This window comes from Ictalurus furcatus, chromosome 2, assembly GCF_023375685.1.
Source record: "Ictalurus furcatus strain D&B chromosome 2, Billie_1.0, whole genome shotgun sequence".
Classification (NCBI taxonomy): domain Eukaryota; kingdom Metazoa; phylum Chordata; class Actinopteri; order Siluriformes; family Ictaluridae; genus Ictalurus; species Ictalurus furcatus.
This window is the reverse complement of record NC_071256.1, coordinates 14,895,290-15,038,102: the sequence shown is the minus strand read 5'-3', so window position 1 is coordinate 15,038,102 and position 142,813 is coordinate 14,895,290. Positions and strand designations below refer to the sequence as shown.

Genomic DNA, 142,813 nt, shown 5'->3' with positions numbered 1-142,813 from the left:
AAAACATTTGGCGAAAAATATAAATAGTCTGTAGTCAGAGTAATACCCAGATCCCAGAGTAATACCCAATTAGTTCTCGTTAGATATTCATGTATTTTTTTTGTAACTAATGCATTCTCTCATATAGAATATGTTGCATAAGTATGCACCTCCCTTTTCCACATTTTCTACTGATGCAACCTAGAAATTAAATGGACTTAATGTCATGAATCTATACAAAATAGCCCAAAAATTTGCAGTGGATTATTAAGGAAATTGAACAGATATTGTATGACTGTACTTGTGTAACTGTGACTATAGGAGGCTGTCCACCAAAAGTCAGTCACTGGGTAAGGAGAAAATTATTCAGAGAAGCAACCGAATATTATAGTCCGCACAGGATTTTGCGACTTTTTTTGTGATTGTTGCGGCTGAAATGCTTGATTTTGCTGGTGCTTTTTTTTCCTTCAAAATTTGAGATTCAACTTGCGGAGCTTTTTGTGGGTTTTTTTGTGGAAAACTACTCGGATTGGCGAAATTGCAATTGCACAAAATTGTTTTGCACGGTCTTTCGGAGTGATGTTTGTTGGTAAATAAGACCTTTTAGCTGTACTCACGTTCAATGGTTGTGAATCAAAGAGGGCGTTGACTGAATGTACGTTGTGATGACGTCACATGACGCGTCTTGGCCCAAATCAGTGGGAAATCTGCTCTGAATATTGCGAAGTCTGCTTGATTTTGCGTTCATTTCTGCCTTCGCAAAATCGTAAAATCCTGGAGGGACTGATTTGAGGTGTGAATACTTACACAACATACTGTATATATGACTTTTCATGCTATTTTCACCCCTCCATAATACTGTTAATGAAATGATTAAAGCCATCGACATATAAAGTTTGAAAATAAGTAAAAAGAATTCCTCCTCCTCCTCCTCCTCCTCCTACTACTACTACTACTACTAATAATAATAATAATAATAATAACAATAATATTAATACATATTTAAATTAAAAAAAATGAATGACTTTCCAAAAAAAACTTTTCTTCAATTTGAAATATACACTGAGATAATCATTTTTGGTTTAATGCATATTTAATGTATGTATATTTAATTACAACAAGCCTTATTTGCATAAATAAATGAACACTTTTTTGGGGAAAAAATTCCAATCCAAAAATAATTGTAAGAATATCAGCTGTCAACTGGCAAAAAACTGATTGCTATATTTATTGTTTGAAATCACTCAATTCACCTGTAGTCTAAAAAAGATAAATCATCCCTGAATGACTTACATATTAATATCAATCTTTATTTATCTTCTGTGGTGTCCAAGGTTTCTTTTATAATGAAATTCTGAGTTGATGTTTTTAACCCACAATGCTGTTCAACTACCTGCTGATAGTGACACCAGTGGGATTTCGTCCTCACTTCATGTGTATTTAAAGAAAATGAAAGTGACGCAGCAGTGCTGTAATCGTTTAGTCTGTCCAGCTCTCTCACCTCGTCTTGCCATCTTGTAGATCGCTAAATAGCTGAGCCTAGTCTCTGCTGGAACTTGGTGCAATTACAGTCTGGAGCTTTGACTCCAATGTTTTGCTGTCTGGATTTCACATTAATATAATGCTGAACGTCGCTGAAGAGCAGTGAGTGAGTCCTATTATAAAGCATTGTAACTGCATTAACTATAATGAACGCATATAGGCAGCACAGCACCAACCAACCAACAAATTAGCACCAGAATCACAAAACACATCAATATAAACATTGTAACTATATTACTACTTAAAATACACTGCTCTGTACAATGTATTTGGTGTTCTCCATCCATCCATCCATCCATCTTCTATACCGCTTAATCCTTTTTCAGGGTCACGGGGAACCTGGAGCCTATCCCAGGGAGCATCGGGCACAAGGCGGGGTACACCCTGGACAGGGTGCCAATATTTGGTGTTCTCGCAGTTCCATTTTTTTTTCAAGGCTTTCACCAATCCCATAACACTCTAAATACACCTCCTATTCATCATTAATGGGTTTTGTTCGATAACCTACGATGTAATCATAATTATATTTGAACAAGGACAAAAATTTAACTGCTCTGTCATTTGCTCATGTTTGCTCATGTTGGTCTCTCTCTCTCTCTCTCTCTCTCTCTCTCTCTGTGTCTTTTTTTAAACCAGCGCTGTAAAACACCCACATGACAATTTAGACATCAAACTAAATGTCTACCATGATTTGCACGTACCAATTCAATTTCTGCTGCACAACGGGCATTTTAAGCTCCCCGTCCTTAAACCAAACTGGAAACCCACTTGGCTGTTTCCCAGGCTATCTGACCCAATCAAGGGAATTTGGATAATGATTGTAATTTTCTCTTGTCTTTGTGGCCAGAGGAGAAGAGTTGCCAAATTTGAACACTAAAGTAGATCTCAAAGGGGTGAAAGTTTCAATCCTACTGTGCTAATCAGCCGCCTCGGAGAAAATGGAAAACCTCCTGTGGGGTCTACTTGGCACCTACACGCCAACGTGTCTCATTATAACTAACAGACCTGTGATTTCTCTTCCATTTCAGTCAGTGAGGGGGAGATCCTGAGTGCTGTGATTATGTAAAATATCAGCTTTCCATATCTGGGGCTCAGTCTGTGTGCTAAGCTCTTCACATCCCAGCGCTGAAGATTTCTGCTTAGTCATGGTTAAACTCTGAGGATGCAGCAATATTACAGATGATTTGGTGAAATCAAATATCAATCAGCCAAGACACATTTGGTGTCTAAGATTTTCTTTAGAGATGCACCAATACTAAATTTCTCAGCCGATACGATAACCGATTATTCAGAGTGATATCGACCGATACCGATAACCAATAGCGATAGTTCTGCCTTTTATGCCTTCTTATAAATTAATAATAATTAATTCCACAATTCTGAAGGAAATGCAAACAAAAACTTTATTCTCTCCATTTCAACAAGTTGTTCCACAGTAACTGGTCTCATAAACAGAAAACACATTACTCTAATTAACATTAACACATGAACTAAATTCTGAAGATTAAAGTAAGATTTCTTATCTTATTGAATGTTATTAATTCATAGAATTAATTGACTGAATTCTAAAAAAAACTCCTGTTAGTCTCTCACTCACCACAAATAAAAGCATTTCTACTTCATCACTGACATCAAACTGGTAATATAAAATATAAGCTTTTTTATATATTAACATTAACTGGATATGAAATATACTACTCTACAAATATATTTTTCTGTGCAATATATACTATTTTGTCAACTCATCTTCATTTAAATCGTTCAACAGTGTACTGGCCCTTTAATTCAGCTTGAGCAGCTCGGCAAAAGAAAATTAGGCTCGACGCAGAAACTCCCTCTTCACTGCTGCAGCTTCCGGTGTAAAATTTTAGCAGTGCAGAGATTACAGAGCTTACAAACTGCAGTTTTGTCATCATAACACACAAGATACATCTTCTTTACACACAGCATGAAATTCATGTGTTTTCCCGCCCTCTTTTGATTGACAGGATATAATCGGCCCTGATCATTGGATGTTTTTAAACTATCGGTCCATAGCGTGAAAAATTGCCTTTATCAGCCGATACCGATTATTGGCCGATACATCGGTACATCTCTAGTTTTCTTCTTTATTTTTGACCTGAAACTATGACAATAATGTAGACAGCAGTTCCGGTTGCAAGCCATATCACAGGTTTATATTAATGTGCTTATTCTAACACATTATTATTCCTATCAGAGGTGAAACAATCAGATGATTCAGACTGATGTATCAATTTAAATGACGAATGATTAAGTACTCTTAGTCTCTGACTTGCTGAACCAGTACGAGAATGTATTTACTGACAGATACTTCAAAGCACATCTGTAAGTTGCTCTGGATAAGGGCGTCTGCCAAAAATGCCGTAAATGTACATGATTGAAATGAATCCAGGCAATAATCATAAATGAACTATTATTGATCATACTTAATTAGAAACAAATTATTATTGAAAAAGGGCAGACTACACTAGCTAATTCTGGGTAACTGTATGTGGAAGTGGGTGGATAGAGCTTTCCTCAGAGTGTGTTACGCTGCCCCGAGACGCACCATGAGCAGCAGCATGATAGACATTTATTTAATCATTCATGGAAGGAGTCCCCAGTGTCAGCGCTTTGTACAATTGGTAAGTTTTTTGCCAAAAGTAAGAAACAAAAATGACTGTTTGTCGCTAACATTAGTGATGACACTAACTTGTTTCATCAGTCAAATGTAACTATAAACAGATAAAAAGTATGATGGGTCATTCTTTATTATATACTCAGCGAACACTTTATTAGGAACCCTATACTAATACTGGGTAGAGCCAACCTTTGCTCTCAAAACAGCCTCAATTTGTAGCATGTGGCACGGATTCCATAAGATGATGGAAACATTCCTTTGAGATTCTGGCCCAGAATGACATGATTGCATCACGCAGTTCCTGCTAATTTTTCAGGTGCACTTTCATACTGCGAATCTTCTGTTCTACCACATCCCAAAGGTGTTCTTTTGGATTCAGATCCAGTGACTGGGAAGGCCACTGAAGATCATTGAACTAATTGTCAAGTTCATGAAACCAGGTTGACCATTAGAAGATGGGTAAATTGTGGCCATGAAGGGATGCACATGGTCAGCAATACTCAAATAGACTGTGCCATTCAAATGATGATTGATTGGTATTAACAGGCCACAAGTGTGGCAACAAAATATTCCTCACACCATCACACCACCTCCACCAGCCTGAACTGCTGACACAAGTCAGGTTGGGTCCATGGATTCATGTTGTTGTTGCCAAATTCTGACCCTACCAGAAGTCAAGATTCATCAGACCAGGCTATGTTTTTCTAGTCTTCAACTGTCCAGTTTTGGTGAGCCTGTGCCCATTGCAGCCTCGGCATTCTGTTTTTGGTTCACAAAAGTGGAACCCGACATGGTGTTCTGCTGTTGCAGCTCATTCGCTTCAAGGTTTGACATGTTGTGTGTTCTGAGATGCTTTTCTGCTGACCACAATTGTACAGAGCGATTATCTAAGTTACTGCAGCCTTTCTACCAGCTCGAACCAGTCTGGCCATTCTCTGTTGACCATCTCATCAACAAGGTTTTTCTGTCAACAGAACTGCCACTCACTGGATGTTTTCTCTTTATTGCACCATTCTGAGTAAACTCTAGAGACACCTACAATCATGCCATGGTCAAAATCACTGAACATTGAGTAGTTGTACAGTGTATTAATAATAAATAAAGTGCCTAGTGAGTGTATACTGTATATATAGGATGGGAATGTAAATTGTAGTTTTGAAATGGAGCATCAGTTGTTGCTGTTCTGTTTGGTTCCATAATAACTGCTTTTATACTCAATAGGCATTCCTGCTTTACCTCCATAAAAGTTTATTCTTTATAGTTGATCCATATTGTAATACATTTATTATCCAGATGACAGCTAGCATGAAAGTAGGTCTGTGTGTTATATTAGCAAACAGATGGTGACCCAGTTTAGGCTGGGGATATGTATTATTAGAAGATAGATGCTTGCTGCTGTCTTTTTGTCCAACTTTCCCTGCTGGGATTGGGTGGGAAAACACCAGGTTCTAGTGATCTTCAGAATAACAACATAATCAAAACGCTGAACATTTTCATGAGGATGGTACTAATGTCCATAGCCATTTACCTGACTGCACCTTATTAAGAAAATGAGAATCAAAGTCAAATTTATATATATATATATATATATATATATATATATATATATATATATATAATCCTTAAGATGTCTATTAATCTATTAATCACTGCTAAAATTTGCATGCCCAGAAGTTTACGCTGCATAAACAAAAATATGAGCAATGTTACCTTTTCTGTTAACTAGTCCTTTATTTCCAACTAACAGATCAGACCTTGCTACAAATATCAATGGATAAAAATTAAATATACAGAATATGGTAAAACACAAAATGTAACACTACTCGGCCCAACTAACAAGTTACTTGTTTTAAAAAAATATAGATGATGCTACTTTGCTACCGAAAAGTATAGTTAGTGAAACTAGCTTTGCTAGTTACATTAATTGCTTGAGTATGTTAGCCAGGTGAAATTTTTTTGTAATGAAATTCTGAGTCAACTTCTTTCAACACATTTTGAATAGTTGAAAAGTTGTATCTGCTTGGACTTTATTGAGGGTCAAAACTTTATGGCTTAATATCCAAAAATCACGAATTTTCAAGAATTAAAAAAAAAAAACTTTAAAGGTTTCAATCAGGTTGTGCATGAATGTTGTTAAAAATCATGATTAGTGCGCTAACTAGCCAATTGCTGTTAAAAGAATTATTAGCAGTGGTAACCAGCCAATATTCTCTGCAAACATTACCTAGCTAGATTGGACAAATATTAGTTCATCTCAACTGTGATATCCTTTATCGTTATTTTGTGACTGTTGCAGCCAAAAATGCTTGATTTTGCTTGGGATTTTTCCAAAATTTGCAATGCAATTTGAGATTTTTTTGGTGCTTTTTTTTTTTTTTTTTTTAGAAAACTACTTGAATTGGCGAAAGTGCCATTTTAGCTGACCTTTTAGCTGTACTCATGTTCAACGCATGTGAATCGAAGAGGGCTTTGGCTGAATGCATGTTGTGATGATGTCACATAGCGCATTCTGATGACGTCAAATGACACGTCTTGGCCCAAATTTGCTGAAAATCCGCGGTCATTTTGAAAAATTGCAAGCTCCTCGGAATATTGTGAAGTTTCCTTGATTTTATATAAATTTTTGCGATCGCAAAATCGCAATATCCTGATTTAACTGAATAAATAACATTAATCTTGTCAAAATACGAAAACATATTTCTAGTTAATGGTGACTAGCCTGCTAGTTTTTGTAGCTGGTTAAACGAGAGATGTGGGTCAGTGTTTGATAGAATACTATTTTGAAAGTTATTTTCTGCAGATATTATACATTCTGAGTGACAATTGTGAAAATAAATCATGAAATCCTTCATTGCTGAGGTGTCCTTGAAAATGGCAGAATGGCATTGCAAAGGCAAAATGCCACCAATGGTAATGATGAATAGTGCCTTCACTCAGACATCAAACTAAATGGCCTTTCAGTGGGAATAGGAATATGAAAGCGTTTTCACAGTGATGTTATCACAATTATGGCACTTCTTTCTGGATGTTATGTGGGTGTATGAGTATTTATCACGACACTAAGGACAGGAGAATAAAAATGCAAAATAAAAAGTCATGGCAGTGTTCAGACTGTCTCTGTCTGCAGAGAGCAGTAGAATAAGAGAATGGAAAATGTGGCACTTCAGCCACCCAGATGAAAGAAAGGGTGGCGGGGGAAGGGCACACACACACATACACACACACTAACAGTCTGTGTGGGTGTGTCTAAATGTGGCCTTAATGCTGCAGTGTAAACACACACACACACACACACACACACACATGCTTTCAATTCACATAACTAACCCTGAGGTCCGCATTGCACTAGGATGAAGCATGTAAGGACAAATCTAAAAAAAGAAAAAAAAGAAAAATGTTTGTTTTTTCCCAGTTTTGTGTGTATCTGGTTGCATTTGGACAGTCCTATGACATTTCTACATTTTTGGACAAACTTGATTCTAATTTAATATGCACAATTATAGTTCTGTAATTTTTGTTTTTATTTTTTTTTTTCATTTTAACCTTACATCAATAAACTGTACCAAAACTGTGACCAATAAACTGTAGATGAGGGTGAATCTGTTTAATTTATCATGATGACATTATCATTATAATGTGCGCTAACTGTCCACTTCGGTAGTTACCTCACTAGCAAGCAGTATGGCTAATGTTTGCAAGTGACATAGCCGCTAAGCTTAACATGATTTAAATGATTTGTAATAATGCTTCATTATTATTTCAAGTAAACGAAAGCAAATGCTGAATAATGCTTGTTACATGTATAACTGTGGTCCTGTGAAACCCACATAACTGCCACGGGTGGAGAGAATCCTCTAGATGCCGTTTAGCGCATGTGTGCATGCATGCCAAACCTTAAGTGAAAAATGACACTGTATGTGCAATAAATACTGCGATCATGCAACCATATTTCCCTGGAACTTTTTTCTATGAGAAGAAACCTTAGTGGTTGTCATGGGTTCACCTGTGACTAGCAGCCTATTTCACCCTTCTCTCTCAGGGCAGTGAGAATCACCTGCATGAAATATGCCACAATATTATGAGGAACCAACAAACTTTAGGACTGGAAAGGTGTTCAGAGATGGCTGCTGCACTCATGCCACTGGGAGGGGTTATCTTTGTGGTGACACTCAGGTAGTAGCATCTTAGATTTCTTGGAGCTGCACACCAAGAAGGAGGAGATCCTCATCGAGATCCTCATAGAGGATCAGGAGGACATCCTTGTAGAGTGGAATTTCACAATAGGGGCTGGACCACCTATAGACCATGGTGATAGTCCACTACCTCTGTTTATACAAGGGAACTCCCCTCCCCGGTCTTTCCTCTGAGGCAGAAGAACAGATGCTTTGAGGATTCGATGACTGCTGTTCAGTTTAAATAGTGCAGTAGGGCACATACCAGACACAACAAGTAACAGTCTGCAGGTTGTCCCTCAATTGATAGATTTAGGTCATTGCGGAGTCAATTGGCCATGCACAATGAGCCGATAGCCAGAGTATGCAACTCTCCCACTCTTTTTGCTGAGGTGATCACTAGTTTTTAGTGGAACCCATATCAGTTCGGCAACTTCCCTGTAGTCATAAGTAGGGGCCTTAAGGGACCCTATCACAAGAAAGAGACATCTCACACCAGGATTCTGGAGAATTGGGGTGAATGGAGGCACCCCTACCCTTTCAGAAAGGTTGTAATAGGTTTATGAGCACCTGAGAGATACCATCTATGGTGCTGTGATGCGCTGCAGTGGCCACCACATAACACTGTATGGCAGTCCCTGAAGAAACATTAATATTTGGGAAATGAGCAGTGCAACAAATTCAGTCAAAGGCATGCACACCATTTGCAGAACAGCTTCCTCCAGAGAGGATGGGTACTAGAAACTCTAGTGCCTGGGTACTAGGCACTCTTGCATTCAAGATCTTGGACTGCTAGGTTGCAATCCTCAGTTTACGAATGGTTACCAGGGGCCAAACCAGCAGGCAAAGGTGACCTGGCTGGGTGTAGTAAATCTCTGTCTCTCTGGAATAGCAAATCTTCTGGGGTTTCCGAGCCCAAGTGAAAACAGGAGTGGAAACCAAATCTTTGTCCCCTATCTTGGGGCCATGAATAGTAGTAGAGGAGGAAGGTGTACAGTGGATGGTGAGGTATCAGTGGGTTGTCCATCTCTACCAGGGAGAACCACAATCAGCATTGAGTTGATTATCACCGCCGAAGATGTCTACCTGCACCTTTTATAGATTGGGTTACCAGTGGTGGGTGCAGGCGGCACTCTCCTGAGCATACAAGGCACCAGTGTACAGTCCCAGTACCTGAGTTCCCCCGAGTGAGGCTAACCGTGGCTGGGCCCACGTAACAAACTTCCGTGCAAGGCAGGAAAAACCATTCAACCTTGTGTCAATATGATAACTGATATATATGGCTGTCACAACATTGTCTGCCAGCACATGGTAACGTCAGCCCCGGTAAGAAAAACCTAAGGGCCAGATAGCAGATTGCTTGATAAGACATACATATGGTCTGGCGTGTGTATGAGGCAAGAAAAGAATGGGAAGAAGGCTGTATTCCAGCGGTATTTATTGCAGATACTGGGCCATGCATCACTTCAAGACTTTGTTAGAAGGTCTGTATGTGCACATGCCTTGTTTTTCCCTGTCTCCTCCAATTCCTGTATTACATTCAATGTCTTCTTCTTTCTCTCATTACCTTTCTCTCTTTCTTTTAGTCTATTTCTCAGTTTCTCTTTGTCTTCTCCACTTTCTCCCTCATCTTTGTCTCTTTCTCATCTCTCTCTCTGTCTCTCTTTATCTTCCACCCTCTGTCTTTGTTTCAATATGCCAATCTTTGTGTCATTTTCCATCTATGTTGATTCTGTCACTATTCTCTGCTGCTCAGGCAAGTTCCCATAGCAACAGGAATTCTGGAAGACCTGTTTTTCACACGTTCACCTGCCAAGTCCAGGTGTAGAGACATTCTAACCCCCCCCAGACAGAGAGAGAGACAGAGAGAGAGATTTAACTGACATGCATAGGGGCAAGACATGGATCTGCAGTGACAGGCAAATATTCATACCAGACTGTGTGTGTGTGTGTGAGAGAGAGAGAGAGAGTCTCTTTGGTCAGTAAAGAATAGAAGAGCAGTTGATTACTAGTGGTAACACTTGTCCTTTGCCTCACCTTTATCATACGGTTGTTTGGCATACATTTGAAAAAAATATTGCTCTCTTAGCCAGCGACATAAGCTATGCTTTTCGTAGTAAAATTCCATTTTTTTCCCCTTGATGTTGTATGCATTGGGGCTAATTTATTTAAGCCAGCATCGGTGACACATCCGTAAAACGTAATCAGCAGTGACTGAGGGAAATAAATACAAATAAGGTTGATTACTTTCTCAATCACTGATTTTCCTTTTAGATTCTTATTGAGGAGAAACTAACATTACTTCACTTCAACTTTCATGGAACTCAAGTCTATTAAAGAGACTTATGGGAAGGCCTATCTCAAAAGCAAACATCCTGGCTATGAAACACATCCTGAAATGCAGTGCAGTGATGGTAAACTTGAAGCATCCACAGTGGCAATTTCTAATATTGTGTGGGTTGAAAAATGCCGTGCTTAGTTTGCAAAGTCAAAACTTCCTTACGAAGTTCGACACCCACTCAGACAATTTCTCATTTTCCCTCTCATACCCATACACACAGACACACACCCTTGTTACATAAAGAGAAGGTCATAACTCTGGTGTGGTTTCTTTTGTCTCAGTAAGAAATGAAAGAGAAAGGAGAGTGAGAGAGTTCAGATTTTCAAGTCTGGAGTAAAATTACACACCACTTCCAAAGTGTGTGTGTGTGTGTGTGTGGTAAGCCTTCATGGCTTTTCGTAGGTGGGTTTGTAGGCTGCTTCTACACTTTGTAAAGATCAGAGTGAGGGAGGGGGCTTACGTGTGTGTGTGTGTGTGTGTGTGTGTGTGTGTGTGGTGGGTTACAGTATGTGTGTTATCTATATATCTTTTTCTCTCTACAGAAATAAAATGAAATATTCAGTATTTAGACCTCCACATAATTATCTGAAATTGTAAACAATCCAAAACCTGCTTAAATAATAAGTATTCACCCACTCAGTATGAATTGTCCTTTTTGCAGCAATTACAGCTTTGAGACGTCTCAGATGTGACTCTTAAGAGCTCTGCACATTTCGATTTTGGCATTTTCTCCCATTCCTCAATGCAAATCTTCTCCAACTCTTCCAAATTAGATGGAGAACATTGGTGGACAGTAATTTTTAGGTCATGCCACAGATTTCCAATTAGATTTAAGTCTGGGCTTTGAGCTTCTTTCCCCTTCTTTTATTGAAGTCATTCCTTTATAGAATTTGCACTGACTGGAACAGGTTCTCCTCAATACTTTGCTTGTATTTGGCTCCATCCATGCTGCCTGTGATGGCAACAAGATTTCCAGTTCCTCCTGCTGGAAAGCAACCCAAGAGCATGATGGTGGTGCTACCACCACTGTGCTTGATGGTAGGAAATGGTGTTACCTTGGTGTTAGGTGTTAAGCGACGTTAGTCTCATCAGACTACAAAACCTTTTACAAAAGCTTTTGTCGCATAGCTTCTAGAAATCTCCATGCATGCATTTATGCTAGCTTCCTTCTGGTCACTTTCCCACAGCAGCCATATCTGTGAAGAGCTGATGATATTGTAGATGCCTGCACAGGTTCTCCTGTTTCAGTCAGTGAGCTCTGTAACCCCTTCAAAGGTGCAGTGGTAGCTCAACAGTTAAGGCTGTGAGTTACTGCTCAGGAAGTTGGGGGTTGAGGCCATCTGAGGCAACTCAAAGGGTGCCATCTCATGGCTGACTCTGCCCTCTGACCCCCTAACAAGCTGGGATATGCGAAAAAAGAATTTCACTGTGCTGTAATGTATATGTGACAAATAAAGTCTTCTTCTTCAGTGTTGTAGCTGGACTCTTGGATACTTCTCAGACAATTGCCCTTCTTGCCCGTGCACACAATTTGGAAGGACAGCCTGATCTTGGTAGTGTCTGAGTTGGGTCATATTTTTCCACTTTGTTATAATGGATTTCCTAGTGCTCATTGGAAAGTTCAAAGCTTTGCTGAGCCTTTTATAACCTTTACAGTCTTTTTTCCTACTAACAACTTCATCTCAAAACTTCATGGCCAGTTCCTTGGGCTTCATGAAAGCAGGACTGATCTGAGCTGCCATTTTAGCTGTGAGACTTCCAAAAGTCAGTGATATTTATTGTGCAAGCATACAATTGTATTATTTATTATTATTATTATTATTATTATTATTATTACAGCTACTACTTACACATAGAGTGTTATACAATGTAGAATGTGTAAAAACTCAATTGAATAATTTTGTTAATATTCATAGTGTATCTTCATGGTATAGTATTGGTAAGTTAAGTACATGGTGGTAAATGAATAGTATATAGATAATACTTTTATTTGCTATTTATATTCTCTATGGGGGCACGGTGGTTTAGTGGTTAGCATGCTTGCCTCGCAACTCTGAGGTTTGGAATATCCCACCTCTGCCCTGTGTGCACAGAGTTTTTATGTTCCCCCATGCTTCAGGGGTTTCCTCTGGGTACTCTAGTTTCTTCCACCAATCCAAAGACATGTGTTGTAGGCTGATTGGCATGTCCAAAGTGTCTGTAGTGTGTGAATGTGTATGTGATTGTGGATTGGCAGTGGATTGGCACCCCGTCCAGGGTGCACCCCGCCTTGTGCCCCATGCTCCCTGGGATAGGCTCCAGGTTCCCCATGACCCTGTAGGATAAGCGGTATAGGAAATGGATGGATGGTAGTAATACAACAATTGGCCACTAGCTTCATGCAATTATGCAATGAGCCCATTGTGTGGTAGCAGCACAATGCATAAAATCATGTAGAGACAGGTCATGAGCTTCAGGTAATGTTCAAACTTCAGAATGGGGAATAATGGGATCTTGGTGAATGTGTGTGTGTGTGTGTGTGTAAATGAATAAATAATGATAATAATGATAATTAGTTTTTATTAGTCACATATACATTACAGCACAGTGAAATTCTTTTTTCTTGTTATATGTCAGCAAGTTAGGTCAGAGTGTAGGGTCAGCCATGATTGGACCCCGACCTTCCGATCAGTAACCCAGAGCCACCACTGCCCCTAAGTGAGTGAATTATTTTTTTAATATTATTTGAATCATGTAGTAATACTACAGTATATGAACATATCATATTACTAGATATTGCATATACTGTATATCACTATATTAGTATTATAATACACTAGTATCATACGTTAGGCAGTATTGGTAGTATATTAGTTGTACATACACCGATCAGCCATAACATTGATCATCTCATTACAATGGCACCTGTCAAGGGGTGAACAGTCAATTTTTTAAATTGATGTGTTGGAAGCAGGAAAAATGGGCAAGCATAAGGATCTCAGCGACTTTGACAAGGGCCAAATTGTGATGGCTAGACGACTGGGTCAGAGCATTTCCAAAACAGCAGGTCTTGTGGGGTGTTCTCGGTATGTGCAGTGGTCATGGGTTCCCAAGGCTCATTGATGCATGTGGGGAGCGAAGGCTAGCCTGTCATGGTCCGATCCCACAGAAGAGCTACTATAACACAAATTGCTGAAAAAAGTTAATGCTGGCTATGATAGAAAGGTGTAAAAACACATAGTGAATCACAGCTTGCCGTATATGGGGCTGCGTAGCTAACCCCTGTCCACCACTGAAAGCCAGAAGGTAGCCTGGCCTGATGAATCACGTTTTCTTTTACATCATCTGGACAGCCTGGTGCGTGTGTGTCACTTACCTGGGGGAGAGATGGTACCAGGATGCGCTGTGGGAAGAAGGCAAGCCGGTGGAGGAAGTGTGATGCTCTGGGCAATGTTCTGCTGGGAAACCTTGGGTCCTGGCATTCATGTGGATGTTACTTTGACACGTATCACCTTCCTAAACATTGCTGCAAACCAAGTACTGTACACCCCTTCATGGCAACGGTATTCCCAAATAGCAGAGGTCTTTTTCAGCAGGATAATGCTCCCTGCCACACTGCAGAAATTGTTCAGGAATGCTTTGAGGAACCTGACAAAAAGTTCAAGGTGTTGACTTGGTCTCCAAATTCTCCAGATCTCAAACAATCGAGCATCTGTGGGATGTGCTAGACAAACAAGTCCGATCCATGGAGGCCCGACCTCACAACTTATAAGACTTCAAGGATCTGCTGCTAACGTCTTGGTGACAGATACCACAGCACACCTTTAGAGGTCTTGTGGAGTCCATGTCTCGACGGGTCAGAGCTGTTTCAGTGGTACAAGGGGGACCTACACAATATTAAGCAGGTGGTTTTTATTTTATGGCTGATCAGTGTGTTAATGTTTATCCATCCATCCATCCATCTTTTACCGCTTACCCCTTCTTCAGGGTCACGGGGAACCTGGAGCCTATCCCAGGGAACATCGGGCACAGGGCGGGGTACACCCTGGACAGGGTGTATTAATGTTTATAAATAGTGTAATTCTTTTTTGTTTTTTAATATATATACAGTACTGTGCAAAAGTCTTAGGCACATGCAAAGAAATGCTGTAGAGCAAAGATGCCTTCAAAAATAATGAAATTAAATGTTTCTACATAAAGAAAAATACTATAAAGAGCAGTAAACAGTAATAAATGAAACAAAGTCAATATTTGGTGTGACCATTTGCATTAAAACAAATAATAATAGTAGTCTCAGGTACAATTTCTACAGTTTTATAAGGAAATTACCTGCAAGTTTTATTGAGCATTCTGCAGAACCAGACATGGTTCTTCTGGAGACTTTGACTGTCGCACTTGCTTCTATTTTTATATTTTTGCAGCAAAACCCAGCAGCCTTCATTATGTTTTTTGTCGGAAAAGTGTCTCTTACGTAATATGCTGCTTTCTTTACTGACATACAAACATTTTTCTGTAACAGATAATGTTGTGCTGGAAAACTAATGTATGGGAATCAAAATGTTTTTGTACTGACTCTATAATGTAGAAGACATGAAATAAAAAATCTATAACAAAGTTTGTGCAAAAAAAAAAAAGGGTGTCTAAGACTTTTGCACAGTCAGTGTGTATTAGTAATACATCACGTAACAATGGCACAATATTATTAGATTAGTAGTATATTATTGGTGTACTTTGGCAGTATTAGTGTGTGTGTGTATTAATACGCTAGCAACACTATTACATTATATTACATAAGTATATTAATAATATTTCTATATTTGAACTAAAAATGTTCCTACTGGAATATTGTTGTTATTGAGAAAGCATATTGTAGTGCACTTTATTATACAGAAGTGATAGTAGTATTTTATAAATCTATATTAGTAGTAGATTATACTTTATTATAATATTGCAGTAAGTAGTTAATAGTAACAGTTACATTAGTGTATAATATTGCTCTTATTCAATAATAGTGGTGTTATTAACATATTTGTAATATATTATCTGTAATTTTATTACAAGATGTCAAATCATTGAAATTAGACAGTATGATTGATATAATCTACACATTTTTGAGCTAGCATTTCACACACACACACACACACACACACACACACACTCATACACACACTCATACACACACACACACACATGCACACAGTGGTGAGAGGTGAGCATTTTTTCATTGTTTATGATTGTGAGTTGGAAAGTGAGCTCGACGTCCAGACACTGTTATGACTACAGAGATTGTGATTGTATCAGACAGCTCTCTCTCTCTCTCTCTCTCTCTCTCTCACACACACACACACACACACACACACACACACACACACACGCACGCACACACACACACACACACACACACACACACACACGCACGCACACACACACACACACACACACATACACACACACACTGCAATGCCCTATATATATTGCATTGTGTCCATGTTTCAAGAGAAAAATTTTATTTGAGGTGTGTGTGTGTGTGTGTGTGTGTGTGTGTGTGACAGTTCAGGCGAGGACAGCAGCCTTTGGAATAATTGCATTTTCGGCTGCATTATAGCTTAAGTCATTATGCAGCTCTTCCTTTCCAAATCCCCACAGAGACAGAAATATGACTGTAGAGCAAGACTTAAGTGCCTGCATTTGTGTTTGTGTCTGAGAGCAAGAGAGAGAGAGAGAGAGAGAGAGAGAGAGAGAGAGAGAATTCTTATAACTAAATTAGCATGTCTATTGTGGACCAATTTTATATACATTGGCTGTTATGGCAAAAACTAGCGAACTGTTAAGAGCTATGAGTTTCCACATCACTGAAAATACAGATGAATCAAAGAGTTTAATTAGACTCAGGGTCATACATAACAGTGCAGTGCTAATCTAATTAAAAGCATTTATTCATCAGACTATTCATGTCACTGTGCCCACACTTCCAGGAGCGAAGAACAAAAGAATAACTTTCGTAAGTGCAGACACAGCATCAGCGAGTTTTGTACCACAGCGCTGTTGAATTCTCAAAGCTGATTGGTCATAATACATTTATTGTTTCTATACTCACAACTCAATCACAGTCACATACTGTATATGATGGACTAATAATAAATGGATCAAAAACTGTGTAATTTAAAATGACTAATCATTGATATTGTAAAGCTTTGTGAGGAGATGTTATTTATGGAAGCAGTCTCCAGTGTCAGCACTTTGTAACAGTCAAGTCAGGAAGTTTTCTTCACAGTGAGGACTTGTTCTCTCATTTACAGTTGTGGTCATAAGTTTACATATGCCTTGCTATTTCACGTTACAGATATATACATATGGTCCACAAGACACACAGCTATAACTGAATTTACCAAATGAACCAGTTCAAAAGTGGGGTGCATGGTGGCTTAGTGGTGAGCACGTTCGCCTCACATCGCCAGGGTCGGGGTTTGATTCCCGCGGCTCTGTGTGTGCGGAGTTTGCATATTCTCCCTGTGCTGTGGGGGTTTCCTCCAGGTACTCTGGTTTCCTCCCCCAGTCCAAAAACATGCATGGTAGGCTGATTGGTGTGTGTGATTGTGTGCCCTGTGATGGCCTGGTACCCTGTCCAGGGTGTACCCCGCCTTGTGCCCTTGTGGAATAGGCTCCAGGTTTCCCTGCGACCCTGAAAAGGACTAAGTGGTTGAAGATGAATGGATGGATGGACCAGTTCAAAAGTTTACATGTGCTTTATTCTTAATACAGTGTCTTGTTACCTGGATGATCAACATCCAATGTTTTTATGTTTTGTGATCATTGTTCATGAGTCCCTTGTTTGTCCTGAGCAGTTAAACTGCCCACTGTTCTTCAGAAAAATCCTCCAGGTCCTGCACATTCTTTGCTTTTCAGGCATCTTCTGCATATTTGACCCCTTTCCAATAGCTACATGAAGTTTTTCACACTGACAACTGAGGGACTCGTACACAACTATTACAAAAGGTGCAAACATTCACTGATGCTCAAGAAGGCAACACGATACATTAAGAGCCAGGGGGGTGTAAACTTTTTTTTTCACCATTTAGTACTGCCCTTCAGAAGCTGCGTAAGATATGTATATGTTTCTCAGAAGGCATAATAATAACAGGTTACATTGGTCATCTTGTTTAAAAGTTTACACCCCCTGGCTCATATTGTGCTGCCTTCTCATATCCTAGATAGATGGATAGATAGATAGATGGATGGATGGATGGATAGATGTATGTATGGATGGATGGATACTTAGATGGTTGGATAGATAAATAGATAGATAGATAGATAGATAGATATGAAGCTCCAACGTCTGGTCTGTCAGCATTCTGGTGTATGGCAGCAGAGTTTAACACAGAGACCTTACCTCAGCATTACTGTCCGAGCAGCACACACTCATCTTCATCTCTGTCAGGGAGTAAACACACACTCCCCTCTCAGCAACTGATGGCAGCACAGTTATATAGAAGTCCTTAAACACACACACACAAAGCTGATACCTTCATCAATCTTCAACATTGGCTTTTGGATTTTGATTAATTATTATAAATCAGCACTCTAGACAGATAGATAGAGTTATATCTTTTGAGCAATTGATATTGACTACTTTTTTAAGTACACACCATGAATGCAGCTAAATGGTAAATGGTCTGCACTTATATAGTGCTTTTATCCAAAGCACTTTACACTGTGTCTCATTCACCCATTCACACACACACTCACACACACACCAATGCTGGCGCTAACTTGCCATCATGAGCAACTTAGGGTTCAGTATCTTGCCCAAGGACACTTTGGCATGTGGAGTCATGTGGGCCAGGAATCGGACCGCCAACCCTACGATTAGTGGACAACCTGCTCTACCACCTGAGCCACAGCCGCCCCAGCTAATATAAAAATCATACATACAGAAATGGTGTATATTGTGTGCTTTTAATAGTTTAACACTAATTACTGAGTGGGTAATAACTGAGGATGTAGACACATTGTAGACATTGTGTACAGATTGTTTTTCTGTCTCCATGTTGATGGGTTTATTAATAGTGTGGGTGAATGTGGAGCATATGTGCAATATCACTTTGATAAATACAATCCACCCACTTATACTTCTCAAAACAAGATTATTAATATTTTGTTAGTGCTGTGGTATATACAATACTTAATGTATGTATAGTATACTTTTAATAAGTTTGGTGGGTTGGGTGTGTGTGTGTGTGTGTGTGGGTGGGTCGGTGTGTGTGCACTCACATTTCAGAAAGCAGCACAGCAGAGTTTCGTTTCCATCCCGGAGGCCATTTTATTCCATAAAGTGCGTGTGTGTGTGTGTGTGTGTGTGTGTAGGGTGTATCCGAACAGTACAGGAAGACTTCCATTTTCTCATGTAATTCTATTCAATGATCTCATTAGTCAGAACACGTGTATGGTCATTTTAGACCGGAGTTAACCAAAGTTGCCTCAGTCCATATTCAGGTGGATCAGAGGAACACCGATCTGCTGCAATTAAATATTAAATATCCATTTTATGTAGGAAATGAGACAGAAAAGTTAATCCCAGTTTTCACCCCCATTTTACATTGCTCTTACTTGACAGACTCTTAAACCCTTAACAGCTCTAAGCTTGGATTGCATAAAGAGCATGTCATACCCAAAACATGATCATACTGTATAAACTGGTACAACAGAGTAAATGTGCAGAGACTTTCTCAGTAGTTCTAGTAAAAATGGATTGGTAAATTTGGACAGCGGCAGAAATAATGTAGATAGCGAAGGTGTAGCATATAGTGACATAAAGGTGAAGTGATCTTTCTAGACCATGAGTGGGATCGAAATCGCGTACTGTGACGGTATCTACTGCATGGCCGTTGAAACAGTACGTACTAATCAGTGTGTATGTGTGTGTAGTATGAATACAATCCCGGACATACTACATCCGCCATGTTGGCAATGTCATGTGACCTTTGACGTCATCATAAACACACAAATCTTAAAAGGGACCACTAGGTTAAAGCAACCGCACTAATGCCAAAATTCACATCAGCAAAGTTAACTGAATTAGTAATTTAATGTGGGCGGGGTTAACAGGCTGAGGTAAATTCATTGCCGTTAGCTCAGCCGGTTAAGACATGATGGAGATCACAAACTCTGTGACAACTGTTTTCTTGTTTAAACCTTCAACAAGTTAACAGTTTATTCGGGTATTGTTAAACAAGCCCTGTTTAACCAATGTTTAATACTTAAAAAGGGCCGACATGCTGTCTTCCCTGATTTTTATTTATTTATTTTTATGAGCTTGTCCACATCAGTCCCGTTGCATTATGGGATTTTTGACTTGCGTAGTGTCCATCGGTTGCACACTGCAAAATCTCACTGGAAGCTGTACTCCATCCAGGTATTTCTCGCTTACTCTTTCTCACCTAATGAGAATTTGGACATACTACCACTCTGGTGTACTGCTTTAAGCCCACTGTGTAGTAGGGTAGTACACAACTTCAGATGCAGCCCATGTATTATGTGGAGCATCTCAAATACAAGCACCACACTGTTAAAAAACAATGATGAAATAAGTTGAAATTACATTTGATATTTGTCTCATCTTCACTCTAATGCACTCATTTATGTGTAATTGTTATTGCCTCTACTGCTTTTAGCCAGTAAGTCTATACAGGACTTATATCAGTAAAGAATGATGGAGGTGATGGTTCTGAAGAAAGTTCTTGGTAGTCGACTGAAGACTCCGGGATCACACACAGCTACTCGTTTTCCAGCATCGTGCGTCATTCCCTCAGTCTCCCTCGAATCCTGTCAGCAAAAAAGCCACCAAATATCCAAAAGCAATGCTATCACATTACAGCATTAAGCATTTCTAAATATACCCTGTGTTTAAAGGCCAATGGCTTTCTGCACGTTCGCTGGCATATTTTATCAGCATCATGTAATAAGCATGCAGAACAGCTGCCCTGTGTGTCTTGAGGTCTGTAAAAAAGCAGAAAGCCAAAGGTCTGCTTTTACAATTGTGGCTTTATCCACTTTAACCCTTGTGGTCTAAAAAATAGATATAAAGTCCAACATGTCAGAGAAAAAAAAAAAACCTCAGTTAGCATCACAGAGCTAGCATCTGGGTTAGAAATGGCAGAACATCCATCACACCAACTCCTACACCGTAATAGGTGTGTCTGCCAGAGCTAACTTCCTGGAGCTAATGGATTTTATGTTTTCTTTTTTGCTAAGCTGGAGAAAATAGCTTGTTGTTTCAGGCCTGATTTGTTCCCTACTTAGCAATATTGTGTCCCACTGGCCCAGACTGGTTTAGTGATTTCTGTCTACTCTTCATTGCAAACAATGCCCTATAAGCAGGGTGTACTCCTGATGGCAGGTATACTGTATGCGCAAGCACTCACCTGTCCATGGGGCCGTATAAAGGTCTTAGTTAATGTTAGCGTTTTTAGCTAATGTTACAAACATAATTGAAAATGAACTGTGGGGAACTTTAGCATTCTCTACAGCAAACATAGTGCAACATTGGTATTTTTGAACCAATTATGTGCCAAAGTTTTACTTATGCTACCACGTAGTTATCAAGTTACCCTGTTATGCAAAACCAAAAATGGTATATACCTGACATCAAGCAAACAAAAACAAAACAAGGAAGGTCCTGCCCTTTTTTTGCGTGGGTGTACCTGTTACTGCCAGTATTTTATATTACCAATATTTCCCGCACCACATAGGTCGATATATTAGTGGACTATATATATTAGTGCTCCTGATTCACCAGCATAGGGAATACAAAGCAGGGAAACATTTAAAACACGGCTCATTAGTAAAAAAAAAAAAAAAAAGACAGGAAACTAAAATACTGGACACTTGCAAATCAAATTTGCAAGAAAAGTTCTTTGAAAAAAAAAAAAAAACACCTTAAAAATGATCGCTTGTGTTAACTAGACACCGCAACCTTGACCAGGTTAACACAATTTCTGAAAATGAATGAATGAATGTTCATTAGAGAAATGGGTTATTTCATCCTGTGCAGAGCAGAAATATTAAGAAAGAATCCATACATGTCTCTTTTCTTCTCTGTGGTTTTTTGGAAAATGCCAAAAATGTGAAACACTGCGCCCCAAGGCCGTAGTCTAGGATCTCTCACTTTTTCTCTTGAACAGGTAATGTGATAGACACATGTCATTAGGGACAACGTTTGAGACAAAGATCCAGAGGAACAAAGTATCTGTCTTTTACTCCCCCCCTCTCTCTGTCTCTCTCTCCGTCTCTCTCTCTCTCTCTCTCTCTCTCTCTCTCTCTCTCTCTCTCCTAGGCTTATTTACTGTCCTTAACTACACTTTCCTTAACTGATGTTTGGAGAATATTATAAGCTCTGGAATTCTGCTACATAGAATTCCTTAAAAGCATTTGGAAGGCCTGGGGGTTTTCAGTCATTTTATTGAACTTACTATTTCATTTAAATCCCCAAATATTCTCTACTGGTGTTTTTGGTTCAGTACCGCTGACTTGTCTAACTTTACACTGTGTATTTATGGTGTTTGATGTTTATAGGCCCAGTTACTTACGATAATAATAATAATTTAAAAACATATTCCTCTTAACTGTTCAATAGTGTTCATATTAAAATAATGTTAAAATAAAATAAAATACATTCATGATTACATCTTAAATGCTTTTCTGTGCTTTGAATGTTGTTTTCTAAGAAGACGCCTATATTGCTCTGTGTGTGTGTGTGTGTGTGTGTGTGTGTGTGTGTGTGTGTGTGTGTGTGGCTAAGTAATTAGTCTTATTAGGAACCAGTCAACTGTTAAGAGCCATGTGTTCACTGATTACTGAACGAATGAATGAACAGATGAATTAATGAGTCTAATTAAACCGATTGTCTCTTGGTGCCTTTATGTGCTACAGAAATGAGAGTAAATGCAGGTTTTCAAACTGCAGTTGAATATTTTTAAGTTGTAATTACAAGTCGGAGCCACATTTGATGCCCGAATTTCTTGGCAGAGGAAAGGATGATGTCAGTAATTTCTTTTTCTAAATGCAGCTTTAATAGTTACTGATTAGGTAATAGGCATTGGCTTATGTCTGTAACCATTGGTTAACTTATTTGCATTTTTACAAGGGGTTGGGGGTAGTAAGATATTAAAATACATAGATGAGGCTAGATATTTAACTGCTGTTAGTGATGAACCTGAATTCAAGGATGGTAAGTGGGACGAAGGGGCATGCAAGGAGCATCCATCCATTTTCTATACCGCTTTTTCCTACACAGGGTTGCGGGGAGCCTGGAGCACTATCCCAGGAAACTCGGGGCACAAGGCGGGAGACACCCTGGACAGGGTGCCAACATATCTGCAAGGATTATGTGCAGCTAAATCACATAACAGACCTAAAAAAGACAAGGAATAAAGGGGACCCCTCATAACTGTCCTCCTGGCTCTGTCCCTAGTCTGCATTAGTTTAGGCCTATTTGAGCACTAATAATAATCATCTCAAAAAAAGTTATACCACTCCAATATAAAGAACAGTTCTCTCAATCTCTTTTTTAAAACTCTCTTTCTAAACCAAACATCGGGTACTTGTGCTGAGGCCCACAAGCTTCTGCTCCCATACAGATTCTGCTTCGGCAATCCTGTGGCCAACAGCAACATTAGCTCATTTTCCTGTACAGAAGACTACAATCTCCAGCTGTACAGTGTACTACAAGCTCCTGTACAAGAGACTATAATCTGCAGCATCTGGCCAGGGGACTACAAGTTCCTGCTTATATCCTGAAGACCACAAGCCCCCGCTCCTGTAAAGGAGACTATAAGCTTCTGCAGAGGTGACCTCAATCTCCAGAAGCCTACAAGCTCCTACTCCTCTACAGAATACTAGAAGCTTCTGTTCCTTTCCTCAAGGCTACACACTCCTGCTCCTGTATAGGAGACTACAATCTCCAGCTTTAGTCTATGGGACTATAAGCTCCTGCTCCTGTCCAGACGACTGCAAGGTCATGCTCTTCACAAGAAGATGACAAAGGCCTGCTTCTATCCAGTGGACTACAAGCTTCTGCTCCTGTCCAGGGGACTACAAGCTCTTTTTACAGAAGATCTCAAGCTACTGTCCAGGAGACAACCCTTTGCTACTGTCCAAAACAGTACATGCTCCTGCCCAGGACACCACAAGCTTCTGCACCTCTTCAGAATACTACAAACACATGCTGCTGTCCATGGGACTACAAGCTAGATACATACAAGATAGATAGATAGATAGATAGATAGATAGATAGATAGTAACTTCTTCACTTTTATTCTTTTCTTTATACTGCATGGTTTTCTCCTCTGTTGGTTCGTGGCCCCATCTAATGGTGTATTCATGTTACTGCATTTATCCCATCATCTCTCTCTCTCTCTCTCTCTCTCTCTCTCTCTCTCTCTCTCTCTCTCTCTCTCTCTCTCTCTCTCTCACACACACACACCCACACTCTATCATTAATCAGTCATACACAGTGTTAACCTAATAGAAGCAATTTAGTTAATTTTTTTTTTTAATTATTATTAATCTATAGCCATCTTTACAGTTTGTCAGTCATAGAGTGTTTCACAGTCTAACACAGAAGTTTTGCTATGATTTGTTACACCTCATTGATACTGGTAGATTGAGAACAGTCCATCAACCAATCATGTGGGTAGAAATTGACAAAAGGAGAGAGGACAAGCTATAAAAAAAAACTGAATTTAAAAAGAAGAGCTATACTATCTAACTGCATTTCCTTTTATTACATTTATTCATGCATCTTCAGTAACCGCTTTATCCTATTCAGGGTTGAGACCAATTCGGAGCATATCCCAAGAGCACTGGGTGTGAGACACGAATGCACCCTGAATGGGATGCCAGTCCATTGCAGGTGACTACGCACACACTCATTCACATCTAAGAACAATGCAGAGTCCCCAGTGCACTTACCTGGGGTGGAGGAAACCATAAGACATGGGAAGTACATACAGACAGTACCTCAGGTTTAGGATACCACCATGGAGCTGTGAGGCGACAACGCTAACTGTTAATGGCTTCAAAATGCAACCTTCTCCAAATATCTGTATTTCTATTAGGGAAGACTACTTTTTGATCAACAGAAAATTACCAAAATGAATGAGTTTTTGAACATTTTGAGAGTGAAAGAGACGAAAAAGCATCTGTCAGGAAACAGAAGTCAGTACTGCATATGTAAATGTGTGTGTGTTGGAGGATTCCAGGGGAAATTTAAAGTTACGTATTCAACCCTAAATGTGTGCTATCCAAACACGACTAATCAGATCGAGCTAATGTTTTAAGTACTAGGCTGATATTTTTGAAAGGGGCTCTTTAATACCAATAAAGAAGCTGTGTCCTATTCAGACATACAATAACAGTCCTGTTTTATGTTTCAGACAGTCTGTTGATATAACAAACTTCGAGTGAACTCGCTGTACTGCTTGTGCTCATGCTGAAATCGATGTCTGTGCTGTAAATCAATGCGCCATTCGTTTCCTGCATGCTGGAAATGATATTTTTCCTCTTCTCTATGACTCCCTAGAGTTTATATTAACCTTTTTTTTGTTAGGTTAAAAATAACCATTCCACTTGTTCTGAAGTGTTAGTGATGGAAAAAATCTAGGGGAAAAAAAATCCAGTGTAATAAAAAATACACCAATTTCTAACGCATAAGTAAAGTATGTAATAATTTGGTGAATTTTTATTTGATTAGTTACTCAATACATTTTAGAAGCCTTGATGCTACCAACTGTGTGTTTGTTTTGGGCGAGTTAGTTCAGTGGGTTATGGCTGTTGATGGTCTTGTTGTGGCGGTTCCTGGTTCTAGCCCAGGAGTTAAGTTTGGCATCATCTCTAATCATTGTTTAGATGCCTAGATTGTTCCTGTAGAGGATAAACCTCCTGTAACACCATCAATGGTCTGGCTGTTAAGTTAGCTCAGTTGGTTAAAGCCTTTGTTGTTGTGACGGTTTCTTGTTTGAGTGAAGGTGAACCCACCTTGAGTTGTTGAAACCATTGGTTACAATGAATGCGCCTATAAAGTACAGACCCAAATGAGCCTGGAAATGCAAGCACATTTCAGAAGTACTTCAGTAATATCCAAAAAATAGCCTGTGCAAGCTTTAAATCTTTAAAGCTTTAAATCAAGAATGAAAGAAAAACTATTAAACTGATGGTAGTACAGCGGTAATGTGCTGGTTCTGGGTGGTGAGAGTTTAGGCTCGAGTCTGATATAAGCAACAAATAAATATGCAGAGAGTTAAAGTATATGATATTAAAGCAGTATTTTATATATATATAAATATATATATAAATTATATATACAAGTTTCAGTTAAATTTTTGTTATATTTAAGTGTATTTGGCTTAAAGAAATTGATTTATCAACTTAAAAATTTTGAGGTAATTAGTTTCCTCAATTTTTTTGAGTTAAATGAACTTATCCGGATTTACAGTGTAGTGAGTGGCAGCAGTAGTAATAGTAGAAGTAGTAATTGTAGAATAGTGACAGCAGTAGTAGTGGTAGAAGTAGTAGTTTTAATATGATTAGCAGTAGTAGTAATAATAGTAATATAATAGTAGTAGCAGTAGTAATAGTAGTAGCAATATCTGTAGCAGCAGCAGTAGTAGTAATAGTACAAGTAGTAGTAATATGAGTAGCAGCAGTATTAATAATAGTAGTAGTAGTAGTAGTAGTAGTAATATGAGTAGCAGCACCAGCAGTTGTAATAGTAGTACTAGTAGTAGGAGTAATATGAGTAGCAGCAGTAGTAGTAGTAATAGTTGTTGTAATAATAATAAGGATGATAATAATAATATTCTACTATTACTAATTCTGCTGCTACTCATGTCACGACTGCTATTACTACTACTATTACTTCTACCACTACTACTGCTACTACTTTTCTACTATTAGTACTACTACTGCTAGAGCATGAGTAGCACCAGTAGCAGTAATAGTAATAGCACTTACGGAAATAGAAGAACTGTTTTAACATTCCTCATCCACATTTTTATGCAACCAATCAGAAAATTACGCTGTGAAACTAACCTGGTTAATCTGGTCACCCCAACTGATGAGATAATAACTGTTTTAGTGTTGTAGATATATTTGTCACAGCACTTGAGTAAATGGAACTATAGAGCAACAATGGAGCTAGTGTCATCAAAAAGATACTTGTCAAGTGCTGAGAAATGCTATCAGTGTCAGTAGTGCCTGACTTTTGTGTTAAGTTTACCAGGACAAACACAGCCTCGGAATATTTCTGCATGAAGTTTGACATATAAGTGAAGGCTCTGTCGAATGTCATCCCCCTATAGATGGCACCATATGCATCTGCATACAGTATGTTCTCTACGCTGATATCCAGCCATGTCTATCACTAAACAAGCACTAAGTAAGAAAACAGCAAGCATGGAAAACCTTTCATGAATTCTTGAAAGAGTCCTTAACTAAAGTGGATTTGCAACCAAGTATTAAAAATGGTTTGAAAAATGTTTGGACACCCCTGCCTTAAGGGGTCTAGATTTACCTTTATTTATTTATTTATTTATTTTGTAAATAATGTAGCTACAATGGTGCATAAGGAAACGATAGTGCCACATATAGCAGCAAGGCACAGCAGGATGAATATTCTTTATTTTTCTTTATTTATTTATTTGTTTGTTTATTTATTTATTTTAATGACCACTAGATGGCAGTACTCACCTATGCTTTACCCATAACAGCACAAAGACAACCACACCGAAATTTCAGCATCAAGCCATTTTTTAAAAATAGTAATAATAATAAAAAATAACTTGAACAGGTTATATTTGTATCATAGATGAAAACTGATACAACATTCGAATAAATAGTGGATCCTTAATCATACAGTACAAATGGTTTAGACTGGGTTTCGCTTAAATATTCACAAAGTTTAGGTTGACAAAGTTAATAGCGTGGTGAAAAAAATGCATAGGAGGTAAACTAACAAACAAATGAAATGATAGTAACTAATTAATGCTGATATTTTAATATTTATATAAGTTTGGTATATAACACCCTTCTATATATTGATACTTTATATACAATTAATATCTGCATTTAAATAAAGAAACTTTTTAATATCCGTCTAAGTTCAAGTTTATTATACCTTTATTGTACCTTCGAGAAAAAAAACGACTAAGTAGCCTATATAAACAAACAAACAAACAAACAAACAAACAAACAAAAAAACATTGTTCATATTTTATGAGCAACATTTTGAAGTTTGTTTTATACACACAGTTGCTTTATATATTATGCACACTGCATGTCCTAATAATTTATTATCACAGGGAATAACGGTACTCTTTACCTGCTAATTTGTTTGAATGGAGTTTGCATTGACCAATCAGAGAGCCTAAATGAGGCGGGATCAGTCCCCCCTATCAAATGGGATGCGAGGTGGGCGGGGCTTCGCTGCGCTGGGGCTTTGTTCTCTGAAACAGGAGTGAAGTTTGAGCTCCGTTATTCTGCCGCACATTACACTGGACTTACGAGCTCAACACCCGCTGGCCATAATACTACAAAACTTTCATTTCTCACAGTGGAGTTAAAGAGCAAGAGTGTTTTTGAAGGGACTTTTATACAGTTTGAGAATTTTTTTGTTGTTCTGTCAGAGTGCTGGAACTTTTTTATTCCCCTTTCTTTACAATGGAAACTTTTCCATCACTGGCATTATGAGCCGAGGAGAGAGACGGAGAAATCCAAGGGCTTTCCAGCACGGGCTCCCTCTGCAACTAAAGACATTTTAAATGTATAAGGAATTTTGCATTTATGTATGTAGCATTTAAGGATTTTTTTGGGGTTTTTTTTTTGCATTTATACCTGTTGCATTGCAGACCTTTTTGCACTGATGCCTGTTGCATATACATGCATTTTACGAAGAAGAACATCAGTTTTTCTCTCTGCAGGATCTGTTAGAAAGGATATTTGCATTGCTGCATGAGAAATACATCCAAAGCCAAACTTTGGATTTGAACTTTTCTGTTTTTCTCTGCGTTCTTTGTACTTGGAGTGGATGCATCTCTGTTTGAAAGAGTTGGACTGGCACTTTCAGCATGGAGCCTTCAGGTAGGAGTCTGTCGTTTCACCTGCTTTTGTTGATCTTATGGACTTTATGGCAACGGTCGTCATCCAGCCAAGTTCGCCATGAGTTCCACGTTTTGGAGGAGCAACCGATTGGCACTTATGTGGGCACTGTGGACCCAAAACCAGGATTTACCTACCGTTTTGGCGAGAGCCACAAGCTGTTCACCATCAATGGCACAAATGGCATCATACGTACATCCTCAGTGATCGACCGAGAGACCCTGCCGAGTGACATAATCAATGTCGTGGTGTTGTCCAGCCAGCCCACATACCCTACGGAGGTCCGAATTGTTGTTCTGGATGTGAACGACAATGCTCCAGCATTCCCAGATACGACCATTGCAGTTTCGTTCAGAGAGGATGCAGTTGGGGGCAGGCAGGTCATCCTGGACACTGCTACAGATGCAGACATTGGTGTCAATGGAGTGGATCACAACACATATCGGATCATTAGCGGCAATGAGAAGGGGACATTTCGCCTGGATGTTACTGTGAATCCCAGTGGAGAGGGTGCCTTTTTGCATTTAGTGACCACAGGTGGCTTGGATAGGGAGCTCACGTCCTTCTACCAGCTTCTTGTTGAGGTCCAAGACAAAGGGGAACCTAAAAAATATGGCTATCTCCAAGTAAACGTCACTGTTCAGGATGTCAATGACAACCCACCCATGTTTGACTTGGATCAGTATCAAACAAGTGTGTTTGAAGATGCACCTGTAGGGTCTAGTGTTTTGCAGGTTGCAGCCACAGATCAGGATGAAGGTGCTAATGCAGACATCAGGTACTTTTTAGATGAAGGAACTCCTTTCCAAATAGACCCGAAAGCAGGCATTATTATTATTAAAGAGGCTTTAGATTATGAGAGTAAAAAAGAATATTCCTTCACCATACATGCTACAGATAATGGAGTACCTTCACTTTCAGGAAGGACAGAAGCAACAATTAAACTCCTTGACGTGAATGATAATGATCCTGTGGTTAAGTTTAGGTACTTCCCTACCACATCAAAATTCGCTTCTGTTGATGAAAACGCGCAAATCGGAACAGTAGTAGCATTACTGACTGTTTCCGATTCAGATTCCTCTACGGCTAATGGTAATATATCCGTTTCTATTCTTGGAGGGAATGAGCAGGGCCATTTTGAAGTGCACACTTCTCCCGTCCCCAACCTGAGCTTAATTAAAGTGGCCAGTGTGCTAGACAGAGAGCGGATATCCTCCTATAACCTTACAGTATCCGTGTCTGATAATGGAAAACCTGTGGCTCGATCCTCTTTTGCTAGCCTGGTCATATTTGTGAATGATATTAATGATCACCCACCCATATTCCAGAAAGCAGTCTATAGGGTTGATATTAGTGAGGATCTTCCCAAAGGCAGCTACATTAAAGGGGTCTCAGCCACCGATGGTGATTCTGGGCAGAACGCTAACCTGCGCTACTCGCTAGTGTCAGGAAACAGTTTGGGTTGGTTCATCATTAGTGAGAACAGCGGCTTGGTCACTAGTGCAGCCATACTTGATAGGGAAACTGCATCTGAAATCATACTGAACATAAGTGCCAAAGACCAAGGCCTGCAGCCTAAGATATCATACACCACACTGATTGTGAACATCACGGATGTGAACGATCAAGTCCCAAAGTTCACACAAAACATGTATCATATATCACTGGTTGAGCATTCACCAGCTGGTAGTGAACTTCTACTACTCTCTGCCATAGATACTGATCTAGGTGCCAATGGCACAGTACAGTTCTCATTTGACCCAGAAACACCAGTTATTGTGCAGGAGCTATTCCGGCTAGATGCAGTAACGGGGAGGTTAAGCACTACTTCTGAGCTGGATAGAGAAGAACAGGGCTCCTATCTACTATATGTTAAAGCTACAGACGGAGGTTCTCCCCCTTTACACTCTACTGCGAAAGTCAACATCACATTAAAAGATATTAACGATAATAAGCCAGTGTTTTACCCCATGCAGTATTTTGCTAACATTAAAGAAAACGAGCCTCCTGGATCTTATGTCACGACCGTGTCAGCCTCTGATCCCGACCTGGGTCGAAATGGCACCGTCAGATATGCCATCACTGCCGGAGACACTTTCAAGTTTCACATCAACGGCAACACAGGCAAAATCACAACGTTAGTGCTTCTAGACAGGGAAGAGAAAACAACTTACCAGCTACAGGTTTCTGCCACAGACGGAGGGGATCTGCGCTCACATACACAAGGCATTGTAACCATCAACGTGATTGACACTCAGGATAACCCGCCTTCATTCAGCCAGAAGGAATACAGCTTTGTAATTTTTGAAAACATGGTCCATGGTACAGTGATAGGAACAGTGTTGGCCACTACAGTCGACTTGAACACTAATATTAGTTATTTGATAGCATCAGGAGACCAGAAAGGCCTTTTTTCAATTAATAGTGTAACAGGTCAGATAACAGCCACTGGATTGATTGACAGGGAGGAGCAGGCGTTTTATCAGCTGAAGGTGATCGCCAGAGGTGGAGATGTTACAGGAGATGCTTTAGTCAATATCACAGTAAAGGATCTGAATGACAATGCTCCTCATTTTCTCCATCCTGTGGAGCATGTAAGTGCGGTGGAGAACTGGAAGACTGGTCATCACATATTTCAGGCAAAAGCGTTTGATCCTGATGAAGGTCCTAATGGTATGATAGAGTACAGCCTCCAGCAAAACCCCAAAGGACTGTTTCATATACATGAGAAACATGGACTTATCACACTTATTAGCTCTCTAGAGGTCTCCACAAGCTCATATCAGGTTGAGGTTTTGGCCTCTGACCGTGGTGTTCCCCAGCGCACCTCCAGCCTCGTCTTGACTGTCAGTGTGTATGACGTCAATGATAATGCACCTGTATTTGACCAGCTCTCTTATGAAGTTATCATTTTGGAGGCGGAGCCAGTGAACAGTCGTTTCTTTAAGGTGGAAGCTACAGATAAAGACTCTGGAGTTAATGGGGAAATAGTGTATGACATTACTGGTGGGAACACTAATGATGTTTTTGGGATTTTCCCTGATGGACAATTGTACATTAAGGCAGAGCTTGACCGAGAAGTGCAGGACAGGTACAATCTGCTACTTGTGGCACGGGACAGAGCGGTAGAGCCACTTAGTGCTAGTGTTAATGTGACCATTATTCTGGATGATGTCAATGATAACCGGCCACTTTTCAACAGCACAAATTATGTGTTCCGCTTCAAGGAAGAGCAGCCGCGGGGTTCACTGGTTGGACAAGTTTTTGCAGAGGATAAAGACTTTGGTCCGAACAGTGAGGTGAGGTACTCTTTTGAAACACCACAGTCAAACTTTGAGCTGAATGCCATCACTGGCGAATTGACTAGCACACTACAATTGGACAGGGAATCTCTGATGAGGCAGAGAGGTACGGCTGTTTTTACCTTCACGGTCATTTCATCTGATCAGGGCCTTCCCAAGCCACTCAAAGACCAGGCCAAAGTGCAAGTCTACATTCAGGACATCAATGACAATCCACCAAAGTTCATTAAGGACATCTACCAGGCCTCCATCTCAGAGTCGGCACAAAACATGACACAGCTACTGCGGGTGTCTGCTTCAGATGTGGATGAAAATAAAAATGGACTGGTGCGCTATCGCCTTTTGGAAGGCAATGAGGAAAACCAGTTCAGCATCGACAGCAGCTCTGGTCAAGTCACACTTGTGGGGAATTTGGACTATGAAACCACATCCTCTTACTCTCTTAAGATCATAGCTGAAGACTCTGGAGCAGTCCCACTGTCCTCTTCCTGCCTCCTGAGCATTAGCATTTTGGACGAGAATGATAATTCTCCATCTTTTCCAAAGTCCACCATTACAGTAGACGTTCTTGAGAACATGCGGATTGGAGAGCTAGTGGCATCCATCACAGCGACTGACTCAGATTCGGGCTCCAATGCTGACATAACATACAGCATCACAGCTAACAACAATCATGGCACTTTTAGTATTAGTCCCAGTACTGGTAGCATCTTCCTTGTCCGAAAGCTGGACTATGAAACTCAGTCCCTCTACAAACTGAACATCACTGCAAAGGACAATGGCAGGCCTCAAAGATCCTCCTCCATCCCTCTTATTATTCATGTGCGAGATTTCAATGACAACCCTCCTGTTTTTACTCCTGGTGATATTTTTAAGTCCATCCCTGAAAACCTTCCTCTGTCCACCTCCGTCATGGCAATCACAGCCCATGACACAGATGCAGATATTAATGGGCAGTTGGAGTACTCAATAGTCCAGCAAACACCGAGAGGAAATCACTTCCGCATCAATCCAACCTCTGGCGTCATCCTGACAAGCAGCGAGATTGATCGAGAGTTCTCAAATATGTTTGAGTTGACCATTAAAGCAACAGATCAGGCAGTCCCTGTTGAGTTCCGTCGTTTTGCACTGAAGAATGTCACAATCTGGGTCACAGACCAAAATGACAATGTCCCAAACTTCATCTCCCAGAACGCCCTAGTGGCTGAACCCAACATTGTAATTGGCTCGATCCTGACAACAGTTGTAGCTTACGATCCTGATGAGGGGGCAAATGGTGAGGTGGAGTACGAGCTGGTCAAAGGCGACTCAGATACTTTCATCATGGACAGGTACAGTGGTGACATCCGGCTGGCATCCCAGCTCGTCCCTTCAAAACTCATGTACAGTCTTATCGTTTCTGCCACCGACCATGGTACAGAGCGAAAAACATCCCGTACCGAATTAACTATCATTCTAATAGGCGCTGATGGGCCTGTTTTCTCTCAGCCCAAATACATAACAATTTTAAAGGAAGGTCAACCTCCTGGCACCAATGTCATCTCACTAGACGCGTCCAGCCCTCGTGGCTCTGGCACCAAAGTGGAGTATTTCATCGTGGCTGTCCGAAGTGGCGGGAAAGCCGTAGGAAGGCTTTTCACCGTTGGCCGTCACACGGGCATGATCCAGACAGCAATGGAGCTGGATAGGGAGCAAGGAGCTGATTTGTACCTTCTGGATGTCTACGCCATTGAGACAGAGACCAGCCAACCCCGAACTCAGAGAGCTGAGGTGAGTAATGGCTATTAGCTGTATTTGCATTATTTGCCTTATTTTCCTGGGAAAACTTAATTAGGTTAAACGTTTTTGGAAGTGTGTGCCTGTGATTCTGATGGTTCTTGCATATTATGCTAGAAAGGGTCCAAGAAAATGAGAATTCATGGCTGTGTTGTAACATATGCTGAAGTCATTGGCCTGGTTTAGGGGGATCAAGTTTTCTGATGGAAAAACTGGCAGCCACACTCTTCAAGTTAAAACACACACACACTTTTGTATATTCGTTAATTAAATCCCTGCTTTATGTATTTTTGAGAGCGATCTGGGTTGTGTTAGATGTAAATAACCTTGCACTTGAGCAAGTCATAGTTGTTGTAATTGGGATTTTGTGTTTTGGCAGGCTATCCTTATTGTTCCAGGCAAAAAAAAAAATAAAAAAAATGCTCAGGCTATAACTGGCTCACAGAGGCGATTGCTGGGTTTTGTCTTAGAGAGGGAAGTGTGTGTGTATCCTGTGTTTTGTCGAGTTCCTGCCCAAACCATCTTATCAGCTGCCATGAATTCCACAAATCAAGACGTCAGACAACTTTACTGATTATTCTCATAACTGATTGCTCATATTAATCGTGTGCAAACTGGGGGAGTTGGATGGTAGGGAATCACATTTTTCTCAGTTTTGTTTGTAGTCCAGAAAAAAAAATGGGGTGAGGGGGGTGAGTGGTGGGGGGTTCATATGAAAGATGGAGAAAGCAGCAAGCAGCGAGGAGTGTTTCAGCTCCTTTCTGATACCTGTCTCCAACCGAGCAAGGGGTAATTAAGCTGGATTTTAGTTTTTTGGGGAAGATTTAAAGCCGGGTGGTCCTGCTTTTGTGCCACCGGCTTTGACTCAGAGGGCAATAAATGACCGTTAAATTCAGATGACCCTTTAAGTCTTGCTGAATAGAATTTTTTCTCTCCAGAGAAAAGGAGCGAGACTGAAAAGGAAAACATTTGAAGCTGAAACCATGTAGTACTACTATGCTGTGATGCTTTCTCTCGTGCTCCTGCTAAATTGTCCCCTCAGGATGGAGTTAAAATCCTGTGCAGCAGAAGAGAGTGTGAGAGCGAGAGAGTGGTTGGGGAGGGGGGATCGGCTGAAAATTCAGTCAGACTTTTTGGGTGGCTGAGGCTGAGCCACTCCTCAAATCAAAACCAAATGTGATTCTATATGTGCATTGAAGGAAATTTCAGCTGGAACCAAAAATTTGGTGTTATTACAGGCTTGATGATATGCATGTATAAATTAGATTTTTTTCCCCACCTCTTGCTCTCTATTGGTTCTACCCTGCAACAAATCCTATGAGAGAAACAATGTTTTGTTATTAACTTTTGAAACAACCATTTTAAAGCAGTATTTGTGAGTATATCATTTTAAATATGTCATAGCACTTTATCTCATAACAAAGATTTATAGCCTCAAAACCTGAGGTTTTATTAACCAAGGGTGAAAACTGTGAGGATTTCAGAACTGTTCTTGGCAAATAATCGACGACGGGGTGGCTTAATGTGGCCCATCTATTATTTCCTATACCAGCATATCCCAAAAGGATTTATTACCCTTATACTTCAGCAATCTGCCAATTGTCACCATTTCACATCTATCCATTTTCCATAATGCTGATCCTACACAGGGTCACGGGGAGCCTGGAGAATATCTGAGTGAACCCGGGGCACAAGGCATGGGACACCCTGGCTGGGATGCCAGATCACACACACGTTCACACCCTACAGACAATTTTGGAAATGCCAAGCAGCCTTCAACGCAAGTCTTTGGACTGGGGGAGGAAACAGGAGTACCCGGAGGAAACCCCCAAAGCACGGGGAGAACATCCAAACTCCGTGCACACAGGGTGGAGGCCACCGTACCCCTGGCAATGGTCACATTTAATTTTATAAATAAAAGACTAGGGCGCACGGTGGCTTAGTGGTTAGCACGTTCACACCTCCAGGGTCCGGGGTTCGAGTCCCGCCAGGGCCATGTGTGTGTGGAGTTTGCATGTTCTCCCTGTGCTGCGGGGGTTTCCTCCGGGTACTCCGGTTTCCTCCCCCAGTCCAAATACATGCATGGTAGGCTGATTGGCGTGTCTAAAGTGTCCGTAGTGTATGAATGGGTGTGTGAGTGTGTATGTGATTGTGCCCTGCGATGGATTGACACCCTGTCCAGGGTGTACCCCGCCTTGTGCCCAATGCTCCCTGGGATAGGCTTCAGGTTCCCCGTGACCCTGAAAAGGAGTAAGCGGTAGAAGATGGATGGATGGATAATAAAAGACTGGATCGTCATATTTTTTATGTTTATAGTTAATGTTTTAACATCCACGTTATAGCTCCTCTTTCTCTCTCTCGCTCACCCTCTGTCCTGAACACTTTCCCATGACAGAAGACAAACCCCTCTGAAAGCTTGACATTGTCATCGATTAAATGTTTTTCGTTAAACGTGTTTTATTTGTTTATGTGGCGCATTCACCATACAAGTCCCTGATTAAGCTGTGAAGAAGTTAAATTGGTGAAGAACTTCAGGATGTAGAGAATGTAGAGATAAAGGGAACAGAAACAGGGTGTTTAGATTAAATAATAACTACTGAGTGTGTTCCATCCAGTCTGTGTAGCTGGCACATGTTTGATGATGTCATCTTGAATGTACAACAAAACAGGATCTAACACACACACACACACACTTACTTTTTTTCTGCTGAAACATCTTCATTCAGCCATCTTTAGTCCATGCATGAGTGATCTGTGTGTGTGTGTGTGTGTGTGTGTGTGTGTGTGTGTGCATGTCTTTCAACTTTTCTCTCTTTCCCTCTTTCACTTTTTGAACTAAAGCCTCTCTATATTGACAATGACACACAAAGAGTGGAGTAACTGATTGTACCTGATTGTACCCTGTACACAGGGGCAAAGTATAATTTTGTGTGTGTGTGTGTGAGAGAGAGAGAGAGAGAGAGAGAGAGAGAGAGCTCTCACACACACACACAAAATTATACTTTGCCCCTGTGTACAGTATATAGATACATGAGTCTCTGTACCATCTGTCTGATCTAATACTACAATCTCTCTCTCTCTCTCTCTCTCTCTCTCTCTCTCTCTCTCTCTCTCTCTCTCTCTCTTTGATTTAACTTTGATTTAAGGTTGTTATCCTTCTTCTTGTCCCTCATTTGGTGACAGATTTAGGGATTGGACCTGAAAATGAACCTGATTCCCTTTCTCCCTGTCTCTCTATATCTTTTTCTGAGCGGTCGGAGGTTGAGAGTTTAGGACTTTTAGGGAGCTCCCACATTCCAACAAAAGATACAGAGAGAGTGAGAGAGAGCGAGAGAGAGAGAGAGAGAGACTGAGGTTGAGAGAGAGAAAGAGCAGATGGCTGGAGAAGATAGAGGTGTCTTATGAGTATGTTTAACTCCAAGTGCTCGGTGTACGTGTGTGTGTGTGTGTGTGTGTGTGTGTGTGTGTATTGCACTCCTTTCTCACTATCGTTCCACTATTTTGCCTTTGTAGAGCTTTTGTTTTAACACACACACACACACACACACACATACACTGTGTTAAACTGTGATAACTTCACAAGTTTTGCATCATGTCTTAGTAAAAGTGTTAGAACGAATGCATCCAACATTGTTTTTGAGTAAAACTTTAACAAATAACCACTTTTAGCACCATGCCGTAGTAAAAGTGCAACACTTAGCACGTTTGGCATTGTTTTTGAGTAAAACTTTATCAAATGAACACTTTTAGCATCATGTTTTAGTAAAAACGTTACAATTAATCATTCTAACATACGAATTTTAGCATGGTGTCTTAGTAGAAATGCAACAATTAACACTTCCTATATTGTTTTTCTGTAGAACTGTATTAAATGATCAATTACAGCACCATGCCTTAGTAAAAGTGTCTTAATTATTTGTACATTTGTAAAACTGGGTAATATTGTTAATTGTGTGAATTGTTTCATTTCTACTAAGATGCTAAAATTGTGAATTTCACCTAGTTTTACTAAAAAACAATGTAGGAAGTGTTCATTATAAATGTTTTACCGAGACATAGTAGTATAGTTGTTAATTTAATACAGATACTGAAAAACAATATAGGAACACTTCCCTACGTTGTTTTTTCAGAAGAACTGTATTTAATGAACAATTTTAGTACCATGTCTTAGTAAAAAAAAGTTATTTTAAATTAATTATTGCGCCTAACTTTGGTTTGCAATAAAACTGGGTGAAATTCACAATTTTATCATTGTGCATTAGTAGAAATGAAACAATTAACAGAATTAATATTACCCAGTTTTGCGCAAAACCAATGTACAAATAATTATAACACTTTTACTAAGGTATGGTGCTATAATTGTTCATTTAACACAAGTCTACAGAAAAACAATGTAAGAACTGTTAATTGTTGCATTTTTACGATTTCACGATGCTAAATCTGTGAATTTCAATGTTAGAAGCATTAATTATAACACTTTTAGTAAAACATGTGTTAATTTTGCATCCTGCCTTAGTAAAAAAGCGACAACTAACACTTCCTACACTGTGTTTCAGTAGAACTGTATTCATAGCACAATCTCTTAAAAACAGATGATTCCAACACTGTCTTTCAAAAAAAACTATGTTAAATTAACACTTTTAACACCATGCCTTGGTAAGAAATGCTACAGTTAACACTTGTTGCATTGTTTTTGAGTAAAACCGTATCAAATTAACACCGTGGGACCATGTCTTACTAAAAGTGTTACTTTACTAATGGTTTTAACATTGTTTTTGAATACAACTTTTTAAATGAACAATTTTATGCATTACGCCGCAATGTTTTACTAAGGCATTATGCTTAATAATGTTAACTTTCGAAAGTTTTCTAGTTCCACATAGTTTTCATGGTTTACAAAAAACCACTTATAAACACACAAAATCACACTAGCAAAAAACAGATTCGTTTAGAACCAGACACAGTTTGTTTCTGGAACCTAACATTGTTAGTATCATCGAGTCTTAGTAAAACCAAATGTTTTGATACAAATACTGTGTAATTGGTTATATAATAATTGCGTAACAACATGATGCTTGTGTTTAAAGGAAATCAGGCTTTCGTTTTTTTTTTTTTGGCAGTTCAGACGACACAGACCTTTGCTATGTGTTTGTAGAAGTCTGGAGCCATTGTTTTTTTTTTTTTTTTTTTTAACCTTGCGTTTGTTTTCCTCCTGGAAGCGTTTCAGTTCAGCACTGGGTTCTGGGCAGCTAAAGAATGGCACGCTATTCACAGCATGAAGTGCATTTACTGAATTTATAGAAACGGATCCTTCTGGTCCATGACTCAGGGATAGATTGATTCTGTCTTGGAGTTTAGCCCTGAGGAAATGACATTAAGATATTATGAGAATTGAGAGAGAGAGAGAGAGAGAGAGAGAGAGAGAGAGAGAGAATGTGATGTGTATGTTATGTGTGTGTGCGTGTGTGTGTGTGTGTGTGTGTGTGTGTGTGCTTGCACGTAAGTAGCAACTGAGTTAATAAATCAGTTTGTGTACACACACAATGTTCAATGTACATGCTGGTCCTATCAGGTTATACAACCTCAACAGAACACACACATGTGCACACACATGCACACACACACATGGGTGCATCTGGTTACTTACCTAACCCAGTAGGTGGTCTATGAAGGTTAAAGTTGAAGAATGTTGTGTGTGTGTGTGTGTGTGTGTGTGTCCTGTTGTACGACAGTAAAACTGAATGTAAGTGTATACCCAAGGGTGCTTTCACACCTTCTAGTCCATTTGCAAAATCTGAAGCAGACAAAAATGTATACTTTTAGTTCATTTCTCTGTTTGGTTCAGTTTGATTTCACACTGCACAGGAAAAAAAAATTGGCTGAGGGCCATGCAGGGCTGAAAACATGGCACTCGAAAAGCAAACCTTGCTTACCAAGCATGCGCGTTAAATTGTAAAAAAATCACCCAAGCATTGAGAACATGGAGTCAGCGCTGAAGAAATGATTAGATAATCATATAAATAATTCGTTTGAAATATTTTATATATCACACCTAGTGTTTATTTTCTCTTTTTGTTTGATGGTCCGATTCAGAGTCAAATCACTTTCTCAGTACAAGTGAATCACTCTATTGTACACCATCTCATTCAGATACTTTCAGTTGTTTTGATCATGGGTCACAGTAAGTGTGCTGTGTCCTCACCTACAGAATAGGGGAAAATATACCCGGGTTTGACTCAAATGCATATGTGAATGCTTTGTGAGAGTGTGTACAAGTTGTTTTATTTTGGGGGTGCTAAAATATATGACAGTGAAAAAAAAATGATTATTTTTTAGTACAGAAAGACGTGACATAGCTAGCTGGTTATTACTATAGCTACTAACCAGAATTAGCACCATATTAGGCATCACTCATACCCAGGCTTGGGATGTAACAGAATACATGTAACGGCGTTACGTAATCAGGACACAAAAGACTGGTAACTGTAATCCGTTACAGTTACGTCAAAAAAAGTAATCAGATTACAGGTACATTTTGTAGAAAAATGGGAATACTATCAAGATTACACTTTTTTTTTCATTTAAAACACACTATAGAACACAATATAGACAGCTGCTTGATTATAGTTCTGGTTCTCTCTCACCAGTCGTGGCTCACATGAACAACATCCTGGTGCATGCACAAATAAATGTCCTTTTTCCCCCCAGACATGTCCTCTTATTCGGACCTTAAAAAACCATTTGGCCGGGATTTCTAAATTTGAGAAAATGTCTGGGATTCGGCTTTAGTTTCATTATGATGTGCTTATGGTCTAATACTGCAGCATGTGTGCACATGTTTGCATAACCCCGCACTGTAATTCCTGCCTTCTCGCACACCAATTGGTCGATTATAAAAGGCTTGTAGCAACTATTGGCCAAATTCCTGCCTCTCAACAATTAGCCTACTCTCAGCGAAGGCGCGAAGGTGAAGCATTGTTGTGTACGGCGTCAATTAGTTGCTTATATGCCCATGGCCATATAAGGTCATTTTTAATTTCATGCTATCGCGTTGCCTTCAAATGGGTAAATGATCGTAGAAGGTACACTCGTGGCATCTGATATTTTATTTTATTCCATGGACATTCAAAAGAATGTAGGAAAAAATGTAAAACGTGCACAGAGTGAAACCAGTTTTATATATATATATATATATATATATATATATATATATACATATGTGTGTGTGTGTGTTGCTAATAGTGTGTCTTTTTCAGTGTTTTTAAGTTTGCTCTTATAGTAACACTGTTGTGAATGCTATTAAGACCACCCCCCACACCTTATTTCTTTTATTTATATATTTATTTATTCATTTATTTTATTAAAACAAATCCACACATTGAACAGGTTTTTAAGCTCAGATATAAGCTGTAAATAAAAGTAATTGAAATAAATATTCGCTACATTACCAATTTCTCAAATCTGATTTCCCTCCAGGATTTAGGCTAGCGGTTTAGCGATTGCAAAACCAAGCAAACGTTGTAATATTCGCAAGAGCTTGCAATTTTTCAAAATTACCGCAGATTTTCCACAGATTTGGGCCGAGACGCTTCATGTGATCTCATCGCAATGTGCATTCGGCCAAAGCCCCCTTCGATTCACGTGCGTCGAACGTGAGTACAGCTAAAATGTCTCATTTACCAGCAAACATCACTGCAAAAGACCGTGCAAAACAATTTTGTGCAATTGCAATTTCCACAAATTTTGAAAACAGCCACAACAAAATCAAGCATTTTTGGCCACAACAGTCACAAACAAACTCTGTGAAATACTGTACGGACTGATTTTATACCACAGCACTGCTGAATTCTTGATTATGATTGGTCAGAATTTTCTATAACAGCATCCCTGACAGTAGTTCCATCTGCAAAGCAAATTCAAATCCGTTATAGTTTCTATAGGAACAATTTTAACATGGCGGACGCTCCGCCACGAAATAAATCAATTACAGAAACGTGTGTAATTTGTTAAATTAGGAGAGGATTATTAATTTTTCTTGGAAGGAGTCTCCAGTGTCAGAGGAGACAAAGCTTTAACTAAGTTTTTCCTCTCACAGGAAAGTCTTCATGACTTCTTCAGGCTTTGTGCTTTACAGCTTCTCTGGAACCTACTGTAAGTGATAACAGGAGCTAACATCTCGTGGATGTTCCACAATGATAAAAGTAACTACAAATGGATAAAAATGATGATCTGTCTTTCTTTAATTAATCTAAAACTTTAATGGTAGGCTGTGGAGGACAACACTTTTGAACATGCTATTATTGGAAAATGAACAACTTCAGGTCGTAGCTCGCTGCATCTACTGTTGCTATGTTACCTCAATGAATTATGGGTTGTTTTTATTGTGGAGTCACCGACTGAGGTGTCTTTAATACTTCAGCTGGATCAAACACACTTCCTGGGAAATTAACCGTTCTTGTTAGACAAGAATGCAAGAACACACACTGACGCACACACACACACACACACACACACACACATGCGCGCGCACGCACATACACATACACACACGGTAGTATTTAGCTTTCTCTGGTTCGTAAACATGTTGCGGCTCCAGCTGTTGTTGTTTACCGTGTGCTGACATTCCATTTGGATCGTTTGATTTTAGGAGATTTTGGAAAAGTATCAGTATATGTTTTAAAAATGAATGATTTTTTTTTTTCTAGAATGATCACTCAACACAGAAACATTCCAACATTCTTCCGTCTTTCTTCATCTGTCTCTCTGTCTTTTCTTCTCTAATCTTTCTGCATGTGATATCAGGTCGTGCTGTATGTGTGTGTGTGTGTGAGAGAGAGAGAGAGAGAGAGAGAGACACAGACAGAGAGAGAGAGATCGAGAGAGAGAGACAGACAGAGCGAGAGAGAGAGAGGGATAGAGAGAGACATAGAGAGAGAGAGAGAGAGAGAGAGAGAGAGAGAGAGACAGTTTGAACTTTAGGTGCTGCATCTAACTAACCACTTACACATCCACACACACACACAGAGACAGTTATGCAGGCTAATGCAGGGGTCAGACAGGGCGGTTGACAGTCAGAAGATCAAACTGTGAGGCTGAGATCAACTCCATATGACCAACACACGACACACACACACACACACACACACACACACAGATCTTTTGTAAAACAAACTTAAAAGACATGGTTCAGTTTCACTGCAAAAATCAGATCACTGTGTGTTTTAAAATATAACTCAGAACACACACACACACACAAACACACACAATATACAGAAATATGAGAACTAACACTCACTGGGAGATGTATTTAACCTTATGGAGATGAAGAGCTGATGTTACTGAAACTGATGTTAGTAAAACTATGGATAATAGGTAAGGAATACACACTTGGGAACATGCTGTTATAGGAAAATAATCAACGACAGGGTGGTGTAATGCAGCCTGACTTTTCTGTTACCACCGAGAAGTTGATTGTTTTATTAATAACAGCATTTTATTCCTTTTATACTACAGCAGTTTGCCCACGTACTTTTTATCCATTTATTGTTGCTTGTGTTGTGGAATGGTTTCATTGTCTCTTACGTTCTAGTTATAGTTGAGTTACAGCCTTCAACAGCGCTGTGGTAGAACAAGAAGGATTAGGAAATGTACACCCTTTCACGTATTACACAGTGAACCTGAAGCTAAAACGTGCTTTTTAATGTTAAAATTAAGAATTCAAATGGCTGAAAAAAAATAAAACAATTACAGGTTTAATATGAAAAGATAAAAAACGAAAAGACATCACGGCACATAACACACATAACACACACATGTACAGTATACACACAACACATAACACACACATATACACACAACACGTAACATACACACACACAACACATAACACACACATATACACACACATATAAACACACACACACAACATGTAACACACACATATACACACACACACAATACATAACACACATTTATATACACACATATAACACATACACAAATACACAGCACATGCATACAACACACATAACACACACGCACAGTATACACACAACACGTAACACACACATATATATATACACGCACACACACAACACGTAACACACACATATATATATACACACACATATAACACATACACAAATACACAGCACATGCACACAACACACATAACCCACAACACATAACACACACATATATACACACACAAACACACAACACATAACACACACACACATAGCACATACACAAATACACAGCACATACACACATATACACACACACAACATGTAACACACACATACACACACACAACACATAACACACATATATATATATACACACATATAACACATACACAAATACACAGAACATGCACATAACACACACACACAACACATAACACACACATATATACACACACACACAAATACACAGCGCATGCACACAACACGCATAACACACTTATATACACTCATATATATACACACACATAGCACATACACAAATACACAGCACATGCACACAACACACATAACACATACATATATACACACACATAACACACACAAATACATAGCGCACACAGACAACACACATAACACACACACTCACACTCACACACACACACACACACACACTTTATATAAACTGTACAGAAAGATGACATGGAGAGATCAAACACACATTCCAGCACTGTTACAAATGAGTTTGTAATGTGTGTGTCTTTGAGATGTGTGCGTTCATGAACAAGTCGACTCTTATAGGTTACTAAAAGCGGAAAGCGGCCCTTTTCTTTTTTTATTCTCTTTTTCTTTTGTACATAGATGGAGGCATTGCCTTTACTAATTTAATCAATATGCTTCCATAGCAACCTGTTTGTCTGTTTTAGAAAAAAAAATGCCAGTGAGCCATTTGGGAGTCAAAAGAGTCGACTCTGAGTCAAATGATCCGTCTCAGTGAAAAAACTCGGCATTCCCATCATTAGCGTGTGAATATGTGTGTGTTCAAAAAAGGTTCACATGTGAGTGAGCAGTAAGATAATGTGTGTATACTTGTTCAAGTGTGTGCATGTGTGTGTGTGTGTGTGTGTGTGTGTGTGTGTGTGTGTATGATTTGGCCCGATCAAATTTGCTGCTCTCCCAAAGCCTCTAAAGGGTCACTTCCTCTCCATAATTTCACACACATACACACACACACACACACACACACACACACACACACACACACAATGTGTTTAAAAAAGTGTTTCGGTCTCATAAATCAACGTCACACTTAAACACAATACACACACAATAGAGTGACCGAACCATTGAGAAGTCCTTAACCCTGAAGCAGAGAGAGAGATTCAGAAACCGGATACACACTAACACACCCATTTCAATCGGGTTAACTAGGGGAAAAAGGTTAATAGGAAAAAAAATTGAGCAACTAGAATTGTTGTAGCTAACACAAATGAAATATTGTAGTATGAAGTCCATACAAAAATACATAATATTCTCACATTGAAAACACTCAAATTAATAAAACGAATTAACAGAAAATATATATTTTTTGTTGTTGCTGTTGTTTTTCCACATGAACTGCTAGACATCAACTTTCGTTATTCGTAATTTAGTCAGAGTTAAACCCGTTAGCCACTTGGGATTACAGTATCTCACAAAAGTGAGTACACCCCTCACATTTTTGTAAATATTTGATTATATCTTTTCCTGTGACAACACTGAAGAAAAGACACTTTGCTACAATGTAAAGTAGTGAGTGTACAGCTTGTATAACAGTGTAAATTTGCTGTCCCCTCAAAATAACTCAACACACAGTCATTAATGTCTTAACTGCTGGCAACAAAAGTGAGTACACCCCTAAGTGAAAATGTCCAAATTGGGCCCAAAGTGTCAATATTTTGTGTGGCCACCATTATTTTCCAGCACTGCCTTAACCCTATTGGGCATGAAGTTCACCAGAGCTTCACAGGTTGCCACTGGAGTCCTCTTCCACTCCTCCATGACGACATCACGGAGCTGGTGGATGTTAGAGACCTTGTGCTCCTCCACCTTCCATTTGAGGATGCCCCACAGATGCTCAATAGGGTTTAGGTCTGGAGACATGCTTGGCCAGTCCATCACCTTCCAATGCCCAATTTGGACATTTTCACTTAGGGGTGTACTCACTTTTGTTGCCAGCGGTTTAGACATTAATGGCTGTGTGTTGAGTTATTTTGAGGGGACAGCAAATTTACACTGTTACACAAGCTGTACGCTCACTACTTTACATTGCAGAAAAGTGTCTTTTCTTCAGTGTTGTCACATGAAAAGATATAATCAAATATTTACAAAAATGTGAGGGGTGTACTCACTTTTGTGAGATACTGTATATCTACATATTAGAATCTGTATTAATGTAAGTTCTAGTCGTCACCGATTGGTCAGGCTATTTTGAGGCCTCTCGTCTCGTCCTCTCTTGATAGAACAATAACGCCTTGTTGCGTCATCGTTACACGCACTGACACCAGCATCACATTTAATTTCCAGCTCATGTTCTTTGCACGTTGCAGGACTACACTTGAGGAGACGTTCAGGCAGATGGGAAATGTTGTTCATTATTGCACATGACAAGTCAAGAGTTGACCAATTATCAACTACAACGAACATGTGCACTACGACATGAAAATGGCACGTGCACACACATACACACACACACAGAGTATATCTTGAAAGTTCATTGGCTCTGTGCCATCGTGAAAATTTAGAAATGAAACACAATGGGCTGTGCTGTTATAGGGAAATAATCAATTGCGGGGTTGTGTGATGTGCCATGACGCAAATAGCTACTCTAAGAGTTAAGGCTCTGGTATAGTCGCATGCATAGCCTTTCAAAGTATACTCCATTTGAGATGTACGCATACACAGACGGTCGATGCATGCGCATTACGACAACTTGCACAACCCCTCCTGGCCTAGAGTCAGTACAGAGCAGTAAAGCAGGTCTTTTGGTGTGAAGGACGACAACGAAGAAGAATCACAACGACACGAAGAATAATGCTCGGGCAATCTCTCGCCATGATTAGCACCCATATACAAATCCTTATACTCTTTAAGGCTAGAATTATACAAATGCGGGTCCTTTCTAACCTGCACTCGTTTCCGTTTCTTCCGGTTATTCCATTTTTTCTTCATCTACCTTGAGAATCAACAGTCCTGGGTCACTGTTGTCACCTTGTGGAACAACTAAATAACGCAAAAGAATTAAATGTGTTTGTGCGACCTGAGTGTACAAAGTACAGGTGGTTAGAAAAATCGGTACAGTACACGTGCACTCTGCTGATTACCAAATTTGCATCATGCGTACTGTACGGTGCTCCTAGAGTATGCGTAAAACGTGAAGCATACTTTCTACTGAACTCTTACCACCTCGAAGTTGATTATTTTCCTATAATAGCACATCCTGTAATGTTATATTCCTCTTATGCCACAGCAGTGATCTTATGGCAACAGTTTTCTGTCTTCTATTTATTAAAATATACTTTTTATTTACAACACATTATATTTATTTATTTATTTATTTATTTATTTTTCAGCTTTTTAATAGTTTCTAATGTGAACCCTTGATTCACACTACAGCTTGAACTACTGTCTGAGCTGCTGTTATAGAAAATGAATCTGCACCTTCTTACCAATCAGATTCAATAATTCAGCAGCACTGTGGTAGAACGTTTACTAGCAATACAAACTTACTGCTAATGGAGGAAGTGTAAAAGACCTATATAGTATAGTATAGTATAGTGTGTTTGTGTGTTGATATTCTATCATTTATAGCCTAAAGATAGTTTATTATAGCAATAAAACTGCTAGTGGAGGAAGGTTCAAGGTTAAAAGAACTATATCTTCAAAAAACAGCTAAAGATCTCCTCCATCACCCACCCCCAAACACACACACACACAGATATATGTTTAAAAGAAAAAAACCTTCTGCACTAACACCTCTACTCTGCGCACTTTGCTTCTCTAGAACTCAATTATAAATCTTGTATAGTAGCACTACTTGTATTGTTCTCCGCTTGATATATCGCTTTGCTTGTATTTCCTCATTTGTACGCCGCTTTGGATAAAAACGTCTGCTAAATGAATAAATGTAATTTAAATAACTGTAAGATATTGGAGTTTCGTCCTTTCTGGGAAAAAGAAAAGTGCTTTTTCAAAACGATATTTCAGATTGTGTCATTATGTGTTATTACATAGTAATAACACACCTACATAGAGCCTTTATAACACATTCATAAGCATTCCATAAATATTTTATATAAGGAATTGCTGGATAATTTATGAAAGGCTTGTGTCAAAATGTATAAGCTGACATTGGAGATTAGATTATATGCAGCTTTGTCTTTACATGTCGTAGAGAACAACAATCATAAATGATCATTTTGAGTGTGACTGAGATACTGGGTTAATATAATTTAAAATAGAAAAATACATATCTTGCAAGTTATTAACGTAAAATATATATATATATATCAACGTATAAATAACATCAGATTCATGACACTTTGAGAAAGTTAAAGAAGGTACAGATAGTGCTTCAATAAGAGTGTTATTAAGATCAATATAGTAAAGATGAACACTTAGAAGTAGATATTCTAAGTGCACCTCGCAAAAGGGTTGATTTATTACATTATCTACTTCTTATAGTAGCATGGAATTGACTGATCACTCCATTTATATTAAAATGATTATGAAGCCCCATTCCAGTACAGCTTCTTATTCATAAAGCCCTTATGCCATCCAGATGAATGATTTTAATGGCCCAAATTTACATTAGTAACACTATGCAAGCACTATGTGTACCTTCTACAACTTTCTCAAAGTGCCACAAATGTGCTGTTAGTAAAAACAAGCTTATGACTTTTATAAGCTTATTAATTTTTAATAAAAAAATTAGTTAGACAGTATCTTGGTTGTTGTTCTCTCTTATATGTAAAGACAAAGTTAAAAACGCATAAAAACCTTAAGCATTTTGAAATAAGCCTTGCATAAACTCTCTAGCATGGCTTTATAAAATATTTATGCAGTGCTTATGAATGTGTTATGAAGGCAAGACTCTGCAGTCAGAAAATAATAATGTTTCTGGTTCACCTTAGCACACAAAATCACAAGGTTTGCAAGATAATGTTTTTGTTTGTTTGTTTGTTTGTTATTTCTTAGTCTATTTTCACTATAGTTCTCTCTCTCTTACACACACATACACACATACACAAAATGACATAAGATCCACATGGATAATTAAATCCAGAGAAAGTGTGTTTCCTCCTGTGTTGAGAATGGAGACAGTAAAGAAAGATACAGAGAGAGAGAGAGCGAGAGCGAGCAGGTATGCCAGTCACGCGTGAGTCACATTGAAACTGTAGAATCACTACCCAAAAGCCTCCAACTGTTTTCAATTAAGGAAACACACACACACACACACACACACACACACACACACACAGTGTTTTCCCCCCCAAATATCCAACCAGCACTTTTTCTTGTCTCGGACAAAACTTTAAAATCTGAAATTTATACAAGTGTAAAAATTTCTAATAATATAATGTTGATGATGATGATGATGATGGGTAGTGTGTGTAGTATAGTAATACAGTATAAGTATAACAGTGTGTGTAGTGAGGTAGTAAGTGTAATAGTTTGTGTGGTAGTATGAGTGTAGATTAGGGTATAAGTACAGAAGTATTTAGTATGGTAATATGAGCATAGTAGTGTATGGTGTGAGGTAGTATATGTGTGATAGTGTGCATGGAAGTATGAGTATAGTAATATGTGTGTAGTAGTTAGTACGCGTATGACAGTGTGCATGATAGTATGAGTATGGTAGTTCATAGTATGGTAGTATGAGTATAATGTATGTAGAAAGTGGTAGTATAAGCAAGAAAACATGCTTGTTAGTATGAGTTTAGTAGTGTGTGTAGTGAGTGAACATAAGTATGGAAGTGTGTATATTGTGGTAGTATGAGTGTAGTAGTGTGTGTAGAGTAAGGTAGTATGAGAATGGAAGTGTGTGTATTGTGTGCTGTGTGCATTATGGAGCGTAAGTCATTATCAGGTGTTACTCATCAAGCATCATAGTGTTTTAATGAGGGAATGTAAGAGCCAATAAGGAGTTACTATGTGTGTGTGTGTGTGTGTGTGTGTGTGTGTGTGTGTGTCCAGTGGGAAACTCATAAAGCAGTTTGAGGAAGATAAGAATAACATGAACTTTTCTTCCTGGTGCCAGGATATCTGTGTCTGCAGCACTGACATGGCGAGCAAACACAGTCGTGCGCGCACACACACACACACACACACACACACACACACACACACACACACACACAGCATAACCAAATTCCAGCCTCAATCCTCTATACTCCCTCTGCTATTAAATGGGTTTTTAAGTGTGGATGCAGTGTGTTTGTGTGTGTGTGTGTGTGGTGTGTTCTTGCTCACACAGACTTGGCATCAGTTCAAAATCTCAAATAACTTCTAGGATTAATAGAGCTGTCACACACACACACACACACACACACACACATATATATATATATATATATATATATATATATATATATATATATATATATATATATATATATAGTATGGAAGTAGGGATGCTCCGATCAATTGGCCGCCAATCATTATCGGCCGATAATCACATTCTATGACTTGATCGGTAGTCTGTAAATGTGGCCGATTGCAATTTGATGATGTAAAACATGTGAGGACATAAAACACATGATGATGTTAAACTTTAGCGCTACAGTTATGTCATCACCAGTGTGGAATTATTACGAGGTCTCAAGAAATGATGAAAAATTCACCATTTGCCGTGTATTTTTAAAGGCCTATTTAATGTTCATTGTGAAATGAATATTAGTTGTGCTTATTTATTTGATTCTCAATTAAAACAACAATCTGCAACATTACTGTAGATAATATAACCAAGGCAACATCTGTGGTATTACTTTATCTGAAAAAAAAAAAGGTTAACAGTTACTGTCAACAGAAAGCTTTCATATCACTTATATAAAGCTTGAACGATCGGGATCGGCCGATCATGATGACAAGAAATGATGATGTATGAATTGTGGTAGTATGAATATAGTAGGGTGTGTAGTGAGGTAGTATAAATATAGATGTATATGTGTTGTGGTGGTATGAGAATAGTAGGGTGTGTAATGAGGTAGTATATACTACCCCTGGCAAAAGTGATGGAATGGCCAGACTTAGAGGATGCTCACCCATCTTTTTTAATTTGTAGCAAATAAACAAATCACATATATGGCACAAAACAATTTTTGTTTAATAGCTGTTTGGAAATGTTTGGAAATGTTTGGAAATCTTAAATGTTTTTTGTACTGACTCGATAATGTAGAAGTCATGAAATAAAAATCTATAACAAAGTTTGTACTAAAAAAAATAGGGTGCACAGTACTGTATATACAGCTCTGGAAAAAATTAAGCGACCACTGCAATTTTTTTCTTAAATCAGCATCTCTACATGTATGGCAGCCATTCCGTTCCAGTGTCTATTGAATTCCAACACAGGCACACATCATTCTACTGAATGAGGCTCTGATTAGGTGATCACCTGAACCAAATCTTATTTAATGAGGACAAGTATAAAAACCACCCCTGTGGTCATTACTATCCTCTTGCAATAGGATCAGCTGGATGGCAAAAACAGTGCGAGTAGTACCTCAAAAGTAATTGGAATCAAAAAATAACTATTGACCATATCAAAAGAGTTGAAAAGTTTTGAGGGTTTTTGTTTCGAGTGAGGAAAAGAAGGGTTCAGTTCTGGCTTTACTGGCAGAGGGATACGGTGAGCGTCGGGTTGCGTCCATCCTTAGAATTTCAAAGACACCGGTTCATAAGAACAAGGTCAAGCAGCAGACATTGGGAACAACAAAGCTACTGACCGGCAGAAAAAGACTCTCCACTGACTGGGATGAGCGGCAAATCATTCGAATGCCATTCAGCAACCGTAGGATGACATCAAGTGACCTACAAAAAGAATGGCAAACGGCAACTGGGGTGATGTGCACAGTTAGGACTGTTTGAAACAGGCTCCTAGGGGCAGGGCAGAAGTCGTGCAAAGCGAGAAAAAGCTCTTCATCAATGAGAAGCAAAGAAGAGCAAGTCTGAGGTTTGCAAAAGACCATAAGGATTGGATCGTAGAGGACTGGAGTAAGGTCATCTCTGATGAGTCCAATTTTCAGCTTTGCCCAACATCTGATCTTCTAATGGTTAGATGGAGACCTAGGAGACCTAGTGTCTTGCACCCACTGTGACATTTGGTGGAGGATTGGTGATGATCTGGGTGTGCCTCAGCAAGGCTGGAATCAGGCAGATTTTTCTTTGTGAAGGTCGTATGAATCAAGCCACGTACAAAGTTGTCCTGGAGGAGAACTTGCTTCCTTCTGTTCTGACAATGTTCCAGCAGGACAATGCTCCATGCCACACAGCCAGGGCAATCAAGGTGTGGATGGAGGATCAGCAGATCAGGACCCTGTCATTACCAGCCCAATCTCCAGCCCTGAACCCCACTGAAAACCTCTGGAATGTGATCAAAGCGAAGATGAATGGTCATAAGCCATCAAACAAAGCCGAGCTGCTTGAATTTTTGTGCCAGGAGTGGCATAAAGTCACCCAACATTAATGTGAAAGACTGGTGGAGAGCATGCCAAGACACATGGAAGCTGTGATTGAAAATCAGGGTTATTCCACCAAATCATTTCTAAACAAATGAGTTAAAACGTTAGTATTGTGTTGTTTAAAAATGAATATGAACTTATTTTCTTTGTATTATTCAAGGTCTGACAACACTGCATCTGTTTTTGTTATTTTGACCAGTTGTCATTTTCTTCATATAAATGCTCTAAATGACAATATTTTTATTTGGAATTTGGGAGAAATGCTGTCAGTAGTTTATAGAATGTTTCCAAATTATGTTTCCAAAGATTAGTTTTCCAGCACAAAATTAATGTTACAGAAAAATGATTGTATGTAAAGAAAGCAGTATATTACGTAAGAGACACTTTTCAGACAAAACACACAATGAAGGCTGATGGGTTTTGCTGCAAAAATAAGAAGTGCGACAGTTAAAGTCTCCAGAAGAATCGTGTCTGGTTCTGCAAGATGTTCAATAAAACTTACAGCTCATTTCCTTATAAAACTGCACTAATTCTACCTGAGACTATTTTTCATTTTTTTCAAAGCAAAGGGTCACACCAAATATTGACTTTGTTTCATAACTGTTTACTGCTCTTTATAGTATTTTTTTTTAATGGAGAAACATTTAATTTCATTATTTTTGAAGGCATCTTTGCTCTACAGTACTGTATATGCTGGCACATGATTGGATGATGGAAATGTTGTGATCATAAATATGATGTACAGATTTTCATTTTACAGATGTTCCTATCATATGTTTCTGATATCATTGTCATAAAATAATAAAATAATGAAAAACAAGTGGATGTTTACAGTATTCAGAACATAGGAAAAGCAGTGAATGACCTATTTGGGAACTTTAAGAAAAGCCTCCTGGGTCAGGCTCAGTTATGAAGCTGGTTGAGAAGATGCCCAGTGTTCAAAGTGTCAACAGGAAAAATGCTCAGAATTTTAAATTGAAAATAGTTTTGATTTGTTTAACACTTTTCTTGGTCACTGCATAATTCCATGTGTGTTAATTCATAATGTTAATGAAACACACATACAGTCTATGCACAGTTTGTGTGTGTGTATGTGTGTGTGTGTGTATGTGTGTGTGTGTGTAAGCTCTATTAGTCATTAGAGTTTGTGAGTTGGGTCCATACACTCAAAATCAGCACTAAACACTGTGTGTGTGTGTGTGTGTGTGTGTGTGTGTGTGTGTGTGTGTGTGTGTGTGAGAGAGAGAGAGAGAGAGAGAGAGAGAGAGAGAGAGAGATATGAATCTGTTCCAGATGTGTGTCTGGGACATGACGCTTAGAAATAAATCAGAGACAAACTCATGCAAAAACAGAGACTCCGTATCACCCAATGCTGGACAAATACTAGTTATGGACATTAACCATTTAAGAGGAGTGTGTGTGTGTGCGTGCGTGTGCGTGCGCGTGCGTGCGCGTGCGTGTGTGTGTCTTCTGACCCACTTGACTGGAAGTTATTATTCATTTTTAAATTATTACTTTCTTTAGCTAAGTGCATCTTTAATGTAATGATCATTAGTTGTTGTTGTTGTTGTTGTTTGTGCTGTTATTTATGCTGTTTATGGGGTTATTTGTTTGGCCCACATCATTTGATCTTCTTATTAAATTGGCTCGAGGAAATCTATTGGGAAAATCTTAATGAGAATATGATTAACCTCACACACACACACTTAAAGCTTTGCCCTAATTTCCCTTCTTTCACTATTTTACTATGTCTCTACACTCTTCCTTCCTTCTCTCTCTCTCTCTCTCTCTCTCTCTATATATATATATATCCCATACCCCCACAATAAATTAATTCTCTCCATTTTTCTCATTTCCATTTCTTTTCTCGCTTTCTTTTTCCTCGCTTACTTATTCCTTCTGTCTTTTTCACTCTATCCATCTCTTTCTCTCTGCTTTTCTCTCTTTTTGACTCTGTTTCTCCTTATATTTGTCCTCTGTCTCTTTCTCTCGTTCTTCTTATCGTCAACCTCTGTCTCTTTTTCTCTCTTTCCCATACTCATCAGTGTTGGGTTGTTATCCCATTTAACACAATTCTTTGCTTAATATCCAGGTTTGTGCTCTACATGCGTGTGCACACACACACACACACACACACACACACACACACACACACACTTGGAATACACACAAGTAGTAATTCTATAGAGTTACACAATAATTCAATGTATTTACTACTGACATTTGTGGGGGAGTTTGAGGCATTTACTGGGTAATTACTGAGGTATTTGGGTGGTTGCAGGTATTGCTACCCCAGTTGTGTTTCATGGGGGTGTTTACTAAGGTTTAGTGGTGGTTAGGATGTTTGGACCTCAGTAGTTGGAAAGATGGGGGCAGTCATTGGGGTAGTTCGGGCTGTTTACCTGCATGTTTGCTGAATTTCTGAGAGTTTCTGTGGGTATATTGGTGTGGGTATACTGGCAAATTGGGATTGGTGGGGGACCTTGATTGTAATTTAGATTTCTAAATTACTTGGTTTACTTGGTTATTTGGGTACTTGTGGGGGGGGGGGGTGTAGTTGGGAATATTTACTTGAGTTCTGGGAGGTTTATGGGTGTTCACTGGTTTATTGCGGTACTTTGGGTTATTTATTGGAGTTTTAGTTGTAGTTAGGAATATTTACTGGATTTTTTAATTGGTATGTATGACTTATTTGGGCAGATAAGGCTATTTACTGGAGTTCTGGGGTTAGGTGGGGGTATTTCCTGGAGTTCTAAGCAGGGCTATTGCTATATAATGGGTTATTTGGGTAGTTTGGGCAACTTACTGTCATTTTTGGGTAGGTGGGGGCCCTTATTGGAGGTTTTATTTTTACTTGTTCATAAGTGTATTTACTGAGTTATTTGGGTACTTAGGGCTATTTACTGGTATACTGGGGTAGTTAGGGTTTTAGGTGAGTTTTAAGGGGTTTATTAGTTTATTAGTAGTTTGCGCGGTTTACCTGCATGTCTGGTATAGTTGGGACTACTGACGTTTTGAGAGTTTCTATGGGTCATTACTGGGGTATTGGGCTAGTTAGGACTATTTAGTGGCATTTTGGGTAGCTGGTGGTATTTACTGAGGTTTTAAGATGGTGACCCACGTTGAGGTGACAATAAACTGCAGTGGAAAAGCAAGCTCAGAAAAGTAAAGTGAGCCGAGTCAAGTTGAGCCATACCGTGCAGTGGAAAAGTGTTTTTTTGGGGACCAACTTAGTTAATTGGGTACTTATGGCTATTTAGTAGCATTTTGGGGTAGGTGGGGCTTTTATTGGAGGTTTAAGGGGTTCTATGAGTATTTACTGAGTTATTGGGGTAAATAGGTCTATATACTGGCATTTTGGAGTGGCTGGGGTATTTACTGGGGTTTTGAGTGTTTTCTCTATATTCACTAGGTTGAGGTAGTTAGGGCTAGTTATTGGAATTTTAGTTGGGGTATTTATTGTAATTTCAAGGGGTTTGTTTTGAGGGGTTATGTATTTACTGGGTTAGTTGGGGGGCATTTACTGAAGCATTTTTAGGTATTTAGAGGTGCTAATGCATATTTATTGGGGTAGTTGCATGCATTTACTGGGGTATCAGGATAAATATGGGGCATTGTTGATGTTTTCAAAGCAGGCTGATTGGCTGATTTGTTTTTCCTTCATTTAAATTTCAGCAATTAAAATCTTTTTAAAAATGTATTTGAGTCCCCCTGTGCTTTGATTGAGACTGTGTGTGTGAGTGAGAGAGACACAGAAAGAGAGAGTGAGAGAGAGAGAGAGAGAGTTTCACAGCATGTTCAAAAGCTGCATCTTTAAAAACAAAACCAAACCAAACCAAAAAAAGGCTCTTCGGATTCCTGCGATTTTCAGGGTATTAATCTTTCTTTTATACGCTCACATCCAGTCTGCCTCCTGCTTTTAAAAAAAGCCAGTCCTTTTAACGCTCTTATTTCTCTCCTTTCACGTCGCCTGTCTCCTCTTGCTGATTACTGACTGCTTTATAAAGTCGTCCGAAGTGAATTTTGCACCTTTTCTGCCATCGCCATGGCCACGGGGGAATTCACATCTTTTAAATGCAAATGTGTGTGTGTGAGCGAGCGCGGGCAGTGTGTGGGACGGGGGAGGCTGTGAAGGGAGAGAGGACGTCCTTTCTCCCTGCGACTGACAGCAATAGGAACCCTTAAAGCGTGACAAAAGCTTGGCAACATCATTACATCCTCCTCTCTCTCTCACACGCATACACAAACGCACATACACACACACACACACACACACACACACTCACTTGGGGCACAGAGTGTGACTCAGTGCAGGTCGGAAAGTTGCATTTGATATTTGGACTCTTTGGCTTGTCTCGAAAAGAGGATGGACGAGAAGAGAGTGTGTGTCCAATCGGCCACAATCGGCCCGTTTTAGCAAGTGAAAACGCGCCATAAGCATTAATGTGTTCCTTATTGGCAATGAGAGTGATGGAAAACTGAAAGAGAGACAGACAGACAGACAAACAGAGTAGAGAGAGAAAAATACAGACTGGAGAGACAGGTAGAAAATGGGGGGGGGGGGGGGGGGGGGTTGAGAGAGATTGTACAAGGGGTTACTTTTGTATATTAAGTTGGTTAGGGGTATTTACTGGGATATGTAGGGTTTTGGAAATATCAATAGTGCTGGAGCTGGGACATTGTGGGTATTTACTGGTGTACTGTATGTGTCGGGGTATTGGTTAAGTAGGTATATTTATTGGGGTATTGAAAATAATTTAGGGTTTTAATTGGGGTATTTGTGTAGGTAGTAGGGATGTCATGATACCAAAAATCTAGTAGTTGGTACCGATAGCACCAAAAGTACACTCGATACTCGATACCAAAGTCAATACCATGGTGTGGTTTAAATTTTTTTAACTACAATTTTTTAAAAATAAATAAAATTAAAAACTCCTGGTGAACATCCTCCTACTGGCAAAAAGAGAGAGCGGTGGGGGGGGGGGATATTTTAGTTATCAAACACTGTCTGACAATGACTAATAAAACACAATTGCTAAGGTGCACTCCTAAGTGCTCGCACACACACACACACACACACACACACACACACGCACACCCCTTATACTCTGAATGCAAGCATTAGTTTAAATTCACCGATATGGTGGCAGGCCAAAAAGATTTATTAAAAGCACGAACATGTGAATAATTATTAATCACATTAGGCTACATTTAGCTGACAGGACACGGGCTGAAATGCGATGCATGATGGCCCATTCAGAGGTAGTTTATAACATTGCAATGCGTTAGTGTCGTTAACAAATAACTGGCTATCGCTAACATTACATGCTGCATAACGTTAGCTGGTTTCACGGCTACAATGCCAGCTGCCTCAAACAAACATAATATAGGACCGTCTTTCAGGTGCTTCGCCAAATTCCAGGTGTTTCCTGAACGATCGGTTGCACACCGGCTTCAGAGCATCAGTTATATGTTTGTTGTCAACCACCTCGAATGTGAAGTATTTCCGTATTTGACTCTTACCACCTTTCCTCTCAACGATTCGGGGCGGAGCTAAACTTCTGTAGTTTTTCCCGTGTGCTTGTAGGCATTCTTCTTCTTTACCACTTGTAGACCGACTAAAACACTTACGTGTATTTGCTGCCCCCATCAGTTCCGGATGAATTGCAACCCTGTTACTTTCATAACAAACGCTACCTACGCTACTGCATAAAAACAAGTACCGTCATGTTTTAAGAATGCTGGTACCGAAGTATTGGTTCTTGTGACATCCATAGTAGGTAGGGATACTTACTGTGGTATTAGGGTAGTTGGGAGAATTAACTAAGGTATTAAAGTAGTTAGATATATTTAGTGGATAAGTTAAAAGTATTTACTGGTGTAGTAGAATAGCTAGGGATATTTACTAGGGTATTGGGGTAGTTAGGGGTATTTACTGGCGTATTAGGGTGGTGAGGGGTATTTACTTGGGTGTTAAATCAGTGAGGGGTATTAACTAGGCTACTGGATATTGGTATTTACTGATGTTACAGGGTACTGGGGTATGAGGTTATTAGGGGTATTTATTTGGGTTATTAACTGTGGCACTGGAGTAGTTAAGGGTGTTTACTGGAATATTGGGGTGTGTAGGAGTATTTTCTTGGGCATTGGGGGATGGGGTAATTAGAGGTATTTGTTGGTTAATTATTAGGGGATTGAGAGTAGTTATAGGTATTCGGTTAGTTATATGTATTGACTAGGGAATTGAGGTGGGTAGGGGTATTTATTGGTGTAATTAGGGGCATTTATTGGGGCGGTTAAATGTATTTACAATGTATAAATTACATTACCCATCCTCACCTTTATCTCTATCAGACACACAGACAGACAGCAGATACACACACACGCACACACACACAAACACATGCGCACACACACTGGCAGCTTCCTGTCCTGACCTCGACTGCTTGGAGGTCAAACTGCGTCCCTTGACGTCCATAAATGTTGAGTGCTGACTTTTTTCAGTTCAGCAGAAAATCAAAACAAACAGCTGGTAATCTCAGCAAGACTGCCTGCTGTGATAACATACAGACACACACACACACACTCACAGTGTAACTCAACGCACACTCCATATTCTCAAACACACTCACACAGCACACACTGCACAGAGGTTGTTTTGGAGGTTCTAAAGTCCCTCACACTGTAGCACCCAGCAACACACACTCGACAGGGGCAGACTACTTCAACTTTACACTCCCACATGCATACACACACACACACACACTTGGACACACAGGGGCCAGTGTTCTCTGTGAGAGGTTTGTTTGCTCTTGTGTTTTCGGCTCTCACTTAAAACACAATGCGGTCGCACGCTGCCTCTCCACTCTCCTCAGACACAAAATAAACAACACAAACTACCCCAGTAAATACCACATCCTCCTCCAAACTACCCCAGTAAATAGCCCAGGTGGTTGCAAAACCCCAGTAAGTCCCCTTTCATACTCCTTTCTACCCCAGTTAATACCTCTAACTACCCTGACACACCTACTCAAATACCACAGTAAATGCCCCTAACTACCTAATTTCTCTAGTAAATATCAGTTGCAGTGCTGATACCCTAATACCTACCCTTAACTACATTAAATAGCCTGGTAAATACCCCCAAAATTTCCTAAATACTCCAGTAAATAATTTTTCCAATTCCACCTTTAATACCCATTCTCAAACCCAAGTAATTACCCTTTACTATTCCAAATACCCCTATAAATACCCATAACCACTCAAATCTTGGTCAATACTTCTAACTAGCTCAACATCTCAGTTAATACACCCAAACACCTCAAAATTCTAAACACCCCAGAGTACCCCATTTCCCCGGTAAATATCAGAAATGACCTCAAAAGCTAAACACGCAAAAGTACCACAATATCTCCAAACAGATTCTCCTATAATTACCTCGACTATTCAAACACCCTAGTGAATACTCTAACTTCCTATAACCATAGGAATACCCCCCAAACTAACTACCTAATTATTCCAATGCCATCTTTAATACCCATCCTTAACACCACCCACAGTAAATGCCAAAAAAAACTGCCCCAATCTTTGGTCAATCTTCCTAACCACCTAAATTCTCTGGTAAGTACCATAAACAACCTTGATACCCTATAACTACCTCAACAACACTAAATATCCCAGAAATTGCCCCAAACCTAATTATTACAGTACCACCTTTAATACCGATCCTGAACACCATCCACAAACTATTAATATACCTCAGACATCAGCTCCAAACTAGTCCAATATCCCAGTAAACTACCTCAAATACTCCAATAAATACCCCTAACTATCCCAACACCCTGATAAATACTCCCATTTCCTAGTAAATATTTCTAGATACCCCTAAGCACCTCAATACCACAGTAAATAACACAGTTATTAGTTTCTTATATGTATATCACGTTAATGTCATGTCTGCACATATACCTTACCCTTTTCTTTTTCCTTCTTTCTTTGTATGAATCGGGGAAAATAGAGGGAGATTCTTTACATTTTTGTAGGCGGCACTTGGGGACGTCACGGCCTGGCAAAGTGAAATCCGACTTGATACACACACACACGAAAGATTAAGCATACAACAAGGTACATGCACATGTAATGAATTCACACAGTGTGGGAAAGTCAACGTGATCCTTCAGAGAGAGAGAGAGAGAGAAAGATTAAGTTCTCCCTCTTTCAGGACCCCAAGAATTTTGTCTCCCTCAGTCATTTACATCGACCTTCTGAACACCTCATATAGACAGTGTGTGTGTGTGTGTGTGTGTGTGTGAGAGAGAGAGAGAGAGAGAGAGAGAGAGAGGAACAGAAATGAAGATTGTATAAGACTGTGAATGAGAGATTATAAATAGTGAGAGGCAAATGCATGGATTGAGAGAGGTATAGAAAGAGTATGATGGAAAAGGAGAAGGAAGTTAAAAAAGAGAGAAAGAAAAGAAAAGATGGGTAAAAAGGAGGGAACAGGAGGAGGATAAAAACAAAGAGAGAGAAGAGAACAGAAATGGAGAGAGAGAGAGAGAGACAGAGATATAATTCCTGACCTTCATTACTTCATAGTGAAGCAATGTGCTTTAGTGCACACACACACACGCGCGCGCACACACACGTGCACACGCACACTCTTGCGCGCACACACACACACACACGAGCAGTCAGTGAGGAGCATGCTCACTAATGGCCCAGGACGTTTTTGAGTTCCTGAGAAATTAACATGTTAAATATATGACGTCAGTGTGTGTGTGTGTGTGTGTGTGTGTGTGTGTGTGTGTGTGTGTGGCTTGAGATCTGCTGTATGTCTGAATTTGAGCGAGTGTGCATGTGTGTAATGGAAACCACGCCAGGTTGAAGTGGAGTGGGTCAGCGTCTTTGTGCCTGTGCCTGTACTAAAACACACACACACACACTTCAGAGACTAAACGTGGGTGGTGGCGATCAGTAGCGGTCCCATCTGGAAGGAGATAGCTAGGGGACACACACACACACACACACACACTAGTACAGTTAGAGCAATGTCGTGTGTGTAAAGACTTTTATGGTAATTACACAAGCACTAACCTCACCCCTCTGCAGCTATTCTTATGAAGACTCTGAACTCCGCCTCCTCGTGATGTGAATGGCTGGAAGAAAAATGATTGACATATATCAGAAGCATTTCCATGTCTTTTATTCTTATCTTGATGTAGTAAGAACAGGTCAAAGTAACCTGGATTGGAATGCTGTGTGTGTGTGTGTGTGTGTGTGTGTGTCTGTGTGTGTTTTAGATTGTGCAGTCGTATCTTGTCTGGAGTGTCTGGGCTATGTCTGATCACAGGTCTTTAACCTGGTGAACCCAGTCACCCCTCAGAGAAAGAGACAGACAGACAGAGAGACAGACAGACAGAGAGACAGACAGATTGAGAGACATACATAAAGACAGACAGATTGAGAGACAGACATACAGAGAGAGACAGATCAGTATACACTCGTAATAGAAATCTGCTACTGTAGTACTTCATATGAATGAAGCTGGAATGTCAAGCCCTAACCCCGCCCCCTTGACATAAGCCTTCCCCTTATAATTGTCCCATCCACAACTCCGCCACTCTTCTTTATAATCCCCCCATTCTTTATATTATGAAGAATATATCTTCTTCTCATTTCTATCCCTCTTTTTCTTTATCTCTTTTCTTCTCATTCATCCCTGCTTCTTTCTTGCTCTCCCTTCTGTCTCTTTCCCTCTCATTTAATTTCTTTCTCAGTCTTTCTTAATCTTTTATATTCAATGTACCCCTCTAACCCCTCTTTAGTTCCTTTCTTTTCTTTCTTTTATTCCTTAATTTGTTTTACCCTTTTTTATCCTCGATTCACTGCCTTGCTCCCATTACTTTTTTCATCCTCTCTGTCACTTTTTCTCATTCTTTCCATCTTTCACCCCTCTTTTTTTGTCTTTCTCTCTCCATACCCGATTTCTATGCCTTTCTTTCCCTCGCTATCTTTTTTTAATTTCTTCTCACCCCCTGTTCCTCACCCTCTCTTCCCATCACTTCCTCTTTCTTTCTTTCTTTCTTTCTTTCTTTCTTTCTTTCTCTTGCTCTCTCTCTTTCTTCCTGTCAATGTCTACATGTCAGTGATGAAGAGATGACCGATTAGAATGAGGGAGAAGACGGAGACTATGTGTGTTTCAGTGGCAGACCCTGGAGCCCATTTCAGATCTACCGCACACACACACACACACACACACACACACACACACACACACAATAGTTAGTGGTTAAATAGTGTGAATTAATGAAGTCTGTGTGGGAACGTCCCAGAGCGAATTAATGGAGGGAACGAAAGAAGAAAAGCAGCACTGCTTCCTTAGCATTTCTATAGGCTCTCTCTCTCTCTCTCTCTCTCTCTCTCTCTCTCTTTTATCAAACCCCTTTAATCCTGAGGGTGTATGCACAGTCTGGACCAAAGACTGATAAGCAGGCCAGTAAGCACCACAGTGTGTGTGTGTGTGTGTGTGTGTGTGTGTGTGTGTGTGTGTGTATGTGTGTGTGCTGGTCATGGAAGAAAAGAGATGAAAGGAGCATTTGCAGATATGCAGTGTGTGTGTGTGTGTGTGTGTGTGTGTGTGTGTGTGTGTGTCTGTGAGTTGATTTTCTTGCACTTCCTTTTAACACACAGTTCACTAAGTACATGAACACACAGATCACTAATCCCCCGTCCCCCTCAGCTGATCCTCATTACTGACGAATCCATCATTGATGAATCCTCAAATGAAAGTGGATTCGATCAGAATTAGTTTTTCTAGACACTGTGTATGTAAAAATGTAAAAAAAACAACAACAAAGACTAAACGGTACTTTCTAACTGTACACCTATAACATGGGTAATATGTAAAGAAAGAAAAACACCTGGAGACATGGTGTTATAGAACAAAAATCAACAATCAGTCCGTACAGGATTCCGCTGAGTTTTTTTGTGATTGTTGCTTGATTTTGCTGCGGCTTTTTTCCAGAAGTTTTTGTGGGGGTTTTTGTGGAAAACTACTCGAACTGGCGAAATCACTGTTGCAGGAAATTGTTTTGCACGACCTTTCGCAGTGATGTTTGTTAATAAACGAGACGTTTTGGATGTACTCACGTTCGGCGCATGTGAATCGAAGAGGGCTTTGGTTGAATGAGCGTCGTGATGATGTCACATGACGCTTCTCGGCCCAAATCTGCGGAAAATCTGTGGTACTTTTGAAAAATTGCAAGCACCTGCGAATATTACAGAGTTTCCTTGATTTTGTGGTCATTTCTGTGATCGCAAAAACTTGGAAGGACTAAACAATGGGGTGGTGTAATGACCAGTAGTCACCATTGACTGTTCACTAATACTGCGTTGAAATACTGTCTTCCTGTTATACCACATATATAATTGGCCAATAGTTACAATATTTTATTCTTTAAAGTGCAACTATTATGGTTTTGAAACGTGCCTAATTTTGTTTTAAAGTTCTCATACAATAGATTTACATGCATACAAGGTCAAAAAACACTTTAATGTGTTCATAATTTAAATTGCAGAATTACCTCATCATTACGAGTCACAAACGACTTGTTCAATGATCCGTTCTAAAGGATTCATTCTAAACTTCTTCTTTCAGAGAGCATACTCTGCTCTGATTGGTCAGATGTCCCAGTCTGTTGTGATTGGTCTACCGCTGTCAGCGTGTGTCGAAAAGGAAACGCCCACTACCATAACGAGTTTCAGCTCTGTCTGTAAGCGAGCAGACGATAAAGACCAGAGGCAGGGCTTTTTGTTACAAACCTACGTAGGTTAGTACAGGAAGTAAGTCTGGAATTACTAATGACTCGTTTCAGCTGTTCAGAATCAATTCCTTATTTTGGGAGTCAACAACCCTGTTTGTCGTGCGCTTTGATTTTTGAAACTTTGCAGACGAATCCCCCCCCTCCCAAGTTTGTGTGCTACGAAGTGTGCAGGAGTAGTGAACAGGACCTCATTTTGAACACAGTGTGTGTTTTGAGAGTGGGTGTGGAGGAGTTGTAGGCTGTGCTTCTTAAAAACCTGGCGCTTTATTCAGGCAGATAAGACTAAGCGGATTGCTCGGTGGACACACACGAACACACACACACACACACACACACACACACACCTCTCTGGTGCATCGCCAGTCTCTAATGGTTTTGTGTTTATCCTTATGTTATCTGCTCTTTCCACTGTGAGCTTCCTTGACTGGAATCTGCACCCTTGATGTGTGTGTGAGAGAGTGTGTGTGTGTATAGCGTGAGAGAGAGCGTTGTTGTGTGCTCATAGCGTCCGAAATTTGTCAAACACCACAGCATAAAGACGCCACGCTGCCGCATACTGAGCGATGGCAAGGTGTGATTAAGTGTGTGTGTGTGTGTGTGTGTGTATGTGTGTTTGTTTGCATGCAATTATTATATAACTGATGCAGACGTAATAATGGCAGTCTGGCAGCGGTGATTATAAGTCATTTACAGATCATTGGCGGTTATGCATTATTTACTCCCTAATGCAGTAAATTACTGTTTATTTTTCTTTGTTTGTATTATTTTTTAAATTGTTTTTTTTTTTTATCTTTTCCTCCTCTTCACTTTTACACTGCAAAAATGTAAAACAACAAATTATATTTTATCCTGAAAACTAAATGGATTCTTAGAATGAAAAATAAAAGACCAGATTATGATACAGTCATACTCTCCATCTCTCCTGTTATAACCAAACCTCTCTCTCTGTCTCTCATATTCTCTCTCTCGTGTGTGTGTGTGTGTGTGCATGATATGCTGCTAACTTTAGCATTGTCTAGTGTAAGGGTCTTCCCCCAAACCGATCGTATTCTTTGACCTGCGCTGGAAATAAAAGCAGCGCCAGTGGACAAAACTGTCCAAACATGGATGTCCTCAGATCTCTAATTAGCAGGAACGGCGGTTTAATTGAGTCATTTGTTTTCGTCTTGCGGGAAAAATAAAAATAACAATGTGAGCGAGTGTGTGTGTGTAGAGTTTGTGTGTGTGTGTGTGTGTGTGTATTGGGGGGGAAAAAACAGAAGCGTATCGTTTAGCAGCCTGTAATTTAGGGATCGGCTTCTCCTGATTAACGGTGAGGTTTCCTCCTGTCTCCCAGTGTGTGTTTATGCAGCTCTGTGTATGTATATACTGTGTGTGTGTGTGTGTGTGTGTGTGTGTGATCGCCATTGTTTTTCCCAGTGCGGCTCACACAGCCTCGTTGACCGTGTTTGTGTGTGTGTGTGTGTGTGTGTGTGTGTGTGTGTGTGGGCGAGATTGGGGGGGGTGGGGGTTAGTTGTGCCACAAGGTCCTAAAATTCTCAAATCATGATTACAGGTTTAGCCCACACTTGTATGGAGAACTGAGAGAGAGAGAGAGGGATGGAGCGAGAAAGAGAAAGACAGCCAGCCAAAGAGAAATCAACAGAGTGAGAGACAGAGAAAGAGAGACAGAGATAGAGCGAGAGGCTGACAGAGACACAGAGAGACGGAGAAAGACAGACAGAAAGAGAGCATCAGAGAGACCGACAAACTGAGAGTGACAGACAGAGAGACTGAGAGAGAGCGAGAGAGACAGAAAGGGTGACAATCAGAGAGACACATGGACAGGGAAAGACAGTGAGACAGAGAGAGCAAGAGAGACAGACAGACAGTGAAATAGAGAGAGAGAGAGAGTGACAATGAGAGAGACCCATGGACAGGGAAAGGCAGCGAGACAGAGAGAGCAAGAGAGACAGGCAGGCAGCAAGAGACAGCGAGAGAGCAAGAAAGACAGACAAAGACTGATAGAGAGGCAAAGAGACAGAGATACAGAGAGAGACAGACAGATGTAGAGAGCATCAGAGAGAGACACGTAGAGAAAGACAGTGAGACAGAGAGCAAGAGAACAAGAGCAAAAGAGACAGACAGGCAAAGACAGACAGAGAGAGATCAAGAGAGACAGACAGACTGACAAAGACTTACAGAGAGAGACAGAGAGACAGACAGATAGGGAAAAAACCCTTTATAGAAAACAGAATCATTCTTGTCGATTGCCAGTCATCAGGCCAAAAGCAACAACAGCTGGCTTCTTCTCTTTCTCCTTCTCTCTCTTTTTCCCCGTTTACTTTCTATTGTTTTTGTGGCCTCCACTGAACTCAATTCCTAGAACTATATCTGCGTACAACTCTGCCTATCTGTCTGTCTGTCACACTCTGGAATGTACTGTGTGTGTGTGTGTGAATGGACAGAATGAGGAAATCTATCTGAAAAAAATCATATGGTGTGTGTGTGTGTGTGTGTGTGTGTGTGTGTGTGTAGAGGGTAGGCATGCAAGTGAGATGGAATTTCTTTTAAATGAGAGAGAAAGAGGGAGAGAGTGAAAATGACTTTAACAGCTGTTAATAAATTAATTCCTGAGGTGTCAGTGCTACTTCTATCTCATCAATCTATCTCGTGTGCGTGTGTGTAGACCAAATCCATACATTATTCCGTGTATTTAATTAAGGTTTTTTTAACATAGCTGTCTCATCCTTAGTAATCATGATCCAGTGTGAGAAATTCTTGAGTGAAACTGAAATCAATCGAAATATTGTGAGATAATTCAGTATAAAATGTGAAACATACACAATTTCCCTCTTACTTCGAATGGAGCCAATCAGCAAAAACATGTTTACTGTCGGAATTTTCGCCTCTTTAGTTTCGCACTGCATCTATGAGGCTCATATAGATAACAAGTAAGGCAAATCTATCTCTCCTACATCTGTTTATATAAACGTATAGTGTCCTAAATCTCCTTGTTCTGTCGACCGATAAGTCGAAAATGGACCATGTTGGAAGACGTGAGTCCGTTACACCTGGACTAAACCTGGAGTAACGCTGCATTCCACAATAAGAACATCACACGTGGTGGTGGTAGTGTGATGGCATGGGGATGCTTTGCTGCTTCGGGGCCTGGGAGACTTCCCAGTCTCCAGTCAATCCTGTCTGGCCATCAGTCTGTGTTCTCCACACTGATGTGAATGACTGATCTCCAGTTATCGGAATCGTTTGGTTGCGATTGTTGGTGGAATATGCAAATCTAGAGGGAATCAGCGTAGGAAGTCGGGGTGTAAGGGGAGCAAATACTTTTTCACGACCCTGTACACCTGTTTTAAATGTGTTCATAACTAGTTTTCTGCCTTCAAATTTGCAATGCCTAGGGGACAGAATACTGTAAAAAAAAAATTATTCTACAAAAAGGTCCACAGACGGACAGTAAACCTAGTGTGTGTGTGTGTGTGTGTGTGTGCGTGTGTGTATGTGCATACTCAGTAAATCAAATAACCTGAGTGTGAGACAGCAGCAGCAGCAGCAACCATACTGACCGCGCCGAGAAGGCGTGTAATCGGACAAACACTCCGTGAACGAGGGATGAGTGAGACAGAAAGACAGAACGAGAGAGAAAAAGAGAGACAGATTAAACATGCATGTAATTCATCTGATTGATCTCATCTAGGCTTGTGGCTCAGTGTGTTTGTGTGTGTTTATGTTGTATGTATCTCTTCTAGGCAAGTCTTTGTGTGTGAGTGTGTGTGTTTGTGTGTGACACACAGATAAAGCATGCGTTAGTGTGAGGTGTGTGTGACATGCCATTACACATGATGTGTTTGTTTGTGGTTATATGTTTAACTTTTTCACGTGTGTTTGTACGTTCAAGCGTCCCCTCTAGACGAGTGTGTGCGTCGTTCGTATTTGTGCCAGTGTGAGAGTAGTGTAGCGATTATGCGTGTGTATTCATTTTCGATAAGCCAAACACACGATACACTCACGACATACAGAAAGCGCTTAAAGTTATCAGAGGATTGTTTATACTGTAAGCTAGCTAAGAACGGAGGCTAATAATGTATTTAGCTAATAATACAGAGTCATTAAATCTTAAAGAGACAAAATAAAGGCGCAGTGACCGTTAAAACAAGACAAACCTTTTAGGATGTGTGTGAGGGGGAGCATATGAAAGCTTGTGTGTGTATGAGAGAGAGAGAGGGGCGAGACAAGGAGGGGTATAGTGGTGGCTTAGGTGATGATTCGTTCTGTCTCGCAGTGGATCGAGTGTGTGATACTGTGAGTCCTCTTTATGCGAGTGTGTGTGTGTGTGTGTGTGTGTGTGTATGTGTGTGTGCGCGTGCGTGTGTGTATCTGTGTGTGCTCAGTATGAAACGTTCAACCTATGTTGAGTGATAACACACAGACTAAGAAAAAGCCACACTGCTCCATCTCTGTTTTTCTCACACTCATTCCCTCAGCTTTTTGTTCTTTCGATCTTTCTCTCTGTCCTTATGTGTCTCTCCCTTTCTCTCTTTATTTATCTGATACATTTTCTCTGCAATAAAAGAAAAACATCAGACGCCGCCATTTTCTATAGATGTGCGTATCTCGGGTAATATGGATGCTCAGAATGTTCGTGTGTCTCTATCTCCTTGTCTTTCGTTCTCTCTTGATGTAAGTTGTTTATCTTGTTCCTTTCTCAGCGCTTTGTGTTCACCAATCTGCGAGCGCCGTAACGTCAACATGTTTTTGCGTCTCCTGTAAACGAATGCTTCCCTCTGACCACTTCAGCCCAAACAGCACTTCCACACTCCAGCGCTGTTTACATTACCGCGTAAATGTTGTATCGGGGCGGGTGTGTGTTTTTACATTGTGTTTGTGTTGATGTGAATGGTGAGATTTGATCTGTGTACATTACAGGCACTTTCTCCGTCTGATGTATTGATTTAGCGGTGTGCTCGAGCGCGTCTGGCTATAGATGGTATTTTGGACGAGAATCGCGCAGAATTTGGACCAAAAACAAATGTAGTTAGGTGAAAAGAATGACATGATTGTGATCGCTAAAAAGCTTGTTCATGTTTCTCCAAATGAAGGATCTTTGAAAGACAGTTGTCCATGTGATACCGTCTACATGGGACTACTTTTTTTTTTCTTCCCCCCCGAAAGCCTCTTTCTGAGTCGGACAGGGTAACAGAAACATCTAACCCAGCCCCCACATCACGTAGTGCTTTCCCTTAGTACTATTTCCTATCTACTGCCCCATCTCCTTTACACAATGAACAGCTTGCAAATAGTGAATAAACAGGAACATTTAAGAAGTTTCATACGTTACGAGTGGCTCTCAGAAGCACTTAAGCATCTTAGCTATCAAATGATGTTGCCTGTCAGACTGTAATACACTGTCTAGCTTGCTTGAACCAGATATGTTATGGCTAGCAATAAATAACATTTTGGATTTATGGAAGCATATCATTCAAGCACTTTATCTAGGTAAGGGTAGTGGTGTATCCAGAGCCTATACAGGGAGCACTGGGTGGACGCCTAGGTGGGACCCCTATCCATTGCAGGACACCATGTATACACATTCACGCTCTGTTACGTATAATCTACGGGCAATTTAGGGTCACCAGTCGACCTACTTACTTATGTTTTGGGAGATTTGAGAAAACCCGAGAACCCAGAGGGAACCCATGGAGAACACAGGGAGAACATGCAAAACTCCACACAGACAGTAACCCGATCTCAGGAAAGAACCTGGCACCCTGGAGCTGTGACGCGGCAATGCAACAGTAGTTTTCAAAAATCATAAACAAAATGGCCTTTACCATCTGTGAATACCATCCACAGACCCAAAAACATCTTTACCCAGACATTCTTTTGTTCATTTCAGCCTGGTTGCTTCCCTCGCATCACTAGCAGTTGAAGACTTGATCCGATTTAGATGCCCAAAAGGAAACAATAAGAACAGAAGACACTCAGCTTTCTCTCCATACAACAATAGTACTGAACAACGGAGTCATTCATCGTACACTTATCCCTCTCTTTACGCTCGTCTCTAAGGAGGAGGAGGAGAGTGAGAAAGACACAAAAAACAAGATGTCAGAGCCGCATTACAGCTTCGCTAACTAATGACTTGGCAAGGTCACAACCTCAGGGACTCTGGTAACTTCCAGTCCGTCACCTCTCAGCAGGATAAATCATCACCTTTTCACCTTAAAGCTGACCCCAAAGCAAGAGAGAGAAAGTGAGGAAGTGAGAAATATTGGTGTAAAAGAAAGGCAGCTAGTGTTTGTGACGTACAGCTCGGATATACTGTATATTGCTAAGTGAATCTAATAGTGTTATGCTCCACTGATATACTGTAGATAACCCATTATTCCTTGGATGGGTGCATCATTTGACCTAAAGAGGTGAAAATTTTGGGTTTGTACATGGTTCTAGCAAACTACTGAAGGCTAACACTCTTTAAAGTATATTCTACCAGTTTCCCATAACAGTGTTAACAAGGTCAACCCCCCACCCCACTACCCCCACAAATTTAAATCATGAATCAAAATTGGATTATAGAAAAAAAAAAAGCAAGGATGATGGCTTTCCAAAGGGGTGATTTATATTTTTTGACGGAATCCCCTTGGATGCCTCCTCAAATTGAGGACTACAAAAATACAGAGACTGCAATACCCAACTTATCTAGTAACCTAAATATCCGTGTGAGTGTTTCTTGGTGCTGTTTCTGGCCTCTTTAGGATGGGTTTTTATGAGCAGCAATCATTCACATTCAGTAGTGCTCTCACCATTCAGACCAAATGCTCCTCTGCTATTGAGTTCTACTGAAGCGTGCATTTAAGAATACACCCAGCCTAAGAGAGAGGGAGAGGGAGGGTGGGAGAGGAAACAAGAGAACATTACACCCAGTCTGAGAGAGAACACTATACCCGGCCTGGGAGAGACATAGACGGAGCATCTAAAGTGAACGTGACTCAAATTGCATCACGATATAGAGCTTTTTGAAGCAGTTGGTTTTAGCTGTTGGAGACAATTAAAGTTAAACAAACCAGAGATCATGAAGTGGCAAGCTTAAGGAAATCTAAGCATTGATTTTGCTAATCATTGTCTTAAGATCTAACGCAGTAATCCATCAATAGAGCAACACGAAGACTAGAGATCTCCGGAGATCACAGCCAGCGGTTACCACAAACAATAGCTCAGTCTGTACTCGTATATCAACTGCCAGTTGCTTCATATTATGGAAAAAGAACTCTTGAAGACAGAGTGTCACACATGCATGGCAGATTTTGCAGTCTGGCAAGTTTTAGACCTTTACAAATAAGTTCCACCAGCATCAAAGCGTTATATTGAATTGAATCGTCAAGTGTTAGTCCCCCCAGTTTTGGACCTTCTCCATTGTGTTTTGGAGCAGATATAGACCTTTGCTAACATTCTTTAAATTTGGATTCTTCACGTGTTGGACTTTGACTTGTTAGACCTTCCAGCATCCTTCTCTTGTTGGACCGTCAACTGTGGTAGCTTCAAGTGTTGATTCTTTCTGTGTTAGTCCTTTCAGTGTTCAACCTTCAAGTGTTGCCCCTTGAAGTGTTAGACTTTCCAGTTCCAGGTTAAGTCAGATCTTCCAAGGCTGCATCTTCCAGTGTTATTCATCTTTCAAGTGTTCGATCTTCAAGTGTCGGTGACGGACCTTGAATCCTGGTAGCCCTTTCATTATTAGAACTTCAAGTATTGACTCTTGAAGTGTTAGACTTTCCAGTTCTAGGCTATAAGTGTCAAACCTTCAAGGGCTAAATACTCCAGTACTGTGTTTTCTAATATTAGTCTTCTTTGAAGGGTTTGAGCCTCAATCTTAGATCTTCCAATGTTGAAAGATCAAGTGTTAGACACTTGTACACTTGTAATTGTTGAACTTTGAAATGCCATAGTACTTCCAATGTTCCTGTTCTACCAAACCTTCAAGTACTGGTTTTCCTCATTTCAGTTTTAGACCTTCAAGTGTTAGTTCTTTAGGTGTTAGTCCTTACATTGTTCCACTGTTGAAACGTCCCATGTTAGTTTTGGACTTTGTAGTGATAGATATTCAAATATTGGCACTTCAGATGTTGACTCTTCTTGCGATAGTCCAACTGTTACTCTTAAATTAATACTCTCTAATTGTGTTCCAGTCCTTACAGTGTTAGATCTTCAAAAGGTTAGTTCTTCCAGTCTTAGTCTAGTATCAATCACATCACTGCTATGCCAGAGTTGGTTGTTCCAGTGTTGGGAATTGTGGTTTCTGTTTCAGTGGCGGCAGCTTAACCAGTGTTAATCGTATTATTCCTGCAAGCAGTAATCCTTTTAATCTTGCCAGTGTTAGTTGTGCCAGAAGTTGTCGAATGTGAAGGTAGTGTTTTCTCTGCCAAATGGACAAGCATGAAATCTCTCTGTAATGAAGGAAGTCTTCTGATGAGACACACTTTATAAAGACACACATCATCAGATAAACACACTTTTTCTTACACTGTTTCCTATGCTATCACACTCTTGCATACGGTCTCACACTCACATTGATTCCCTGGAGCATTTTTAATGCATTCTGTAAAGATCATAGAATAATATATTTTTTTCCTCCATTTGGGTTTGCATTTGACATAAGTTTGGATCAGGTTTGGACCACATCATAAATTTGGATAAGGTTGGAGCAGAACAGAATCCCAAACGCTCAAGGAAACAAGGTATTCGTGAAAGCATCCTAAATGGAAATGTGTTTTTGCCATCTCTTGTGCTTTTATCAGTCACTTCACATACGTTTTAGTCTTGTAAAGACTTTGCAAGATATGTTTTTGTTTCAGCATACATCAACTTATCTCTTTCGGGTTTGTCTTGAATTTCACATACGCTTTTTACATCGGATCAGGGGGTCCCAGAACACTTCAGGAAACAAACGGACGTGAAAGCATCCTAAATTGCAGTGTTGTGTTTTCACTATTTCTTTTCCTATTATTCATATATGCTTCCAGTCACTTCCTCTGTCTGTCTCTTACAATTTCTTTCCCCATCTCTCTTTCTTGCTTTCTCTCGTCCATGAATGGCCTCAGTAAGGGGAACAGGTCTGTTATAGCTGTGCTCTTTGGCAGAAATATGCTTTATGCCACCTCATGTTAAACGCATTAGCGTTTCTGCTCCATTCTACTCGGCCCGCAGCCCGCCAGACGCTTCCTGCTCCTCTCCAAACGACACGCACAGATGGAGAGAGAGCAAAAGAAAGAAAAAGAGCAAGGGAGGGTGATTCTATGGATCAGGGATTACCAAGTGGAGTTTTATGATTTGAAGCAATGTTTTAACCGAAATTCATTTCTTTGTGCTCCATGAAGATTTGATAGAAACAACCTCATGGCATGTGTTGAGTTTTTCTTTCTTTTGGCTCTGATTTCAGTGCCTTGTTGAAATGATCCAATTGTTAACGCTGATGCTACTGCTACATATCCACCGAAGTTCCTCGAGTTTTGTGTGAGCATTGGGAGAAGGTCTAAAGAGCAGTGGCGTTTTTAGTAAACTCTAAAACTGGCTTTACTTATGTTTTGTGGTTGGAATGTCGGCTGGAGAGATCACGGCAAACAGGAATTGTAAAAAAAAAAAAAAAAAAAAAATGTGTGTATGTGTGCGTGTTAAAGACACAGGGTTGTGAGGTAGCGTTTAGATGTTTATGGTGTGTAACAAGAAGTTTGTAATTTCGCTCTGCTGGGGTTTGGCTTGGTTTGTTTCTGTGTGTATGTGTGCGAATGAACCATTGTGTTCTGTTTAATCTCCATCCTAGACACTTTAACTGTCAGGGAGTTCTGGGAGCCGCTGTGCACAAAAATTAGCGATTATGTACCAACTGCTGAGATCTTATTCACATACACACACACACACACGCACTCTCGCTCAGCTAGTCGCGCTCTCTCATTCTCACAGTCTGTCTCTCTCACACACACATTTATTGTGTCTTATTGTCACTGTTTTGGGCTTTTCTCATTGAGGAACTCAGCGGGGGGCGTAATGGAGGTGGTGGTGGTGGTGGTGGGGGGGAAGGTTTCACACACACAATTTCAGCCCTGTTTAGACTTTTAATCATGCCCGCACACACACAAACTAACACACACACACACACGAAAGAGGGATTAAATGACATCTTTTATAGCCGTGTATATGCAATTCTCAGGTACAGAGAATTTTAAATGAAATATTTAGATATTCGACAATATAAAGCTGGATAGATTAGTTATTATTGGGGGTATAACATCTAAAAAAAAAAAAAAAAACGTTTATGTCGTACACCACCACAGCATAGAAAGTTACATATTATAGCTAATTTTCACAAAAATTTAACTTACCTTAAATGTTAGTCTAAATGAATTAGTGGGGATTTGAGAACATTGTTTAACCCCAAGCCTGCTACTGAAATTGCTGGTAGAATGATCAAAAGACGTGGCCATTAGAGACCAACTGGGCAAGCTAGAATCAGTGATGAAGTTCCTGCTCTAACCCAGAGGAAACCAAAGTGGCAAAGTCAGAGATCATGTGAAACACAGACAGTACCCTGAGCTTAGGGTCGAACAGCGGACCCTGGAGCTGTGAGGTGCTAATTCTACCTGCTACACCAGTGTGCCAAACTTTCCATTCAATAAAATAAAAATTCAGAAATCCAGAGTGTAGGTTTTCTTGGTAGCCTTTTTTTTTGTTCCTAAAGTTTCAAGCAACATCAAATGTAACTATAAATGGGTAAATAAAAATGGATGATGTCATACTAGTAAAATGTTGTTGTGGTGTAAGATTAACAATGCGCCACATCACCCCATCCTTGATTGTTCTCCTATAACATCATGTTTTTTTTGCCACCATTTTCTCCCCAATTTGGTCACCCGTCAATTCCCATAATAAATATGAAGCCAACCTCTGTATTTTTTTTTCACACTGCTGCATCAAAGGGCAGCATAAAACACTCAGAAGAAAGTGCTTTCAACCGTCTTCCGCATACATGAGCTCACATACCCATGATTGGCTAGTGTCCCTGTGATTGACAGGAAACCGAGAGAGTATGCCATCCCTTCCACCCAGAGAGCACCCAGCCACGGCTGGCCGTGGATTCCAACTCACGTTGTCCTGACGATAAGCGGAAGGCATTTCTGTTGAGCATGTCAACTTTTCATCTCTACATAAATAATTAAGGTAGCAATGGGCTGTTGAGGGCACGCCTGATTGATTTCTTAAATTCTAATTTTAGTCTGAGGGTCCACATCCAAATTTGTTGAGGTTTTTTTTCTCCCCAAATCTACAAGGCCAAAAAAAAGAACAAAGTTGTGAGGATTCCACCTCAGTGACAATCCTTTATACCCTCAGATGCACAGTTTTCCTCTCAGAGTGGAGTCCACTTGCTTTCTAACACAAGTATTTACTACATTGTTAAAGTAATGCATGTACACGTACACACACACTTTTTCTCTCAGCCTCATCTGGGTCTTATAGGGATTTGTGTGTGTGTGTGTGTGTGTGTGTGTGTGTGTGTGTGTGTGTATACCCTTTTTTAGTGTCTCCTTTTTTACTTATCCTGGCAGGTCTCCATGCCCCCCGTGGAGCCCGTTTCCACCCTGAGAAATTTCCAATTCGCTCCATGCAGAGTTTGTGTGTGTGTGTGTGAGAGAGAGAGACACAGAGAGAGAGAGAGAGAGAGAGAGAGAGAGAGAGAGAGAGGAAGATCAGGAATCTGTGCTTAGACTCCTAGAGTAATGACCCCCTAAATCTACTGCATACACCAAAGAGACAAAAAAATAGAGTGAGGTAGTAAGATAAAAAAGACTGAGAGAGAGAGAGAGAATCCAAAATAGGGAGAAAGCAAGACAGAGATAGAGAGAAAGATTGTAATTTAAAGATGGTCTTTGTCTGGGGAGGAAAATGTAAGGAAATGAGTTACAGTGAACATATCACAAAAACTCTTTCTTAAACACACACACACACACACACACACACACACCCAGTCTGCCGTCCGGATTTCAGATTAGAGCCGCCAACACTGTTCTCGGACTCCCATGTAAACCTCAACACACTCATAACCTGTTTCCACTAACAGAGTTCCATCCTGTCCTGATTCTGGTTCTTGTTCATGTTGTGGTCCATGTTTTGCTTCTTCTTCTTCTTCTTCTACTTCTTCTTCTGCATTTGATCAACGTTCATTTGTAATTCTGCATGCAAATCTAGTTCTTACCGTTTTTTGTTTGTCCATCCATCTGTCCGAGATTCCCATGATATCTCAGGAACAAAGCTGAACGTTTGCAGGGTTTACGTATATGGAATGATCGTTGTAACCAGCAGATAAACTGATTGGATTTTGGAACTGATCCAAATGAGGTCAAGGTCACAGCAAGGTCAAGTTTCGGAAATAGTTTTTCTTCAACAGCTTCCTTCCTGTTTGAAGTATGTTTTCGGGGTCTGGCGAAGAAATTAGTAACAAGAAGGACTAGACTTAGAGGTGGTGGAGAAATCCCTGTCATTTTACTGCTGATTTTATTTCTAGTTCTAAATGTTTTTCCACTTCTGCTTGCTTTTTCCTTGTTTTAAGTCTTTTCTGGTCCTGAATATGTTTCTGCTTTGTTTTTGTTTGTTTGTTTGTTTGTTTGTTTGTTTGTTTGTTTGTTTTTCAGATTTTTGTTTGTTCTGATTCATTTTCTTCCTCTTCTTATTCTAATTTTTTTGGTTGTTGTTGTGGTCCATGTTTTGGTTTTCCTTCTGGTTCAACTATTGATAAAAGCAGACTTTTATTTCTGGATTTAATTCTAGTTCTTATTCTGGTTATTTTTTATCAATGATTTCAGTTCTGGTTCTTGTTCTTTTCTGAGTCTGAATCTAGTTCTGCTTCTATTGTTGTTGGGTTTTTTTTTTTTATGTTTATTTGTTTGTTTTTTTCCAGACTCTTGTTTGTGCTTGTTCTCAGTTCTTCTTCTTCTTCGACTTTTGAGTAAAGTTCACTTATATTTCTGTATTTAATTCTACTTCTAATTCATTTTTTTTTCCTGCCCAGTTCTGGTTCTTGCCCTTGTTTCCTGGCTCTGAATCTGTTTCCAGTTCTGCAGGTTCTTGCTTTTTCTTGTTCTGCTTCGCTCTCTAAGGGTTTTATTCTGGTTTTGATTCATTTCTGGTTCAAGTTTTACTTCTTTTTCTGCTTCAGCTTTTTATTAAAGTTAATTGAAATAAAATAAAAAAAAAGTTTTTAAAAACCTGTTTTTTGGTACGTTTTTTTTTTCTTTCCAGATTCTTGTTTGTTCTCATTCTGATTATTGTTTATATATTTAGTATTTGGATTGGGTTTTTCTGGGGGGTTATTCTTCAGTTTCAAGTCATGGTTCTGATCCTGTTCTTTGCTGTGCTTCTCCCACTCATTTGTGTTTTGGTTCTTGTTCTTTTCGCTCAAGAATTATGCACATTTCTTTGTGCTAATTTTTGGCTGGTTTCACTTGCCATTCCCTCAAAACTCTGTGTGTGTGTGTGTGTGTGTGTGTTAGAGAGACAGAGGGAAAGACAGCGAGTGAGAGAGGGTAGTTGTGTTGATGGTCAGATAGTGTTCAGGTATGTGTAAGTCAAGAACATCAGTTTAACACACACACACACACATACACACACACACACACACACACTATTTACGGTAGCTGTGTGTGTGTGAGGTCAAAGGTCGTATCTTTGCCCAGGTGAAACACATCATTTCTCGTGAAGGGAGGATCAGCTTTCTGAGCTCCTGCAGCTCTTTAACACTGACTGAGTGTATTATTCAGCACGACTATCAATGATTCAGGACTCACACACACACACCTCGTTCTCTCTCTTTCTGCTGCGTATACACATTATCTCTCGTTCCCTCTCACACATTCCTGTCCTTTCCGGCGTCCTTTCTTTTTTAACACTACAGTCTTTGATCTCCTACTCCTAAGGGATTGTGGGTAAATCTGTGGCTGTAATTATTTATCATGACTCCATCTCTGTCCTAATTATCCACATAAACAGAAAAGAAGAAGAGAAGCAATGTTATTTACACATCAAGGGGAAATCTTTTTCATTTGCTGAGCTTATTATTAATATTTATATACACCAAAGCACTGTGGAATGCTCATTTATGAATTCTTGGTCAGAAGGATGATTTTTTTTTTTTTTATTACACCAGCTCTGACAGCAGTTCCATAAACAGGTTATTATTATTATTATTTAAAAAAAAAAAAAAAAGAAAGAATGTAATTGTTGATATGATGACGTTTTATGTAGGAACATTTATTTATTTAATATTTTTTGTCAAATTTTAGTGCTTTGTAACAGTCAGAGCTAAAGCTGCTTGTGTTTCCTTATCTTAGCAGGTTCTTTCTGTCTTTCTTTCTTTCTTTCTTTTTAAAGCCATTGTAGTTATGAAAACTATTTTATTATTGGGCTCTTTGGACTAAATAGTCTTTAAAAAATAATAAGGTTATAGCTTTATTATAACATAAATCATCTGTATTGACATGACTCACACGCTTATTAAGTAATACTATACTGTACTATCTATTTACACAAGCCAAATCAGAAAATATAGCTTTTCAAAATCAGTGGTCATGCTCCTGACCTACAATATAAATAGGTTGAAATGGAGGTCTGTGGAGCATTGAATACGATGAATCTTCAGAGGGTTTGCATTTGACTAGGAGGAAAATATGCATCTTCTTTGTCTCCTTTTCAGCTTTGTTTCTGTCTCGAGGGGAATTATATTCAATCACAACAGCATTAATGCGGACTGTGGATGTGGGGAACTTCTAAACACGCGCTCTACATATTTATTTAAGCAATAAACAGCAAGATGCGAAGCAAATGCCTGTTTTGCTTTCGATCGTAGCGTGTTTATTGGCAACAGCTTGCGGGCAGTTAGGGGATCAAATGTAGGTTGACAGTGATGGTTTGTGTGTGTATGTATGACTTGTGTTTTGATGTGTAAAGTCTGAATCCAGGATGAAAAACTGTTTTTATTTCATCAGTTATCAAAAGCACTTCACAGTGTGAGATGCAAACACATAACACTCAATTGTCTTCATGTCATTCTCTCGTTCAGGTGGAGATCACGCTTCAAGACATCAACGACAACCCTCCAGTTTTTCCCACTGACATTCTAGACGTGACCATCCAAGAAAACGTGGGTGATGGATTCAGGGTAATGCAGCTAACAGCAACCGATGCAGACGAGGTAGGAAATTCCCTGTGGAAAAATCTGGAATAATAGCCGCCTCGACTGAACGTTTCTGCTAAATATACCCGAACTTTTAAGCGATATTCCGTTTGAAAAAGTCTGCTCTGATTACAGTGTGGAATAAGTCTGACATAAGTCACTTTTAGGCTAAACCTGACAAGCGGCACTCTAATAGATCGGTCTGGGTGTGTGATGAATATCAAGGTGCTGATGGATATCATTAATAGCATTAACAGAATGTTGATATTTGCCAAGGGAGGAGAGAGAGAGAGAGAGAGCGTGTGTGTGTGTGTGTGTGTGTGTGTGTGTGTGTGTTGCGGTTGGAATCGGATCGGACCCTGCAGAATGCTGTTGTCTCGCAGCTGAATGAGATTTAATCACTAAAGACGGAAAGGAAACTGTACGTTTGGCTGATGATCTGGGAAGGTATTTGAGAGGGAAAATGATTTTAAAAAGGAAAAAAGGTATTGAGTAATGGAAATCCACTTTCTTGCTGCCTGTCTCTCTAGTGCGTTTTCCAGCCACCTGTTTTTAGGTGAAATTTGGATGAACAGAATGAGCTCAATAAGCTAAATAGTACTGTGTGTCACAATAGTAGACAACTATGATACTGCGTAGCGCTGCACTATTTTGAAACATGACAGAGTAGTTTGGGACAGAGCCAGAGGCAGTGTAAGAGTGTGTCAGTCTAACCCATAGCTTGCGAATACCACTTGCCAAGTAGCATGAACAAACAGCATGGTATTGTTTTGGTATACGCAATAGTATGCATTACTATTGCGACTGTTTGCGTTTGTTGCTTGTTGGATTAAGGGACGATGTTATACAGGGTGATAGTGACAGATTTCTGCAATAAATTGTGATATAGCGAGTGTGATTTTGGCAGCCGGGTGCTCTTTTAATGACATCATCATGCTGTTCTTCTCCAGAACTTTCAACACAACAGTAGTTAATAGTAACACACAATAATTCACAGTAAGTTTGCTTAGCGTTTAAGAAACATTTGGATGCGAAACACCGAACAGCTGCGCAGACTGTCGGAGTTTAGGTTGGTCCCTCTCTTCTTGTCTCTCCCCTTCTTTCCTTTCTTTCTGATTTCATGAAGTCACTTGAGACGTGTCGATGAGTCCCTGTGAGGCTGCTTGAGTTTGTATTACATCTCTGGCTTCCTTTTGTGCTATAAAACCTCTGCTTATTTCCCATCTCACACAGGAAATGTGTAAAAATAAATAAATAAATAAATAATTCCGGCAGTTGCACAGCTCTGTTACAATACTTAAGAATTACACCCTCATGCAGGACTCTTGGACCCTCCTTCTCACATCACAGATTCAGGGTTCAGGGTACCACGTCATGTTCGTTTGTGTTAATAGATGAGAAACACTCGTCTATTCCGAAATCATTGAAATCACCAGAAGTTTTTTCATCAGCATGGCATAGAAGCTTTTACTTTCCCCCAGGTATTCTCCGATTGGAAGTATAATGCAGACCAGTGCCAGGGTGAAAGGATGTCCTTGGCTAACATGAGTCCAATCAGATAGATCTGGAACCTTTTTCAGTTAAAGCCACATGTGTAAGAAAAGACCGAGCCAAGCTCTATAACAACAGACCAGCAGACTGGAACGTGTTTTTGGTTTCTGCAGGATTTCTCAGGTCTGAAGGTCTGGCACTCCACAAGTTGGCACAGAATGGTGTCAGTCATTCTAAGGTTGTTTCAAGTGGGTGTAGACAGGCTCCAGGTGGAATAGAATAGGTGACTCTGGAAGGATTTTTTCTCATTTGTAAGTCACTTTGGATAAAAGCGTCTGCTAAATGAATAAATGTAATGTAAAGGATTGCAGGATTACTTAGGACTGCAAATATTGCTCGAGTAAGCTGGTGAAGGGGATTGTCCTAGCAGTGTTGAACTCTTTTTATGGTGACAAAAGTGGTCTGAATATGGTATAGATCATATAGATCATAGTGAATTTAGAAAGGTTTTGCTGTCAAGAATTGTTATGGAGTTTGTTTTCTGTAGGTTACAGATCTTATCAGCATTTTAGCTCTTCTTGAATTGGCGATAGTGGGCTCAAAAAATTTAGACCACCTCAGGTTGGTACAGATGGGTATGGATTGGATATTAGCTTTCCTTAGGTGTGTCTAAATGCATTAAAGCATGTGTACATCCGACCATCACACCCATATGTGCCCATTCCAAAACCATGGGCATTTACACAGAGTCGATGCCCATTTGCTGTTATAATAGCCTCCACTCTTATGGAAAGACTTTACACTTTTCCAGGGATTTGTGCCCATTCAGCCACAAGAGCATTAGTGAGGTTGGGCACTGATGTCAAGTGAGAAGGCCTGGTATGCAGTCGGCATTCCAATTTATTCCAAAGGTCTTCAGTGGGACTGAGGTCTAGCCTCAGGCCTCTCAACTTCTTCCACGTCGACCTTGGCAAACCATGTCTTTATGGATTTCGCTTTATGTACAGGGGCATTGTCATGATGAAACAGATTTGGGCCCTATAGTTCCAGTGTAGGAAAAATCTTAATACTACAACATACATGGACACTTTGACAATAGTTTGCTTCTACCTTTGTGGCAACAGTTTGGGGAAGTCCCAAATATGGGTCTGATGGTCAGGTGTCCACATACTTTTGGGCATATACCGTAGGTCTGGACAGGGGTCTGGTTGATCTAGACAAGCAGTGATCTAGAGTGTTAGCTTTTCTCAGGTTGGTACAGGTAGATATGGATTGGGTTTTATCCCTACTCAAGTTGGTCTAGGAAAGTATTCCAAAGGTTTATTTAGTGTGGTAGTGTTGGAACTAGACATAGTTGTAGTGGATTTATATGTTTACCCTTTATATAGTACTATTGAGTTTGGCACTGGTAGGTCTGGAAATGGTTTTAGTTCTACTCAGGTTGGCAATGGTGAGTCTGGATTGGGTTATAGCTCCACTCATGTTGGCGCTGATGGGTCTAGGTAGGTTTTTAGCTCTATTGAGGTTGGCACTGGTGGGTCTGGATGGGTCATTGCTCTACTCAGGTTGGCAATGGTGGGTCCGGATAAGATATTTGTCTCAGACAGATTCAGGTGGATCTGAACAACATTCTTGGGAAGTTGGTCTGAAGGTCTGTATAAGGCCTAAGTAGTATTTACCCCATTGTTTCAAGTGGGTCTGGATAGAGATTTAACTCTTCTCATTTTGGTGGATCTGGACAGTCTTAAGTAAGTGTAAAAATCATCTTATGTTATAGTATGTTCTTCATGTCTCAAACCCTGTTTTGATGTACATATCAATTCATGGTCATTTGTATTAAAATATTGGAAACACTTGTCCTATCACCATCATCTGTTGAAACCTCAAGAAGTGTTTCAATCAGCAAAGCAGAGAGAGGTTTACTTCACCCCAGGTGTTCTGCAGTGTAGACCAGTGCCAAGGAGGAAGGCCAGCCTTGGCTAACATGGATACAATCAAGAATATCTGGAGCTTTCTCAGTTTGAGCCACATGTGTTACAAAGGAACGAGTGAGCCAAACTCTGAAACAACAGACCAGCAGACTGGAACAAGGATCCAGACATCCTAACGATCTCCAAGGTTTAACTATTGAACATGTGGAAACCGTGTGCAGGGGATGAAAACACAGTTTCCCCTTTATCCCTGTCCTCTTATTTCACTTCTGATAAAGTAGAGCAAATAGTGAAAGAAACTGGAAAGTTAGAAAACTCTTGCAGTTAATATTCACCATGACAGAATTGCTTATATTTTAAAATGTAATGCTAAATATGAATGAAATATGCCATTTTTGCATTACAGTGTTGATATTTATGAAGGATAAAGAGTCGAACAAGCACAGCATGGTCTCAACTAAAGGCCTTCTGAGAAGCCCAGGCAGATACAGTTTGGTGTATGTCCATTTAAATTGACGTTAATTAAACCTTTGTGTTGTAATTTTGCTAACAGCTTGTTGGTGCCTAAGTTTGATTCTGTTACAAGGAACTGGGATTTCCTGTAAGAGCCACTGTACCGCCCCGAATACTAACGCATACATTTGTTCTCTTCTTTCTCTAACTCCCTCCATTCCTCCCTCCTTTTCTCTACTTCACCATCTCAAAGTTAACTGAAGTTCCGTATGCCCTCTGCATCCTGTCATGGCATGTCTTAATTGCTCTGGTGGCCCAGTCCAGAAAGAACCATAAAACCTCTCAACATTTTAAGTGGAGGTCAGACAGATGTAAGCCTCTATCATTCTCCTTCTCCATTCGCAGCACTTAAAGAGTTTTAATTGGTTAACAGAGGGAGGGGGTTTTGACCCAGGTAGTTGATGGGAAATCCAGATCCAGAGCAAGGGACCAAAAGACAGCTTCTTATGGAGACAATTAATGGAATAGTTTAGTGAAAAAAAAAAGAAATTTACACAATGTTCCCTTCACCCCAATTGTATTCAGTCAACGCAGGGCATGTTTGTTTGCTTCTTTAGATTTGAGCCAGAGCTCCAAGGCTTATACAGCTTACTACTAAGGGAAGCATAAAACCACCAGATTACCATTGTGCAAACTGCATGCCTAAAACCTAACATACTCACCTCAAACCATTTTCAATTGTTTACTGATGTTTGATGGTTTCAGACACTTGGCTGTACATTGTGCTTTTCATTTTTTCTGCGTTCCAAAGTAATAGAACCTCAGGTGTTAATGCTATTGATAATTAAACTGACAGTTTAAATCCCAGGACTGCCAGAGAGCAATTGTTATACCAACCCTTGAACAAGACCCTTAATCCTCAATGCTCAGCCATTGGCTTGGATAGGATTCTGCCACACTTTGTAAGTCACTTCGGATAAAATGAATACATGTATAACATTGATACGACACAGCTTCTCTCGAGTTGTAAAGAGTCGATTCCAGTGTCAATTCTTTATTTTGAATGAAAACATATTTGACAGCATGTTGAGTGGCGTTCTTTGAATCCTGTCGTGCATGGAGCCAGTCGTCTGGGCCTTCATTGTTTTTCGCTTTTAAATAGACCCATCACAGTCTGTCTGCACAGTTTTTCCTCGGGCTTGCTATAGTGTCAGATGCGTAGCTCTTGTGCTTAGCACAGGTATCAAGGGATCTATTAGCTGAATTTATGGAGGAATGCAACACCAGTCCGAGTTCAAAGAGCAGGGCAGTTCCTCTGAGATCATATACCATTTCACTGCTACCGAGCTCTGATTCTGCTTTTTACACGCCCTGTCTTCAGCACATTTTTTGTCTCTCTCTTTCTCGATTTCTCCACCTTTTTCCTGGTTTTCCGATTCGCCATCAAGAGAACCTGTGGTTTAGGACATTGTCACAAAAAAAGAGACACTAAAAAGTTGAATGCCATAACTTTGTACTATTTTAGCCTATTCAGTAGCAAATTAGTGGTTAGTGTATGAGACTACATAAATCATAAAACTCAGATTAAGCCTAAGTGCCGTTCCTTGGAAATGGAGAAAAACACAGCATAAAATCTTTAAAATAAAATAATGACCACCGAGGAATCTTATTATAGTGGAATCTGTGTGTTCATTCAGTTGAGACATTTGAGAATATGGCTACATGACCTCTGACTCTGCATGGTCATGGTTCTTGCTGTCTTGTAGCTAGCCCTTGTGCCTAGTTCTTGGTGATTTAAGTAATTGCTGGTTTTGACCCTATCTCTTGGATTTACTGACTTAGTGTCAGGCTCTGGCTGTGATTACTGGATGGTTCCCTGCTGTTACAGAAATAAAGTGATACGCTAGTGAAACTTGAATACTTTTTCACCAGATTTTATTGTTAGAAGCATTTTATGTGTTGTGTTGTGTTGTTTAGTGCAATAAGTGTATCTAACTCTGAATCGGAACTCGTACGCTCATATACTCATCCACTGAACTTGACTGAAACCCAACACCTGGAGGAATGAAATACTTAGCACTCTTGCTAATTGATATGAGTAAATTCTGAAGTGTGTGAAACCTAGATGCTGCGTTAGCTACTGTTATGTCTGTAACTTTCACTAAATGTGCTTTGTTACAGGCATCATAAACTTCATTTTAGAGATTTTTGTGAACCAGCTAGCTAATAGGAGCTAACATGACAGGATTTGAGAGGAGTTTTAAGTTGTATTCATAAATATTAAGTCTTCATTGCTTACACTAGGCAGCTAGCTAAAATAATTTGACTTGGATAGGATTTCTGAAAGGAATTATTTAATATATATATATATATATATATATATATATATATATATATATATATATATATATATATATATATATATATTCATAAATGTTAACAATCTTAGCTACCACCACTAGCCAGCTAGCAAAGCAATCTAACAGCTATTTCTGAGAAGATTTTTAAGGTATAGTGATGAATGTTAACAAACTCCACTGCTAACAATATGCAGCAACTGTAGCTAAAAGTTAATTTATACATATTTCTGAGAGGATAACTGAAATAATTTAGCATGACAGTATTTCTGAGAGGATTTTTTTCTGTTATAATTACCAAACGTAATGATAGTCTTAACTGCTAACACTAGGCTGAGTGGATTTGTGAGAGGATTTTTAAGTTATAGTCATAAATGTTAACCATAAACCTTCACTAACTCACTAGGTAGCTAAAATAATCTAATTTAGCAGGATTTCTGAGAGAAGTTTTAGCTTTTGTTCATGAACATTAATAATCTTCACTGCTAAGACTAGTCTGCTAGCTAAAATATTCTAAGTTGGCAGGCATTTCTGAGTGGATTTTTAAATTATTTTCATAAATGTAAACAATTTTTATGTCCGCAGGATGCCTAGCCAGAACCTATGCTCTGCCAACAAACCCTTGTCTGTGTTTATCGACTGTATGTCAACACATGCTCCATATTGCATATTTCCAGTGCCGTTCTTGCTAGCACGCTAAATAGTTTGGATAGTGAGACAAGTGAGACATGCTTTAGCAGGTGATTCCAACAGCTCAGGACGCACCTGTTAAAACAAACCAGTGTACATGAGTGTTTTTCAGGAGAGTAAGGTTCAGTGATGGCAGACCTGGGTGAAACTGTGAAAGTCTGCAAAAAATATTAGCACAAAGCCACTTCACTGTTTGAACTGCAATATAGTCTCTACATATTGTTATAACACTTTTATTAAGTTTGGTGGACAAACTGAGTTTTTTAAGTCTCCAAGGATGTCTCTAAATACTGTACATTTATAGAAAGATATCAAATGATACAATTTTTCACTGTGTTCAGAGTTGGGATTTTTTCTATATTAATTCGTATTTAGTTTCAGACCACACAGACTGTTTCAAGGCAAGATTTGGGAAGATCAGGTCAAATGTCCACGACTAGTTTGTAAAGTGCTCTTCTTAGTCCTTTTCAAAATATGTGACCTAAGTGCAGCTGATGGAAACACATCCATTCACATGGTCTTTTGCTGACTTCTTAGAAATTCACTTAACATTTGTGAAACATTCAGATGGGTGTTCAACCATGTGTACCTTGTGTAAATTATGTAGAGTACTGTATGTAGACCAATAGGACATGCTGAATGCTTTTAATGTTATATCCTGTAGTTTAATGCACATTTTGCTGCTTTAATATTGTTGATTTAATTTGAGAATTAATTAAACTACACCAAATATGATAATGTTCTAACACATTATCACTGTTTTCAGTGCATCGTAGTCACATATCTACTTACAAACCTATACGTATAACGTAACATTAACCGTATAACTATTCCGAATTTTTGGATCACTTCTTTACTACAAATTTCTCTTTTAATTCTATTGCAGGGTCCAAATGCCTTGGTGACTTACACCATCATCAGCGGGGCAGACGACAGCTTCCGTGTCGATCCCGAATCAGGTGACCTGATTGCCACAAAGCGATTGGACAGAGAACGTCGGTCAAAATATTCCCTGCTTGTCCGTGCAGATGATGGACAGCAGTCCTCAGACATGCGTGTCAATATCACCGTCAGCGATATTAATGACCACACGCCGAAGTTCTCTCGCCCCGTGTACTCTTTTGATATCCCAGAGGATATGGCTCCAGGTAAACACATTTGATAATTATTAATATGTGTATAGGAATGCAATAATAATAATTACAGTACAACACCTCATGTAGGTTTTGTACATTTGTACCTTTACTCTTGGCTGAGGTTTTTTCCCCGGGACATTGATATAAAATGAGAGTACCAATAAGGTTTATTGATGCCTATTCAGTCTTATTGCTCATTTTATCACCAAATAACTCATTATATCTATGAAGTGATGAGTTGATAGATCACTGCTAAAGGATGCATTCGAGGAGTTCAAGGTGAAGCTGACTTTACTAAACAACATAAACATGACAGGGCCATAAGAACACTTCCCTACAAACATTGGTAAGATACAACAGGAGACGTAATGGGCATGAGGTCTGTTGGTTGTAGATTAGACAGCACTGATTTAGAGTAACCCAATGTAGGACCTAGGGCATGAGCTGCATGTACTAAAACAGGATCAAGCGTCTAAACCATCTAGGAGTGGTCATGCCAGACTAAATACAACAAGCGGGTGACTCTCAGCATTTATCCTGAAGAAAATCAAACCCACACTGCCTGTTCATCGTCAAAGCCTCTGCTAGGGTTTTATACAGAACGAACAGGACGTCTGCGTTACCCCAAACCGCAAAAAAAATCAAACTGCACAACAATAATAAACTCCACTGGGAACAGGGAAAAGTACAAGTCAGCAGTCATGGTGTGTTTTGTAAAATGCGGTTCGGCTTTGCTTTGATCCAGGCCGTGTTGTGCTGCCTCTCGTTTCTCACTCTCTCTGCATTTTCTCTTCTAAGGCTCCATTGTGGCAGCTATCTTGGCGAGTGACTCGGATTCCGGGTTGAATGGTGAAGTGACCTACTCTCTCGAGGAAGACGACGATGATTCCACCTTCCTTGTCAACCCTGTCACTGGCGTGTTTAATGTAAGCAGGTCACTGGATTATGAAACGCAGCAGTATTACATCATCACTGTGAAGGCGGAAGACGGTGGAGGCCAAGCCAGCCTGGTTCGGGTGTATTTTAACATCCTGGACGTAAACGATAACAAGCCGAACTTCAACGCGTCTGTTTACAGCACATCTGTCTCAGAGGACCTGAGTCTTGGATCGCCTGTTCTTACTGTAGCAGCAAGTGACGCTGACGATGGTAAGTTATGAAAAAACACTCCCGGGAAGAGGGCATGGCCCAGAGGTGTGGACTCTGTCAGTACCAGGGAAGAGGGTGCCATGCCTCAGTTTCTGTCAGTGCCAGGGAAGAGGGCATTTCCTCTGGGTTTGTTAGTTCCAGGGAAGGAGGTGTGGCCTCTGTTTTCATTTGTACCAGGGAAGAGGGCATGGGTTCTAGGCATTTTAGTCCTATTGAAGCAAGGGTTGCCTCTGTTTCTGCCATTACCAGGGAAGAGGTCATGACCCCTGCACTTCTTAGTCCTGGGGAAGGAGATGTGGCCTCTGTTTTCATTTGTAACAGGGAAGAGGGCATAGGTTCTGGGCTTGTTGGTACTGATGAATCAAGTGTGGCCTTGGTTTCTGTCAGTTTCAGGAAAGAGGGCATGGCCCTTCACTTGTTAGTCCCAGTGAAGGAGGTGTGGCCTCCCTTGTCATCTGTACCAAGGAACAGGGCATGACCTCTACACTTATTTTTCTGAGTGAAGTAGGTGTGGCTTCTACCAGCACCTTGGAAGAAGGTATGGCCTCTGTGCTTGTTAGTCCTAGTGAAGCAGGTGTGGCTCTGTTTCCATTAGTACCAGGGAAGAGAACATGGCTTCTGTTCTTGTTATTCCTAGTAAAGAAGACCTTGCCAAGTAGAAGAGGTGTGGTGTGTGTTTGTCAGTTTCAGTGAAGGAGATGTGGCATCTGTCCCTGTCACTTTGCCCTTTTGTATAAGTAGAAAATGATTAAATTGGATTAGATTAAGAGCTGTTAAATTAACAGCCATGTTGAAAAAACAGAAAACTGAGGTTCTCTCAAATCCTAAGTTGCTTAAATTTTTTGAGGACTCATGGATGGATTTGTAAAGGGAAAGACTTTGTATGTTCCATTTTTATGTCATATCTCAGCTTAAGATACTTTGGAGTATGATGATCTTTGTCTGATTTCCATTCGTGCTGAAAAATGTGGCTTTCGTAATGTTTGCTTCCACGTGGCTCCAGCGAGACTATAGTATTACGCCCCAACTTCAACGCTGGATATTACGCATGCATACTCCGCACACAGGGCAGCGTTATTCGATTCCAGAGAGCTGAAAGATGGAGCAGATCTGGCTTCGTTAAGTGCTCTAGCCTTAGCACATAACCCTGCATGCATTTTTTAAGCAGCACGGCATTACATCTCCACACGTCAGGCTGGAGCTACTCTTTTTTTAGTTAATTAGCAATGCGTTGTCCTACTGACTTTAGTCATCTGTTTGGATTGTTGTATTTTTGTACCAGTTATCCCCAATCTAGCTACACTTTATCACGTTATTTAAAAAGAAAAAAAAATCCTGGTGGAAATGTTCCAAAAAGACCTTCCCATAGATGGGGCAGGATGGTGTGTCCCATGAAAATCATTTTGGCAGGTGACATCTTTTCAACTTGTGATATGTTTTGCTATTTAGTCCCTACATAAATCACAAGTCATTTGGTCAAATATCTTAAAAGTAGTCATTTGCCATTCAGATTGTTTGCATTTTTAAAGCACGATATATATTGATTTGAAATAGGGACATTTTAAGCCCTTAATCAACTTCAAGGATAAAATACATTAAAAAGGGCCACTTTTTGGAATCCAGAATGGCCAAAAATACATATAGACCTCTGAGAGTTAAGCGGTAAAGAAAAAATCTCTCCAACAATCTCCAGATCTTGACTTTACTATTTGGCAGTCTGGGCCCAAAATACCATGTCTGTAATATTAATATTATTTTTCTATATATTTCACTTTTTTTGAGTTTTTTTTAGGGTCAACGTGCACATGAGGGTTAAGATTTAATTTGCACACAACTGTACTGAACTAGTGCCATGGCTCAGCTCGCACGGCAGCGTTAACATAGCGCCAAGCCGCCTTTCTCAGACTCTGCGCTAAATTGGTTTCTAATGTGGTTATGGTGACCTACATTCCTCTTTCCACCCTCTCTCTGTCTTTTTTCCTTCTGTCTCTTTAAGATCCTCCTGCTGTTTATCCCCTCGGACCATATCGGTCCTAGAATGGCTTTAATAGCGCTTTCTAAATCGTGACCTCTCTGTCCATGGCAGCTGATGAAGAGATTACTTGTTTTCTGTAAACAGCGGGGAATTGTGGGAAGGTGCCGAGGCGTTTCGCATGAGCAGGCCGGCGTGTAGCATTAAAAGATGCTCAATTTGAGCTTGTTTGCACTGAGTAAATTGCTCAGCGCAGCACACACTGCATCTGATACTGAGTGCAGCACTAATTACTACAAGCAAACTTTAGACACTGTAACACGCAACAGGCTTTAAGCACACATTATGTGCAAATCCATTTGTCTTTTTTTTTTGATGACTGGAGGTTGGTGATGACTGGACATTGACCTTGTCGACTGTATTGTGAATTGTGGGAAGGCGCTGATGCAGAAGAACTGCTCAGTTTGACTTCATGTTGAGCATTCTACATTCTGAGTGTAGAACATTCATTACTGACACATTTTTTGCACATTTTTTAAAAAATAACAATGTGTCCACATTTAAACACACTTATTATATGAAACATGTCTCTACGATAACCTTTATTAGTTACTACAGCAGCATGAGCTGTGTCAGCTGTCTTGGGAGTTATAAATTTTCCCATTTTCAAGTAAATCTAGGCTACCTCTTTGAAATGTACTTAATTCTCGAGCTAGCACTGTTATTTATGATTTGCCTGCATTCTTGAGCTAAACTCTCAGATAATTCACAGAGAGGATGTGTATGTATCAGTACCAGATGTTGCAGTAACAATGTGGAAAAGCATCAATCAAATAAGAATATCAGCGTTTAAGGGTATTTTTGTTATGCATGGGAGGCGGTGTCGACATTTTGGATAATTTTAGATTTCACGTTTATTATAAGCAGTTAATCCAAAATGGAGAAATAATACAGATCCAAAAACATTATATGTTGGATACAAGCCCATGGTTACAAGCCCTGTAATGTAGTTTTGTTAATTCTCGGGTCTTTCATAAAGGCATTGTTTAAAATCATAAAAAAAAAAGTCATCAATTCATGAGCAATGGAGACTCAGTGGTTAAGGCTCTGTGCAAGTGACTGGTGAGTTTCAAATCTCAGGGCTGCCAGAGAGCCAACTGTTGGGCTCTAAAGGAAGACTGTGAGCTTCTCGGCTCTATATTTCTGGATATATTATGTTTGTTTTGTTTTTGGAGATGGGGCAGTGATAAGATTCTGTGCTAGAGATTAGAAGATTCCAGAGAACTACTTTTGGGACGACTACAAAAAGTACTCACCTATGTGTTTAGATTATACACTGTCTCATTTGTAATCCCTCTTGAGGTTCCACCTAAATCACATAGAAACCATATGACCATATCCACCTCGCATAGAAGAGAGACAGAACCCAAACTTTCAGTTCCCAGAGAACCTGTGAAGGACCAAATTGAAAAAAACACATAGAAATTCCACCCAGATCTACCAGAACCTCACAGAAATCTTACAGAATCCCCCGAAAACCCTTATCTGAAGCATGTAGAACACCCATGCAAATGTCACGGAACCCTAGAAAACTCAATTGGATCACACAAAACCTATAAAGAACCTGTCCACATCTCACACAACTATGAGAGAACCCATCTACATTTCAAAGAATGTAACCAAATCTAGCAGAACTGTTAAAGAACCCATCTAAATAACAGACAATACAGCCAAATCTCACAGAATTTTGAGAGCACCTACCTAAATCCCAGAGAACCCAACCAATGCTCACAAACTGGATCAAAACAATCCAAATCACACTAGTGATATGGGTAGGGTTTATCACACCAAAAGCACCTTTCTTGAAAACTTGTGTTGCATTTCTTATTGAAGTTAATATCTGCTTTTTAAATAATATTTAATAAATAAAGAATTCACAGAGTCTGTTCTTTTCCTTTGAGTATACTTGCAGCAATTAATACAATAGGTCCTGTATTGTGGCTCCAATATTATTATTATTATTATTATTATTATTATTATTACCTGTATTGTGGTGTCAATATTATTATTATTATTATTATTATTATTATTATTAAAGCCAACCCAGGCCCATCCACTGATATGTATATCCAATCATAGATTTTCCTTTTTGATAATCTGAATAGGCTCAATGGGAAGGTTCCTGCTTTGTAATTCCTGAACTCTCATGTATATAATCCTAATTGTTGTTTTTATTTATTTATTTTTTTATAGTTAATATAATGTTCTGTCATGTTTTTCAGGTCTGAACGCCCAACTAGCCTACAGTATTGCATCAGGTGACCCTCAGGCCCAATTCACCATCACTAACTCTGGTGTCCTTCAAACTCGGAAACTTCTAGATCGGGAGACTCAGTCCTTCTACAACCTTGTTATCACTGTTAATGACCTGGCACCACCTCCTGCCACCCGCTTTACCAGTACTGCCCAGGTGTCAATCATTCTACTGGATGTCAACGACTGCTCGCCCATGTTCATTTCACAGAAGATGGCCTACATCCAGGAGAATACAGCAGTGGATACAGTCGTTTTTACGGCACATGCGATGGATCCAGATAGCGGGCCTAATAGCTATGTGGAATATTCGCTTGGTGGCACATATGGAAGCAAATTTAGTATTGGAAATATTGATGGTAACGTAAAGTTAATTGGAGAATTAGATCGTGAAGAGATGGCCAATTATACGCTGACTGTCATTGCCAAAGACAAAGGGCAGCCACCTCTGTCCTCCACGATGGAGGTTACCATGGTGGTGTTGGATGTAAATGATAATACACCAAGCTTCTCACAGAACATATATGATATTGAGATAGAGGAAAACACACTCACTGGCACTGACATCCTCCAGGTGTTTGCTAGCGATGCTGACGAAGGGACCAATGGACAAATCCGGTTCTCCATTGCTGCAGGCAGTGGAAACTCTGATTTCCGTATTGATTCAGTGACGGGTGCGATCTCTGTTGCTAAGCTGCTGGATCGGGAAACTAGGTCTTCGTATTCACTGGTGGTGCAGGTTTCAGATCGGGGGAGTAGCCCTCGAGTTGATCGTGCTACGGTAAACATTGTGCTGCTGGACATTAACGACTGTGCACCTGTATTCGAACTCTCACCTTACACCATCAACGTCCAGGAGAACCTGAGAAACCTTCCCAAGAACATCTTACAGGCAAGTGCAGAAAATCTAAATGACACAGAACCAAACAATTTGTATGTGCGGCAGGCAGAATCCCATTCAAATAAAGTGGAGTGCATGGGGAATTAAGCTAGGACCTTTCAAAATCTCAAAGAACTCCAAGCGCAAAACCCAAATCGCAAAGGATGTTATTAGAACCCTTCCAGGAACCTATCCAAATCATTCATAAGCTAAGTAAAACACACAACCCATATAGAGAAACCCATCTACATCACATACTTTATAGCCAAACCAAATCACAAAACCCATACAGAGAAACCCAGCCAGGAACTTGTCCGAATCACACATTACCTAACCAAATCTCACAACCCATACAGAGAACTTCAGGCAGGAACCCATCTAAATTACACATAAGCAAATCGCCCAACCTATACATAGAAACCCAGCTAGGAATCTGTAGGAATCACACATAACCTAACCAAATCTCACAACCCATATAGAGAACTCCAGGCAGGAACCCATCTAAATCAAACATAACCAAATCATATAACCCATAAAGCAGAACCCTGTCAGGAACCCATCCAAATCACACAAAAAGTCATTGAACCCCAGGCTAAAAATCATTTCAAATAACACACAACCCAGCCAGGAACCCATCCAAAGTCACACAGGATCTGGACAGAACCTATGCAGATCAGAATCCATTTAAAATTGCAAAGAATTCAGACAGAACCATCAAAAACAACATTATTGCTGATATCTCTTCAAGAATGCATTGTTTAAAATTGAGACAAATTCATTTTATAGCTCTTTAGCTCTTTTCCAACAGGCACCTGGTCTTTTTCTCTCTTTTGCAGGTTGTTGCTCATGATGATGATTACGGTCTGAATGGGCAGATGAGTTACACTCTGAGTGGAGGAAACGATGATGGCTCATTCAGCCTAACATCCAGTGGGCAACTCAGACTGGAAAAAACGCTCGATCGGGAGATCCGGGACCGTTACGAACTCATTATCATTGCCATTGACTCAGGTGAGACTACCTGCTTACCTCAGTGTGTAGTATCACCTGTAGGCTGATTTACAGCATAGGAGTGAGCTGATTTATTGTACTGGATTAGTCGGGAGTTACCATGCTAAGAGCTGATGAAGTATGAGTGTTTTTATGCATGCATGAAAGCGTGTGTATGTGTATGCATTTGTGTGTGTGTCTGTGTCGGGAGGGCGAATGTGAGGTTTAGGTTGTTATTGCTTGGAGGTCTGTAGATGAGTGTGTGTTTAGATCACAGTCTATTCTAGTTAAGTGCAGCTCTCCTGCAGCCAAACCACCGTGGCCTGTGGGTGGCTCCGCCCACATTCCAGCCAGGTCATATGACCCATGTTAATGATGGGTATGATTTTTTACTGCTTCAGCATGCAATGAGAAATGCAATGCTGTATGTACAGCTGAGGAAAATATCTGCTTTCTAAAGTAAACTCTCCTGAACGTGAAGATGGAAGGAATTTTGTCATGGCTTCTCAAAATCAACTGATTTTGGATCGAGGATGAAGACAGAATGTAGCTTTAAGTGAACACAAGATGAACATATAGAAAGTAGATGATTCAAAAGTATGGAATCAAATGAAATAGGCTTCAACGATACAAACGATCTAGAAATAGACAGTCTAGTCTAGTCTAAGTCTGGAAAGTTAGTCAGAATCATAACATTATCTGATACTATTGGTTCATTCATACTTGATTTGGTTTAGTTTCAAACAGCACACAATTAAACAAACCAAAAATGGCATGCCGGGATAAAACGTATTCATAAAACTATGTATTCATTCATTCATTCATCAGAAATATGGTGACACAACAAGTTGAACATGTGAAAATCTAAAAAATCACCCGAGTCGAGAACAATGAGAACACATTAGACATTCATTTAATGAGTGTGTGCATGCATCCACCATTCATTTTCTCTTTTTCTGTTGTTTGTAGGTCCAAATACCCAGAACAAAACATTTCTGCAGCGCTAAAACTGTCCTTTGGCTCTGTTTGTCTTGCAGTTTAGCAGCTTGCAGCTACAAAAAAACTGCTGCCCACAACCAAAAATACACGGCATGTATGATTCACTTCCAGCACTTGCGTTGATCCAGAGTTGAGTCGCTTTCTCACTGCAATCGAACCATACTAGAGTTCACTTGGAACTGGTGTGAGACTGCTTTGTTCGGTTATTTTGGTCAGTACCTGGGTGCAATTGCTGTGTACTCACCTGCCCAAATGAACTGCACCACAGGGGAAAACAAAATCTACGAGGTAATGATTTAGGCCAGGGGTGTCAAATCTTATCCAGAAAGGGCCGGTGTGGGTGCAAGTTTTCATTCCAACCAAGCAGGTGCCACACCTGATTCCACCTGTTTAATCAGTTGACCTTGGCTTTCAATAGACTCAGGTGTGACTTCTGCTTGGTTGAAATGAAAACTTGCACCCGCACCGCCCCTTTCCGGATAAGATTGGACACTCCTGATCCTCGCCAACCAAGACTTAAACAATAGATGATGCAATAAAGAAAATTCATTTAGTAAGTAAAATAAACTAGACTTCAGTGGAACAAAAACATAGAAAGCATATGCTCAAGGTCTGAGTATTTGAGAGCGGTCTGGAAAGTATGTAATCTCAGAAAAGAAAACTCAGAAAGTAAATGCGCTAGAACCCTAGAAAGAATATGATTTGGGCTGCAAAGCAGGCCAGCCATTTGAGGAAAATAAAAATTGACATATCTCCTTTCTTGACAAAGAACATGAGTAAATCTATTGAGTCGATAAATTGAGAACGTCACTGGAATGGAAAAGAATAGATTCTTGTGATCTTTAAAGATTTTCTAATATGACAACCTGCAATTTTTGTCTTAGTAAATGCAAGAAAGAGGGGGAAATAGAATCTAAAGTAAGCCATAACTAGTGACATTAAAACTATAAATGGATAAAAAACAAAAAGTACCATGGGACTTCCTTTAATAAAAAATTATTGTTAGTATTGGACAAGTGATGTGGGGTGACATCGGGTTAGTAACTGTAACTCCAACAAACCTGCCAGCCTCGGGGACTGTGATTGGCTGGCTAGTAGTTCTTATTTCCACTGAATGGACAATTGAGAATAAATTGTCAGAATATGCGTGGTGAAAAATAATGCATCTCTTCCCCACCCATGCTCTTCGAGTTGCACTGTTTTGCTCCATTTGCACTGAATGACTTCTTGAATGTCCAATAGGCAGACTGCAATCCAGTAAGCATTGCCTTATTTTCTTTGGCGGACAGTAGCTGTTTTGTTCTCATAAACCCGCAATCGCTGGTCCGGAGAATAAATATTTATTGCAGTTAAATCATGACTGACGATGCGTGTATTTGTTCGAAGTGATTTTGCTGACTGGCAGAAAGACGAAAGTGGAAAAAAAACAAAAAAAAAACACCACATACAAAAATAGTCAAAAGCAGCTATTGTGTCCTAATAGGGAGGAGAATATCGGAAACCTCTAATGGCTTCCCGGCTGGAACGGTGCAGGATATTTAGCTGAGATATTTGCGGTGTTGTGAAGAAAGGAGTCGGTCGTTCCTTTTTTGGACGAGGAGAGCAGATACTTTCGTCCCGTCAGGACGGCTGACTCTTCGCTCTGAGAAAGAGTCAGTCCGGATTTGGAGTTTTAGAGACTGGATTCGTCATTATTATAGAAACAGATGATGATGAATGACTGAGCCTCACTCAGTGTGACCGGCGTTCACTCCATCCGTCTATCTGTCAGAGCGCTGCTGTATGGGACCGAAGCTGCGCTTACAGGAGTGGAAAGAGAAGGAACATGCCAGCTCAAGGAGAGGGAGAGAGAGAGAGAGAGGAAAAAGAGAGATACAAGACAGAGAGACCGATATAAGGAGACATAAAGAGACAGGTGATAGATAACAACATAAAAAGGAGCAAAAGAGGTAGCATTTGAAGAGTGTGTGTATACAATACAAGGAAAGGGAGTGAGACAGAAATAGAAAGACAGGAGCAGAAAGAAACAGTGATGGAAATGGAGTGGGAAAAAAGAAAGTTAACCAAACACATAGACTGAAAGAGAGAAAGTAAAAACGAAAGGAAGTGAAAGAAAGTGACTAAAAGAGGGAGTACAAAGAGTGTGAGAGAGAGGAAAAGAGAACGATAGTGAGGGGTTTTGGCTGGACTCGTCATTAGGTGATGGGTTCTGCACTCGTGGCAGCAGGATGCTGTTTCACAGTCACGGAGCAAGTTCACTGAAAGGAACAGATGAAGTGAAATAAAGATCGACAAATACAGCTACAGATGGAAAAGGAGAGACGGAGTGAGTGTGGAAAGGAGATGCACTTCTGGGCCAAATGGAATAACTTAAGCCTTCACGGGGGACAGCGAAAAAGAGGACAGTCACAGCAACCGGCTGTAGGGTTGGTCCAAACTTGAGACACGTTCATAGCCACCTGATTGGCACGGCTAAAACGTCACACTCTCACGTCGAGAGATATGATGAGCCTCTGTAATATTTATACCTAAACAGTTCATTAAATACAATTCAATTGCTATACAGCTGTGTTAGAATATTATGTACACTCTGTACTAGGGGTTGCACAACTATTCATTTTTACTACTCAACTTTAGTTAAAGCAAATGATTAAAGTAAAGGCCATAGTTAAAGCATATACCAGTTCAGGACATCACACTTTGTAGGTTAAGTGCAGCAAATCACACGTCAAACCACATTTGCACAGGCTATTGATCACATTTCACACTAGCTTTTCTTCAGGCTACACTGGAATCAACCTGGCAGCAGATGTGGCTCAGTTTAAAACAATGATTCTCGAACTGAGTAAGAGCAGCATGGAAGCTCATGTCCATCAAAAACTCAATGAGTGGCCTTCTATGGATTTAGGATCCGATGTCTACAGCATGAGTTTTTTTTTTTATCATGTTTCAATGAGTCCAGTCTCAGTAGCATCTGCAAAACAAGTCTGAATCAGCTTCTAAACTAACGGTGCTTGCCAGAGGTTGGCTCTAAACTAGCGCAGTGGGATTGCATACTGGCACGGACTGTAGAAATCAGTCCGTACAGGATTTTGCGGATTTTGATGCTTGATTTTGATATTTTTTTCTAAATTTGCGATGCAACTTGAGGGTTTTTTTTTTTTGCAGAAACTTGATTTTTGCATGAAATTGTCTTTCGCAGTGATGGTATTTATTGGTGAATGAGACCTTTTAGTCATACTCACGTTTGTCGTACATGAATCAAAGAGGGCTTTGACTGAGGGTATGTCTTGATCACCTCCGTAGCTCGTGAATCAATATATCGTGTTCAATATATGGGTTCGGACACTGGTAAGGCACTGGGTCACTACACATCGGGACATGGATAACTCAATTTCCGGAGACGTGACTACATATTCGCATTGTAAAATGTCACCACAAATATCAACTTAAAAATAAGATTTATGTGTCATATCAATTTGTTTGCGTAATCCCACGCGTTTCTGTCAATACTTCAATACTTCAAGCAGGATCGTAGGCTAGGTAGTGGATTTGAATAAAATTCATGAAACACTTAAAAGTCGTTAGACTCAAACAAACCGTACAGAACGTCAAATAAAGTTAAAAATCGCTAACGTACTGTAAGTAATCATCTGAGAGCTACAACAACGGTAACAAGATACTTACATTTGTAGACGAAGTCAGCTCAGAGTTCAGAGGCTTCAGAAAATATGATGTCATTTCTAGTAAGGGAACATAGTGAGTATTGATGCTCCCTGGTATTTGTGGTGCAGTGTGGGATATTTTAGGGAGCGAACGTTCCAGTGCACTGGAAGGATTTTGTGATTGAGACAGCTCTTAAAATGGCCGAGTCCTTGATCAGTGCCCTGACTACTGAACTAGGGAGCTGGTTGAGATATACCCTGAGATTGAACTTCATCTAATCTGAAATATTTGTATACTAACAAAGAGCTTCTCGTCATCCCAGCCTGCCCCTCAATCAACCACAACCTCACTGTACAGCTCCGCTCAACCACACTCAGGCCAACCAGAACAGCCAGGAACCTTGGGGTGACTTTTGATGACAGCTTGACCTTTACAGACCACATCTCAACAACTGTATGATCCTGTAGGTTCATCCTGTACAACATCAAGAAAATCAGACCCTACCTCACCGAACAGGCTACACAGATACTAGTCCAGGCTCTTGTCATATCAAAACTGGACTACAGCAATGCACTACTCTCAGGCCTCCCAGCCAGCTCCATCAAACCCCTTCAGATGATTAAGAATGCAGCAGCACGTCTTGTCTTCAACCAGCCCAAAAGGACCCATATCACACCCCTCTTCATCTCCCTCCACTGGCTTTCTGTAGCTGCCCGTATCAAATTCAAGGCCTTGATGCTCACCTACAAGACCTTGTCTGGAACAGCACCCCCTACCTCAACACTCTCCTGAAGGCTTACATTCCCTCACACAATCTGCGATCAATCAACGACCGACGTTTAGTAGTTCCTACTCAGCGTGGCTCAAGGTCCCTTTCAAGAACCTTCAAACTAACTGTTCCTCAGTGGTGAAATGAACTTACAACCTCAATCCGGACCACAGAATTTGTCGCTATCTTCAAAAAAACAGCTAAAAACCCACCTCTTCCGTGAACACCTAACCAACCCCTAAAATGCCAACCAACACTTACTCTGGCTCTTACACCTCTACTCTTCACACTTTGCTTTTCTAGAACTCAATTATAAATCTTGTACGGTAGCACTACTTGTATTGTTCTCCACTTGATATATCGCTTTGCTTGTATTTCCTCATTTGTAAGTCATTTTGGATAAAAGCGTCGTCTGAATGAATACATGTAAACGTCATCTGATTTCTTTACTACTGTATTAGTCGACTAGTCTGTGCATCCCCTACTATATACGTGTATCATATACAATACATCCAGAGACAGTATATAATCCTGAAGGATTTTAACCACCAACTATTCCCTGCGGCAGACAGTGATTCAGCTTCAAGATGGCCACTGGAGTTGGTTTCAGCTCTGCTATGTCCTTTTGTGCATTTTTTTTATAGACAGCAGTGTGTCACACAGCATCACAAACCACACCAGCAAGTCTGTTTGAAATGTTAAACAACTCCACACGGTCTGAGGCGAGCGTCTGATGATTTACATGTGCAGTTTGCACAGAGCTAAACTGATAGCCTTAGCAAGTCTCATAGCTCCAGAGAAAAAGTAAATAAATGAACTTCACACACCAGACGTTTTGTCTAATCAACTGCGTTGTTTCGGATCGGAGTGGGCGGGGTCAACTGCGTACAATGTACGTATTTCGAGATGTGCGGACGCATTTTCACACGCCTGGTTCATGGTAACACACTTTTGTGTGTATGTTAAAAGGGCAGTCGTTAAAGAAGAGCATTACGAGCTGAAAAATGGAGTGAGAGAGGGAGAGAGCGAAAGAGTAAAGAGGAGAGAAGGTATGGGAACGGATTCTGTGATGTAGGAATGAAAAGAGCGGTTTAAGAACCATGTTTGTTCGCGATTATTAAAGAGACAGCGCCTTGCCAGTGTGTGCCTATAAAACACACACACACACACGCACACACATATACACACATATACACACACACACAAAGAGTCCCTGTAGCAGCACAGTGTTTGCGGAGTGTCTTTTCAGTGTTTAGAAGCATTTAGCAGATAAAAGATGTTAATGGCTCCTTCATTTAGTTCCCGTGTGCTCTATAAAGCTGAATGCAGACTGAATACAGCCGACTGCAATGAGCGTCATGAAGCAGAGCGCCCCCTCTGGACACACGTTCATCTGCGTTCTAACTTTCCGGGCCACTTCAAAGAGAGTTTCTGAATAAAAAAGTGACACAGAAATACTTCATATATCGTAGTGTGATTGGTTACATGTGACAGTACCATAGGTACATAGGAAAGTGTTGGGCTTGTGGTTTTCTTCTGGGTTCTTAAGTTTTCTTCTCACTCCAAACCCCCTGACCCCCAAAATCCATACTGGTATAGTAGGTGTGTGTGTGTGTGTGTGTGTGTGTGTGTGTGAGTGAGTGAATGTGTGTGTGTGTGTGTGAGTGTGTGTGTGTGAGTGTGTGTGTAAGTGTGAGAGTGTTTGTGTGTGCGTGAGTGTGTGTGTGAGTATGTGTGATTGTGTGTGAGTGTGTATGGTGTCCTGTATCCCATCCAGGATATATTCCTGCCTCACTTCCCCAGGATCCACTACAAGCCTGAATGAATTTATTTATTTGAGATGTTTTGTACTGGCAGCATTATTATTCCCTGCTACATCTCACCGTCCACTTAATTATGGTTGTGTGTGTATGTGAGCGCGCGAGAGTGTATGTGTTCTTCAGATGAAGCGTAAATAAGCCGTGAGTGTTAATGGCATTTTTGCAAGCGGGGCAAGCTGTTGCCCTGGTACACAGAGGACCCAAGGCAGCGGTTACACACAACTGAATGGATGGAAACACACACGCACACACATGCTCAGGTTTGAAGCTGGAGCTGTGAAACATCAACGCTACCCACTGTGCAACATGCCACCCACAAAGATAAATAAATAAATAAATAAATAAATAAATAAATAGAATTTCTCCCCCAAGAAAAAATAAATTCATACAACTTCATCATATATCATTACCACTAGTCTTTCTGAGCTCAATGTACTACTTAGCATGAAACACAGGTTGTAATTGCACAATATAATAGTCTGGCAACTAGCAAGCTAACTTACCGCTTAGCTAATTAGCTAACATTAGCTAACTACTTAGCTGTTAACGTTCAACCTTAAACCCTTTCAACAGTAGTACCGACCGCTGGGCCTAAATAGCAAAACAAGCTCACTAGCAAGATGGGTGCAGGCATGTTAGGTAAATTGTTGTGATGTCACATCATTAGTTGCTTAAGGCAATTTAACTTAAACCCCGCCCACATACCTTGGGATGACTGTCAAATGGGGACATGTGGAAGAGGATTAAACCGAGCCATATGTTCTAGATGGGAGGATTACATACAGAAGTGCGTGTGTGTGTGTGTGTTTGTGTGTGTGTGTGTGTGTGTTGCCGAAATGTTTACCTGAGTTAGCATGAACTGAACAGATGGAGAGTTCCGACTTTGTGTCATCTGTTACAGACCTGGTGTGTAATTGGATTCCATGTGAGGACTAATCTCACACACTCACATGACCCTTGTCCACGGTTAATGGCTAAAGGCTAACCTCTAATGAATCGATCAAATTAAATTACACTAAATAGTTTTGTCTAAGTTCTTCCAACTCTCTCTTGCGTTGAACAGCATTATGGGATGGCTTGTCCGTGTGCTGCGTTCAGAATGGGCCAGCGTCCGTGACAATAGTAATGTTTATGAGGACAATATGGCATGTACTGAATATGACAATTTATTCCACAGCGCTGTTGGATTCTTGATTCAGATTGGCCAAAAGACAGATTCAGTTTCTATTACAGTAACTCTGATAGACGTTACAGCTGCTATGCAAATCCCAGGTTTATCTATCCATCCATTTTTCATACTGCTTATCCTACTCAGGGTCACGGGGAGCCTGGAGCCTATCCCAGGGAGCTCAGGGCACAAGGTGGAGGACACCCTGGATGGCGGAGCCAACCCATTGCAGGGCACAAACACACACTATGGCTAATCAACCTACAGTACATGTCTTTGGGGGGGGACCAAAGGAGAAAAACCAAGAAGCACAGAGAGAACATACAAATTCTATGCACACAAAGTGGAGACGGGATTCAAACCCCCAACCCTGAAGGTGCAAGGCAAACATGCTAACCACTAAACCACCAGGCAGCCAAGTTCAACTGACAAACTTAAAAAAAACAACACCTCTTTAACAAGTCATGTTACACAGCCAGAGTTTTTGTTTACAGACTTCCCTACTGACTGTGTGCTATTAGTAGTTGATCCTGAACAATGTCTGACTATCTTACAAAATCCATATCTATGCTCTAATTTCTGACTCCAACAGCTAGATATTGACTTGATCCCATAAAGACCCTTCATTGGAATCATCCTCTTCTGTAACACAACCTATTTGTTTATATACAGTGCCCTCCACTAATATTGGCACCCTTGGCAAATATGAGCAAAGAAGGCTGTGAAAAATTGTCTTTTTGATCTTTTGATCTTTTGTTAATAAAATTCACAAAAATATTCTCATGCAACTACTGCAATTCTCCAGCTGTGATTCCTGGACATTTTTTGGCCCTCGAACCATCCTCTTCACAGTACGTTGATACAATATAGACATATGTCCAATTTCAGGTTGATTCATAACATTTCCAGTTGACTGGAACTTCTTAATTATTGCCCTAAAGGTGGAAATGGGCATTTTCAATGCTTGTGCTATTTTCTTATAGCCACTTCCCATTTTGTGAAGCTCAACAACCTTTTGTCGCACATCAAAGCTATATTCCTTGGTCTTACCCATTGTTATGAATGACTAAGGGAATTTGGCCTATGTGTTACCTCATATTTATACCCCTGAACAATTTCCTGCTCCCAGTCACCCAGGTGTACTAAAAAAAAAAGTAAATCAATGGGAACTTACTTCAAATATATTTTTCTCATATGAATTCATAGGGGTGCCAAAAATTGTTGCACACGTATATTTAACAAAGATTTTTGGGATAATCCTGTGTTGTGTGTGTAATTGTTTGATATCCATGAGAGCAGAGTATTTTTTGTGAATTTGTTTTAACAAAAAGGTCAAAAGGTTAAACAATAAAGACAATTTTTCACAGCCTTCTTTGCTCATATTTACCAAGGGTGCCAATATTAGTGGTGGGCACTGTAGCTAGCTCGTCAGCCACTAACGCTCTCTATTTTCTGCACAGTGGACACATGCACTGGAAGTATATTACATAATAACAACAACAACAACAAAAACGTGTCTGACTACTTATTTCCCCTTAATGTATATTATTCAGACAACAGTGTTTGGTTTTTTTTGTGTAATTGTGTTAAGCTTCAGAAAAATAGCTGCTGCTTGTTTGCCATCCATCATCAGCAAGGGCAATACACTAGCGAGTAATAATGAAGAAACAAATGTCACGTAGCAATTGGGCTACAATTTAGGACATATGATGACTCTGTAGCGTGTACCGAATGTAACGTCTGCCAAGATTCCTTTACGGATACAATGTGGCGGAATGAAACAGAAATCTTTGGAGGATGGTCTAAATTTTGAACACATTGAATGAAGCTTGGTAATGGGATCAGTATTTGGCATCTGTGTGGATGATGAATAAATCACACACACACATTCACACACACACGTGTTGAACTGATTTGTTGGCTAAACATTTGCTATTAAACCCTTCAGCTTTTATAGTTTACACCCATCAGTGCTGAAGTAAACATATGCAAAACACACACACACACACACACACACACACACTCACACACACAGGGTTTCCTAAACTTTCTAGCCTAATGTGATTGGTGATTCAAGGTCAATGGTCAGACACAGTGTGTACTTATATATGTTTGTGTGTGTGTGTGTGTGTGTGAGTGATACCTGAGATGATTTATCCTGGATTAGCTTGTGTACGAAGCTGGTCACTCAGAACCATGTTCAAATGTAAAGGTTATTTAAGTGCACTGTGTGTTAGCCCAAACACCTGAGTCTCTCTGTCCTGCTCGTAAACAGGAAATGACATCACTTACTATTGGACGTGAGCCAACAGAATCCAGGAATAAAACAAAAGCAGCTTCCTCAAGTCACTGTGTTTGTGTGTGTGTGTGTGTGTGTGTGTGTGAGTGAGAGAGAGAGAGAAAAACAATGAAGAAAACAAAAACAGTGGGGCTGCTCCTGTGGTGACCATTACACACACACACACACACACACACACACTTACTATAAGTACAGAGAGAGAGAGAACAAAAAGAATCAAATGGGGATATATGGTGAGAGAGATGGAGATGTTAAACACCTTTCTGAACTTGATGTGGAACAATGAAAAGAAAAAAAAAAGAAAGAAAGAAAGGTGAGAACAAAGCAAGGACAAGCAAGAAAATACAGGGAAAAAATTGTATAACAGGAAAGATAGAAATGAAGGAAAAAATAAAAAAAGATCATTGTAAAGAAGAAAAAGTGCAAAAGAAAGAGAAAGGATGCATCCTGAGCGTGTTTGTATGTTTGTGTGTGTGTCTCACGTCTCAGAAGCTGACAGAGAGCTTTAATACACACATGTAAGCAAAACTGAATCAGAATAAGTCACGTGACGATCTAATCTACCTGAAACCATGAATCACTGCGCGCGCACGCGTGTGTGTGTCTAAGGAAATGTTAGCACATCCATTTTTGACTATTCAACATTTCTAGCACTTCATCCATAATGTTTGTTAAATGGGTCTGTGTCTAGTTTCAAGCAAACTAACACAAATAAACATGAAAAAAAAAGCAGTGACTCACTCTGTTGATTAGCCTTACAGTTAGTGCTAAGTGTGTTCGGATTTGAAGTGTTTACTTTTGTTTATATTGTGTGTGTTCACTGTTATATTTGTACACACACACACACACTCAGTGAGATCTGAGACCTTCCTTCAGCGTGTTTAATCAAGTTTCCTGGATGTACAGCCACGTTTCCCAACACGCTCATGCTAATCTGGCGAGGCGTGAATCCCTTTGTCATCCAAAAGAGGAGCAGAGCTGATTTCACTTCATGCTTAAGGTTTATGAACTCATTATTAATTACACTAATCCTCAGTAATCCTTCTCCGACCTGAATCTCTATGGTCTCCCTTGTTGCTTTTCTTATAGTCTGTCTTGATTTATTTCACTTTTTTCCCCTTATTGTGGTTTTGATTGTTTTTATCCAAGTCATATCTGTAATGCTAACAGCTTTCTTGACTTATACTATCTATCCTGCTAATCAAGTTTTGAAGATTTCCTTTGCATTTTTAAAAGCATTTAAATGACCTCAAATGATCTAACCAAGGGATAGATATATGTAAATCGAGCAATGTATTATTAAATGATTAGTGACTTAAGAAAAGGCTTTATTTCTCAGTTAATCAGTATCAGTTAATACTAGTGCTGAGTCTTTTATGGTAAATGGTCTGCACTTATATAATGCTTTTTTAACCTTAGAAGTACTACAAAGCGCTTTACACTGTGTCTCATTCACCCATTTACACACACACACCAGTGGTAGCAGAGCTGCCATGCAAGGTGCTAAATTGCCATCAGGAGCAACTTGGGGTTCAGTGTCTTGCCCAAGGACACTTTGGCATGTGGAGTCACGTGGGCCGGGACTCGAGCCTCCAACCCTACGATTAGTGGACAACCCGCTCTACCACCTGATCTGAATTTGTGCAGTTAGTCCCACAAATATTTAGTTTTCCCTATTCAATTGTCTTTTTTCTGCTCATCTGTTGCTGCTGTTATTTAAAGAAAAAAACAAGCTCTTGAGTGGTGAAAGGAAAAGCGTTTGCCCTATCATCCGAAAGGTCGCCAGTTCAAATCCCAATGTTTCCATAGCCATCCATGGCCAGGAGTGAATGGAAGCAAAATTGGCCTTGTAGTTATGGAGGGATGGAGGGAGGGAGGGAGGGATGGCATACTCTCTCAACCCTATCTATCACAGCAACACTAACCAATCATGGGCGTCTGTGAGCTCATGTAGGCAGAAGGGGCGAATAGTGCTTTCCTCTGAGTGTGTTATGCAGCCCCGTGATGCAGCATAAGCAGTTTGAAAAGACAGGTGGATGTCTGGTGGGTAGGAATCAGCAAAATTAAAAAGTCCCTCCGTGATATTGCAGAAATGAACGCAAAATCAAGGAAATGCTGCAATATTCACAGGAGCGTGCAATTTTTTAAAAAATTCCACAGATTTGGGCCAAGACGCATCATGTGACGTCATCACAACGCGCATCCAGTCAAAGGCCTCTTCGATTCATGTGCGGCGAACATGAGTACAGCTAAAAGGTCTCAATTACCAACAAACATCACCGTGAAAGACCGTGCAAAACAATTTCGTGAAATCACACGTGAAATCACACGTGAAATCTCGCCAATTCGAGTAGTTTTCCGCAAAAAAAGCACAAAAAACGCAAGCTGCAATTTTTGGCCACAACAATCACAAGTAAACTGTTTCAAATCCTGTACGGACTGACTAAATTAGGGAGAAAATCTTAGGGGGGAAAATAATAATAAAAAGTAAACATGTATAATTGTTCCTATGGTAAAGGTTTCTGTGAGGAGATTCATTTACATGGAAGGAGTCTCCAGTGTCAGCACTTGCTAACATTCAAATCTTCAAAGACAAGGCTTTGCGTTTTGTGCTTTAATCGCTGCTTGATGACTGCTTTTTTTGTCTTATTAACTTCAAAAGTGAGAAAAACAGAGGCTGGCAAGCGACCAACTGCTTAACACTAACTGTTATAATTAGAGCTGCCACAACTAATCGATCATAATTGATTATGAAAATTGTTGTCAACGAATCTCATTAATGAGATAATAATTCGGTCTGTGTGAGGCACGGGGTGCATTTACTCACTATGCTACTTCTGTTCTGAAAACACGCATTGGAGAGTAAATACTTAAGTTGTGTCCCAAATAACGTACTATACACTTACACTATGCAGTGTATACTCTACCGTCTAGTGTATGAATTTTTAGAAAGGTAATATCGTCTCAAATGGAATACTAACTGGAAGTATAAGCCGCTTCCTAGTCGACAATGCATGACGTCATACGCACGTAATGCGACACCGCTAGCTTTAGCAGATACCCAGAGTCACCGACAATGACTTTCTTCAGTTTACTGTTTATGTCACCGTTATCTTTTATTCCCAACATGACTTCAGTTACCATCAGACGGAGGCGAAATCGTCACGTGCCTGAGGAAGAAAGTGTGTGACCTCCAAGTCCTCTAAGGAGGTCTAATGGATGAACAAAAAGCACTGAATTAAACTACAGTCCTAAATGAATAATATATATTCTGGTGTGTGTATTGGGTTCTTTTCAGCCTTATATAATTGGACAAACAGTTGTGTAAAGTTTTAGTCTGAAGTTTATATTTGTAACACTCAGTTTGTGGATTTTATTTTAAATAAACGAAAAAATGGTATTGAAAGTTTTCCCGCCCATCCGATTAATCGAAAATAATAATAATAATAATAATAAAAACAACCAGCCAACTAATCGATTCTGAAAATAATCGTTAGTTGCAGCCCTAGTTATAATATTGATTCTTTTAAGTCTTTATTTGTTTTAATGCTTTCTTTTCCCTGTTCTTTATTTCTTTCTCTTCATCTGTTACTGATTTGGTATTATCCCTTCAGACCTTCCATGCGGTGATGCCTTTGGGGGAGGGTGTGGTGTGGTAGGGGGTATTGGGGCATTGGGGTTATTGTCTCTCCTCTGAGACTCCTATGAGTAACGTGGAGAAGTTTGCAGTGTTAAACAGCTGCAGATGCTGTGTGATTAGCACGGCACTTTTCTGCAGCCTTCCATTGTGATGGTCACATTTACATGCAGCTGAGCGACTGAGGAGCGTCTTTCTCTTCACAATCCTCTTATTATGGAGATTATGTTGTGTAAAAAAAAAAGAAGATATTGCTATTGCCAGACACACACACGACAACGCAGCAGGTTTTCTCAACACCTCAGAGTCTGTCAAGCAAGATATATCCAATCAATAGCAGTTCTGTGGTCAGAAACTGACACTGATGACCTGATTTCTGATTTGGTCATACCAGCATCACATACACACCCAGGTCACACACATCCTGCTGTGCTAAAATTAGTCCACCATTCCAATAATATCAGGTCATTGGGGGATCTACGTATGGTGGTCACTTTTCCCCAAATGAGTGATACATTGTGTGTAGCAACAGATAGACAACAGTCAATAATTCAACATCTTTGAAGTGGCCTTCTGTAGGTGTTTGGTGTGTAACGCAATGACATGTACTAAGTTTACATGGACAGCAGTAATCTAATTATTGACCTTATTCTGAATAAGAGAATATTGTGATTAAGGTGTTTATAAGAGTTGCTTTTAGAATACTCCTTTCATGTTCCCGTTTTACATGTTATAGAACATAGCTTGATTAACGGCACACGTCATTACGTCCCCACGCCACACCGTCCAACGTTCCCTCCAGAATTTCACGTAACAACATACAGTTCATCTTCGTTATGGTACCGTATACAGTTTTGGGTGTTTTTATTTTTAATTTTACGAAAGTTTCAAGTGCAGTTAATTATTTGTCATGGTATACGTGCAAACAGACGACTACTTGAAGCCGTGGGCTGCGTCACAAACCGCGTACTTACCTACTATATAGTAGCTGAAATACATGTATTCCTCCTACTATATAGCAGGTAAGTACGTGGTTTCGGACGCAGCTGTGCTCTCTTGTTTGCCGTCAAATGGTTGAGCACTGCCGTGTGTACGTGTCCTGCCAAAATGCGGTGAAAACTCCCACACAACGTTAATAGTGTGATTAAGGTGTGTACATGTCTATAATGCACATCGATAATGCGACTAAAATAGGAATCCTCCATGTGTATTAATTCGATTTGTGTCTACTTCGAGTATGACTTTAGTCGGATTAAGGTCATCAATAATCGCTGTTTACGTGGTAGTTTCTTAATCAGAGTATCGTCTTAATATCGGATTATTGTTGTCCATATAAAATGTTTAGTCCTCTAAATATCCATATCTGTAAAGCCAAAGTGGGCATGGCCTAAACCAGAAAGAGAGTTATGCCTCAACTAGATGCCCTGTAGTAAAAAAAATAATAAAATAAAAATAAAAATGAATAGTGCACCTCATATTCATATCCATATTTGTGTCAGTTTTGAACAAATTATTGCTTCATTCAGAATAGCATGTTCATATTCATATTCATGTTCATATTCAGTTTCATCCCTAGTAGGTATGCCTGAAAAATGCCAAATCAGTGTATTTCTGTTTCTGATACTGACCTACTGCCGCTACTCTGACTAAAAAGCCACGTATAAGAAAGATGTTTCAGGTTATATGACTTTTTTTCCCTGAGGCGTTCCAACCATGTCATCTAAAGTAGAAACCTGCAGGAGATCCCACTGCCAAAACTGAGAGGTCATGATTCATTAAAACACTGTAACACCACTGAACTCGTCCTGGTCTGAATTTCCACCATGACGATCACGTTTGGCGCATTGTCGTGGCGAAAATAAGGATGGCCGAGTAGTGACTGGAAAAATGTACTAAACTCCATATGGCTGTGACTTTTCGATTCATGAGAAACGTATGAAATGATTTGCTTTGTATATGAAACAGATCTTTGCCAAATTGGCCACTAGCGCACTAAACAGTGTGTCAAAACATTACACTACCACAGGTACATGCTATTTAGCAAGTGCTGTAAGCCATATAGCCAAATATTTAAATGTTACTTTATAAATTCTCTTGACCGCCTGTGGCACCGTCCCAGATGTCACACTACCAAAGTATGTAATACAACACTTATTAATTATATTATAAAATTATAAATTACCACTGCTAACACAGGTGGCATATATGGTAGTATGTGGTTTGGGACAGAGATCAGAAGAAATACAAAAGAATACAAACTCACTATGTCACCTTTCACACCAAACGTGGTGTGTCCATCATTATATAATACAAACCTCTCTCTCTTTCAGGTTCTCCCTCTCTGAGTGGCTCTGCTACAGTAACGGTTCTGGTTGATGATGTAAATGACATGGTGCCACTTTTCTCCTCCTCCTCCTACCACACCTCCATATCAGAGAACGTTCCAACAGGAAGTGATGTAATACTGGTCAATGCCTCAGACGGCGACGTGGGTCAAAATGGAGTTATTAGGTACAGTATAAATACTGTACGCACTTATATGCATTTAAAATACCCAGTGAAAAGAAGAGGCGGAGGAAACGGGATGCCACGAACATCACTTTCCTACTTACATTTACAAACACTAGCCATATTTAATGAATGAACATCTTTATTTCCTTTTACATTACAGCACTGTTGAATTCATAACAGCAAATCACAGGTTTCTATTATTTTTATAGTAACAGATAATTCAAAGATTAACATTTATGTAAGGAGTCTGTGCTTTCAGGGTTTTCGGGAATGTGACAAGCTGCAGTTTTTGCACCAAAAGGCAGGAAAAGACGTGTGGGAACAATTGTTTATCCTGTCTTTCATTTGAATGGTCCAGTAATGCACGTACTGTATCTCTATGAAATAGGCAGCCTTTTGAAACCCAGCCCAGGAAATGAAACAAAGGATATAGCTACCGATCACATAAGAGTACACATACTTTTATTTCACTGTGTTACTTTCAGCTTTTGATTTAAGATTTCTCATGTTTATCAGAGAAACAGAGCCAAGCACATACAAATTCATGTTGGAAAAAGTATTTGTACTGTTGTTCAACTTTCGAAAAATGTAAATGGGATTTCGAACCCATACAGAACATACCAACTTGTCTAAACACACACAAACACTTGTGTAGGTATCCCAAACAAAGAATTTGGAGGACATTGTTCAACTTTTTCTTTTTCATTATTCCACCATAATTACTTTACATCCATTGTGTGGTCCATAGGCCTACTTTAATTTCACCCTTGTAGCACACATAGAAATGTATTCATGTTCACACACTCTTGTACACGAGCCCAACCCACTCTAAACCGTCCCACTCCCTGCTGGGGGTGAGCAATGTGCTCCAGTTTTGCAAAAAAACACGCTAATGAGGATGATGATGGACAGTGACAGACAGACCAGCAAGCAACAGGGGGTTTCAGACTGACTTTACCCTTCTGTCCTGCTCACATTAAAGTGACCCATTTAAAATTGTCACTAAAAGTGGAATAACACTGGAAATATTTTTTTCCCCCAACATAAATTTCATTTCATTTTTATTTGATAAAAATGACTCTTTTTTTGGAAATCTGAAACAGAAAAGTAATGTTATTAAGATCCCATTTTCTGCATCTCCTATTTCCTATTACCTGTACACACATATCTGACATTAGGAGGACCCAGGAGCATGAGAAGTGACTGTTGTCTCCAAAACTGTACCATCAGTGCATGTTATGTTCAAGTAACTCTCATAAATATTCTGTAATTATGACAAAATGTATAATAATATGATATCATTTTAAGACCCTACAGATAGTAGGCGTGATAAGCTTCAGCCTTAGTAAGTTATTGTCAGAAGCATCAGTGCATCAGTACCTATGATTATGAAAAGAATCTTTAAAATGAACTAAACTTGCCTAAAATTTTGTTCAACAAAATTCTTACAGCTGTAAGAAATTGCCAGGTATCAATGAGTGATTTATGGCAGTCACACACTTTTTTTTTTGATGTTGTTGCCATGTATGTCCCAGTTGTGTTTTCATGGACCAAAACACTGAAACACAGGACTGCTCCATATATGTTGAAGTTTTTAAAAAAAAAACATAAAAAACTACAAGCCATGGCAGATTTTTTTCTTTAACCCTTCTATGATATAAAACTGAATGTTTTTTATATTTGATACTTAGCTAAAAGCACCATTGTTATTTATATATATATATATATATATATATATATATATATATATATATATATATATATTTCTTATTTGTATATTTTCTGGATATTGTATATGACACTTATATGGTTACTAATGTATTTCACATGCAACAAATTTAAAGTCTTTTCTGCATACAGTAGCTGTGCATTGTTTTAAATCATCCATTTAAATTGTTTATTAAAAGTGGAACAGTACTAAAACTAATACAACACTACTATTTTCTAACATAGCATTCCAGCCTGATAGAGTATAATATACAATTTAAAGAGATGGCCTATGTCTATATAATATTTATTGTGTTATACATATTAATACATTTTAATTTAAATTTAAATCTATATGAGGATTTCTGTAAAGCTGCTTTGAGACAGTGTCCACTGTTAAAAGTGCTATATAAATAAAATGGAATTGAATTGAATTGAACATACTAATGCTGTATGTTGTGTGTTTGTCCACAGTTATAGTCTGAGTGGTGGAGATGGGCAGTTTTCCATAAATCCTGCCACAGGGCAAATAATAACCAGCTCACTTTTGGACCGTGAAATACAGGGCAGTTATGAACTGCTGGTGGTTGCATCAGACAGTGGACATCCAATACCCCTCTCCAGCTCAGCCACAGTTTCTGTGGTTATTAATGACATTAATGATAATCCACCACGATTTCACCACCACCCTTATGTCACACACATTCCTGCCTCTACCGCTCCAGGTAGGTGACATAAGAATGCTGGTTAATGGAATTATTATAAAAAGACAAGAAAAATAAGTGTAATTGAAAAAGGACCATGAAAAGTATTTACCCTATAAACAGTATGGGTTTGTACAATGTATTGCATCATCCTGTATGGGGATACTAGCAGTTAATGAAGAAAACATTTCTAATTTCATATGGTTGATTCTCTTCTGTTGTTTGGTATGCAGGTTCATTGGTGTTTGCCGTCACCGTAACAGATGAGGACTCAGGCACCAATGCTCAACTGCATTACTCTCTAAGTGGCCGAAACTCTGAGAAATTCAAAATCGATCCAATCCGAGGAGCCATCACGGCCAGCGAGAAACTGTCTGCCACTTCCGAAGTTACGTTTACAGTTCGCGTCAAAGATGGTGGAAGAAATCCAAAAATGGATAGTACAACTGTAACTGTCCGTTTTGTGTCAGGGGGAGACTTCCCAATCATCAATATCAAAGAAAAAAGCTTCACTTTTCCAGAAAACCAAGCCATCAACACTGTCGTTACCAAAGTTACAGGATCATCTACAAGAGCTGGATCATTATCATACTACATCGCGAGTGGCAACTTGGACAACACGTTTCATGTAGACCAGCTTTCAGGAGAATTGTCCATCAAAAAGGACCTAGATTATGAGAACATTGACAAGTATGTGCTCTGGATTGAAGCACGAGACCAAAGCTTTCCCCCCTACTCAGCATACGAGAAGATCGAAATCACAGTCTTGGACATTAATGATAACAGTCCTATTTTTGAGAAAGAACCATTTCATGCTGAGATTCTGGAGAACCTCTCACCTCAGAGAGTACTTGTAGTGTCAGCTCTTGATGAGGACAGTGGCCCTAATGGGCAGCTGGAATATGCTATTACTGATGGAAATAAGGACAATAGCTTTAGCATCAATCGGGCCACGGGAGAAATTCGCACCACTCGACCCTTGGACAGGGAAAAGATAGCTCAGTATATCTTGATGGTAAAAGCTACAGACCGTGGTACATCACCAAAAAGCACTGCAGTCAAAGTCATCATTAGTGTTCTGGATGTGAATGATAATGCTCCAAGATTTTCAAAAATTTTTAGTGCTACAGTACCAGAAAATGCACCTGTGGGTTACACGGTCACCCGGGTGACAACTACTGATGACGATGCAGGCTCCAATGCTGTTAGCCGTTACACCATTAGTGATACAAGTCTTCCCTTTAGCATCAACCCCAGCACAGGAGACATTACCATAAGCAGGTCTCTAAACAGAGAGGACATTGATCACTACATCGCCAGAGTCTCTGCACATGATTCGGGCTGGACTGTCAGTACTGATGTCACTATATTCGTGACTGACATAAATGACAATGCTCCTAGATTTAGCAGGCCATCCTATTTCCTTGACTACCCTGAACTTACTGAGATCGGATCACTAGTCACACAAGTCTCTGCTACAGACCTTGATGAGGGATTTAATGGTAAAATATTCTATTTTATTAGGTCTCAGTCTGAATACTTTCGCATTAATTCGAGCACTGGGGAAATATTTATCAAGCAGCAACTCAAATATCAAAATTCAACTGGCCACAGTAATGTTAACTTAAACAGGCACAGCTTCATTGTAACAGCATCTGACAGAGGTGTCAAACCTCTGATGAGCGAAACCACTGTGATTGTAAATGTAATCGACAGCAATGATAATCCTCCCATATTTGAGTCATCTTCCTATTTCACTCCCGTCACTAAGAGTGTCAAAGTTGGCACCAGACTCATCAAAGTTACAGCACATGACAAGAAAGACTATGGTGTCAACTCTGAAATTGAGTATGCAGTATCAGGAGGCAACAGCTCAAGTAAATTCCGTTTGGATAAGCAGACTGGGTGGGTCACTGTTGCTTCTTCTCTTGCTTCTGACGTTAATAAAATTTATTTGCTTGAGATAACAGTGAGAGATAAAGGGACCCCACCTCTTTCAGATAAAACTGCTCTTAAAATTGCTGTTACAGATGAAAATCACCACACTCCAGAGTTTTCTCAAAGCCAGGTTACTGCCACAGTCTCTGAAAGCCTTACTGTTGGTACTGCAATCCGCACTCTTTCTGCAAGAGACAAAGACAAGGACAAACAGATGAATGGACTCATTACATATGACATTTCTTCAGGCAATGATGATAGCCTGTTTTCAGTCAACAGTAAAACAGGGGTCTTGTCCTTGGCTAAACCTTTGGACTATGAGAAAAAACAAAAACACGAGCTTAGAATATCAGCTACAGATGGAGGATGGATAGCCAAGACCAGCTATGTTACAGTTAATATCCATGTTACTGATGTGAATGACAATCCACCGGTGTTTGAACCTGATGAGTATTTCCCTGTTGTGCAGGAAAATGTGCCCAGTGGTACCACAGTGGTTAAAATGAATGCCACAGATAAAGACTCTGGCCCCAATGCTGTTTTGGCTTATGTCATCCAGTCCTCTGACAGTGACCTTTTCATAATAGATCCCAACACAGGTGTCATTACTACACAAGGTTTTCTTGACTATGAGGCCAAACAAATATATCATCTAACTGTCAAAGCATTCAACATTCCTGATGAAGAACGGTGTAGCTTTGCGAATGTCAACATTCAACTCAAAGGAGCCAATGAATATGTTCCTCGTTTTGTATCTAAGCAATACTACTTTGAGGTTTCAGAGGCTGCACCCAGAGGCACCATTGTTGGGGAGGTGTTTGCAAGTGATAGGGACTTGGGACAAGATGGTGTTGTTTATTACTTGATTTTTGGCAGAAGCAGGAGAAAAGGATTTGGCATCAACAAAAACACTGGCCAGATCTATGTCACAGGACCGCTTGATCGTGAAAAAGAAGAAAAAATCTCCTTGAAAGTCCTTGCCAAAAATGCAGGGAGTATAAGAGGGGCAGATATTGATGAGGTGTTTGTGAATATCACAATCCTTGATGCCAACGATCCTCCAGTGTTCACCCAAGAGTTGTATGATGTTCAAGTGAGTGAAGGGCTCTCACCTGGAGGTCTTGTCACCTTTGTGAGTGCTGAGGATTCAGATTCCGTGCCAAGCTGGAGCAGATTCACCTACTCCATTGCTGCTGACCATGAATCAACTGCTTTCACAATCAACCCACAAACTGGACAGGTCTCTGTGGCAGCTGAGCTGGATCGTGAGACCACACCTGTGTACAACTTGACCTTGCTGGCTATAGACTCTGGCTCACCTGCATCTACTGGTACTTCCACTTTGATTGTAACTCTAGAGGACATTAATGATAATGGGCCCACATTAGTGACCATGAGTGGAGAGGTCTTGGAGAACCAGAGAGCTGGAACAGCAGTGATGACCCTCAGCGCCACTGATTCAGATCTGGCACCAAATCAAGGTCCTTTCTCCTACAGTCTGCTTACTTCATCAGCTTCAAATTACTTCACCTTAACCTCATCAGGGGAGCTTAGCACCAGTCGGGAGATAGACAGAGAACAGATCAGTGATTTCTACCTTTCTGTGGTCATCAAAGATTCCGGCATTCCTCAAATGTCTTCCACAGGCACCATCCATGTCAAAGTCAATGACCAGAATGATAACCCATCTCAACCTCGCTCTGTTGAGATCTATGTTCATTATTTTGGCAACATGTTCCCTGGAGGCTCCCTAGGGATTGTGAAACCTCAGGATCCAGATATACAGGACACATTCCATTGCACCTTGATCCCCCCTGTTGCAAGCCTTTTTAGTATTCCCAAAGAAACCTGTGACCTCAGTTCAAATTCCCGATCCACAGATGGCACATTTGACCTCTCAGTGCGCAGCAGTGATGGTGTACATAGTGCTGTTAGCAGCAATGTGCGTGTTTTCTTTATTGGGTTCAGCAATGCTACAGTGGACAACAGCATACTGATCCAACTCAATTCCCATAGTATCAGCAACTTCCTTAATAACCACTACCTCAGTTTCTTACGCATTGCAAACTCACAGCTAGCAGGTCTTGGTACTGGAGTTCAGCTCTATGGGGCATTTGAGCTGAACAACCAGACCTTCCTCATGGCAGCTATCAAACGTGGTCATGGACAGTATGTAAACCCAAGTGGTGTGACTACTTTTTTCCAGAGTATAAAAGAAGCATTGCACAGGCAAAGTGGGGTTAAAATAGATTCCGTGGACCACGACCCCTGTACTAACAACCCTTGCCAGAATGGTGGCAGCTGCAAACGGCGCCTTGGTGTCGGACCAGACATGATGACTGTGGAGAGTGTCCCAGTAATTCTCGTCTCAAATCACCCCCTACAGCCCTATGTCTGTAACTGCAGGCCAGGATATGCTGGTAGTCTGTGTGAAACTGACATCAACGAATGTCTTCCATCACCTTGCCACAATGGAGGAACCTGCCATAACCTTGTAGGTGGCTTTTCATGTTCCTGCACAGAAGGTTTCACTGGCATGGCATGTGAAAGGGATGTCAATGAGTGCCTGTCGAATCCATGCAAGAATGGGGCACTTTGCCAAAATTTCCCCGGTGGCTTCAACTGCCTTTGCAAATCAGGATTTGCAGGTATAGTACAACATGTCATCTAGATCTTATGAGCCACACCACTGCAGCTATTGGTCAAGCCATTGCATATTATTTTTGCACACAAATATAGCAAAGTTTTGATCCAAGGAAAATATTTGCTTCTGAGAAATTGGAGAGATGTTGTAACTCTAGCATTCAGTGATAACTGCCAAAAACCAATTGCTGTTAGGGTTACAGGTTGGGGGGTATCAGCTATGATACATATCAACTTGTCACGTTTATGTTAAAGTAAATGGGATGATACAGTTTGACCCTAATAAGGACACAACTAAAGGCTGACCTTAAGTGCACTTGAGTCAAGTTTCACTACCTGCTTTCTGTGGATTAAAGCCTTTCCATGTTTATGCTTTGAAGAGCTCTGTAAGTTAAAAGTTCATTTGGCAAACTGCTTAATGGAGTCTTCAAAGGGAAAATACTTCAACAATGCTCTTCTGTTAACTGTTGGATGTAGCAAGCATCTGAAAAGTGATCTAATTAGAATGGTTCCTGTAGTGTCAACACACAGTGGTGTAGATTAGACCCTACTAAATGTAATGGCTAGTTGAAGACTTAATAAATATAACTGAGCTAGTGTATAAAGGGAGTGAATGCACTTAACTGTTTATGATAACATTACATTGAATCAGCTCTGTTTGGGCAGCTGCTGCCTGTAGCTTTTGGATGGGCCTCTTCATATGGCGCTACAGCAGACGGTTTGTCTCTGGCACACTCAGGCTTTGAGTCATTATTGTCCTATTTTATTATGACCATAATAAATGATCGTGAGCATTCATGTCTGAGGCCCCAGATAAATGGGAGCTGCAGAAGTATTACACCTATTGACTTACAGTAGTTTTCCTGCTGAACCCCCAACTTCCTGTTTTGCAGGCCCAGTTGTAGGGTAGGAATTTATGTCTCTTAAGCTTTTTGTTTAACATTTCTGCAATCATGGAGAGCAAATGAGAAAAGCTAATCTTAGTTCTGCACATTCATGAGTTTGCATGTCCCTACCATCTTGTACTGATCACAGTCTGTTTATTTTGTTACTCCCATTGTGTAATGTTCATTTTATTGGCCTCCCAGATCTAGTGAAGATAGGGTATATATGTTGAGTTAATGCTGTCATGACAGGTATATGCTTTCATCCCCTATTCTTTTAGACACTTGGGTGCATTTACAAGGTGAGAGCCTTTCAGAATTGTTTTGGCTGAGGAGGCTGAAGTAGACCAGAACTAGAGAGAGTGCAAAGGCACAAAATCCCCTGTTGGTTTCCGGGAGCCCCATACATGAACAGCCCTTCACCATATGCCTATGTCATCCTCACCTCATTCATTTTCATGTGTGTTGTTTCATGAACTCAGGGAAAACCTGTGACTCCATCATCAATTACTGTGAGTGTAACCCCTGTTTCAATGGAGGCTCCTGCCAGAGCCGCGTGGAAGGCTATTACTGTCACTGTCCATTTGGTAAGTCATCACTCCAGCTGCAAAAGCCAGGTGTTCAGGCTTGTTCTCGAGCAGTGTTTATCAGACTTGGCCATGATTCAGGCCATACTGGAAAATATCAAGATTCACTACCAAAATTGTCTGCTTTGGGGAATGTTTGTCACTCATTCTGTATGCATAACACTTGTTGGCTTGAATTTATGTAAGAAAGATATGTAAAGTCATCATATCAGTTGAAGAAATACTAATTTATTCCCTCCTGTTTCACAGGCGTTTTTGGAAAACACTGCGAGCTTAACAGCTATGGATTTGAGGAGCTGTCTTATATGGAGTTCCCAAGTTTGGATCCCAACAATAATTATATTTACATTAAGTTTGCCACACTGAAGGAAAATGCCCTGATTATGTACAATCATGACAACCAGACCGGTGACAAAGCTGAGTTTCTGGCACTGGAGATCTGTGAAGGTCGGATGAGGTTTTCCTTTAACCTGGGCAGTGGCACCTTCAAGCTCATGACTATGGTTCAAGTTTCAGATGGTCAGTTCCACACGGTCATAGCTAGGAGAGCTGGAATGGTAAGTCATGTATAGATTTGTAAAATAACATCCAACCATGGTTATAAGTCATCCAGGTCATTTTCCAGGTCTACTCAGTAAAGTCTACTAGCTGTCAACAGAACATTGGTAAACTATTGAAGCTCTTTAGATGAGTGGAAACACATCTTCTCGATTATAGAAAAATGTCTTTGACTGCTATTACCAGATATTTTACATCATTACTGTATGATTTTCTATAAAAAAAAATATTGCAATCTTTGCAAAGCCAGTTTGGTGTAACGTGAACCTGCACTGGGGGAAGCCGAGTGTGAAAGATATGGCGGCTGATATAACATTGAAACAAAACACTAATCGAATGGCTCACACCACATGCTCACTTGCTCTTTCTTGTGGTTCTTCATGGCCAGCAATTATTTTTGATTAATCCTGGTCTTTTTTTCCTAATCTCTTTAACGTTCCAAGATGTACAAATTCCCTGCAATTGTCATAGTTTTTTGAATCACATCAAACCAAAGCTGTAAACTATCAGACAGTTTGTTTTGGTCAGATGTGAGTTAGGGTATGTCATTCAGCATTGGGCTTCCAGAGGTATAGTGGAATCTGCTAAAATGATAAAATTCTGGGTTCTGAAATAGCTAGCATTGTGAAACAAATGCTAGCTGGTGCAGTTTGTATGTGAGACAGTTCTAAATCTGGTCTGAAGATTATTGTGGAGTTAAAAAACAAGCTTTCAGCACATCCCTATGGAGGTGTAAAGAACAACCAATCTGTGTGTTTGGGAAAGGTGTTGTGGATCATTAAGATGGGCCTGTGTGGGGTTTTTTTTTTTTTGGATATGGATTTTGCGCAGATGTTAAAGTCATAAGCAACCCTTGGTTGTCCCTCTGTGCTTAAGGTCGAACTATGCAAGTCAAGGCTACTGTACTTTTGTTTAGTTAAGACGTTCCAGTTTCTGCCCGGAGGCAGCTGCTGACTTTTTTATTGCCCTGTTATGACTTAATGTTCCCTCATTTCTACCAAGGAGAGAAGATACAATCAGGGGTTACAAAACTGGCAAAATAATGGCACCTTTTTAAACAAAGTATCCAAAAGGTGCTACTGAAATGGCACTGTGGCTTAGTTGGTTGAAGAGTCTGTCTATTAAAAAGGAGATCCTCGGCTTGAATTTCAGCTGTACCTTTACTTTCTGAATTTCACCCCAGCGCAACTAAAGACAGGGCCTTAAGTTTTTTGGGCAATAGTAGTTCAGTGATTAAGATTTGTTTAAGCCCCAGCACTGATAAGCTGCCAAGATATGAGAAGAAACATAACTTTTAAGTGAAACTTGTTGATGGCAAGTTTCCTTTTATATGTAGACCAGTAAGTTGGGAAACAAACATGTTTGGAAGAAATGAAAGTTGTGTGTGCCCCAGCTGGATTCATTTTAGAAAAGAGAGCTCACAAACACACACATACACGCACTCACTACTGTGCAATAAGAGCCTGCGTTGTATAAAAACAAACTTCATATAATCTACAATCTTAAAACAACACAATATTCTAATGGCTTGTAACAAGAGATCAGTTATTTTACATCGTACTACATCTGGGATTCTTCGCCTTTGTATACTATATATCTTTGGGGTCCAATCCTTTGCCTTTCATATCTTAACGAATGTAATTCTGTGGACTTGGAGAGCCAATTGTAGATCAGTATGCTTGCTGTGCGAGGTCTTTCTTTGCGGCCAAGGCTCTTTGAAGTGTATAGCCGCAGTAATAAAAAGCCCAGATGGTCGAGCCATGCGGTAACTCAACTGTATCAGTGTACACCAAAGCTGCAGAAGACAAATGCGTCTTGTTTCCATCGTTGGTTTATTTTCTCGCAGCCATATTTCACTCGCCCAAGCCGCAACTCTGCGTTAACGATTAGGAGCAGGGGCTTTTTGCGGGTTTTTGCTGTGTTTACCCAGAGGCCTGTGTGGGCGCCAAGCTTCGCCCCCTGTTTTTCAACACCTTTGCGCTCTTTCCATCTCTCTTGCCACGACCGTCTTTCCTCCCTCTGTTCATAAACCGCAAAGTTGTGGGTTTGGACACAATGGCAGTGAGGAGCCATAGTGTGTTTGTTTAACAACAGAGAGGAATGATGTTTCTATTTAACTCACTGTAACTCTTTATTTCATTCACAACAATTCTGCCTGAGCTCATTTCTCCTCATGTGAACCCTTAGTCTGGGGTCTTCTCAGTTTAGAATGATACAAAAAATAGGAAACTCCATGCCAGCCATGCTAGCTGGTCCTTGATATGTTTCTTTAATTGCTAGTGCTGTAAGCATTGCTTATCTTTATCCCACCACAAGCCATTACAAGGAATAAGAAGGATACAAAGGAAAAGAAAATCCTAGCAGCTATGCTAACTGGTCCTTAACAGGTTTCACTAATTGTTAGCATTGGTAGCATTTGTTTTTTTTTTTCTTTACCTCAAGTCACTGCAGTAAGAAGGATACAAAAATTGGGAAATTACAAGCAGCCGTGCTAACTGATCCTCAGTAGGTTTTGCTAGTTGGTAGCATTGTTAGCATTGTTTCCCTTTACTTCATCTCAATTCATTGTACAAAGAAAGGAAACCTGTAGTAGCCTTGTTAACTTCTTCACAATGGGATTGCTGATTGTTAGTGTTGTTAGCATTGTTTGTTGATCTTACCTCAAGTCATTGCAATGAAAAGGATGTAAGAGGGGGGAAAAACTCCTTGCAGCTGTAACCCTTATTACGAGGTAGTAAGAATGTACATAGGTGTAGTAGTCTAAAGTTGTCTTAGAGGTTATCAGTAATATGAATTTGGACCAGAATCAGAAGATGCTAAATTGTTAAGAGCCTGAGAATTGAAGGTCAATAAAAAGAATACCACACCAGAATGACAGCTTGCATAAAATGTATTAAATACACAGGGCTGGTACATACATATACAAAAACAGTTATGAAAAAATAACAAACTAAAATAATAAAGTGCGCACGTAAATAAATCCCCTTTTAAATTCCCTTGAGCTCAGTTCGTCCTCAGTTTCACTTGCCTTTGTTGACAAGAGTTCAGTTACCAACTTTGGGCCCTTTTTAGTTCGTGTTAGTGTTTGTCCTACCACCATGAAGATGAAGAAGATGATCCTGGCAATCCGTCTAAAGTCAGAGTCACAAACACGGTTGGCTCGCCACCCAGCCACCCGGACTGGGAATCTATGAATCTCTGGAAGAACGCCTGGAACATGGGGATCTGTATCATTCCGTGGAAGGGATCTCCACACGATGTTTCCAACTCTTTACCAAAACCTGACCATTTTAGCAGAATTCACTGCCTTTAGCTCCGTGACAACAGTGGATTCAGGCACAGCTCTCTTTTACTCTCAAGTGGATAACGCAGCCTCCTATGCTCAGGTGCAAGCGCCAAAAGAACGTGCAGAGACACTAACCTAGAGGTGTAACTGTAACAGAGCCTAGCTGGCAGCTGATTGGTCAGCTCACTGCCTCATAGAGTTCACCCATTTGCACACTTACAATTCCATCAAAGATAACAAGAAAATCAAAGTTAACCCTTTTGTGACTTGGTTAGACAGCTATATAGTGTTTCTCATTATTAAGCCTGGGCTACACAGCCATTTTAATTAGTCCTCAGGTTTTGTTAATTTGTTAGCATTGTTTTTCTTTACCTCACTTCAAGTCAATTCAGCAAAGGCTAATTTGAGGCTAATTTTGCTAACAAGTAATTGAATATCTTTTTCATTTGTAAGGCTGCATCACTCACTGTTGATCTGTGTGGAGAAGAACAGGAGCCTGGGTACTGCACTGTCAGCAATGTGGCTGTCCATACTGACTGGTGAATAGGCACTTATATTTACAATGGTAGCTGTAGGAAAACGTAGTTTCTTTCTGTATTTGCTAGCTTAGCTTCCTTTAGTAATTAAACTGCATGCAGCTAATTTAATTATTTTTATCATCTTCATTTATTGTCATGGTGATGTTTATTTGGACAAATAGCCTGTGTGTCCTTCTGGGAGCTACTAACTCTGCCTTTCTCTCCGTCTCACTGTCTTTCTAATTTTCTCTGTCTGGTCTGTCTTCTTATTTTTTTTTCTGTCTTTCATTGTTTTTCTTTCGCTCCATCTCTGTCTCGTATTTCTCTCGTTGTTTGTCTCCCTTTCTCGCTCTCTGCTTTCTTTCCATCTTTCGCTATCCCTCTCTTTCTTTGTGGTTGTCTTGCGGTTTCTGTATTCTGTATTTTTTCTCTCTCTCTTTTTACCTTCTCACTCTATCTGTCTGCCTCTCTCTATCTTTTCTTTGTATCTCTCCCTATCTCCTTCTTTCCCCATATCCTTTTTCTTATTCTTTCTATCTTTTCTTTGTATCTCTCCCTATTATTCTCACAGGATTTTGGATGTACAGCCGAATCGTTTGTCAGTCGGCGGCGTTCGGGCGATTGAACCGCTCCTACTGCGCAAAAATCAGGTGAACACACATGATTTTGTCGGCTGCATCATGGAATTTGCCATCAACGGACGGCCTCTGGAGCCATCGCAGGCTCTATCATCTCAAGGCATCTTAGACAGGTGTGTTAAACATACACATTTGCGCACACACACACACACACACACACACACGCGCGTATATAATTATAGTTATAGATAGGCTAAAGAATTCAGGTAGACACATCTTTCTGTTTATTTTACTATAGCTGCCTTAATTTCTGGATTGAAATTGAGTTTTTTTGCCTTCTAGTATTGAAGTGATGCATGTGTAACAATGTTTGTAACATTGTATAGTTTTGTCTATTCTTTAGAGTATCTACGGTTGGTCTACTACTCCAGTAGTCGCGGTAATTTGCTACCCATGAGTAGCTATATGTGCTAGCTATACTGCACTAGCTATACTGCCATATTTTACCTGTAGTTTAGTTATCACTACTTTGCTGTATGGTGAACCAAGATGTTGATGAAGCCTAAACGAAAACCATAGCTCATCTGTGTATACTGTTAGCTTGGTCAACGGAGAAAAACTATGAAAACACACACACTGTCTCAGCCAGTCAGTAAGAGGAAACATTACTGGATTCACCATTACCAAGTATGTTTCATATGAGAGAGATACAGTAGTATTAGTGTTTTGATAACTGTTGAAATAAAAACAGTGCTTGCTACTGGACTCTTTTGGGCTTTACTGTATTCATACACACTCGGTGAACCCACTTCCCTCAACAGGCAGCTATTGAAGATCACACTTCAGTGAACTGCCTGCTGTCTGATACACTTTTATTAGCGTCCAAACGTCTGTTTTTGTAAGCTAGAAAAAAACATGCAGTGTTTTTATGGGTTTATAAAATGGAGACGACAGATCTTTTGCTAATATGCTAATACAGTTCGCTCTCTTTCCATTTGTTTTTGTTAGTGGTGGGATCATCTCATCTGCTTCTCTGTCTGTCTGTCAGTACATCAAAATGTTGTCTTTATACGTGTGTGTGTGTGTGTGTGTGTGTGTCTTGCAGATGTCCCAGGATGGAAGGAGCATGTGTGACTAACCCTTGCAGGCATGGCGGGACGTGTTTGGACATGTGGTCATGGCAACAGTGCCAATGCGCTGAAGGACTCACGGGCAAATACTGCGAGAAATGTAAGGAATATGATTTAGTAGGGGTGATTTGGATTGATTGGGAAAAAGTGGTCAAAGAGGGTAGTTTAATGTAGATTGATGTGTTAAGATAGTTCAGAGGGGACTATTTGATATACATTAATGGGGTAAGATATGTCAGAGGGGGCAGTTTGATATAGAATGATGGGGTAAGACAAGTCAAACAAGGCGATTCTATATAGATTAATGGGGTAAGACAGGTCAGAATAGGAAGTTTGATATATTGATGTGATTAGACAGGTCAGAGGGTGCAGGTTAATATAGATGAACAGGGTAATATTGGTTTGAGAGGGCTATTTGAATTGAATGCATTGCGTAAAACAGGTCAGAGGAGGCAGCTTGATTTGGAGCAATTGGGTAAGTTTGGTTAGATTGGGCAGTTTGATTTGGAGTAACTGGGTAACATTGGTCAGATGGGGCAGCATTATTTGGATCAATTGGGTAAGATTGGTCAGATGGGGAAGTTTGATTTGGAGTAACTGGGTAACATTGGTCAGATGGGGCAGTTTAATTTGTAGTAACTGGGTTAAGATGGTCAGAGGGGGCAGCTTGATTTGAATCAGTTAGGTAAGATTGGTCAAAAGGGGCAGTTTAATTTGGAGTAACTGGGTAAAGATGATCAGAGGAGGATGTTTGATTTAGATCTACCGGGTAAGGCAACTTTGAGGGTGGGGGGCTGGGGGGTTGGTTTGATTTGGATTAATTGAGTAAGACAGGTCATAGAGGGTGGTTTGACTAAGATTGATGAGAGAACAAAGGGTCAGCAGTGTCAATTTAAATAGAGATCAGTTAGGTAAGAGAGAGGTCAGAGAGGGTAAACTGATAAAGACTGATAGGGAAGACAGGTCAGGAGACAGTTTGACATAGATCAGTAAGGTAAGAATGGGCAGATTTGACTAGACACATCAGAGGAGCTAGATTTGATATACTAGTAGTAGATTAGTAGGAGTGGTAAAATGTGCCAGAAAGGGCAGCTTACTCTATTTTGTAAGGCTGTGATGGCTCAGAGGGTTATATATTGATATATATATTGATATCCAACAGTTTGGTTGGAATAATATGGCAGACATGGTCAATTTGAGCAATTTGATTTAGGTCAGTGGTATAAGACAGGACAAAGAGTTAAGTTTGATAGAGATTGATAGGGGGAAATGGGTCAGAGGGGGCCATTTGATATGGATCTGTGGGGTAAGACCGGTCAGGGGCAGTTTGATATAGATCAGTGGGATAAGAAAGGGGAAGACAGGGCAAAATGATGGGGTAAGATTTGTCAAAGGAGGAACTTTGATTTAGTTAAGTGGGGTAAGATGGGCCATAGGGGGCAGTTTAATATACAGTAGATCAGTGGGGTAAGACTGGTTAGGGGGTGCAGTTTTGCTATAGAATTATACGGTAATAGTGGTAAGATGGGGGCAGTTTGATATAGGTCTGTGGGGTAAGACCATGCAGAGGCTGGTATACAGTAGAGCGATAGAGAAAGAGGGCCCAGAGAGGGCAGTTGGATATATTGTTGGAGAAGGACATATCTGAAGACTAGTTTAAAAGGATTTTTCCTCTTTTCCTATTCTAGTCATTTCTGCAGATTCGGCTCTATCCCTTGACGGTAGCGGCCGTTTGGATTACTCTCTTCGTCAGAGCTGGAAGAGAGACACGATGATGCAGCGGAATTTGCAGAGCTTCTCGCACACATACCCGCAGTCACAAACACACTCGCATACACACTATGAGAGCAGCAGCCTGGAGCTGAAGTTCCGCACTCGCAGCAAAACTGGAACAATTTTACATGTCCAGGAAATCTCTAACTACACTACTGTCAGGGTGAGAAGTAACACATGCACACACACACACACACACACACACCATAGCAAGTGATGAGTTGCTGATACTTTTAGGCCACGAGTAATGCACACACATTTATGATGTATGCACATTGTTATGGTTGAGTTATTGTGTGTGTGTGTGTGTGTGTGTGTGTGTGTGTGTGCTGTATTTCCTCACTCAGCTCCAGTTTAAGCTTGATGAATTCTGGGCACAAAGCCAATCATTCAAACCCTCTGCATCTCTTCAACTCTCTCTCTCTCTCTTTCCTCTTTTTTTAGTGTTCTCTCTATCACGTGTCGTTAGCGTTATCTCGCCAGCAATCCCTTACTTCTTATTTCTCTCCTTCTTCTCCGTCTTCTACCTATTCCTCTCCTAAAATCCCTTTCCCACTCTTTCTGCCTGTCTTCCTATTCCTCCATCTTTCATCCCTCTTTCTTTCTTTCTTTCTTTCTTCTATTACTGACCTCCTGTCGCATTATCTCTCTCTCTCTCTCTCTCTCTCACACACACACACACAAACACACAGTATCAGTGCATGATGCTAGAGAGGTCAAGATTTGTTCTCCAGATTGATTTTCACTTTGGTTTTTTTCCCCCCTTGGCAAGATGGATTTTCCATTTCCAGAGTTTGTGACCGTTTTAAATCACACAACCTGCACAGTGTACACTCTTCCCTCTCTCCCCCTCATGCTTTACCTCTTTCTCTCCTATTACATGTTACTAGAGACATTTATCTCTCTCTCTCTCTCTCTCTCTCTCTCTCTCTCTCTCTCTCTCTCTCTCTCTTTCGCTCTCTGGCTTCATTAGAAGTCATCCTCAAACTGAACTCAGTGATGGAAATGTGTGAACATGAGATGCACACTACAAGATTTAATCCCACAATCTATCCATTGCGATCTCTCTCTCTGTCTCTCTCTCTTTCTGTCTCTCTGTCTCTCTTTGTCTCTCGTACTTTTACTGTCTATCTTTCTCTTTATCAACCAACAACCTTTCTTTCCTTCCTCTTTTCCTTTGTCTCACTCTTTGTCTTTTGCACATTCTCTCTCTTTTACACACACACAAACACACACACACACATTATACGTGTGTATTACTGTAGTTACATAGTGCACTAACCCTGACCTGAACCTCAGTAACCAAACGCTTCTCCTTGTTCCTTGCACCAGCTGAAGAATGGGAACCTGCAGTACGTGTCTGACGCCGGCATAGCGGGGAAAGTGGAGAGGACTGTGGGAGATGGAGTTTTCTCAGACGGTCAGTGGCACACGCTGCTGTTACAGAGGAACGTCTCCTCCACCACTGTCCTCATCGACGAGTCAATCCTGCGCATCATCACACGCACCACGCAGGACTTCGGAGGTCTCGGCGTCCTCACAGTGTCGCTCGGAGGAGAGCCGCCACGGACCAACCTGCAGAAAACCACACCAGGTTAACATCTTCATATTAGCATATTCAGGCTAATTGCATCAACACTGCATTTATTTTGCATGTTTTGTAGAAATGCCCTAAATTGCACATTCGTTAAGGCAAATGAGCAAAACAGGCAAAACGTGCAATTTTGCTCATGCGAAAGATGCAATCTTTTAGTATGCTGCACATACACGTTTACCTTATGTGTTCATTTAATTTGGGCATGCCTAGGTAGCCATTCTTAAATGTAAAGTTACAGGGAAAATAATCCTTGTGGGAAAATAAATCATACTCGTAAACAGACTTTTGCTAGATATTATGTGTTATTTTTAATGGATGTAGCCAATAAGACCATTATTATAGTGCTTACTTTATATTAGTAAAGAATGATTGATAATAATAGAAATTTGAGAAGGCAAGTTGTATTGTGTTGGCAAACTAGAAGGCTATTAAATTTGTATGCTAGCATATACAGCAGCTTGTGCAAAGAAACATTTTTAACCAAATATTAGTTCAGAATGACAAGTTTTTGATAACAGTTGAAATAACAGTTCTTCACCAATTAACTCTTATTGAATCCAGCAGTGTCTGGAGAGATTTTTTTTTAAAGATAACATCTTTGGCCTCATACATTGAGTTCAAAACCATCTGGGTGAAATGGTGATGTGACTAATCATAACGTGAGTTCTCATATTTCCTCTTGATGTTGCTTTACCAACATAAACAGATGTTTATTCAATTTATCCACATGCCGCCCCTCCCATGTAAATGGAGAGGATTTGGTTTTGCTTTATTAGAGACGAAAAGGCCAAGTCGGCTTGGCTGAACCTGATCTCTAACCTGCACGCAGGGAAACTTATGTTCCCATATTTCAGATTCCGTTAGTTTAAATTTGTTGGAGTGAGATAAAGAGAGCAAATTTGACCAGATGTTGCTATAAACAAGGGCTGTGCAATAAATAATGTGTTCTTGAGTAAATATTTATATTTTTTATTCTCTCATAATACTAATATCCTTCTAATGCTAATAATTATGCTACTAATCCTCCTTTGCGAATAATCATGCTAGTAATACTGAAAGCAATGGCAATATTATTATTATTATTATTATTATTATTATTATTATTATTATTATTATTATTATCTACATTATTATTAGTAGATTATTATTAAAATACTAATATTCCTACTCTGTTAATTCAAATAATAATGTTAGTTAATGTTAATATTAACCTGCTGATCATCATTCCTCTTTTAATTTCATTAGCAGATGATGATTATTAGTTATATCATTACTATAGTACTACTAAAGTAGTATTTATAGTAGTTATAAAGCTTTAAAAGTAATAAAAGTAAAAGTAATTTTTAAAAAGTAATAAAGCTTTAAAGTAGTAATAAAGCATTAACATCTCTCTTAACGTTTTTGTTATTTTTGTTGGTGATTGCTAATAATAATAATAATAATAATAATAATAATAATAATAATAATAATAATAAGAGGAGAAGAAGAAGGAAGAAGAAGAAGAATCCTAACATGAAATCTAATAATCCTGTCTGTTAATAATAATAATGATAACAATACCCAACACTTACCTCTAATAATACTATACTAATAAAAATGCCTATTATAATGCTAATAATCCTTCCATATGATAAACATAATGCCAATAATACACTCTTTGTCTCTTTTCAGGTTTTGATGGCTGCTTCGCATACGTAAAATACAATGGCGAGCCCCTGCCATTCTCCGGCGACCACCGAATTGTCTCCATCTCTATTTCCGGGACGGATGAGTCAGTGAAAATCGGTTGCCGTGGGCCGGACATGTGTGCTAGTGCCTCCTGCTGGGACGGCATGATGTGCGTCAACCAGTGGTTTAGCTACCAGTGCGTTCCTCCTGGAGACTGCGCTTCCAGTCCCTGCCAAAATGGTGGCAGTTGTGTCCCTGCTAACCGTGGTGGCTTTAGCTGTGTGTGCGATGAACTGTACACAGGACAAGTGTGTGAAACCCTAGTGGCATGCCTGGGTGTAACTTGTCCACATGGCACGGTATGCAAAGTTGGAAGCAATGGCGGTTTTAGTTGTGTTTCTGACTCCAATAACGAAGAATTCATTTTGCCAATTTGGGCAGTTCCGGCAATTGTGGGTGGCTGTGCCACGATTCTCGCTCTGTTGGTACTTGGCCTTATTTTACACAATCACTGCAAAGGAGGCGGAAAGACGGCCGTACCAAAGGAGGAAAAGAAAGCAAAGAAAAAGAAAAAGAAGAAGAAGAAGGGAAGCGAGAACGTGGCATTTGATGATCCAGATAACATCGGGGACGTTGACATGACGGTGCGGAAACAGCCAGAGGGAAATCCAAAGCCAGATATTATTGAGCGTGAGAATCCCTACCTGATATATGATGAGACAGACGTCCCAGAGAGTGGTGATACGATTCCGAGTGCACCGGAAATCGCAGAAATTGAGCACTATGACATTGACAATGCCAGCAGTATTGCACCATCTGACGCCGACATTGTCCAGCATTACAAGCAGTTCCGAAGCCACACCCCAAAATTCAGCATTCAAATCCAGCGCCATAGTCCTCTGGGTTATGCTCGCCAATCGCCACTAACCTTGGGCGCTACTAGTTACACTTACCAACCTTCTTACACTCAAGGACTTCGCCAAACGCCACTTAGCCATGCCCCCTGCCCTACACCTACCCCTTTGTCTCGCCACAGCCCTGCACATTTTAGCAAACCGGCCTCATTTTACCGCAACACACCAACACGGGAGATGAATCTGAATCTGGCTAGGCGTGATGGAAGCCCATTAGATCTTCATGGAGACACCTGCCAGTCAGCAGCTATCTTTAATTACACAGCATCACGCCTTGGAAGGCGCAGCAAGAGCCCACAAACGATGGCAGGTCACGGGTCAAGACCCGCGAGCCGCTTGAAGCAGCCAATTGAGCAAATTCCATTGGAGACCGGGCCTCCTATTGGATTGTCTATAGAAGAAGTGGAGCGACTGAACACTCCGCGACCCAGAAACCCCAGCATCTGCAGTGCTGATCATGGACGCTCATCGTCTGAGGAAGACGCCCGACGTCCGCTTTCTCGTGTGCGAAATCCTGCAGATGGAATTCCAGCACCGGATTCGTCCTCAGAGAGCGATTCGCATGACTCCTTCACCTGCTCTGAGATGGAATATGACCGGGAAAAACCAGTCAACTATGGCTCTCGAGTTCCAAAACTATCACAAGTTAACGAATCCGATGCTGATGATGAAGATTACGGAGGGGGAAGAATCAAGCAAAGGAGATACTCGAGTCGCAGGGCAGAGGGCGGGGCCAGTGGAGGCCACACCCCCTTTGGAGAGTATCAGCATCACACACTGCCCCACAAACTGGGCCAAGGATCTGGCAATTTCAACTGGGACAACCTACTAAACTGGGGACCAGGATTTAGCCATTATGTTGACGTTTTTAAAGATTTAGCTATGCTTCCAGAAAATTCTAATGCTGCTAACGATGTTGAAATGAACAGCGGCGATGGTTCGGTTACCATCATTGCCGAGGGAGAGGCAGAGCAATATGTATGAGATATTCTCTCTTGGACCAATCAGGACTGGATGGACTATGGACAGAGAGAAGGCAATCGCTTGCAATAATAAATGTTCTTCTTTTTTTGTCTTTGTTTTTTGGTACTTGTATTTGTAAGAAGACGAGCTTAAATGCAGTATGGCAGAGCGATACATCTGTGATGATTCTCCTGATCCCTGTTTAGTAAGAAAGATTTAAATAGTCCAATAAGTCTGAGTCCATCACCAAAAACTGTTTGTATTTGACTGTTGATTCTAGTGTTACAGAGTCCACGATCCCAAATATAAACAAATAAAAGCAATGGAGCTACTTGATCAGCAAACCACAGCAGGAAGTTTGAATTTTACCAGAAATTGATATCCTCTCCAAGCACTATTTATATTGTCGCAGCACCAAATTAGGGCTGCAAAATATTATTATTATATAATACCATAGTAAATGAAACTATCACCTGTACATTTATTGCAGAAAATGACTGTCTCTATTCAGTAACAAGTAGCTGATGGAGCTCACAGAATATTGGTTTCATTTCTCCTCGGTTCCATGTAATAACTTATTTTTGTAGATGTCAAATAAAAGTATCATTGAAACCAGGTTTTGCATAGACTCAGACTTTTGGACTGTAGCTTTTAATACTTCTTCATGGATCCCATAGACGTCCATAAAATCTGAAAGGTCCTTGATGACCCCATAGACTTTCATTTGCGTTCTTCCGTGCAACAGAAAGCCAAGGGAGGATGTGGCTGTTTTAACAGCATGACCATATGAACTTCATCAAAAAAAATAAAAAATAAATGAGCTCCTCTCATTCCAGCTCTCCAAACATAAAGTAGGGTCCAAAAGTCTGAGTGTACTACTGAGAACTGTTCTCACAAACTAATATGGTTTGGTCAAATGATATTTCTCAAGGTTTGGTTTGACATTTAAAAACATGAATGGCGTACACACAGGATGTTCTGATAGATTTCACACGCAGCTGAACAAAGGATCAATCTCAGTTATAATAAGTAAGGTTGTTACATAATGAGGATTGACTGAAGAAAATGTTTTAGTGATTGATACCTGATGGAATAGAAACAGTTTCTGGGGCACTCAGATTTTTTTAATTAATTTTTTTTTTCATTTCACCAGACTCCTCTGGCCTGCTTCTCATGTGAAAGAGGAGTGTATGCGAGCATGTGTAACGGGATAATACCTGCAGGTATCTGGGACAGCCATCTTTCTTAAGGCTAATTCACTTCCTGACCTGTAGGAGCCATTACTTGTGACCTTTGACCTAAAACAAAATCCTCATAATACTATGAACTTGTGTACATTTTGTATCAATGAAGGAAATTCAATGTTCTCTATTGTTGTTGTGTGTGTTTTTTAATGAACTGTTTCTACTTTTTTTTTTTATTAACTTAAAGTACTTAAGCAGTGTTTTTATGGATATTTTTTCATATGCTGGAAATGATCTTACTTTCAGGGGAAGTAAGATTGAAGTACTTAATTTTTTTATTTTATTTTTTTTTTTTACATTTGTTACTTATGTAACATCAGTATTTTCCACTTTTTTTTGATAAAAACGATAACATACTGTATGCTTTATATGTGTAAGAGCCAATAACAGAATAAAAAAACGACAATATTTATTTAAAAAGACGCAATTTCGAGACTAATGCAATAATACTTAACAAAATTAAGTATTAAAGGGATAAAGCAGGACATGCCACCAGACTGCCGTCCAGTGAGCTTTCCTAGTGAGGAGTTGAAATAAAGTTTGGATGAGTTGAATAAAGTGCTTCAAAGACCGAATAAGAGTGTGTGTCAAATGGAGGTCGGCCAGTCCTGAGCGAGAGACGAACAAGAGTGAAAGGATGAAATATACTTTTTATGGTGTAGTCTAAATCATAGTGAAATTGATACTTTGTTTGTTCGCTGTTCGGTTTGGTGAGTGTTCATAATTAAACGGCCCAAAAAACATTGGCTGAGGGGCACGTAGGACTGAAAACGTACTTCCACGTAATAACAGCGCTGGGAGTACAAAACAAACGTTTGCCAAGTGCTCGTAGAAATCGCAAAAATCATCCGAGTACGGAGAAAACGCAGCCAGCACTAAGTAAATAATTAGTTAATTATATAAATAGCTAGTTTAAAACTGTGTAAGGATCGCATCCAGCGTTTATTTTCATTGTGGTCCAAATATCCAGAACACATGGCACTTCTGCATTGCCACAGCTCTGTCCCTTGGCTCAGTTTAATAGCTCGCATCTAGAAAAAAACATGCAGCCTGTAACCTAAAACACTTCCTGCAATCAGGTTGATTCACGTTTTCTCACTGCAGTTGAATCACACTAGATTTCACCTGGATCTGGACAAGACCACCTCGCTCAGACGCTGTTGCAACACTTATTGTGGTCTGCACCCGAGTGTGATTTCTATGCTGCCCAATCAAACGGCACAGAAGAGGAAAACTCCCCAAGGTTCCGAATCGATCTAAAGACTGTATCAGTATAGTATGGGAAAGCGTTCTTCGAGTGGCTTGACTGTGAGAGAGATATAGAGAGAGAAAGACAAGAGAGATTTCTACACACTTCCTTAAAATCCCAGGAATACTGTGAAAATCCATAAATGTTTATATGACACCAAACTTCAAGTCTATTACAAGAAGTGTCCAGGTGTGGCCTAGTATTTTCATGAGCGTGTTTGATTGCACGAGACTTGCTGCCTCCTAGGAATAATACACTCTGGTCCGTGCTGATATAGGAAAATAATAAAAATAAATAAAAACAACCAGGTGGTGTGGTAGAGTTAGTTGCCACCCGGAAGTGGATTATTTTCCTTACATTACAAGTGATTAATTTCTCCTATGGTATACCACAGCGATTTGCCAATGAATACAGTTTCTAATTTAGTTATATACAACGCTTCATGCTTTTTAACCATTTATAGTAACATTTTATTTTATGGAACATCCATGAAACAAGTTAGTTCCTGTTATCACTTACTTTACAGCAGATATAAACAGTCCCTCTTGTGCTGGAAACCTTCCTGACACTGGAGACTCCTTCCACATAAACAGAACGCTTCACCATATCAACGAGTATACCATTTTCATTATTAAACAACATGTTTTTATTAAACTGTTCATTATTAGTCTTAGATTATGTGGAGCGTCTGCCATATGGGTCCTTGTGAATGGCTTGTTACTATAGAAACGATAACGCATCATTAGAACGAGTGCATTGATATCATTCTGTCATTTATGTTAGAGCCGGAACTACTGTCAGAGCTGCTGTTATAATAAACGAATCCACACCATCTGATTTGAGAGCTGTGGTATTAGCAGAATGAAACACAATGGGGCAAGTGCAGAGAATCCAGACTGTTCAATCCTACATCAGTTATTGAGCTGTCTCAATAAACTACACTCACCAGGTTTGCATTCGCCTACAAGGTTGATAAAAGAATTCATAAAAAGATGTAATAATTCACAATTAGTCAGACATTGTACTGCATATTGTACCTATGACAGGAACAACAGAACAGAGGGTTTTTTTGTGGCCAAAAATGGCCAAAAATACTTGATTTTGCTGCATTTAAATATATATATATATTTTTGGTGGACAACTACTTGAATTGGTGATATTGTAATTGCACAAAATTAGATTTTTATGGTCTTTCGCAGTGATGTTTGTTTATAATCAAGACCTTTTAGCTGCACTCATGTTTGATGCACATGAATCAGAAGAGGGTTTTCGCTGGATGCACACTGTGATGACATCACATGACGGGTCTTGACCCAAATCTGTGGAAAATCTGCAGTAATTTAGAAAACTTGCAAGCTCCTCTGAATATTGCAGCGTTTGCTTGATGTTGCGTTCGTTTCTGCGATCGCAAAATCGCTAAATCCTGGAGGGACTGAGTGAACCATTGACTTCTGTGTAAAGTTAACCTAATCCTTCATCTGCTCCTTAGCATGTTCGTGGCAACAACAACAAAAAAAGTTATAAATGTCACATTATGTGGTAATGTGGAACATCTAGGGCTTGTCACAACAAATTAAAGAACTAGACGTTAAACAGAATGTTATGGTGAATTTATGGGCTTTATTCAGAATATTCAGGCCAATATTCTTAAGCACTACTTGCATAGAACAGAGTGTGCTGACAAAAAAGAAACAACAAGCTTGTCAAATGGGTCTGTTTTACAGATTTACAAAGAAAAAAGAAAAACGCATCCGGTTCGTCATTTTTCCACTTAAAAAAAAAAAAGGCAATAAATCATTTGGGGGCTTGCTATTACAAGAAAACTCATCAATGACGAGAACAAATTCTCATAGGTATTCCTCATATACCACAGCAATATGCTGACTAATACAAGTATGCACTTGTTAACAACCATTCAGTGCACTTTTTATACTTTTATAGTTCCATTGAATGTTGTAAGTTCCTGTAATCATGTACATTTTAAGCAGCTGGAAACAGCCTATCTTTTTGCATGTCGCTTCTTCTTAGCTATGCTTACACACAATCCCTTTCTCTGTGTTGTGACAGAGATATGCACACAAGTATAAACCAGGCTTAAGATGGTGCATGAGACTACACTGATGAACTGAGAAGTTAAAAGACAGAAAGTCTGCATTATTTCTAAAGCATCTCTAGATCGTTACACATTGCAGGGGTGTGTGTGTGTGAGAGAGAGACCGACCTCTGTAGACAGACAGTGTGTGTCTAAGTGTAAGCAAGAGTCTGCAAGAGTGTGTACATGTATATGATGTGTAAGAGAGAAGGAAAGAATGAGAAGAAAGAAAAAAAAATTAGAAGAGACAGATGGAGTGAATGAAGATGCAGATGGTTTGGGGTCTAAAGTAAATCGCTGACAGCTGGCTGATGGCACTTTGTGGTTTCTCTCTCTTTTTCTCTCTCATACACACACACACACACACACACACACACACACAGACACACACACACACACACACACACACACACACACACACACACAAAACAATGAACTAAATGCATTTCCTCACCATTATTACAATTATAACCTCTATAATTTCTTGTCCACCATTTGTGTCCTTTGTAAGCCGTCTACATATTGGTTTTGTTTATTTTTAAGTGTTATTTGGAATTATTACCCATAATACGATGTTTTAACAGAAAGGGATTAGTTTACAAATTGATTTTATTATGATTTCATAATGAAATAAAGTGATAACCTTGTTATTGCTGACAGATACTGTCCTGTCTGAAACTATTGGAACGATAAGGCCAACTCATTTGTTTGTGCTATACACCAAAGACATTTGGGTTTGAAAACAATGATGGATATGAGATGAGAGTTTAGGATTTCACCTTTTAATTACATCTAGATGTGTCAAACAACATAAAACACAGAACCTTTTGTATCAGACCACCCAATTTTTAGGTGAGCAAAAGTATAGGAAGGATACCTTCACCCCTACCCTATGGAGGTTGTTGGTGATGTCACTGGCTGTTGTTTTTGGGTTTTTCTTCACAGCTCTCACAATGTTTCTATCATCAGCTGCTGCTGTTTCCCTTGGCCGACCCATTCTGTGTCTGTTGTTCAGTACACCAGTGGTTTCTTTCTTTTTCAGGACATTCCAAATTGTTGTATTGGCTATGCCCAATGTTTGTGCAATGCCTGTTATTGATTTCAGCTTCACAATGGCTTGCTTTTCTCCCATAGACAGCTCTCTGGTCTTCATGTTAGCTTATCCTTTTTAACAACACATGCAGTCTTCACAGGTGAAACTGAAGGCCAAAACCACTAGAAGTAGATGTTCAGAGTTTTTTTTTTATTGTTTAAACAACCAATCTAACAGGACACACCTGGGTAACAAGAAACACCTGTCAGTTACATGTTCCAATATTTTTGAAATGATCGACGGTGGGGTGATGTGATGCAAAGCAGATTTATTATTACAAGATGCAAGATACAGGACTCTTTTCTGCCACACAAGAGTGTTGGTGACAATTTGGTTCGGGACAGCTCAGCATGTAAAAAGCTGCAGTACTATAGTATTTATGACAACCAGTAGCAGCAAGTCTCAGAGTTGAAGTGTAGCAGTAATGACTAGGAGTGCAGATATAACAGTAATACAGTACAAGTTGTGGAGGGGGAAAAAAATATTATAGCACAGCAGACTGAGAGAGGAAGGAACATATCAGCAGCGTCTGAGGAGAGAAGAGTCAAGTTCTCTGATGGCAGACGGAAAGTGGCTCGTATTTGACATCAGTAGTCTGCATTTTCTTCTGCCAGATGGGAGGGGCTGAAATATGACATAGGCTGGATGGGAGGGGCCAGAGGACATTTTTAGTGCTCTTTTCTGGATGTATTTTATGTACAGACACAGAATACCTTCTGTTTCCTCTTGGTATGGGAGTCCGTTCCAGACAATGCACCTTATAATTATTGTCCTCGAACAGCATGTCACGTAGTGTTTTCTTTTTCTTATACTACAGCAAGTTGTCCATGATTACAATCTTTAATTGAAAAAGAATGTCAGATCGACATTTAATCATTTATAGTTACAAGACATGTTAGTTCCTGTTGTCGTTTTATATCACGTTATAGCAGCTGGAAACTGTCGTTCCTTCACAAGCCTCTCTTTCAGCTCTTTCTTGAAATTAAATGCAGTTTAATATCCATCCCTCCATCCATTTTAAATACTGCTTATCCTACACAGGAGAGCCTGAAGCCTATCCCAGGGAACTCGGGACACAAGGCAGGGGACACCCTGCATGGGGTGCCAACCCATTGCTGGACACAATCACACACACATTCACACACTATGGACAATTTGGAAATGATGAGCTGCCTTCTACAGTGCATATCTTTGGACTGGGGGAGGTAAATGGGGTACCCAGAGGAAACCCCTGAAGCACCGGGAGAACATGCATACCTCCTGCAGCTTGAAATGTTACTGAGAAAAACGGATGTGCTGTCTGGTTTTCTATATCCATGTGGGACCATCCAACAACAGCAGAAAGCGAGTCTTATAAAGTGCAAAATACTCCAGATTTACACAAGTATATAAGCAATAGCACTTCAAATATATGTTTATAATTCATGAATTTTGACAGGACAATCAACTGTATAAGGTGAGAAGCCTTATAGCATGAAAATGTTTCCGTTCTCTATATAACTGTCACCAGGCCTCAGTTCGTCATTCACATTAGAGGAAATTAAAAGAGACTGAAGACTTTTAATGACTTTTAACCATAATACATTTCTACGAACTACGTGTTATTTAGTCCAGACAAATGTAAGTATGAACACACACTTAAGCAAAATTTTTTATTTAAATTTAAATGTAAAACTTGCATTGCATTACAGTATCTACAGTGTTTATCTCATAGCTAGCAAACAAATTGTGTGAAAGTTATGACATTTCCTTTTCAAATGACTCTTATTTATAATGCAGCATCTATGTACGCTACTCAAACACATGTGGAAATGTATGTATGTGACCCAATAGTCCTCTTTGGTTAATACTGATGCTAACAGTAATGCTAATCGTGCTCTTCCTCTTGTACGAATGCTAATTATCCTGTCTGCCAAAAAACAATGCTACCATTAATGCTAATAATCATCTTTCCCTACAAAACTTTCTAACAATCCTCTGCCATTAATAATGCTTACAACAAAACAACAACAACAACAACAAAATGTGTACATTAAGTACTACATTCTTCAATACACACCAGCAGTGTGTATGGAGTTAAAGAAAAAAAAACTCATACACTTGGTTCATATGGCTAGAGCATAATTTATTTTCCTCAGAGTCATAAAATAATTGCAGCTAAAAGCTGAACACTTCTTTCCACAACCAGCATGCCACTGGTCTGGGTGTTTTAATGTTGGAATAGTGTGCATGCCATTGGTGCACACAGATCTACCCATGTCTTTGTGTGTGTGTGTGTGTGTGTGTGTGTTGGTAGTTGAAAAAGCACATCTGGATCTGATCGTGACGGTATGAAGCGCTGTTTCAGCACTCACTGAGACTCTCACTACTGACTAGAGAGGCCTCAAGCTAACCGGGGGGGGGAACACTATTTGTGTGTGTGTGTGTGTGTGTGTGTGTGTGTGTGTGTGAATATGGCCCTTTGTTCGAACAAATATAACATTTCTGTCAAGAAAATGCAAATACTTCTGCATTAACCCCAGCTCCTGTTCTGTTCTGAACTAAGATTTAGATCAGCCAATCACACACAGCCAAAAATCTTGAAAACTGAACACTACCGTACTAAATAGTGTGTCAAAACAGTACTCCATAATATACACACAAAAATATGTATATACACAAATGGGTTAGCAAGGCTATGCCGTATTTGTACATACACACAAATATAGACAAATAGTTTAGTTTACCAAGGCTATGCCTGTCTTTCAGACATAAAAAGACATCAAATATTTTAAGGAATATTTTGAATTTCCATGGAAGCACAACAGCACCACCAAGCAAAAAGTTTCCACAGATTTATAAAAGTTTCAGGAATGTTGAATTTCTTAATACTCCTGTGCATATATTGATCACCCATAAAGTGAAAAGTGTGCTGCCGACACAGCTCATTTGCATGTAGCGACGCCCACAAAACTCCTTAAAAGGTCAAGTGCACAGATAGCTGGGAGCACAAAATGAACAATCAGGGTAAAGACTGAGAAACAGAAGTGGAAATTATTTTGACTCACTTCTATGTCAATAAAAGCATTTAATAATATATTATGTTAATAATAATTAACCCTTTACTGCATTGTGTTGCCAATGGCAACAATTAATTTAGCTCCAATAATAAAAATGAATAATAAAAGAAATAATAATATTGATTATTATAATAATAATAAAAAAAAAGCCATGTCACCTCTCCAGGAAATGTTGTTTGATGTCATTAATGGAGGTCTCTCAAAATTTGAATATTTTTTCAATATTTAGGCAAAAATGCTTAAAGAAAAAAAAAAACAATTAAAAACTCAAACATTTATTTTTTGTCATTTAAACAAGTTTATATAGCAGTTTTGAGTATTCTGTTAAATGGTAAAATGTAATTGTTGCCATATGGCAACAACATACAATAATGGAACTGTGGTATGTGTATTCATGAACTGAAACAGGCATGCAGAGGAAAAAAGTACAATCAAAGTAAGAAAAAATTGTTATTTCAGACATTTTGCACCTTATTTTCTAAATGTCATATTTCAAGAGAAAAATTTAAGAATTAAAGAGAAAGAATTAAAAAGATACTTCACACAAAACATGTTTGGATCTAATTTATGTATGTATTTTGAGTGAGTAAATCTGTCCACATACTTTTTACAACTGTAATTCCTTTCTAGAAAATAGAACATTTATATGATTACTAGGTGGCAAAAAAAAACAACCCCTGAACCCTATAGTCTGGAAAATGTAGTAATTGGAATTGTAATCTCATACTTTTTATGTTCTTTTTTGACTATATGAGACTTTCCACCATTGCACATTGGTGGCATATGGCACAATTTACCATATA

At 39.9% G+C, this 142,813-nt stretch overlaps 1 protein-coding gene across 1 annotated transcript; it reads left to right on the top strand.

The window, feature by feature from the left end:
• The first annotated feature begins 28,130 nt into the window (after nt 1-28,130).
• LOC128623049 (protocadherin Fat 4) lies at nt 28,131-135,697 on the top strand. The gene is made up of 17 exons (XM_053649912.1): nt 28,131-33,876; nt 79,481-79,612; nt 87,403-87,664; nt 88,451-88,801; nt 93,056-93,978; nt 94,803-94,977; nt 111,645-111,825; nt 114,007-114,257; nt 114,470-118,822; nt 120,184-120,288; nt 120,538-120,845; nt 124,586-124,671; nt 125,222-125,401; nt 126,334-126,458; nt 128,047-128,294; nt 129,464-129,725; nt 131,400-135,697. The coding sequence occupies exons 1-17, from the start codon at nt 28,774-28,776 to the stop codon at nt 133,292-133,294; spliced, it is 14,940 nt and encodes a 4,979-aa protein (XP_053505887.1). The 5' UTR covers nt 28,131-28,773; the 3' UTR covers nt 133,295-135,697.
• Nucleotides 135,698-142,813: the final 7,116 nt, after the last annotated feature.

Coding starts and splice junctions, on each gene's coding strand:
- LOC128623049 (XM_053649912.1), top strand. CDS start 28,774: ATGGAGCCTTCAGGTAGGAGTCTGTCGTTTCACCTGCTTTTGTTGATC. Junction 88,802..93,055: donor AGCAAGTGACGCTGACGATG/GTAAGTTATGAA, acceptor CATGTTTTTCAG/GTCTGAACGCCCAACTAGCC. Junction 111,826..114,006: donor GGTCAAAATGGAGTTATTAG/GTACAGTATAAA, acceptor GTTTGTCCACAG/TTATAGTCTGAGTGGTGGAG.